Source organism: Neoarius graeffei, chromosome 10, assembly GCF_027579695.1.
Source record: "Neoarius graeffei isolate fNeoGra1 chromosome 10, fNeoGra1.pri, whole genome shotgun sequence".
NCBI lineage: Eukaryota > Metazoa > Chordata > Actinopteri > Siluriformes > Ariidae > Neoarius > Neoarius graeffei.
Genome location: NC_083578.1, coordinates 59,415,493 through 59,521,155, shown reverse-complemented (window position 1 = coordinate 59,521,155; position 105,663 = coordinate 59,415,493). Strand labels below are relative to the sequence as shown.

At 42.1% G+C, this 105,663-nt stretch overlaps 1 protein-coding gene across 4 annotated transcripts; it reads right to left on the bottom strand.

The window, feature by feature from the left end:
* Positions 1-34,939: 34,939 nt before the first annotated feature.
* Positions 34,940-105,178, bottom strand: foxp3b (forkhead box P3b). 4 transcript variants are annotated; one of them, XM_060931968.1, is made up of 14 exons: positions 55,121-55,138; positions 54,544-54,653; positions 54,312-54,371; positions 52,260-52,424; positions 51,864-51,963; positions 51,508-51,640; positions 51,153-51,251; positions 50,948-51,035; positions 48,019-48,081; positions 47,623-47,761; positions 47,375-47,451; positions 45,999-46,100; positions 44,137-44,258; positions 34,940-35,309 (listed from the first exon to the last, which is right to left on the bottom strand). In XM_060931968.1, the coding sequence occupies exons 2-14, from the start codon at positions 54,550-54,552 to the stop codon at positions 35,258-35,260; spliced, it is 1,209 nt and encodes a 402-aa protein (XP_060787951.1). In that variant the 5' UTR covers positions 54,553-54,653; positions 55,121-55,138; the 3' UTR covers positions 34,940-35,257. The 4 variants fall into 4 exon arrangements, with proteins under 4 accessions (XP_060787951.1, XP_060787953.1, XP_060787952.1 ...); XM_060931970.1 differs by having other exon boundaries at positions 46,036-46,100; XM_060931969.1 differs by having other exon boundaries at positions 51,171-51,251.
* Between the last annotated feature and the right edge of the window lie 485 nt (positions 105,179-105,663).

The following is a 105,663-nucleotide window of genomic DNA, read 5'->3' as shown; positions in this document are numbered from 1 at the left end:
AGGCACATTGCTGACCATTTCAATGACAGCAGAGACACCAGGAACCTGTGGAGGGGGATTCAGACCATCACAGACTACAAGCCCTCGCCACAGACCTGTGACAACTCCACGTCTCTGCTGAATCAGTTGAACGACTTCTTTGCTCGCTTTGAGGCAGACAACAGCGCCATGGCACAGAAGACCCCACCACCTCCCGGCGACCAGGTGTTGATGCTGTCCCCAGACAGCGTGAGGACAGCTCTCAGGATGACAAATGCATGAAAAGCCCCAGGTCCTGATAACATTCCTGGTCGTGTCCTGAAAGACTGTGCCGAGGAGCTCACAGATGTCTTTACAGACATCTTCAACATCTCGTTGAGCCAGGCTGTTGTCCCCACGTGCCCCAAAACCACCACCATCATCCCAGTCCCGAAGAAGCCGTCTCCCTCCTGCTTCAATGACTACCGCCCTGTCGCACTCACTCCCATCCTCATGAAGTGCTTCGAGGGGGTAGTCATGAGGCATATCAAGTCTGCCCTCCCCCCCCGCCCTGGACCCTTTCCAGTTTGCATATCAGTCCAACTGTTCGACCGATGACGCCATCTCCACTGCCCTCCACTCAGCCCTCACCCACCTGGAGACAAAAGACTCGTATGTCAGAATGCTGTTCATAGACATTAGCTCAGCATTCAACACAATCATTCCTCAGCAGCTCATTCATAAACTGGACCAGCTGGGACTCAACACCTCCCTGTGCAACTGGCTGCTGGACTTCCTGATGGGGAGACCACAGACTGTACGGGTTGGCAGCAACTCCTCCAGCACCATCACACTGAACACGGGGGCCCCCCAAGGATGTGTGCTAAGCCCCCTCCTCTTCACTCTGCTGACCCACAACTGCACACCAACATCCAGCTCAAATCTCTTCATTAAGTTTGCGGATGACATGACTGTGGTGGGTCTCATCAACAATGGCGATGAGACAATCTACAGGAGTGAGCTGAGCCACTTGGCCATGTGATGCAAGGACAACAATCTCCATCTGAACGTGGAGAAGATGAAGGAGATTGTTGTGGACTTCAGGAGAGAGCACACCCAGCATGCTCCACTATCTATCAACGGTGCTGCAGTGGAGAGGGTGAGCAGCACCAAGTTTCTGGGTGTGCACATCTCTGAAGACCTGTCCTGGAGCAACAACACCGCATCACTGGCCAAAAAAGCCCAACAGTGTCTGTACTTCCTTCGCAAACTGAGGAGAGCAGTCGCCCCGGCCCCCATCATGCACACTTTCTACAGAGGCACCATCGAGAACATCCTGACCAGCTGCATCACCGTGTGGTACGGCGCCTGCACCGTGTCCTGCTGCAAATCTCTGCAGCGCATCGTGAGAGCAGCTGAGAGGATCATTGGTGTCTCTCTCCCTTCTCTGATGGATATTTATAACTCCCGCCTCACCCGCAAAGCCATCAGGATTGCAGGTGACCCCACCCACCCATCTCACAGCCTCTTCAGCCTGCTGCCATCGGGGAGGAGACTGCGGAGTCTCCGGGCCAAAACCAGCAGGCTCAAGGACAGTTTCTTTCACCAGGCAGTCAGGAGGCTCAACTCCCTCCCTGTTCTGCCTCTCCTCCCCCCTCTGCCCCCTGCCACAGATTCTGCTCGCGCACCCCCCTGCCCCCCCTTCAGCATCTGACATCTCATCCTCACAGTTTCCCCCCCAACACACACACACACACACACACACACACACACACACACACACCTCATTGTTCATTAACATACTGAACTCAGGGACCGCACATCTCACTTTACCTCGCTCATTTGCACTATTCCGCACTACCTCATCTTAACAGCTGCTAGTTTGTTTATACTGCTTATTTCATGTTTACCTGCTATACCTCAAGTGCCCTTGACTGTTTTGTTTATTTGAACCAGTGTGTGTGTGTTTGTGTGTGTTTGTGTGTATGTATGTATATATGAGTGTTTAGTCTACGTCTAGTTCATATCTAGAGTGTTTATACTGTTTATATTGTCTGGTTGAGTGTTTAGTCTTTGTGTAGTTCTTATCTAGTGTTTATACTGTTTATATTGTCTGAGTGTTTAGTCCAGGGGTTCCCAAACTTTTCCACGCCAAGGCCCCCCAAACAGCATTAGCTTCTGGCCGGGGACCCCCTTTGCAAACCCACAGACAATGCTACAAAATATGTAAAGAAACATCAACTTTTAGAACTTTTCTCTTACTTTTATTCAATAGTCAATAATTGTTACATTTGTTTAGCATAAGAATATTATTGACTAACATGTTTTCAACACAAATATTTTTGCACTGAGCAATAAACTGTATAACCTCCTGTAATACCTGATTCAACTCATTATCCATCCTTTTTGCGACCAGTGCCTCGCGATGGAGCATGCAGTGTGTGGCCACTACATGCGGGGCCTTCTGCTTAATGAGAGCGGTCACTCCACTGATCTTCCCGGTCATTGCCGCGGCTCCATCCGAACACACCCCTACACAATGGGTCCAGTCCAATCCGTTAGACTCGATGTAATCATCCAAAACTTGAAAAATGTCTTTCCCAGTAGTTCTTCTTTCAAGTGCTTTACAAAATAGGATTTCCTCCGCAAATCTTTCCTGTGAAATAAATCTGATGTACACAAGCAGTTGGGCCTCATTGGATAAATCTGTGCTCTCATCCAGCTGAAGTACGAAGTATTCGCTGGCGCTCACCTGCTCCAACAGCTGAGCATGTCACGAACAAACCAACAGCCATGAGTCATGTCACCAATCCGTCGGCTCACGGTGTTATCAGAGAGTGGGACAGCATCAATTTTTTTTGGCAGCATCCTCACCAAGCAATTCTCGGACAATGTCTTTGGTGGTTGGTAAAATCAAATCTTCTCCCATTGTGTGAGGTTTTTTAGCACGAGCAATGTGGTACGAGGCTAAAAATGATGCCTTCAGGGCCCGCTCGGGGACAGTAGCTTGCTGGGTGAATGCAGCAGATTGCCTGACCAAATGCTCTTCTTTGCGTCTGAAGAAATCTACTGTCTTTTCGGCATCTGTCGGATGTTTTTGTACCAAGTGACGCTGAAGTTTCAAAGGTTTTAAGCACTCGTTTGACAGGGTCTCCAGACAGAGGACGCATTTCGGGCAATCATGGCCATTTTTCTGTACGGCTGTAAAGCCATACTTAATGTATGCTGCCTCATATTTTCGGATTTTAGTTGGCCAGGACTTCTTAGTTTTTTTTTCGCAACAGTGTCCTCCACAGCAGGGCTGTTGGTTTGTTCCTTCAGTCTCTTCTTCAAAAACCTGTCCATTTTGTGCTAGCAATACACTAGCTTGAGGAGCAAAGCAGCTTGATAAATGGCGCAAACAACAACATCACAGGCAATCGGAGAGATGAGCATGGCAAACAACATTTTGATTGACTCCCATTATAATCCTGACAGCGCTTTTACTACAAAATCAGAAATGTCACTTGTTTTTAAATCGCTCTATTGTCCACATTTTTTACACGAGGGACAAAAAAATTAGATCAATGTGTTCATGAGAGCCTTGTAGTGCTCAATGTGAAAGAATTTTGTGAATAGCTCCTTTCATTTCCATGTAAATCACCGTTGTTCGAGGAGAGGGAATTCTGAGAAAAAGCGCTCTTTGCTTGTCATATTGTGTCTCTGCCCTGCACCTGAGCACCGTTACCAAGGCGACGAGGTCCACTCAGGGAGCAGAGAGGGGAGGGGCTGCTCTCCCTCTCAAACACACACAGGAGGGAGGGGCTGCTCCCTCTCAAAGAGACACATGCTTGTAGCATCATGGCAAGTCACACATTCACTCAGTGCAGCTCCTGCGACTGCTACGCGCACTGCATCACTCTCACAATTTCCCACAGGGGAATTGTTGTCTCTAGTTAATAATTATATTTTGTAATAATGATTAAAAAACTAATTACAATATATTTCATAATAATTATTTTTAAAAAGTATATTTTTTTCAGCAATTTTTTTGTTATCGTCCCTCCAACTTTCTGAGGCCCCCCAGCGCCCCCTGGCGGCCCCCCAGGGGGCCGCGGCCCCCACTTTGAAAACCACTGGTTTAGTCTATGTCTTGTTCTCATCTATTGTTTATATTGTTTATTTATACTGTTTATATTGTTTGTCTGAGTGTTTAGTCTATGTCTAGTTCCTATCTAGAGTGTTTATACTGTTTATATTGTTTTTTTTTATTATTCTATTTTTATTTTAATTTATTGCATTGCCTGTTTGCACCGTGGGTCAGAGAGGACTGAAATTTCATCTGTGCTGTATGTCGAGCATGTATAGCATATTTGACAATAAAGTTGACTTGACTTGACTTGACACCTGCTACCATTCCTCTCCCATCAGCCAGGGCTTTTTAAGAACTGTTTGGAGCTATTCCATTTGCCAGACTGTCTCTTGTAGACTTTCCTCGCCTCGCTACAGCTCATTGGTATTGTGTCTTCTTGATTCCCCCTGCCTGAGTTTCTCCTCATTTTTCTGTCCAGTTTTTTGTCCCTGTTTTTGTCTGCCTGTTCTTTTGAATTGTGTCTTTTTCCTACCTCTACCTGGATTTCCCTTGTCCCTGTGTTCATCAGTTTTTGTGAAGATTTTTCTGTCCTGTTTTTTGTCCCTGATCGTGTCTACCTGCTCTTCTGTGTTTTTGACCTCCTGGGCTGTTTTTTTACTACCGATTTTTGCCTGAGCCCTACTGTACCTTTGCCTTTCTGCCATCTACTTCATTAAAGAAGTTTTCTCTTTACACTGCCTGTTTTCTGAGTCTGCTCTTGGGTCCTCACTTCACCTCAGCTCACCACTCCTGACACAAACTTCTGGTCTTTTATGACCCACCACATGTACTTAGATCAAAAGGTGCAGGCTATTTGTTGGTAAAAGTGCGGGGGTAGACCCTTCTCTTGCAAAGCCCCACAATTATGGAACAGACTTCCAAATAGTGTTCGGGACTCAGACACAGTCTCAATGTTTAAGTCTAGGCTGAAAACATATTTGCTTAATCAAGCCTTTTGTTAATAACTTTTTATTAGGTAAAGGAGCAGAGCTACAGGGTTCTCTGGCATAAAGTGTTTCAGTAAACTGGGATGTTTGGATACTGTCACCCCCCACACATACTCTCATGCATTCTTGAGGGTTTATTGATGGTGGAGTGGCTGGCCACTTTATCTCCCAGAGTGCTCTCATGTCTGTGTTACCTTCTTGCTCTCCTTTGTAGTTATGCTGTCATAGTTAGTCTTACCAAAGCCCCTGCTTCCACTCAGGACATAATGTACTTAACTGTTCTTAATCATTATGGGATAATGAGCATACCTAACAATCTGTCTCTCTCTGTGAAACTACATATGCCACTCCTGAGATACCAGTGCTGCTGACCTCTCCTGCTTTCTGGACCTGCCTGATCCATCCTGATGCCCTACTTCTAGCTTCTGGTTGAAGTTCTCTTCACTTTGCTCCTGTGGAGGATGACCTCATATGGACAGTCTAAAGATACACTTAGAAGTTGGTTCTAGACAATTAATACAAACAGTTTTGTGATGATGGCTCAGGACTACAACTTCCGTGATAACTTTTAGGACTGCAGTTGCCATGAACAGTTTTGCACACAAGTCACCATCCAAAATCTTCATCCATCCATCCATTGTCTGTTCTACAGGGTCGCAGGCAAGCTGGAGCCTATCCCAGCTGACTATGGGCAAGAGGCAGGGTACACCCTGGACAAGTTGCCAGGTTATCATAGGGCTGACACAGGGAGACAAACAACCTTTCACACTCACATTCACACTTACAGTCAATTTAGAGCCACCAATTAGCCTAACCTGCATGTCTTTGGACTGTGGGGGAAACCGGAACACCTGGAGGAAACCCATGCAGACACGGGGAGAACATGCAAACTCCACACAGAAAGGCCCTCACCGGCTGCTGGGCTCGAACCCAGGACCTCCTTGCTGTGAGGCGACAATGCTAACAATTACACCACTGTGTCACCCCCAAAATCTCATCTCATCTCATCTCATTATCTCTATCCACTTTATCCTTCTACAGGGTCGCAGGCAAGCTGGAGCCTATCCCAGCTGACTACGGGCGAAAGGCAGGGTACAACCTGGACAAGTCGCCAGGTCATCCACAGGGCTGACACATAGACACAGACAACCATTCACACTCACATTCGCACCTACGGTCAATTTAGAGTCACCAGTTAACCTAACCTGCATGTCTTTGGACTGTGGGGGAAACCAGAGCACCCGGAGGAAACCCATGCAGACACGGGGAGAACATGCAAACTCCACACAGAAAGGCCCTCACCGGCTGCTGGGCTCGAACCCAGGACCTCCTTGCTGTGAGGCGACAATGCTAACAATTACATCACTGTGTCACCCCCAAAATCTTTATGTCCAAATTTAATTAATTTCCTGGGTACACAATTGCACTATTTGACCATATAGGACACAGTTATAGAAGCAAGTTATTTATAATCACGCTATCTGTTATCACCCAAATGAGGATGGGTCCCCTTTTGAGTCTGGTTCCTCTCATGGTTCCTTCCTCATATAGTCTCAGGGAGTTTTTCCTTGCCTCAGGCTTGCTCATTAGGGATACAATTATAAATTTATGTGTTTAAAATTTACATCTGTAATTTATATACTTCTGTGAAGCTGCTTTTGGACAATATGTATTGTTAAAAGTGCTATACAAATACAGTTGAATTGAATTGCATTGAATCTAGGATAATATGCATTTAACCATTCAGAAAATCAAAAGCAACCAAAAATAATTTTTATAAGCTTTCTTTGCTGACAATGGCTGCATTAACAGGGTTTGTTTTCAAACACAGATTTAACAAATACATAAATACACAAAATGTGGTTAGTATGAGGACATTTTGGGCATGACTTTCAAATTTTAATTACTTATTTTCAAGCTAGGATTTGGGCAACAGGGTTGTACTTTCGGAGTGACCTCATCAGTTGATATCACGTCATTGAAAATAAAGAAAAGAATGAGAGAACTTAATTTTCTTCTTCCTATGATCATCAGGAAATCTGCATGATGTAATATTCTGAACATGTAACTTATGGAATATTCCAAATATCTCATGGGGGTGAATGTGTTCAGGTAACAGGGTTGAGTAAATGTTGTAGAACACCACTAAATTGTACTTTTTTTTTTACAACCTATAATGATTCAATGAACATTTCAGGTATTAGATGTAAAATAGATACACATTAATGCAAGAATATTTTTAAGCATGCCTGTGGTAGCGGGGGCGTGGTCAAGCATCGGTCTGTGAATGGAGGGCAGAGTCAGGGAAGGTAAGTGGCAGAATCACTGCACCTGATGTGAGTTAACCTGTGTTTGTGTGTCTTCCCCAGTGACTGCGCCCTATAAAAGGAGAGAGAGAGAGCAGAGAAAGGGAGCTCTCTCCTGACCCGAATGCATGTGTGTGCGTGTGTGGGAGAGTGAATGAGCTGAAAAGCCACATATAACTTTAAAAATAAAAGAGTTTCTGAGAACTCAGTTCTGGCCTGCCGTGCTTCTGTGCTCCACTCACCTGCTCTGGTTCTACAGTGGTGCCGAAACCTGGGACCTTCTTGCTGTGAGGCGACTGTGCTAACCACTACACCACCGTGCCACCCAGGGAGCAGTCAGGGGTTAGGTACCTTGGTCAAGGGCACCTCAGCCCAAGGCCGCCCCACGTCAACCTAACCACATGTCTTTGGATTGTGGGGGAAACCGGAGCACCCGGAGGAAACCCATGCAGACACGGGGAGAACATGCAAACTCCACACAGAAAGGCCCTCACGCACCTAACCCAGGAGAATTTGCGGCAGGCCCAAGAACGTCAAGTCCGTCTGTACAACAGGGGTACATGCCTTAGGGAATTCACACTGGGAGATAAAGTACTCATGTTGTTGCCCACATCGAGCTCCAAATTGATCACCAGGTGGCAAGGACCCTTTGAGGTCATATGGCGAGTCGGGGACATTGACTACAAGGTGCGGCGAATGGACAGGGGTGGGGCATTACAGATTTACCACCTCAATCTGTTAAAACTTTGGAACGAGGAGGTCCCCGTGGCGTTGGTGTCGGTGGTTCCAGAGAAGGCGGAGCTGGGGCTGGAGGTTCAAAAAGTAAAATTGACATTGCCCACCGCTCCGGTCTCCTGTGGAGACCACCTCTCTCCGACCCAACTCACGGAGGTCGCCCAGTTGCAGACAGAATTTTCTGATGTATTCTCGCCCCTGCCTGGCTGCACCCACCTCATAGAACACCACATTGAGACGCCCCCGGGGATGGTAGTGCGCAGCCACCTTTACAGACTGCCTAAACACAAAAAAAAGGTGGTTCGGGAAGAACTCGAGGCCATGCTCGAAATGGGCATCGTCGAGGAGTCCCACAGTGATTGGAGCAGCCCGGTGGTCTTGGTTTCCAAGGCCGACGGGTCGGTCCGGTTCTGTGTGGACTATAGAAAAGTCAACACAGTGTCTAAATTTGATGCGTACCCAATGCCTCGTATTGATGAGTTGCTTGATCGACTAGGCATGGCTCATTTTTATTTGACACTGGATTTGACAAAGGGATATTGGCAGACCCCCTTGACTCCATTATCCCGAGAGAAAATGGCCTTTTCCACACCATTTGGCTTACACCAGTTCATCACACTTCCTTTTGGGCTGTTTGGGGTGCCCGCTAAGTTCCAGCGGCTTATGGATAGGGTCCTCCACCCCCACGCCACCTACGCGGCCGCATACTTGGACAACATTATTATTTATAGTAATGACTGGCCGCGACACCTAAAGCATCTAAGGGCCATCCTTAGGTCGCTGAGGCAAGCGGGTCTCACAGCCAACCCGAAGAAGTGTGCAATTGGGCAGGTGGAAGTACGATATCTGGGCTTCCACTTGGGCAATGGGCACGTGCATCCCCAAATTAATTAGACAGCAGCGATTGCGGCCTGCCCGAGGCCCAAGACCAAAAAGGGGGTGAGATAGTTCCTGGGGCTGGCTGGCTTCTATCGTAGGTTTATACCTAATTATTCGGACATCACCAGCCCGCTGACTGATCTCACTAAAAAGGGGGCACCAGATCCGGTCCAGTGGACGGAGCAATGCCAGCGGGCTTTCTCTGAAGTAAAGGCTGCACTGTGTGTGGGGGCCACTGTTACACTCCCCTGACTTTTCTCTCCCCTTTGTTTTGCAGACGGACGTGTCGGACAGAGGGCTGGGGCTGTTCTGTCCCAGGAGGGGGAGGGGGAGGATCGTCCAGTGCTGTACATCAGTTGGAAGCTGTCAGTGCGTGAGGGCCGGTACAGCACCATAGAAAAGGAGTGCCTCACCATCAAGTGGGCGGTCCTTGCCCTCCGCTACTACCTACTGGGATGCCCTTTCACCCTCTGTTCGGACCACGCCCCCCTCCAGTGGTTCCACCGCATGAAGGATGCCAACACGCGGATCATCCATTGGTATCTGGCACTCCAGCCCTTTAAGTTCAAGGTGGTCCACAGGCTGGGGGTGCAGATGGTCATGGCGGATTTCCTCTTCTGTCAAGGGGGGGAGGAGTTGGCTGCAGGCCGGATGGCTCCCCGGCCTGAGTCGGGTGGTGGGGGTATGTGGCAGCGGGGGCGTGGTCAAGCGTCGGTCTGTGAATGAAGGGCGGAGTCAGGGACGGTAAGTGGCAGAATCACTGCACCTGATGTGAGTTAACCTGTGTTTGTGTGTCTTCCCCAGTGACCGCGCCCTATAAAAGGAGAGAGAGAGCAGAGAAAGGGAGCTCTCTCCCGACCCGAATGCATGTGTGCGTGTGTGGGAGCGTGAATGAGCTGAAAAGCCACATATAACTTTAAAAATAAAAGAGTTTCTGAGAACTCAGTTCTGGCCTGCCATGCTTCTGTGCTCCACCCACCTGCTCTGGTTCTCATCTCATCTCATCTCATTATCTCTAGCCGCTTTATCCTTCTACAGGGTCGCAGGCAAGCTGGAGCCTATCCCAGCTGACTACGGGCGAAAGGCGGGGTACACCCTGGACAAGTCGCCAGGTCATCACAGGGCTTGCTCTGGTTCTACAATGCCAATTATAATATTTTAAAGGTGCTAACTGTGAAGTTGTATTCTGGGCAAAATGTTCTATTTCTATTGCTGTTGGAGTTTTGAGATGTTTCACTGCTGCACACACCATGTATCCTTTGTGTAAATGTTTTGCTGAGATAAAATGTGTCCCACATTTTACGATTCTGGAGATCGCCAAAGGAAGTGAGCAACAATTTCATGTGACCATCGTGGGGCGCATTTGACCTACTTTTAACCAAAACAAGTCAGCGTTGGCAAACATGGTGGTCTCTGCTCTCCCGCCAGCTAAAAGCTAGCGGAAAAGAAAAGGAAAGCCTGCCTAGTGAGTACAACTGCAAGCTAGAGCAAGGTTAGATGACAACATTTTTCTGGACAGATAACTAAATCATTCTAGCTAGCACTTAGCTATCTTAGCCTTAGAATGCATGGGCTCGACTCCACGGTAGTGAGTATGGAGTTATACACCTTTCATCTTACAGAGAAACGATCACACAAAAACAGTAACAGAAAAAAGATATATTTAAATTCTGTTTCACGGATCTATTCACAAATGTCAACCACAAATTACAACCCTGCTACTCAAAACTCTCCAAGGTTGATGCAGAGTCACGATGTTTTCCGCACATCGCCATCTCGGTGTGGCGCATTTCATAGTTATGCTAATTAGTTCAAGCTCCTCGTGTTCGGCTGTTTCCGTAGGGCCATACTGTTTACCTCAAGAGGTAGGATATTCGGTCCCAAAATGGAACAAAGCAACCCTTAGCACATCAAAATGATCACTGCTTATTGTTTTGCCACATCTCGTCGGTGTGATATTGTTCGTACGAGACATAGGAAAATGCTATGCACAGTAAAAAAAAATAATAATAATTTCAGATCACTTTGCAATCAGCACCTTCAAGGTAAAGTCTATCTATAGTGACTGTAGATATGGGACGTTTTTAAAAATATTTTTTTACAGTTATTTATCTGATATATGGATATAGGTTGTTGTGAAGAACACTTTTCCTATGTTTAAAATACCTTTTACCTTTGTATAAATAGTAGTTAATGTAATAGCAGTGGGACACAAATGCTTCCTGAGTTGTGGAATCATTGAAAAGTTTAACGCTGTCTTTCCTGAGTTTTCTTTAGGTGCCATGCCAGCTCCTTGCATCATTAGTTCTTTCCCCAGCCATTTCATGTGTAATCATAAACTGCCACATGAAGGCATATGATAGGTTGCGTCCCTGATGTCCTTATAAGATTATAATTCTGCCCACCAAACTAGATCTTTTATGTGTCTTCTATCTTCTCCGTTAGCAAATAAATTGTGAATGTCATTGAGAAATACAGTCCCACAAACAAAACATTCATAAAGCGCATATAAAACGTTCCCCATCATCAGTGGTTTTTTTCTTTCTTGCTATTAAAGAGCAGAAAACTGGTGTATGTGTGTGTTTCTGTAATGTGTGTGTCAGGATGTAGCCTGGTTACCCACCCTGGGCACAATGGTTGTCGGATATCCTTGTAACGCACATTGTGATATGACACACCGGTACATATCTGTGGGTGGAAACACGCCACCTACCCCAACAGGATATGATGCAGCATACACATGAGGTTTTGGTGTTGCTGGTAAGGTTTTAGCAGATTGTTTTGTCCATTTACTCTGAGTGTGGGGGCCTTAATAAATCTGTGTTTTAGCATATTACACTTAACAAATTTTTCCATCCTAAATTTCACCCCAGATTTACCCTCTGTGATGGTTTTGTTTTCAAGTCTACATTGGACTCTTGACAAGTCTTCTAGTGACGCTTTGCATCATTGCTTTGCTTGGCAAACAGCATGCAACCACATCCACATCCAGATCTTTCTAAAATTTGTCAGGACATTTATAGATGGATCTACTGCTTAAACTATGGTAGTGTATGAGTCATCATGATTTTTGGGCAAACTGAGCAGAGATGACTGAATGAAACCTGAAATGAAATCCATGTTGTGCAAACAGTTATATTATTCTTCTCTGTATCAAGATTTACAGGAAAGGTACTGAATGTAACAGAAGGAGAGAAAAAAAAACAGTCCCAAATATAAAAATCCTGGTCCTTGAAGCTTTATAAACAACACATGCACATGCAAACAGCAGCATTCATATAATATCGAATAAAAATGTTGCTGTAGTACACTTTTTTGTATATAAAATTATAAGAAAGACAGTACAAGGTGTTGAAGTGGATGAGGGTTGGACCGCTGATTAATTCTAGTATATTTGATGCCAAAGAACAAGAAGATGATTAAATTGAAAGCTTCATGTATGTTGTATTGTTCTAAACAATATTACTATAAAGGAGAGATCGGTGAAAGTTCTTAATGTATCTCTGAGGCATTTTCAAGCACCCTTTAAAATACATGCATCAATCAGACCTTTCTTTATCTCTACACCCAGAGAGAAGGCTTTTGGCAAAATCTTCCAATATGTAAATAAGGCAGATGGAAATAGAAAGTGATATGGACCTTAAAATACTCAACAGATGTGAATTTGTTGAGTTTAATTTGTGTAATTTGTAGAGCAAAACAATAGTCAATGTGTAATGCTTTAACATTTGGATAGATGCCATGAAGCCTTCACTTCTGGCTCACGGCTGCAAAATCAGCTTCCTGATACAGAAAAAACAACAACTTCCCATATCAGATAAGAAACAGGAAAAGGCAATGACACAGACTCAGCAAGACCCACCTGTAAGCGCTCATTTCCCAGTACAATCCTCCAGGCGAAGGGCTTTGGAAAGGATGGGTTTTTATTAAGCTTGTTTCTGGTTTTGCTGACTTTGAGAATGATAGGTTTTGATCTGTCTGTACTGAAGAAAGATGAATTGGCAAAGAATGATCTAGAAATGTAGTCCTCTACCACACAGGACGTTCTGCCTCACGGATCTGGGAGCAACAGTTACTGACGAAGACACAGCTGTTCAGAGGTGTTTCTGAGTTTACTGAAAAACAAACATGAGTATATATCCACATTCAAGAGTGTGTTGCAGTTAAATAACTGGAAGATGGGAGCTAAGAGTGTGCTGTAGCTACACTACCGTTCAAAAGTTTGGGGTCACTTTGAAATGTCCTTATTTTTGAAAGAAAAGCACTGTTCTTTTCAATGAAGATCACTTTAAACTAATCAGAAATACACTCTATACATTGCTAATGTGGTAAATGACTATTCTAGCTAAATTCTACTAAATGTCTGGTTTTTGGTGCAATATCTACATAGGTGTATAGAGGCCCATTTCCAGCAACTCTCACTCCAGTGTTCTAATGGTACAATGTGTTTGCTCATTGCCTCAGAAGGCTAATGGATGATTAGAAAACCCTTGTACAATCATGTTAGCACAGCTGAAAACAGTTTAGCTCTTTAGAGAAGCTATAAAATTGACCTTCCTTTGAGCAGACTGAGGCTACATCCACACGACAACGGCAACGAGATGTTATTTAAAAAAATATCGCGTCCAAATGGGCAACGATCAGTAAAATATCAGGTCCATATGGCAACGCAACGCTTGCTGAAAACGATGCAATACACATGCCACACCTCTAGGGGCACTGTAAGACGGTCCCTTCGGAGACACCAGAACAATAGAAGTAAGGACGCATGCGCATAAACTATTATGCGCGAGACTTCATATTAGCCACAAAGTCAGAAAAATCTGTTCGTAAAATTACATTATAATGACCAAATACAATGAAAAGTATTTTTCCAGTCTCACCTGTGAAAGGTAATCCCATGTGATCTTGTTTGGACGATAAACCTGTTGGTACAGTTAAACACAGCACATGAATGAGGCATCTTTATTCTCCGCTTTGACCCATCCAATATGGCGGCGAGGATGACGTATGATTCTACGCGGAAGGCGGTGTCTTTAATGGTCCGGAATAAATTGAATGCTACACGTTGATGGATTAATTTGTTCTTCTACGCCCTTTTTGAGGAATGTATTGTAGGACTTAAACCAACATCTGAAGAGGTGAGATCGCTCCTTTTTTTCCCTATTTTTGCTGGCGGGATTGACTCTGCCGTAAGGGCTATTCTCTCTCTCTCTCTCTCTCTCTCTCTCTCTCTCACTTTGCACTATTACACAATAAATATTCACAGTGAAAATATTTTGTAAGCGCGTTTCATGAACCAAGTTATAGGATTTGTTGACAACTCGCATCGAGTTCGTTACACTTCTACCCGGCGTGAAGCACTCACTGTCATGTGGTTGTGACATCATCGTAAACAAATCCGTTCTACTCATCCAGACGACTTCACAACGGCAACGTTGCCAGATCTTTCCACTCTGGAACCCGTTCTCAAAAGATTGCGTTTTGGGGCATCCAAAACACTGGTGCCGTGTGGACACCAGGCCGAAATGATAAACAATTGTATCGGATTCACCTGAATCCATTGCCGTGTGGACAGGGCCTGAGTTTCTGGAGCATCACATTTGTGGGGTCGATTAAATGCTCAAAATGGCCAGAAAAATGTCTTGACTATATTTTCTATTCATTTTACAACTTATGGTGGTAAATAAAAGTGTGACTTTTCATGGAAAACACAAAATTGTCTGGGTGACCCCAAACTTTTGAACGGTAGTGTATATGATTGGGAGATGTGATTTAAAAAGCTGAATTGCCCGAGTGTCATAGAGTAGCTGATGAAGCATTACGTCACTGATCAGTAGCCTTATGAAAACAGATAGTGGATGTGTATGCGAAGATAAGTTTCAAGGATTTAACTGGAACTAACCAAAACAATTAACAAGCAAACTGGCCAGAACCAGTTGTAAGCATGTCAAACAGACCTCTCTATCAGAGAATATACTCAAATGTTGTGGTAGTCAGGATTCAAACATGCCCTTAGAAACTTTAGATAGACTGAAACCTTGTGTGCAATGTATATAATCAAGTGTGACCCAGCAGATGATAGGTTCCCTTGCTTCCCCATGTTGTCTCAGGGAGTTTTTCCTCACTACTGTCACCTATGGCTTGCTCATCAGGGATCTAAATCTATATCTGGATTTCTTAAAATTGCTTTGTGCCAATGCCTGTTGTTAAAAGCACTATAGAAAGAAAACTGAATTGTTTGCACATTAACACACACTATATTTACTGAAGCTTCAAGTGTCAGAAGTTGTTTTCTTTCTATAGATGACTACACCAGAGGTGCATTTAGAATTATAAGCTATAATGAGCCATCACCCTCTATAGAGGCCTTTCATCACATGACATCATCATAACTACGGATTTGTTTATCCAGCCATATAGGTGGGTTGCAGCCCACGTCTCATCGGCCTCATTAGATATGCAAGACATGAAGTGGTGGTCAGCTAAGCTCACTGTTCACAAAGCGTTACTATCACTGGGGCATCTTGCTAGTTGTTAAAATGCCCTACGTTTGCGTTGTTTTGTGCTGTTCGAATCAAACAAACCGTGAAACCGATAAAAGTTTCTTCCAGGTTCCCTGTGAAGTGATAAAGGGTGAAAGAGCAAAGGATTTTATTAAAAGATGATGGGAAATGTGGCTCTTGAACCTTTCGCTGTGATCAGAGGGAGCTGAGTCGAAGAACACTCGAGTTTGCAGTGATCACTTCGTGAAAGGTTTGTAAATTCCTCTGATTTGTTTCGTTTGGACTCGCAAATCACTTTTCTCACCGTTTTCCGTTATTTCATGATGTTTTGAAGTTCACGAGACACTTAAGTCCTCAGATGTGTTTTTGTTTACTGTTTGATCGTGGTCACCATACTGTAAACTAACACATATGTTTTCACTTTATTTATCAGGATGTCCTAGCAATCTTTACAAGAATGATGATATAAATTGGGCTCCTACACTGAACTAGATAGGGGAGATAATCGAGACAATCCACATAAACACAAGAGCAGAGCTCACGAGTTAACACCATGAAACTGCTTCCCCAGCCAAGCAGTTACAGTGAGCTGTGATAACTTCTCCATCCTGTTTCACCACTACCCAGGTCTTTAAAGGGGTTTCTGTGGACCTTTGTGAATGATTTACCTGGAAGAGAAGAGCAGGGAGGATTGCAAATTAAGTGGCTGTGGTTTGTTTACACCTGATACTAAACCTTGTAGCATCCTCGCAATCATCGCAAAGACACGTACAAAAAGCCCCCAAAAATGCCTCCTTACCCGGGCATAAACGATACAGGATTTATCTTGTAGTGTCTTAATCCCCAGATATTTAACCCAGCCACATATAAAAAGTTGTTTGCCTTCATGCTCTTCCAGGTTTTCATCTGTGTGTCTGTGTAGAACAATGTTTGCAGCACCGCGTAGTTTGAGATGTCATGGAACTCAATGGATGGATAACTTTCCAACTCATAGGAAAAATCCTTCTTTGTTAACGTGTAACACCATAAAATATGTGGGCTCTAGGCTCTGGCTTGTTTATCACTGTTAGAAGTCCACGCGTAAGCTTACCTTTGTCATAATCAGGTATTTTTCTTTATTGGGAATTTCCCACAATATTGCAGCATGCACGAAACCTGCCTTGGAATTTTGGTAGGCATCTGTACTTTTGTCTGCCTTTAGCATCTCTCCGGTGTATTTAGAAATCCTAAATCCTAAATAGTTCAGGATGTCGTAGTGTCCCAAATCCGGTAGCTGGTTTGCCAAACACTTTTCAAGTGCAATAAATACATTTGTGGGTAAATTAAGAAGAAGAAGCCTTTACTTTTGTCACATGTACACTCAAGCACAGCGTAATTCCTCCTCTGCATATAACCCATCTGAAGCAGTGAACACATGCGCACACAAGTGAACAATGAGTGCACACACACACACACACACACACACACACACACACACACACACAGAAGTGGGCCGAATAAATTATATATATATATATATATATATATATATATATATATATATATATATATATATATATATATATATATTTGTGGGTAAATTATATGGATCTGTGATGCCTGCATGTTTCAGCTTTTGGATGCAACATGATCTGCTGGTATCAAATACATTTTTAATCATTTCAGAAAGATTGTACTGACTACAGTCGTCTGGATTTTCATTATTAACTGTCATGGCCACGTTTCTTTGTTTGCCCAGCAATATGGCGGACACTGTGTGATAAACAAAAATCTGTGACATCAGTTAAAGGCCCCTTCAGAGAATTGATTACATGTAAAAATAAAATAAAAATAAATAAGTGATTACAGGGGAAGTGACAATACAGGTAAAATCTATTCTGGTGTTAGACAGGTGCTCAGTTTTCCATTATATTTTGAATTTACACACATAATCTCTGCTTGTAGCAGGTTATACATTGATTAATTAAAAAGTATGGTTAATTGGCTTTAATATTCCTTAAGGCACCTTTAGGGGCACTACAGTAATTCAGGAAAAATTCCTCCAGAGCTCAACAGATTAATGACATTGCTTTTGTCCTTTCCCATACATCATAATTACTAGATGTGTCAAAGCAGGAGACCCGAACCAAATACATGTTCTCACTTTCCTTTCAGATTCCTTTGTCATCTAGTTTTAAATAGTTTCTCAGCATTTTAGAGCTCAGTCTCTCTAAGAATGATCTTCTTGCGTTTGCAAAGGGGATTTTTATGGAGTAAGGCTATGAGAAAATGAGAGAAGGGGTTTTGATACTGAACCCAAAGGCGATGCTCTTTTACTCTGCTCTTCCTGTCTGAATGGTGGGATGGGAAGAGAGGATGAGGGGGATGGGTGAATATGAGTAGTAGAGGGATTGGGGTGGGGGTGGGGGGTTAGTGGTGGGGAGTTGGACAAGGCTGTTCTTTTCTATGCGTCTCATCCATCTAGGCTGCATATTTCTGTCAAGTCCTGGGAGATGAGGCTAATTATCCAGCTATTCATCTTCTGCCTCTTTATCCTAATCTCCCCATCCCTTTGCTCCACCTCACTGCGTATGCATACATGGGCTTTTTTGGGAGCACATTCACCATGTGTGTGTATGGGATTTCACAGGACGTGCTTGTGCATGAATGTGTGTTTTCATGCATGTAAGATTGGTCATTTGATGGCTGCCGGTATCATGATCTCATTTTTTACTTGACTGTCTCATTTAAAGTCCCCTAGACAGGAACAGCATTCTGGCACATTTGAGTCCATTGGAAAGCCATGGACCAGAATTAAGCACGACATGTTTGTGTCTTTAATGGCGATGTCAATCTAATGGCCATGCAAATTCAAATCCATGCTTAGGGCCTCTCTCTCTCTCTCTCTCTCTCTCTCTGTGTGTGTGTGTGTGTGTGTGTGTGTGTGTGTGTACTTATAATTCAACTAGCAGGGGTTCTGGTTATGATTCATCTGGGCAGTCTAGCATCACAAAGATAAGTATCAAAGACATGATAATGTTTTATAATATAATGACTTTTCTTGATTGCAGAATTATGCATCTCACCTTGCCAGATGTCTACACCACAGCCTGTGGTAATTAAATCTCAACACTCGTTAAGATAAAGCCTAGAGGGCGTCTTTCTCACTCTCTCTTTTCTGTTATCACCCATCTCTCCCCTAAAGCTATTTAACTCCTGCGATGTGACATGAAAGTTGTGGAAAGTCCTGGGCTGTCAGGAGACATCAGAGAGCTGTCGTGCCCCGCGGTGTGAGTCTCCCCACGCTGAAATGGAAACCACAGCCCTTTTATCTCCTCTCCTTGGAAGATACGCTTTCATTCTCTCAAAGCCGACATATCTGGAAACATCAAGGTAGAGAGTAGTGATGGGTGCAGCGCTGATTTGCAACTGAGATGCTTCGTTGCCCAGGCTTTATTATGACCGTGAAACTACAGAGGAAGTGTTATAGCTATTCCTATGAACAAATAAGCCAGCACTCTATATTGATGTCTGAATTTGGGGTACACTCCTCTCCTTGACAGATTGAATGAATGTTTGAACAAGGCCACTTCTGAAAAGAATTTAATGAGGTCTGGCTGCGCCTGGAGAAATTCGTCTCTCTCTTCAATACAGTTGTCCCCACAAGGTCATCAAATGAAGAGGGATTTACAGAACTATGTGATCATTTTATTAAGCTTCTTAAAAATCAAGGAGAAGAATCCTTGCGTTTGCACCAGCTCTAAGCCCTGCTGGCATTATATTAATCATCATCCACATCTATTAGGAGAGAACAAGAGTGCTCATTCTCTCCTCATGGAGATGCCTCCTCATGGCTGTGCTGGAGATCTAAAGATTCCTGCTTCAGGCAAGAGCCAGTTAATTGTATCCAAATGATACTAATTAGGATATAATAGCAGTTCATATGACAAAAAAATGACAAAAGCTGAAAAAAAAGAGCATTTTGAAATTATATAATGTGCTAATTGCTATTTCTGGCTGCATGTTTTGTTTAAGTGATATATTTACTGTTTAACTGATAAAACAGAACTACAGAAAAGCTGCACATAAAACAGCGTATAAGAAAAAAATACATTTTTAAACTTTGACATTATTACTTCAGGTGTCATTATTAGGAAAAGAGAAAACCATATTGAAATACAGGGTGTTTCAAAAAAATTTGATATCATTTCACACTCTAATAACTTTGCCAATTCTCGTTCAACTGACCTCAAATTTTAAGAGCATGTGTAGAAACAGGTCAAAATTTTATGTTTAATGTTTTTGTTTTTATCTTTTTAGGTATAGAAATGCCATTCACTGGAAAAGAAAAGGCGTTTTGTGTGTTGGAGTACGCTCTAACACAGTCGAACAAGACTGTGCAGCGTGCGTTTATGAGAGAATTCTCTAAAAATGCACCCACTGCAATGCAGATTTGGACACGGCACAAAAAGTTAAAAGAGGAAGGCTGTCTGTGTGTCTGTGTCTCAGGCGGTGCGCATATTGAAAATTTGTGAAATCGTTCATGGAATCCATATACCTTTGGATTTCTCATTCAAATTTTAAGGAATAAATCTTATATTGCTCAACATTAAGCCTGTTCAGTTTCATTTGCCTATACTATGTAGTTTCTGGGATATTTACATCTCATATAATATCAAATTTTTTGAAACACCCTGTACTTCATATTGATGTTCTTATGCTGCCTTCAAATCCTGCTTGGAAGCTTGTGTGTACAAGTTAAGAGCTCGTCACAACGATGTGGTGTGTGTTCAAGTGGTATTGGTCAGAAAAAAAATGGACGGTATGGAGAAAAAATGGATGGAATGAAAATAACTCTGAGTAGTTTCTTTATTTTTTGTATTGCAATGACAAGAAGTTTACTTTGCCTGACTTAAAGAAAAAAATAAAGAAGTGAACAGTTGCAAACATATGCAAAATTACCACTTAAATCTTTCGGGCTGTTATAGACATCACACTCATTATAGAGGCATCCATCAATTATCTCTAGCCGCTTGTCCTGTGCAGGGTCGCAGGCAAGCTGGAGCCTATCCCAGCTGACTATGGGCGAGAGGCGGGGTACACCCTGGACAAGTCGCCAGGTCATCACAGGGCTGACACATAGACACAGACAACCATTCACACTCACATTCACACCTACGGTCAATTTAGAGTCACCAGTTAACCTAACCTGCATGTCTTTGGACTGTGGGGGAAACCGAAGCACCCGGAGGAAACCCATGCGGACACGGGGAGAACATGCAAACTCCACACAGAAAGGCCCTCGTTGGCACAGAGCTTGAACCCAGAACCTTCTTGCTGTGAGGCGACAGCGCTAACCACTACACCACCGTGCATTTTGGAGGCAGACATGACTTTTTTTTTTTTAACTGACATGCCCCAACGCCAAAAGGCAGGCCTCCTTTAAAAAAAAGTAAATAAAATAAATAAATAAATAAATAAATAAAACCATGGAAAAAAGAAAGAAAGAAAACTAGTTCCCTTTGTGGTGCTGTTCATGTGTGTTCACCTGGTAAATGCAAAATTTCAGACATGACTTTTCAAACAGCCTTAGTATGGAAAAGAAACAATCATAGCTAAGCCTATGAGAATTATCAAACCCCTTAGTCACAATTATTTGAGTTTACAATTAAAAATTAGCTTCCAAAATCACATGACTATAAATATACAATCATTTAAATATACTGTATGTAAGTGGTAAAATTGACCATAAATTATGGTGACCTTAAATTATAGGATTGACCTTAAATGACAGGATTAAATTATGATGGTTCAGTGATCTTATTATATCAAGAAACTAATTGAAGATTACTTCAATTAGTTTCTTGATATAATAAAATCACTGAATCATCATAATTTAATCCTTAGGCCAGGGGTCACCAAACTACGGCCCGCGGGCCAGATCCGGCCCGCCACCCCCCCTTTGACCGGCCCCCCAGCCCCTCTGCCCCCCATCACTTGAACCGGCCCTATGAGGCAATCCCCAAAAGTGGTCATGGCCTATTTTTTTAAATTGCTTTTTGGCAAATAATAACATGTCTGCATCTTGTATTTTGTTGATTTTATCAATTAAAATTGATATTTAGTTATAAAATGAACTATTCATATTTTCCGAATTTTCGTCATATGCTCGCGATCAAGCAGTGACAGGCAGCGCATGCGCAGAGAACTGTCAGTGTTCAGGACAGCAAAATGGCTAGCGGTCAGCGAAAAGCTGACAGAGAGTGCAGAGTTTTTAAACAACAGCGGACCACCGATTATTTTTTCGTTCAGTGTAAGGACCGTGCAGTTTGTCTTGTATGTAAAGAAAGTGTGCCGGTTTTCAAAGAATATAATCTGCGTCGTCACTACGAAACCCGTCACAAAGAGTATGCTAGTTTGCGAGGGCAAACAAGAGAAGACAGGATTCGGAGGATGAAATGCAGACTGGCTGCACAACAGAATGTATTCCTTCACCAAACCCAGATCAACCAGGCTGCTGTCCGAGCTAGCTATAAGGTAGCTCACCTACTAGCTACCCATGGAAAGCCGTTTACTGACGGGGACTTTGTTAAAGTATGCATGCTTGCTGTGGCCGAGGAGGTGTGTGTCGACAAGAAGGATGCGCTCAACGCGGTGAGTCTCTCCGCACCTACTATGACCAGGCGAACCGAAGATCTGGGGGACAACGTGTATGACCAGCTGAATGAGAAAGCGTCAGAATTCGAGTTTTTTGCTTTGGCCATGGATGAGAGCAATGACGTGCAGGACACAGCACAACTGCTGTGATCTATTGATCTATTGCTCATATTATTATCAGGGATGCAAACAGCGCGCCTTTTGGCAGATGGCGCCTTTTTCACGGCTGAATCGCGCAGATCTGAATTTTTTTTTTTTGGGGGGGCGTTGGAGTGTCTGATTATAATTTCAAAGTAAATTCTGTATTAAAATTACTAAATAAGCAAATCCGTTACAGTTCATGAAACAGGAAGTATAAGGATGAGGAAAAAATAGTTTAAATCGGGAAGCTGCGCACATTTGTGCAGCCTGAGCGGCAGGACTGCGTAAATGTGCGCAGCTTCCCGATTTAAACTGTTTTTTCCTCATCCTTATACTTCCTGTTTCATGGACTGTAACGGATTTGCTTATTTAGTAATTTTAATACAGAATTTACTTTGAAATTATAATCAGACACTCCAACGCCCCCCCCCCCCCCCAAAAAAAAAATCGGATCTGCGCGATTCAGCCGTGAAAAAGGCGCCATCCGCCAAAAGGCGTGCTGTTTGCATCCCTGTATTATAATTTCACTGTTTTTAAAAATGTATTTATTTTATAGGCCTATTTACTTGACCTTTATTAAGTGCTGCATACAATTATTTATATTATTAATAATATCAACAGGCCTACCTACAATTTATAATTTTCCACTCACCTTTGCCAGTGTCAATCACCTCAACTAGGCAGATGTTTCTTACCTTGACAGCTTTGATATTATTTTTATTAGAAAATAAATAAATGGAATATCAGTGGTATTTCAAATTAAAACAAAGTGTGAAGACTTGATTACTACTTTTGCAAACCACTAGTAAAGATAAACAAATATGTGCCAGGAATCAAGTGTTGATATAGTAGTGTGGATATAGTAGTGTGGGGATATAGTAGTGTGGGTATAGTAGTGGGGATATAGTAGTGGGGATGGCTGTGCCAGGCTAGTAATCTCTACTACACAATGAGGCCTGCTGGTGGTCATATTTGTCTGGGTCATACAATTCTATGTGATATAGCTGACCCGACCCCGGCCCCCATCACAGTCAGGAACGACAATGTGGCCCCCAGAGAAAAAAGTTTGGTGACCCCTGCCTTAGGCCTTGAACCATGAAATAACTATGATTACATTTTGTCAAAGAACAGTAATATTCATCAAAATTGGACCTTAGCTGTGGATGACAAGAAGTAATGCATTAGTACTATATAGTACATTTATTGTCCAATAATCTATTTGTGTATTTCTCTTACAGGTTATAGGGTAGATTGATTATTTCTGCATGTACTTCTATGTTAAGTGTTGATAAGTGAATATGTACTGTATGTGCATTTTTACACTTCTCTTATGTTTGTATTATAAAAGTTGCATAAAGTTACAGTGGCGCTTGAAAGTTTGTGAACCCTTTAGAATTTTCTATATTTCTGCATAAATATGACCTAAAACATCATCAGATTTTCACACAAGTCCTAAAAGTAGATAAAGAGACCCAGTTAAACAAATAAGAAAAGAATTATACTTGGTCATTTATTTATTGAGGAAAATGATCCAATATTACATATCTGTGAGTGGCAAAAGTATGTGAACCTCTAGGATTAGCAGTTAATTTGAAGGTGAAATTAGAGTCAGGTGTTTTCAATCAATGGGATGACAATCAGGTGTGAGTGGGCACCCTGTTTTATTTAAAGAACAGGGATCTATCAAAGTCTGATCTTCACAACACATGTTTGTGGAAGTGTATCATGGCACGAACAAAGGAGATTTCTGAGGACCTCAGAAAAAGTGTTGTTGATGCTCATCAGGCTGGAAAAGGTTACAAAACCATCTCTAAAGAGTTTGGACTCCACCAATCCACAGTCAGACAGATTGTGTACAAATGGAGGAAATTCAAGACCATTGTTACCCTCCCCAGGAGTGGTCGACCAACAAAGGCTACATCCACACGACAACAGCAACGAGATGTTATTTAAAAATATATCGCGTCCAAATGGGCAACGATCAGTAAAATATCAGGTCCATATGGCAACGCAATGCTTGCTGAAAACGATGCAATACACATGCCACACCTCTAGGGGCGCTGTAAGACGGTCCCTTCGGAGACACCAGAACAATAGAAGAAGTAAGGATGCATGCGCATAAACTATTATGCGCGAGACTTCATATTAGCCACAAAGTCAGGAAAATCTGTTCGTAAAATTACATTATAATGACCAAATACAATGAAAAGTATTTTTCCAGTCTCACCTGTGAAAGGTAATCCCATGTGATCTCGTTTGGACGGTAAACCTGTTGGTACAGTTAAACGCAGCACATGAATGAGGCATCTTTATTCTCTGCTTTGACCTATCTAATATGGCGGCGAGGATGACGTATGATTCTACGCGGAAGGCGGCGTCTTTAATGGTCCGGAATAAATTGAACGCTACATGTTGATGGATTAATTTGTTGTTCTACGCCCTTTTTGAGGAATGTATTGTAGGACTTAAACCAACATCTGAAGAGGTGAGATCGCTCCTTTTTTTCCCTATTTTTGCTGGCGGGATTGACTCTGCCCTAAGGGCTATTTTCTCTCTCTCTCTCTCTCTCTCTCTCTTTGCACCATTACACAATAAATATTCACAGTGAAAATATTTTGTAAGCGCGTTTCATGAACCAAGTTATAGGATTTGTTGACAACTTGCATCGAGTTCGTTACACTTCTACCCGGCGTGAAGCACTCACAGTCATGTGGTTGTGACGTCATCGTAAACAAATCCGTTCTACTCATCCAGACGACTTCGCAACGGCAACGTTGCCAGATCTTTCCACTCTGGAACCTGTTCTCAAAAAGATTGCGTTTTGGGCACCCAAAACGCCGGTGCCGTGTGGACGCCAGGCCTAAATGATAAGCAATTGTATCGGAGTCACCTGAATCCGTTGCCGTGTGGACAGGGCCAAAGATCACTCCAAGAGCAAGGCATGTAATAGTCGGCGAGGTCACAAAAGACCCCAGGGTAACTTCTAAGCAACTGAAGGCCTCTCTCACATTGGCTAATGTTAATGTTCATGAGTCCACCATCAGGAGAACACTGAACAACAATGGTGTGCATGGCAGGGTTGCAAGGAGAAAGCCACTGCTCTCCAAAAAGAAGATTGCTGCTTGTTTGCAGTTTGCTAAAGATCACGTGGACAAGCCAGAAGGCTATTAGAAAAAATGTTTTGTGGATGGATGAGACCAAAATAGAACTTTTTGGTTTAAATGAGAAGTATTATGTTTGGAGAAAGGAAAATACTGCATTCCAGCATAAGAACCTTATCCCATCTGTGAAACATGATGGTGGTAGTATCATGGTTTGGGCCTATGTTTTGCTGCATCTGGGCCAGGACAGCTTGCCATCACTGATGGAACAATGAATTCTGAATTATACCAGCGAATTCTAAAGGAAAATGTCAGGACATCTGTCCATGAACTGAATCTCAAGAGAAGGTGGATCATGCAGCAAGACAACGACCCTAAGCACACAAGTCGTTCTACAAAAGAATGGTTAAAGAAGAATAAAGTTAATGTTTTGGAATGGCCAAGTCAAAGTCCTGACCTTAATCCAATCGAAGTGTTGTGGAAGGACCTGAAGCGAGCAGTTCATGTGAGGAAACCCACCAACATCCCAGAGTTGAAGCTGTTCTGTATGGAGGAATGGGCTAAAATTCCTCCAAGCCAGTGTGCAGGACTGATCAACAGTTACCAGAAACGTTTAGTTGCAGTTATTGTTTCACAAGGGGTCACATCAGATACTGAAAGCAAAGGTTCACATACTTTTGCCACTCACAGATATGTAATATTGGATGATTTTCCTCAATAAATAAATGAACAAGTATAATATTTTTGTCTCATTTGTTTAACTGGATTCTCTTTATCTACTTTTAGGACTTGTGTGAAAATCTGATGATGTTTTAGGTCATATTTATGCAGAAATATAGAAAATTCTAAAGAGTTCACAAACTTCCAAGCACCACTGTAACAGAAAAGACGATTAAAAGGTTAATTACAATTTCACGTAGGACAAGTATTCATCAGTCAAAATGTCATAATCATGACCTAGTCATAGTAATGAGAGACTATGCGAGACTACTTTTCAGGAAAAGAAAAGACAATTTGGAGTTGGAATTTCTTTTTAAAGCTTCATCGTAATGATAATATATTTTCATATTTAGGGTGCTATTAAGTCTATAAAAAGTCTACACCTTAGAAAGGCAGTGGCAGCAGAAGCGTGTAATCTCACGGGCGACTGATGTTCTTTGCTGAGTTATCTTGTCTGGGCTTGTGTATACAGGTGGTTCCTAACGGATGGGCAGTTTAGATTTGTCAGACAGACTGTGAGTTAAGCTTGGCCTTTAGCCCCCATAATCTCAGTGAAAACAGCGAGAGATGGATGAATAATCATACCATGTCAGCAATGAAACCATGTCTGTCGGGTTCTCATTGAGATAGGGAGATACCTGCTGGTGGACTCGCTGAATGCCTCCAATGTCACACACTCAGCCATGCGGAATATGATACTCCTGGGATTAGTATTCGGAACTTTGGTTAAGTGTGAATATAGTCCCAGGAAAGTTTAACAATTTTATTAACAAACACATGATTTCACACAGGGTGGCACGGTGGTGTAGTGGTTAGCACTGTTGCCTCACAGCAAGAAGGTCCGGGTTCGAGCCCCGTGGCCGGCGAAGGCCTTTCTGTGCGGAGTTTGCATGTTCTCCCCGTGTCCGTGTGGGTTTCTTCTGGGTGCTCCGGTTTCTCCCACAGTCCAAAGACATGCAGGTTAGGTTAACTGGTGACTCTAAATTGACCGTAGGTGTGAGTGTGAATGGTTGTCTGTGTCTATGTGTCAGCCCTGTGATGACCTGGCGACTTGTCCAGGGTGTACCCCGCCTTTCGCCCGTAGTCAGCTGGGATAGGCTCCAGCTTGCCTGCGACCCTGTAGAACAGGATAAAGTGGCTAGAGATGATGAGATGATTTCACACAAAGCAGTTCGTGTAGACTTCATGTCAGAACTATAATGGATTTCCTGGTTACACAATTGCACTTTTTGACAATATAGGACACACGAGTTATTTATAATCATGCTATCTGGGTGATTATATCCTTTTTGGGTCAGCACGGTGGTGTAGTGGTTAGCACTGTCGCCTCACAGCAAGAAGGTTCTGGGTTCGTGCCCAGTGGACGACGAGGGTCTTTCTGTGCGCAGTTTGCAAGTTCTCCCTGTGTCTGCATGGGTTTCACCCACAGTCCAAAGACTTGTGGTCATGTTTAACATGGGGCGGCCTTAGGCTGAGGTGCCCTTGAGTGAGGCACCTAACCCCCAACTGCTCCCTGGGTACTGTTAGCATGGCTGCCCACTGCTCTGGGTATGTGTGTGTGCACTGCTTCAGATGGGTTAAATACAGAGAGGAATTTCACAAGTGTACGTATGATGAATAAAGTTGGTTTTGTTCTTTTTCTTCCTCTCAAGGTTTCTTCCTCATGTCGTCTCAGGGAGTTTTTCCTTGCCACCTTCCCCTCAGGCTTGCTCATTCAGGGTAAATTCATATGTTTAAAATGTATATTTTGTCTGTAAAGCTGCTTTGTGAAAATGTCTATCATTAAAAGTGCTATACAAATAAAATTGACTTGACTTGACAAATGTGACAAAGACAACACTGAAACACGCCTACATGTGCAAGATGAAAATGCCTCAACGGTTTGATCAGGGCACCAAAATGATCAAAAACATGCAAATTTAGTAGGCATCATTTCACTCTGGAAAACACCTTGAAAATGTGAATTGTTGCGGTTTTCAAAGTGCACACCTCATCATTGTGGCATATCCTCTCGAGAAGTGTGTTACCGTGCACAATAAGAGAGTCTGTCTCAGGCTTTATTAATGGATTGAGTTGAACGTTATGGACTGGTTGCATCAGTTTTTCAGTTTGGTGTCGAATCTATAACCTGTCTTGCTCAGGTAAGATTTAGCACTTCACTGTGGTGTGGAATTGGGGTTTCAAGATTGTCATTTCAGCTATTCCTTTATCTTTGTTTAGACCTGTCAGAAATACCAGCTTCTCATCCCTGTCAGAGAGCTGCCTGTCTCAGCGATGGCCAATTGAGATGATAAGCTGTCTTTTTCCAGACTTGAAACCAAAACTGGTTCCAGTGCATTCTCACGAATAAAAAATAAATAAATACATAACAATTACCACAACAAAAACAAAAAAAAGGGTTGGGGTGGGGGAGGCTGACAATGAAAAAAGACAACTTTGTGAAGGAGCTTTGATAAAACAGCTTTACCTCTGCACTCATTAGGAAACGTTTTGCTTCACTTAGCAAAGCTCATCAATATTACTCAACAATATGGACACATATGATGTTTAAACGGTACCAATAAATTAAGTAAGGAATAAAACATGTGCAATGCTGTTATAATCAACAACATGGCGGTGTGAAGTGAAGTTCAGAGACATGCGGTTAGGTGAACATGGGGCAGCCATGGCCTGCGGTTGGGCTGAAGTGCCCTTGAGCAAGGCATCTAACCCACAACTACTCCCCGGGTGCTGCCCACTGCTTTGTGTATGTGTGTCTGTGTGCTCATTGCTCACTTGTGTGTGTATGTGTGTGTTCACTGCTTCAGATGGGTTAAATGCAGAGGTTAAATTTCACTGTGTGCTAAAGTCTGTGCTTGAATGTACGTGTGACAAATAAAGGCTTCTTGGCTTCTTAAAAAAAAAGTTAATTATTTTCATAGAACAGCATATACTGAAGTGTCATTTATTCTTGGATCACCGTAATTTTGCCCAAGGTTTAATATATATTTTATTTTGAAAAGACAAAAAAAAAAAAGATGCAAGGTCGTCTGCTGTGATGATTTTGTCCTGTGGCAGAAAATTTAAAGGAACTGCTTTACATGATGGATCCACTTCCATGAATGCTAAATACTGTAAACATATTACTTACAGAAAGCTTAACATTAAATACCATGAAATACCATATGAATGATAATGTATTAAAAATGAGTATATTCAGTATAAACATGTGATTTGATTTGCAGCCAGCATTACTGTCAGTGCTGTTGTGTAGTTCTAGCTGTTTATGACATTTATAGCTGCTAGAACATCAGTGAAAGCTGGAACTAACTTGTCTTGCAGATGTTCCACAACTATATACTTACACTGTCTTGCAAAAGTATTCATCCCCCTTGGTGTTTGTCCTGTTTTGTTGCATTACAAGCTGGAATTAAAATTGATTTTTTGGGGGGGGTTAGCACCATTTGATTTACACGACATGCCTACCACTTTAAAGGTGAAAATTGTTGTTTTATTGTGACACAGACAATAATTAAGATGAAAAAACAGAAATCTGGAGTGTGCATAGGTATTCACCCCCTTTCATATGAAACCCCTGAATAAGAGTTGGTCCAACCAATTAACTTCATAAGTCACATAATTAGTTGATTAAGATCCACCTGTGTGCAATCAGAGTGTCACATGATCTGTCACATGATGTCTGTATAAATCAACCTGTTCTGGAAGGACCCTGACTCTGCAACACTACTAAGCAAGCAACATGAAAACCAAGGAGCCTCCAAACAGGTCAGAGACAAAGTTGTGGAGAACTATAACTACTGGGTTATTAAAAAAATCCCAAACTTTGAATATCCCATGGAGCACCATGAAACCCATTAAAGCAAAATGGAAAGAATATGCCACCACTACAAACCTGACAAGAGAAGGCCGCCCACCAAAACTCACAGACCGGGCAAGGAGGGCATTAATCAGAGATGCAACAAAAACACCAAAGATAACACTGAAGGAGCTACAAAGATCCACAGTGGAGATGGGAGTATCTGTCTATAGGACCATTTTAAGCCATACACTCCACAGAGCAGGGTTTTATGGAAGACTGACCAGAAAAAAAAAGTCATTGCTTAAGAAAACACGTTTGGAGTTTGCCCAACAGCATGTGGCAGACTCCCCAAACACATGGAAGAAGGTTCTCTGGTCAAACAAGACTAAAATTGATCTTTTTGGCCATCATGGGAAACACCATTTGTGGCACAAACCCAACACCCTGAGAACACCATTCCTACAGTGAGGCATGATGGTGGCAGCATCATGCTGTGGGGATATTTTTCATCTGCAGAGACAAGAAAGCTGGTCAGGATTGAAGGAAAGATGAATGGCATTAAATAATGGGCAATTCTGGAGAAAAACCTGTTTGAGTCGGCCAGAGGTTTGAGACTGGGATGAAGGTTCACGTTCCTGCAGGACAATGACCCTAAACCTACTGCTAAAGCTACACTGGAGTGGTTTAAAGGGAAACATTTAAATGTCTTGAAATGGCCTAGTCAAAGCCCAGACCTCAATCCAACTGAGAATCTGTGGCATAACTTGAAGATTGCTGTACACCAACGCAACCCATCTAACTTGAACGAGTTGGAGCAGTTTTGCCTTGAGGAATGGGCAAAAATCCCAGTGACTAGATGTGCTAAGCTAATAGAGACATACCCCAAGACACTTGCAGCTGTAATTGCAGCAAAAGGTGGCTCTACAAAGTATTGATTGGGGGTGAATACCTATGCACACTCCAGATTTCTGTTTTTTCATCTTAAAACAACAGTTTTCACCTTCAAAGTGGGAGGCATGTTGTGTAAATCAAATGATGCTAACCCCCAAAAAATCCATTTTAATTCCAACTTGTAATGTGACAAAACAGGGCAAACACAAAGGGGGATGAATACTTTTGCAAGGCACTGTACTAAAAAGTAGGCCATGTTGTTCTTTAATTAAGAAAAATGTAGTAATAATAATAAATAATAATAATAATAATCAGTTCAATTTATATAGCACCTTTCTCACACCCAAGGCCATTTTACAATTGAGGGTGGAAAAATTGTCCACCAAAAGAGGGTCAGGATGTAATTCCAATGGTGCAGCTAACACTAGGCACATGAAGATAAATTCCACACCGCCTGCACAGCCGCCGGGCAACATCGCTCAGAACACCGCACCATGGATCCACAAAGCGAGCACAGAAGCACCGCCACACAGATCGCTGGTATGTCCCAAACCACCTTAACAACCACCGCGACACCACTGGGCAGCATTGCTCAGAACACCACACCAAGCACTAAAGCACCGCTGCACAGAGCACTGGACAACGCTGATGTTTAAAAAGAGCAGTGAGCTCACTGCAGTCCATAGTGAAGCGCATCAGGATCACCCAGGGCACACCAAGGCCTGAAGGGAACCGATGCCAAAACTGGGTCCAGAGCTACGCCACAACTGGCAGACAAAACACTCAAACAAAAAAACAAACAAACATCAAACTACACAAACACAAAAAAGAAAAACAAAAGGGAAAAAAAAGAAACATGTAAAGCTCCGGTGAGAAGCGGCAGCCAAAACGCGCACGGCGTACTCTCAACCGGAAATGGAAACGGATCAATACCGTTCAGCAGTAATATTGCTGCAGAATAAGAGAAATCTTATCACTTCAAGGCATGCTGTTTTGGGAAAATAAAACATCACATCATCTGATTATTTTCCTATAACAGCATGACTCGTCATGTTTTTTCCTTAATAAATGATCACTTCTTTATAAATATGCATCAGACAACACCAGCTTCAGCACATCCTGATAAATTCTCTTAATAACAGTTTCCACCACATATACAGTACTGTGCAAAAGGCATCTTTTTTTCTTACAAACTTTGTTACAGGTTTCTTCTACATTATCGAGTCAGTACAAAAACATTGTAGAGTTCCAAACGTTCATTTTACAGCACAGAATTAAATGTTACAGAAAAAAAAAGGTTTGTACCTGAGCAGCATGTTACATAAGAGAGCACTTTTCAGATTAAAAAAGAAAACATAATGAAGGCTGCTGGGTTTTGGAGCAAAATGAAGAAGCCAGTGAGACAGTCAAAGTGTCCAGAAGAACTGTGGCTGGTTCTGTAAGATGCTCAGTAAAACCTACAGCTTATCAAACTGCACTCACTGTACCTGAGACTACTATATATATATATAGATTTTTTTTTTAAAGCAAAGGGTCGTCTCACACCAAATATTGACTTTGTTTCATTTATTATGGCTTACTGCTGTTTATAGTATTTTTTAATGTTAAAACATCTCATTATCTCTAGCCGTTTTATCCTGTTCTACAGGGTCGCAGGCAAGCTGGAGCCTATCCCAGCTGACTACGGGCGAAAGGCGGGGTACACCCTGGACAAGTCGCCAGGTCATCACAGGGCTGACACATAGACACAGACAACCATTCACACTCACACCTTCGGTCAATTTAGAGTCACCAGTTAACCTAACCTGCAATATCTTTGGACTGTGGGGGAAACCGGAGCACCCGGAGGAAACCCACGCAGACACGGGGAGAACATGCAAACTCCACACAGAAAGGCCCTCGCCGGCCACGGGGCTCGAACCCGGACCTTCTTGCTGTGAGGCGACAGCGCTAACCACTACACCACGGTGCCGCCCATGTTAAAACATTTCATTTCATTATTTTTTTAAGCCATTTTTGGTCTGCAGCCTTTCTTTACACGTGCCTAAGACTTTTGAACAGTACTGTATGTCTAAAGCACTGACATTAGGCACAACAGTTATGAGTATAAAAAACCAACAATGATGCATTTAGTGCAGAATACTTTCCGTACCTATAAACAAGGTCAGAAAGTACATACCACATCCTGTATTTCCACTGTTTTTCTATCCCAGGTTGGATAATGAAAATGCCACAGATATACAACACAGAGGATCTGGGGGCTGAGACACCTGTTAGGAAGCCAGTGTTGGTGCTACAGGAAGAACATGTAATAAGCACCTGACAAGGTGAGAAGACTGTCACGATTTGTGAGGCTGTCCAGAAGCCCATATAATAGGCTGATTTCTATAAAGGAAATGCCCCTGAGGATAATTGAGGTGCAGGAAAATTCAGTGCCTGCGGCTGTCTTTTATGACATGTTACATCTGTAGGCTCATCTCAAGGCCATGGGGGGGGGGGGGGGGGGGGGCAAAAAAAACCCTGTCCTTGTGAATTTGAAAAATTCATCACCAGATCTAGGCAAACAACATTTATAACACTAGGCAAGGATAAAACTGTTGACATGGAGAATTACAGCTATAAAATACATTTATGACATGCATTCTTGACCTTGATTAAGTCTAATAGTAGAAAAAATGTTATCAAGTACATTTGAGGTCTCTTATGTCCTTGAGCTTCGTCAATAGCACTAGGAGTTAAATCATTTCGGCCTGTCTTTCAAATCAAAACCCTACAGTGAACGAAAGAAATGATTTTTTAGCCTGTGCACAGTAGTGATTGTGGGAATTGACTAGAACAAAAGGCTTAGGGGACTGAGGAGGCTGGGGAGGATATGCACAGAGACACACGCAGAGGAATCATGAGGGATGTGCTCGTTTCATCTATGCTGGAAGACAAAACAGGGGTGGGGATAAAGGGGTTTATTTACACCCCACCGATTAACTGTAGTACAAAAGCATGTGTGTGTTTGTATGTCTGTGTGCTGTGAAGGAGTATGTGCTATAATATAGTTTTGAACCTTTATTCAGTTTTAGCTGTAATGATTGGGAATGTAAGAAAATAAGTACATTTTATTCACATTTTTATTTGATTACATAGCCTTTGTGTTATCACATGAGACATTTTTGCACTTTTGATTATTCCTATGTTACAGTAGCACACCAAAATTTCATACATGTACATCTGGGTTTGTGTGTTTGTATGTATGTATGCACATGTGCCTATATGTTTGCACATGTGCAAATAAACATGTATCGATACAAGAGTATGTGGTATTGATGTATTGTACTCATTTATACTTTGCGGTAGGTTGGCTCGTCTGCTATTTTTTATTGGCCAATACACTTAATACAACATGGACCTGGATGTATATTGTGTGTATCTATATATACGGTCTATTGATTGTACTGTACTTATATATGACTTATTCTTATTGATGTCTTTCAATCATGTATGTACTTCCTGTTGCTCAGTTGCTAAAGAAGGCAATAAAGTATCTAATTAATGTAATTAAGATATTCCATCTATCGATGGCAATTAACAAAACATACCTATACAGTTTCATTATAAATTATAGCCATGACTTAAAACACAAATCTCCTGACTGCTGAATATAAACAATACTTTTTTTATTTTTATTTATTTTGTCTGACCCATATTTCTATATCTATCTGATGTACATCTGTGTCTGGGTATGAATGTGCTCCAAGGGGAAGAGGTTACCACGCCCAAACACACCAAGCCCACTGTTAGTCCCCTCTTCTGGCAAAACACTGCCATAACATCAGCAAGAACGATTCCAGAGCACCCTGAGGACAATCTTCCTTTTGGAATGTCAGTATTTAAACATAATGCAAGGATGACAAATAAATATTGACAAATCTTAGTATTACATCACAAAATTAGAAAGCTTAGGAGAATATCTCTTCTTATAATATTCACCCTTAATTACACTTGTAAAATAAGAGTAAGGAAATGTTATGAAACATCCTCTGGAAAAGATTACTGTTAACTCTATAGCATAAAGTATAAAAAATACAATACAATGCAAAAAAAAAGACAAAAAGACAGCAAGTGAATATATCTTGAATATGAGCATACTTAGCTGATAATATCAAAATGCTAATTTTCAGTTTTACATTTTCTTATTCTATTAGCACATATGTTTGATTCTTTCTAAATATAAGTGCTTAAAATTTGTAGAACAAGACTATTTCCAGCTTGAAATTCATAATTGTACAGAAACTGATTTAATAATCACATATTTGGTTTATTGTAATTTTACAATAGGAAATGCTAGATACATGTGACGAACTTCAAGATCTCATCAGTGAAACTATCACTACTTCTAGTTGACCGAAACAGACTTCTCTTCTCTTTATATGGTCAGATTGTTATGCTAAAACAAACGAAGAATTAAAAAAAAAAACTATCACCTCCCAGCAACATTGTGTGAAACAGCTTCTCTTTGGATGCAATCAGGAAATCTTAGGGCACTTTGGGGGGATGAGAGAAATGAACCATCCATTTCAAAGAATCCCTAAAAAAAAAAAAAAAACATACTGATCTTAGTCAATGTCCTGCACCTGAGTTTCCAAACCAAGGCCTTGCTCCAGTACTTTTTAACTTGCCCTCCTGTTTTATGCAGGTCTCTAATCAGTCAATCCCTTGACAGCAGCAAAATGTATAAACTCATGCAGATACAAATCAAGAGCTTCAGTTAATGTTCACTTCAAACATCAGAATGGGGAAAATTGTGATCTCTGTGACTTTCACTGTAGCATGGGTGTTGGTGCCAGATGGACTGGTTTGAGGTGTTTCAGAAACTGCTGATCTCCTGGGGTTTTCACACACAACAGTCTCTCGAGTTTACACAGAATGGTGCAAAAAACAAAAAAAACACTGAGTCAGTGACAGCTCTGTGGGTGGAAACGCCTTGTTGACAGGAGAGGTCAGAGGAAAATGGTCAGGGGTGGGTTTCCCAAAAGCATCGTAGGTCAAAGATCATCGTTAAACGGTACAGTAAGCATCACAATGAACACTCTCTTTCCTAGTTAAGATGCTTTAAGCGTTAAGAGGCTTTTTAAAAGCATCTCAACATGCAACAGCAGAGGACCACATTGGGTTCCACTCCTGCCAACCAAGAACAGGAATCTTATGGCCCTTTTCCACTACCCTTTTTCAGCTCACTTCAGCTCACTTCAGCCCGACACGGCTCGTGTTTCGACTACCTCAGAGCAGCACGACTCAGCTCGCTTCAGCCCTGCTTAGCACCCAAAACTCGCACGGTTTTGGAGTGGGGCTGAAGCGAGCCAAACCGAGCCGAGTGAGGTTGGGGGCATGAGCAGACACTCCCCTGTGCACTGATTGGTGAGGAGGAGTGTCCTCACATGCCCACACACGCCCCGCGAGCATGCTGGGATCTGTAAACACTGTAAACCCAGAAGAAGAATAATTACGAATTACGAAAATTTCTGAACCTTATGCGCCTCGCCTCATCTATACGCTCTTGCCAGTATCTGTTGGCGTTGTCGGTGACAACAAGCCACAGAACCAAGACCAGCAACACTAACGACTCCATGTCCTCCATGTTTATTGTTTACTATCCGGGTCGTGAGACTACCGCTTAAAAGATCACTGATGTCACTGTTTGCGCCGCTTAACGACATCACGTGACGTCCACCCACTTTTGCTAACTCCACCCAATGTGTCCACCCACTTCCAGCCAGCACGGTTCAGCGCGGTTGTAGTCGAAATGCAACTCCAACAGCCCCACTCAGCTCGACTCAGCCCAACTCAGCACGGCACGGCTCAGCCCGACTCAGCCGCGTTTGTAGTGGAAAAGCAGCATTAGAATCAAGAACAAGTTCCTAATGAAGTGGCGTGTGTGTGTGTGTGTGTGTGTGTGTGTATGTATGTATATATATATGTTATTTACCAGCTGGGAGGTCTGTATCGTGAAATACCGTAACCGAGGTCTTGAAAGTACTGAGCGAGGCCCTCTGGGCCGAGGTCAGTATTCAAGGCCGAGGTCACGGTATTTCACCATACGGACCGACCTTAAGCTGGTAAATAATATATTCTTTTCTTTACCAAATTCTAACAGAAAACGAGAGCACCCGAAAGGGAAAACCGAGCCGAGCCGCCATTTTGAATCCTCATTCACGGCTGTAATGCAAATTGCTTCCTCCTCGGTATACAAGTGCACTTCCATGGCAGGAAAAAAAAACCTACATTGTGTCGCCTATGTAGTCCCCTATTTATACAAAATTGAGTCATTCAGGATTCAGCCATGTTTTTGCTCAGCGTAAGCAAGTTAGAGGTTTTTAGCTTTCTCCTGAAATATTTTATTTTATTTCTTCTTCCTCAGGGTAGTAAAACTCGCTTTCGCTGTGAACACTGTCATTATCGCTATCCATGCTGTAAAATTAATGCTATTTTCCTGAGAAATGCTGGCAAAAATTTATAAGATTTTTGATAATCTTATAAATAAATCTTATAAAAAAAAAGATAAATGTTGACAAAAAATGCTACGTTTGTTGTTGTGAACGAGTGAGTCGCCAGAGGTCCGTAACCGGGGTCCGTAACTGGGGTCCGTAGCGTAGGATATGGACCCGCTCGCCAGCCAATCAGAGTGCAGGATTTGGACCGCGAAAAAAATAATATAGCATATGAACCATTGAATTGTGTCATGTATTTCACATCAATAAATTGCTGCATTGTCTTGTGACAGTGATACCAATAAGGAGATACACATCGCGGTTACGAATACATATTTATTCCTTTCTTTGACACTACATGCCATGTGCCAGAAACTACACCACAACATTTATTATGATGTGACTCTGCTGGGTGCCTGGTGGACAGCAGTGAACCAGCACTTTCACTTTACATCATTACTGTATATAGTTAGGATTGAATATTATGTGACATAAGAACTAATCGATATTGATCCGTGGTAGTTTTAGATTATCTAAAACTAAGGAAGGATGCTCATAATTGCTATTGAAATATACAATAATCATGTTTACACAAGTGAGCAGAGTAAGAAATCGTTCCAGTAAAAAAAGCCATACAATGAAAAGAAACGTTGCCTGCGATGGAAAAAAAAAAATTCCTCAATATTTTCCATAAAATGTGTTAGTAAATAATCCTATGTTATTTTTTAAAAAGCAAATTAAAAATAAGTGCTGGATAAAAACCTATCTATCTTATGCAAATAAAGATACTAATTTCGTTGTCTGGTGGTCAGGTGTTTATGAGATACGTTGCCTTGCACTATCGATCGGGTTCCCTGTGGTGATACACATACATCGTTCGTACATACGGTATGGACGGACGCATGGGTGCAAGTTTTCTGGCATGTGCCGGAAGCTCCGGTTTTTTCGGTTCTGAAAAAGTAATTTTTCCAAATCGTGTAAATCCGTTGAGATTTTCGGGGGTATAGGGGTGGCCCTCTCACTGTCTCACTCTCAGCGTATTACCGGGTTACTGCAGTACAGTCTCTGCACGAGACTAATTTTTTCATCTCGTCTTCTTCGCCACAAACCTCATTCAATTTATACGCCACTCACCGATGAGCGGTCCTGACTAGCCCGTTGTTTCACGGTGTTATACATGTGTGATATCATGTTTCACGCACGTAGCACGTTGTTCGACCAAATCAACACAGCTATTCCCATGAGTCGCCATTTCTTTTGGTGCAAGTTAGAACGGTGCTTTTGATTGGCTCACGGTTAACTGCCGTCCAATGAAACTTCAGCTTTTATAATAAGCCTTATTTCGCTTCCCTCCCTTGCGACAGATCCACGTGCTTTGCTTCTGGTTGCTGATCAAAATATGTCAAAATGAAGTTTTTATCGGAAGGCTCCAATACAAAAGAATTAGAAAAGATGTCTAGAAATAAATGGAGATGGGAATGGTTAAGCGAGTGTGACAAAAACGGTGACAAATGGGGAATATGGCTGAGAAAACCGGACGTCCTGGGAGTTGCGTATTGTAACTATCAAGTACGGCTCCAGCGGGAAGAAGGGACTTAAAAGTCACGCCGATGAGACTAATCACTTTTCTGATTTGTGTGCTATGTAGTAATTAGTGAATTCAAAACATTTATTGATGATTTAAATTGTCATCTGATAGTGTGATGTGCAAATGCAATGTGCTTTCTTCTAGAATTGAAATTATTCATCACAAGTATCTGCTTTTATAAACATGTTTTTTTGGACATTTGATTACCTTTCAATTATTAAATAAAAGTAAGGTAGGTCTTGAAATATGTTTGTTAGCTTTTTTATCATCTTTTCTAATGTGGTTGTTAGGTTGAAAACTCATTTGTAGTCAGTAATGGATTATAAAATATAGATATTTTTGTATATGGAAAAAGCTGAATCTTGTTATTTGCTCAAATCCAGGAGTTTCTGAGGACATCAAGACATGTGGCCTCTTATTTTAACTCAAGCTGTGTATATATTGTAAAAAAGGTATCACAGCAAAAGCATATTAAAAATGGTTGTTTCAACATTTAAATTAGTAGTTGCTAGATGTTTTGAAATATCAAGCCTTGTACTTGAAATATTGTTATTTCAGATGAATTGATGAAATGTATTAAACATTTGATGTGAATATGCAAATCATATAACTATTAATATTATAAATGTTTGCATGAGATTGCATGAGAGACAACCATTTTAACTTGTAATTTACATTTTTTTTCGAGCCCTAAGGGGGGGCTCACCCCCCTTTGTAACCCCCCCTGCATGGCTGCGCCATGTACGTCTGACCTTGTCAGACTTTTCAGGTTTCTGAAAATGTTATACTTGCACCCATGCGGACGTCGTACGGTCACAAAAGCCATCAAAAATCCAATTGATGGATTACCATATTCTCTTAAGTATGGAGTTTTGCTCCATATGCTCCGTGTGCGGGGAGATCTGCTATTAGCCATAACTGAATCGTGAATACTGATTCTTTTTCAGTGAGAGTCACAGGGCCTATTTGTCTTGTCATCGTTATGTAAAAGGTTCTTAAGAAATGTGAATTGGTTCCCAATGATCAACTAAAAGAGTCGACTCAGTGATGCATGAGCCATTCAATGACACTGTATTTGCTCATGTCATGCAGACATGTAGTGTCAGAGTTGATGAGGGACTGTGAGAATTCATTCATAAGAATCAGGAGCCAAGCCAGTAAAGAGCAATTAAAGCAAACCAAGCTGAACTGAAGTCAATTTGAAATGAAATCTTGTCACTTCCCTTCCCCAGTTAAACTTAAAGGCAGGGTCGGTCATTTTTAGATACATTTTTGTTATATTTTTAAAATTCTCTTTACACCCTGACAGTAATTCATAAATCAAATGCTCTGACAATAAAAAAAAAAAAATCTGTTACATGTGGCAGTCACAGGGCTGTAAAAAGCCCATCCAGTCGTTTCAGTCTGAATGAAATGATTGGATAGCCTATCTGCATACATGTCAATCTATACGGATTGTCCGGAAATTATACGGATTTTAGCTCATTTCAAGGGCGTACGGACGTATAAACAAAGTCTTATGGATTTTCAGTATTTTCTGACCTAAATTTATTTTGTGTATCTTACTTGAACATCGTCAGCTGATCATCGCAAAAATATACAAAAGTTCGATTTATAGACAAAGAACAGCATGTATGCAGGGGTAGATAACACAGACAAATGCTGTGTTCACACTTATACCGGTACAAAAATGGTATAACTGTATTGATACAAAGTATGGACCCTTTTCACGTGACGTCACGACAAACGCGGCCGCCATTTTGGACATGTACTACCAGTAGTTTACCACAGCCAACATTGAGGAACAGCAGCAAAGAAAGTTTTTCCTTTCAGCAAGACGTCCATCATGCCACTATATTGTTGTGCACCTGGATGTAGTAACCGTCAACAAACAAGGCAAGGTTTATCATTTTATCGGATCCCGACGGAGAAGATGGATAGCGGCCATTAACAGGAAAGATTGGCAGCCCTCGGCATACCAACGCTTGTGTAGTGACCACTTTGTTGGAGGTAAGACGAATAAAATTAGCCAGAAAAGGCATTACATTGCTGTTAACATTCTGTGGCGGCGAGTGTGTAACCAAATAGGTTAAAATAACCCATTGTAACCTCTTTGTTCTTCTGTAGTAGCTATTGTTGACTAACTAATGTCAACAAGTAGCTAGTATGTTACTGTAGCAATGTTTACAGTACGTTCAGTCATTTGGATGACTGTTAAAACCTTTCAGTCTCAAGTTTTTCCTTTACTGTATTTACTAGTTTACTGTAATTATGATCCGACAGTTATTTACACCGGATCCAGTGTAAATAGCTGCCGGAGCCAACGTCCGAGGTTCTGGAGCGCGCTCCAGCTTGCTCCCCCTCAAATTAAGCAGCGCGCTCCGGCTTGCTCCCCCTCAAATTAAGCAGCGCGCTCCGGCTTGCTCCCCCTCAAATTAAGCAGCGTGCTCCGGCTTGCTCCCCCTCAAATTAAGCAGCGCGCTCCGGCTTGCTCCCCCTCAAATTAAGCAGCGCGCTCCGGCTTGCTCCCCCTCAAATTAAGCAGCGCGCTCCGGCTTGCTCCCCCTCAAATTAAGCAGCGCGCTCTGGCTTGCTCCCCCTCAAATTAAGCAGCGCACTCCGGCTTGCTCCCCCTCAAATTAAGCAGCGCGCTCCGGCTTGCTCCCCCTCAAATTAAGCAGCGCGCTCTGGCTTGCTCCCCCTCAAATTAAGCAGCGCGCTCCGGCTTGCTCCGGAGCGCGCTGCTTAATTTGAGGGGGAGCAAGCCGGAGCGCGCTCCGGAATCTCGGCCAGAGCACTCCTGGAGCAAGCCGGAGCGCGCTCCGGAACCTCAGACGTTGGCGTGTATGTGTATGGCGATGGGTTTTTAACGACATAGGTATACAGATCATGTGGGCCGAAGTCAGGTAAAGACGAGGGCTTCGTGTACTTCCGTACGTCAGTGAACAATCCTGGTGGAAGCAGGTAAACGTCGTTCTCTAAGCCTGCTAACCTCAATTTTTGCAAATACCTCTCCCTCTGCTCGCCCTGTAAATGCCCTACGTCGCTGGATAGTGAAGGTGTTTTCTGCATCTCACTCATTTTTCTTTTATGTTTTTCGTTTGTCACCTTCCTTGCATTCAAACTGATTCGAGCCGAAGTCCACTACATGTCCAAAATGGCAGTCGTGTTTACGAAGGTCACGTGACTGAAAAGGGTCTATACCGGTACAGTTTAGTGTATCTGTCCACACTAGCGAGAAATGTTTGTGGTTTTCTTTCACGGTAGTTGAAATGCGTGTGCGCAAATTGTTTCCGTGGTTACCGAGTAACTTCCTTCAGAGAATATTTTATATGGCATCCGTTATTTCGAGATCTCGAGAAAACAAAACAATTATTCCGTGATCTCGAGAAAACAAAACAATTATTCCGTGATCTCGAGAAAACAAAACAATTATTTCATGATCTCAGCTGGATCACTGTATCTCCGTCGGTAGAGACGAAGCCGGGCCAGTCTTCTGCGGAGGTGCCGCGGACTAATTTTGAAATTATCCCTTATTAAAAGACTTAATGCAATCTCTCCCTGTGTCAACCCCTGATCAAAATATTGCCTTATTAGGTGATCGATTATTCCAGACATTCTAATGACCAAAGTTGCGTCTATACAGAATGAGAAATAGCCCCAAAGTCAGCATATCACACTTCTCTTAGCGCACCTGAATGAACCATTTCTCAGCTGTTTACTCGAGATCATGAAATAATTGTTTTGTTTTCTCGAGATCACGGAATAATTGTTTTGTTTTCTCGAGATCACGGAATAATTGTTTTGTTTTCTCGAGATCTCGAAATAACGGTTTTGTTTTCTCGAGATCTCGAATTAGTTGTGTTGTTTTCTCGAGATCCTGAATTAATTATGTCGTTATCTCGGGATAACAAGGTGAATAAAAAAAGGATAATATGAAGGGCCTCTCTCGGCTTCCGTATGGATGAAACAACGTGTGTGTGCTTTTTGTTGTCAATGTACAGTCTGTATTTCTTTTATTCAGTCGAATCGTATAAAACGCACGAGGCAGTTGAGAAAGAAACAAAGAAAACGAATCTCCGTTCTTCACTATTTATTCAGCGAAGACATCGATTGAGGTGTGTGACTTTGCACATGCGCATTATATTTGTATCGATATAGAGCTGCTTCATCTGTCCACACTACAGCGAAGCGCTACAGTACCGATACTGTACCGGTACGAAACCCATACATTTGTGGGTTTCGTACCGATACAGTTATACCGCTACAGTACCGGTATATTTGCTAGTGTGGACAGGTGTTGCGGTACGAAAGTAGTTTCGTATCAGTACAAAATCCCTAGTGTGGACAGGGTATATGTGAAACCGGATGTTTATTCCTCAAGCCTCGTGCAGTATCGCGACTGCGAGACTTCGCTCGTTCAGGTCATGCGCACGATCTGCATTTAAACGCGACAAACGGTCATTGTTCGAACGATTTTCTCATTGGGCAGAGCGACATTGTTTACACTTGAGAGATTTTGAATAGCGTCTGCTGAGTGAAAGAATGGGAACACCGAGAAAGAAAATGAGATACGGCGGGCGGTATCTTCCTGAATGGAAGGAGACATTTAATGGTGTCATTGTTCTGGCGAAATATAATGTAAATGTGTATTGTACAAATGTACATCAAAATAAAAGTTTGGAGCGATTCGAAGGCTATAAGGATTTTATGTTGATTTTATGGATTTCTTCCTCTGATACTACAGGTGGACGCCCAAAGGGGTTGACATGTATGTATCTGCCCATCTACCTACCTACCTGCACATGCTCTGCCCATGCACTCAGTGCGCATGACCGGAGTCTTCCACAAGGCTAGGTAGACATATTGTAGACGTACTGCTAAAGCTAGCAAGCTAGTCGGCAGCTATGAGTACTAAAAATAGCCATGATCATTGTTTACATTCATTATGATAATAGTTGTTAGATGCGCCATGATCCCCCTCCCCCAGTGGACTTGTCCTCCAGCAGTAGTCAGGCAGTGTGCGTTCATGCGTTTTGGAGGAGTGATTTTAGAGGGAGGGCTGAAGGGACGGGGTAGGATTTTTTTTTTTTTGGTTGAATACTTTCAAAATCTAGTTTACTCTTGCTGGTTTCTCCAACTTTACCTACTCTAGCTTTAAAGGAATTTAACAGTGGTATTCAAACTGTAGCATATTAAACTATTATTTCCCCATCGTTACCAAATAATTGCCAGCATTGAATGGTTGAATAATAAACTGAAATATCATGATGAAGTTAACACATTAATCAAGTGTTTTATATTCTGAATTGTAATGAAGTATGCAAAAGGCTCACTACCTGTTAAACCTCTGGCCCTTTCTCTTCTGAAACTCCTTCTCATCCACCGTCCACACGGCGCCTTTTCCTCCATCCACCCGCACAAAGCACTTATGAAGGCTGAGGTTGTGACGGACTGCGTTCTGCTCACAGTATTAGTTTCAAGAAAAAAGAAACTGTGTAATATTCAATTAGAAACAGAAACAAATAGAAAAAAAGTGTTTTTGTGTTTAAATGATGGTGGAATGATTTTGATTTGACATTGCTGCCATCTAGTGCATATTGCCGAGCCTACAAGAAAGCCACGCCACTGATCTACATGTATATCTACATATTCAGTAATGATGTACTGTGATATACACTCACAGGCTACTTTATTAAGAACAGCTCCTCATTCATGCAATTATCCAACCAGCCTATCATGTGGAAATAGTACAGTGCATAAAATCAAGAGCTTCAGAGTACGTTCACATCAAATATCACTGACTGTGGGGGAGCCCCATTGTGATGGGGGGCCCCCGGTGTAGTGAACAACTGAAATTGAATTATAATGCAGCTGGACCACAAAGAAGAAAAGGACGTTTTGATTATATTTAACGTTGAGAATATTTTGTGTACTCTTAGGTGCCTTAAAAATCAGAAAGGTAGAGAAAAAGTTCTCTTCCCTTTGTGTTGCAATATGCACGTCAATGACAATTTTGTGATATATTTTCTCCCTTGTTAATTCCCCCACCACCCCAATATGGCCTCCTCCCTCACTCTTGTGGTGGAGCGCCAGAATTTTGCATCATGGCACTGTCTGGTGGTGGTGTAAGGTTGTGGGGGATGTTTTTTGGCATACATTAATCCTATTAATATGAATTGAGCATCCTTTGACTGGACCAGAATCTCAAAGGATCATTTCCAATAATTCTTGCCAAAAAAAGGATCCATGCCAACAAAGAATTGAGGCTGCTCTGAGAGGAGCAGTATGGTGTTGCTAATAACGTGGCTGGTGAATGTATATCATATATTTTAAAATATCGCCAATACCTCTGTCTTATAGAAAAGAGCCAGTTAAATAGGCAGAGCTCATGCTTGGGCAGCAATTGCACACGCCTGAGACAAAGGCTGTCGAAATGGATGCCAGTACGAAAAGCTTTTAAAAAAAAAAGGCTTTTAAGATTTTGGATGTATATAAAGAAGCATATAACAAGGCACCAGCAAGCCTATGGTTTTATTCACCAGATGAGAGTTCTATGGCAGTTTAAAACTTTAAAACACACAGATAAATCAATTGTTAGCTGCACTCTTTACAAGTGCAAATGAACTGTTTGCATCACAGGTAACTCTTCTTTTCTATTTTGCTAAACAGTCATTTGTGTTTGTAGGTTGCCAGATGTGACTCATTTACTGCAACTAACGCTGATTAAAAGGTCAAGCTGCGGTTTTATTCAGGCTGCTGCAAGCTCGCATGTACAGTAATTATAAGTAAACTCATGTCACTTGCACAGCGAATTAGAAGTGATGACCTTTAAGGGAGTCCTGCACTGTGATTCACTGAGATTCAGATGAGAATATTATAAACCATGCTAAAGCATCACCTATGGATAAGCCTGAGTTGAAGGAGGATTGTCTATGCGTCTGGACTAATAATAAAGCCTGCACAAACTGCTGTAGGCCAGGAAGGCACACACTTCTGAATGGCTAAATCCCTAAACCATGACTTCAGGCAGTTCCATGCTTCACCATGGTCTAAAGTTCGATCTACAGTTTAACTACATCTGATATTTATCCATGGGTTTTCAATAAGAAACTTATTTTCCAGTTTAAGAAAAAAAAATGACACGCGACATCATGGCAGATATTAGCTGGGTACCCTGAAGTGCATCATGATACAATACCTTCCATGTAGGAGTGTTGTGACGGAAGTAAAAGAACCTTTGAATGAACCAGCTGTAGATCTCATTCAGAGCTCTTTGCTTATCTGGTGCCTCCAATATTGACTATGAAATAAATAGGACACAAATATAAATAAATATAGACGCACAGTAGTGTGCAAAAGTCTTAGGCATGTGTAAAGAAATGCTGTAGACCAAAAATGGCTTAAAGATAATTAAATAAAATGTTTCAACATGAAAAAAAAAATACTATAAAAAGCAGTAAGCCATAATAAATGAAACAAAGTCAATATTTGGAGTGAGACGACCCTTTGTAACAGGATAAAGCGGCTAGAGATAATGAGATGAGATGAAACCCTTTGCTTTAAAAAACAAAACAAAACAGTAGTCTCAGGTCCAATGAGTGCAGTTTTATAAGGAAATGAGCTGTAGGTTTTACTGAGCATCTTACAGAACCAGCCACAGTTCTTCTGGACACTTTGTCACACTCGCTTCTTAATTTTGCACCAAAACCCAGCAGCCTTCATTATGTTTTCTTTTTTAATCTGAAAAGTGCTCTCTTATGTAATATACTGCTCAGATACAAACATTTTTTTTTCCTGTAACATGTTGTGCTGGAAAACGAATGTTTGGAACTCTACAATGTTTTTGTACTGACTCGATAATGTAGAAGTCATAAAATAGAAATCTATAACAAAGTTTGTATGAAAAAAAAACAGGGGGCCTAAGACTTTTGTACAGTATTGTATAGTGATGCAATAAATATATGAATGCATATAGTAATGTTATAAATATGTATATACACATATAGTAAAAAGAATATTTAACAGTTATTCCATGAAATCGAGTCATACGTGAGCTGATAGCTGATGATGCACGTAGCACCGAGTCGGCTATAAGCCATGTACGATGAGATTGAGTTGAATAACTGTTTTATTCTCTCCACATTCACTGGATTTTGAGAAATAGAGCATTTTTATTTTTTGCAAATTCGATAAATAACTTTATACAAAATGTCCGACAAAATAATTTCCATTTAGAATGTAAACAAACCGGCGAAATGACAGTAGCAATTTGTGAAAAATGCTATAATAATAATTCTTGAAAAATAAAAAAAGATATGTTCTTACTATCATATACTTTTATTCCATATTTTGTTGCTTTTTTTGTATTTTTTGGGGGGGGTTTGTTTTCGAGTACAGTTTTTATTTCGTCCTAGGTTGGTTCAGCAACACGCTCAGCCATTTTGTTTTCCTTTACTCACGGTATATGAGCTGATAGCCTAGTAGTAAAGTAGCCAATCAGAGTGCTTATTGCTTATATCCAGTGAATGTGGATAGAATAATAGAATATATCATTTGCATAAATTGGTTACTTACACATCTAATGAGAAAAGCATATGTATACGGTGGTCTGATATTGACATATTTGTAGCATTCCATACTGTTGACAAAATCTATAATGCAGAAGAAGAAATGTTTTTCATCACACAAGTGTTGGTTGGAAATTAAGTTCAATTAATTCGAATAATGCAAAAATAAAAAAAGGTCTCCACTAGCATATAAGCACATGTGTGTATTATTGAATCTGACAGCCCTGGGAATGTCAGTGTGTGAATAGGCTTTACCTGTCAGTAGGTGGGGGGTGGCTGTGGGCCAGTATTCGTGGTGTCCTGTGGTATCGATGGCCCACTCAACACTTCCATCTGGCTCCTCAGACGGGGGTGTAGGCAGTGCCAGCGGACTCCACCAGCCTAGAGCTGCTCTCTGACAGAGCGGCACACAACACACACTTCATAAAGCAGAAACATAGTACAACTATGCAACAACACCAACTGTCTGAATGGTAAAAAGCCTATGAAATAGATTTACAATTCCTAATAAAAATATAATAGTAAAGTTTATCAAGTAAATTATGATCAATTATTAATTCTGATATTTTATGCTGGTTATAACATTTGTATGGTGTTTTATCATAAATAGTTTCCAAAGGAGAGTGTGAAATGAAGTGAGTTTCATCTTACTGGGTGTTCGCTCAGTCTTAGATGGAGCTGCATGGCATGGAGCTTCTCTCTTTCCTGAACAAGCTTAAACACAGTTTACAGTGAATCTGTTTCAGTATTGCACTGGATCAGAATCAATATCCTGGTCAGTTTGAAAAAAAAATCATAATCGCCATCATTGTGTTATTACAAGTATAATCCAATAAATTAGTTTATAATAGCTTAAAAAAATGTGCAATGTGTATCAGATGAATCTGGGACAAAGTAAATCTCAAACAGTTGTCCATCCATTTCACATAAACATGGTGTTACACCTCCATGATACCACCATAATCCCCTCATGACTTAATCATAAGCAAAACATAAGCTCAGAGCTGCTCTCTGACAGACCGGCACACAACACACACTTCATAAAGCAGAAACATAGTACAACTACGCAACACCACCAACTGTCTGAATGGTAAAAAGCCTATGAAATAGATTTACAATTCCTAATAAAAATATAATAGTAAAGTTTTCATCAAGTAAATTATGATCAATTATTAATTCAAACAATTTGATCAATTATTAATTAATTCAAACAATGTGATCAATTTTTAATTAAAAACAGCAACGTTTGCTATTTTTGGTCTGACATGTTTTCCATGATTAGGTGGAACTGGTCTAAATTCTTCATTAGTTTCTGAATTAAATGTGACATCCTGAATTCTGTGAACAACAATTAGTCAGTGATTTTAATGATAGAGTATTGTGAGTGGAGACACAAGTGAAATCTACAGAATCTGCTTGTGCTGGCCACCCATGCTACTGAGGTTGAATATCCCTGTCAGTTAAGTGTCAAATAACTGTGAAGTTAACTTTCTAAAATCATTTTTTTTACCCATTCTTGAATTTTAACAGAGTTTGAATAAATGCTTTGTAACGCCATTTAAATACAACTTGCCCACACTAACCAGCTAACGTTTGACTGGTAGTTTTCTGAGTCAAGTATTGAGCATATTAATGCTCTGTTATTATTTCTGTCATCCATTTTATGTTCTTCATGCAATCCAGCATTTTCTTGTTTAACTGTGGAATTGCGTCATGGATTTATTACAACATATGTTATTTACACATTCATATTTTTGTGAAGGTTAATAGGAAAAAACCCAGAATGTCTCATCTCATCTCATTATCTCTAGCCGCTTTATCCTGTTCTACAGGGTCGCAGGCAAGCTGGAGCCTATCCCAGCTGACTACGGGCGAAAGGCGGGGTACACCCTGGACAAGTCGCCAGGTCATCACAGGGCCGACACATAGACACAGACAACCATTCACACTCTCATTCACACCTACGGTCAATTTAGAGTCACCAGTTAACCTAACCTGCATGTCTTTGGACTGTGGGGGAAACCGGAGCACCCGGAGGAAACCCACGCGGACACAGGGAGAACATGCAAACTCCGCACAGAAAGGCCCTCGCCGGCCACGGGGCTCGAACCCGGACCTTCTTGCTGTGCGGCGACAGCGCTAACCACTACACCACCGTGCCACCCAACCCAGAATGTGTTATGATATTTTGAACAAATTGTTGAAAATGTGCTTTGGTCTTGTTTCTCTATGAATAACGTAGTAAAAAAATATCACATGATTATTGTTATGGATAACAAAATAGCAATTTTGCAAGTTTGCAAAATATTACATTTCTGCTAAAAGCATTGCCTTTTTGTTAAAAATGAGACAATTTGCTCGAATCATTTATTAATTTTTTAAGTCAATCAGTCAAAGTCCTTCTCACGCCATGTGACGTACAGGGCAGTGCCGATCTCCGTTTCCATAGCCCTCAATCTCTTGCCTACTACATAGCTCAGGTTACAGTGGGGGGCTAGTCCTCTGGTAACCGTGAGAGTTTGACACCCCATTCACATCTGTATTGCAGCGTGCCTTGCCAGATGGCAGTAGGTACCATTTTTATGATGGTCTTTCGTATGACCCGACCGTGAGTAGAACTCACGGTCTCCCGATCGAGAGGCGGACACGCTAACCACTAGGCCAACTCGCAGTAATTTTTTGAGTAGCTGATTAAATTTGAGGCGGCTGTTGCCTCACAGCAAGAAGGTTCTGGGTTCGAGCCCAGCGGCCAATGGGGGCCTTTCTGTGTGGAGTTTGCATGTTCTCCCCGTGTCCGTGTGGGTTTCCTCCAGGTGCTCCGGTTTCCCCCACAGTCCAAAGACATGCATTGGTGTCTAATTGGTGGCTCTAAGTTGACCGTAGGTGTGAATGTGAGTGTGAATGGTTGTTTGTCCCTATGTGTCAGCCCTGTGATGATCTGGTGACTTGTCCAAGGTGTACCCCGCCTCTCGCCCATAGTCAGCTGGGATAGGCTCCAGCTTGCCCGTGACCCTGCACAGGATAAGCGGTTACAGACGATGGATGGATAATTAAATTCGCCTTTTGAGTCTTCACAATATAATTATATTCATTAACTGAATTGTGATGAACTGAAAGTTGACTCAGTTTTAGCTACATCTGTTCAATAGACAGTATATCTCTCTTTTCTTTGCCAGTGAGATAGATCTGAAGGAGTTTTGGCTGAACAAGGCATTATTAGTTGAGCCAAGTGTATTTTCTTAGCTACCAACATAACAGATTGCACAGCAAAGTAAGTCAGCAACAGAATGTAAAAAAGTAAGTAAGTAAAAAAGTAAGGTGCTGATGTATTCAGAATTATTTTCCACAGCGAACAAACGTCAGCTTGAGATCAAAATTTCAACAGATGATGCCTATTCGGAGAAGGTATTATAAATGCTTGTGTAGGTTTGTTAGTTAGACTATGTAGGTGTCAAGTAGACTTATGATTACTGTTCTTAGGTAACGTGTTAATGTGCTTCTCATTGAATTACCCATTGCCTGAACAGTAACCTGGACATTTTATTTGTTTTTATTTAAATGCTACTTCATATTCATCTACCTGAATCTCCATCTGGCGCACCCTTTCTTCCTGTACCCTCCACTGTGCAATAGTTTTTACTCCCCAGCCGTGTCCGTTGTTCAGATGTCTATACAATTTAAGGAAAATTATTTCAATTTAAAAAAAAAAAAAAGTCACAACAGGAATGGCAGAGAGACATTTGACATATTTGGTTTAAATGCTCCAAAAAGTGATGAAGACTCACTTCAGAAAAACAGGATACTCTTTGAAGGTTTCCTCACAATCAGGCCAGCGGCATCGTCCATTGACAAACAGAGAGCTGATCATGTTTGAGTGGAAAAGGCTGCGTAAGTGGATAAGTGATAAGTGTACATTAATGCAATGTGCTATGGAGTTGGACATGAACTTTTCTTGTCATACTGCATACTGGTTCTGTAGGATTTCAGTCGACACCTGAGCTGAGCAAAAAAATCCCATCTGTATTTAGACTCTTCAAGAGAAGTCAGCTCCAGAGGTGTCAAAATTAGAACGAAGCTCAATTCATACAAGGTATGTGATTTCAAATGAGTCTAAAACTCTGTTTTTACTTTTGTTCTTACCTGTTCATGTGAGTGCTGGGGGTTTTGTGCTGATCAGTTTGTGCTTGACTAGAACTGAATTCGCTCTCCATTCTGCCGATTTTAACTGCTGACTCACAATTTTTAGGTGAGAGCTGAGAAAAACTGGTGTGCTCTGGTGAAAGAATAGGAGCAGGAGATGGATGATGAGTAATTTATGCAGTTTCAGGCCCATTTGTACAGATTAAAGGTACAGATTAAAAGTTATAACGAACTATATTTTGTCCGTCATGTCTTATCAATGATTTTAAAAATAATAATAATTCTTTGATGTACAGAGCAGACTGGGATGGATTGTTTAGTTATAAATGCGTAATACTGGATGCTGCAGTACAGACCCAGAGGTAGCAGAGAGGTGGAACAGAGCACAGATGGTCTGTTCTGGGTTGGCTGAGGATTCTGACGCTCTAGCAGTGTATGTGTTGTTTTATCAGCACTCTGCAAAGGCGCGCGCACGCGCACACACACACACACACACACACACACACACACACACACACACACACAGAGTTGTGAATTGTTAATTAACTGATAGATTGCAGGGGCATTGTGTCTGACTATTATTGACTATTAACTGCTTCATGTGGATAAGCTCGATGATATTTTACATCGGGAAATATAAGCAATGTAGAATGAAGAAAGCAACTTTTGACTGGAAAGTCCAAATCCAAATATTTTTAAGCTGGTCTGTTCTTTGGTGTGAACTGAGTTTCACTTGGTCAACTAGAGATTACCTGAGAGGGTGAGTTTTCTTCGGAACGGAGTGAGGCAACACACTGATTTGGTATGTAATTCTCATCCTCCTGCTCTTCTTTCAGATTTGGAGGAACATCTCCATCCCTTACACCATCAGTCCTTCCACTCTGACTGTTAAACTGTGACATTTCTACTGTAAAACTCTGAAACAGAAAAACAGTAGCAAAACGTTTGACATCACTTGAGTCCTCATTTCTATCTTAAATCTAAATCAGATTTAGACAGAGAGGAGCTCAGGTACTGAACCAAATAATCTTGACGATATCAAGGGACTGAGAATTATTTCTTTGCTTTACCTCGAATAAAAACCTCACCGTTATAGTTTTGTTAGCTACATATTAAACAATCAGAAATCCTCAAAAAAGAGAAAAGAGGCCGAAATTTAAATACACTTTCCTTGACCCAGCCACAACATTGCTGGGTTTTTTCCCTTTCCTTCATTAACATTATGAGGGTGAGAAGCAAAGACACGAAAGTAGAATAATAGCTGAGCATAACAAGCACAGCTTCATGAGAGTGTTAAGCTGTCATAATAAACCTGTCAAACAAACACTTGATGTTAGTAAGTGAGGGCCTACAGGGTTTTGGCGGATTCACACATTTTAATTCAGAGGAAAAAAACAAAAGAGCAAACACACTTCTATTCGAAAAGCACATCAACCTCTTTCTCCTTTCAGAAAACCATAAACACCACACAAACATGCTAAGATGAATAACCATTTACATATAAATTCATGTACGCTCACTTTGCATTTTGCAGAACCATGCACAAGATAAGCAGGCCAGGAAGAGGAAATAGGATATGGGTAAATAGAAAGAGAAAGTTTGCAATCTTTGTGGTTTCTGATGTTATCCTTGTGTAAAAAAAAAAATCCACCCACTTTAGTTGCAATCACAGGACTAAATATAAAGTAGCTGCAGTTGAAGTGTGTCAATGTGTATATCTAATCTTTGAAATATTAACCACACATGAAATAAAATAATTGCGTAACAATCAGCAGGCACGATCACACTATACAAGAAAAAACAATGTGTTTAACGCTACAACGGCCAACTTTATGTCTCTAAAATGTACAGCAATACTTCAGTCTATAGCTACTTTAGTGCTGTATAATATTGGCTTGTGAATACACAAATTGCTGTAAAGCTTTTTTGGCATAACTTCACAGAAATGGAAAATTACTCACTGCCAAAAATGATGCTTCTTTTGTATTTAAACCATGGAACGTTTCGTTATTACAAACCACTCTCCCACAAAGCTCTTCAAAGTGCATCAAACTAGTAAAAAAATCTATCCTGGAATTAGTTTCTATCGACCACTCATTCTACCACATGTTGTTTATAGAAACAACAAAACAGTCCTATCTGAGCACAACTCTTTTTGGGAGTTTCTCATTTTCAGGCCTATATGCACTAAGCCATATACAATATGAAAAATATAAACTGAGATATAACACAAAGCAGCATTATGACTATTCATAACCACCAACACATGCATTCCTACAACTTTCAATTTTCATATAAACGGTGAACTTTGTACAGAAACTTTAAAGCTGATGTCCCAAAATAAAGTTTTCAAAGGTTTTTTGATTAATAAAAAGAATAGAAAAGAGTTAAAACAGTATCTTCAATGATCTAGAAGTAAATTCAGTCATTCAGTTGTCACATAGGAACCACAAGACAAACTACACGACATGCATGCATGCACGCACAACAACAACATCATCAACAACACCAACGACAACAACTCAGTTTCCCATCAAAGAACCTTCCCTATATACTGTATGTCTATATAATTTTTAAGCGTGCAATTTATTTGTTGCAGTGTAGAAAAATGCATGTTTTGGCTTGATATTTAATGAATAAACACACAAAATAAGGTTATGTATATTATTACAATTGAAATAAACACACCTACAAAGCATTAAAAAAAATCACTGAAACAATCACAAGCTACACAAGTCGAAACTGTAGTTCACAGTTGAAGCTTTAATGAAATGATTTATTATGTTGTTTCAGAAAGCAAATACCTGCTCAAGTACAGACGCCTTTATACTTTTTTGCACCTCCTGTTCTCTTCCTGTCTTTTGCTTGTTGAACAGAATAAATTAAAACGAGTTAAAATCTTAAGTTGTTAAAGCTTCACAATGAAGGCCATAGTCAATGATCCACTTAGAATGTGATCCTTTTTGTCGACTTTAAAAGACAAGTAAATGCATCACTTCAAAAGACTACAGTGTTCCATGTCAAACTCTTGTGTACCTGAGGCATGTCTAGGTGTTCAGAACTTACGCGCGCTCTTTATGTGGTTAAGAAACACGTAAATGGAAAAATACACCCTAACCTCTGTTATCTAAGTTAGATGTTCATATCTGAAAAACAAGATCAAACAAGATTATCAATATAAATAACATTATAAATATCAATGCATTTTGTTGCATCAAAATAACATTCATTAATTCTAGGTAAATTTCATCATTTATACACTTGCTTCTGTAGGTAAAAGAATGCTGCAATCATTTTATTTCTAGTTGAATGTTTGGCTTTTTTTCCCCCCAGAATAACTGCTATCATTACCAACTAATCTTCCTCCTTCCAAATGCCATCTCATAAAATGTATGAGACGTAAAATATTTTTTATCATTTTACATCTATTTCCACTGTCGCTAAAGAGGTAGACCTTCCGTCAGTTGTGAAATAGAATTGCTATAAATAAATAAAATGCATTTGAGTCCACTATCTCATCTCATTATTTATCTAACGTTGTAGTTATTTTTAAACTTGCAAACAAATTTGGATTAGGCAACAGTGGAAAGGCATGGCTTTTTTTCTGACTCACCTGAAGTTGGATGCTTCTTTGGAAATTATGCAGCGCGATCTTTGTGTCCATCTGTATTTATAGTCTACCTGAAAAGTCTACTTGACTTTTTTGAAGGGGCAAAAATGAGTCAGTGTTATAAATATGTTATTTGTCTATGCAGTTAAGACCAAAATATTACTTAAAATAATTTCTTTTAAAAAACACAACAATAGTTCTAGCTACTATTCTTACTGAAGGTCAAAGCTTTATGGCTTCATATCCTTAAATCACTGAATTTTTCACTGAATTCTGATAGAACTTTTTATGTCTCAAAATAACAAATTAAGGAATTTATTACAGAAACTTTCTCGCCAAATCAGACTGCAGTGCACAATAATTCGTAATATAATAAACTATCTGAATCCAAAGGAGACAACATTTATATGTGATTTATTGAACACAAGTTTCAATGGCAAGAGTACGTAACCTATGCTTTAGTTAATCCAACAGATGCTCCAATAATTTGTTACAAAGATTCACACTAAAATCCATATAAGTATGAATATAAATCCAATATGATGACGAAGAAGAAGAAGTAGTAGTAGTATTAGGCTTATTTATTAGAAAGAATTTAGATTAAAAAACCTTCACTGATTGTGGTAATACTTCACATTTAAAATAAAGACCCTTTTGTTTGATGGATCTTTAACCGTTTTAGTAGCTGTCACAGAGAACTTAAAAAAAAAAGACCACCATGACCAGTTATAGGTTCTTCATGGTGGGAAAATAATGTTGTTGTTGTGGCAAGAGCATAAATAGTGACAGAATTATGGATTAAAGGTTCTTTAGGGAACCAATATAGCTCATCTATGTCAGTTTTTATTTTTAACAGTGGATGACAAAGACTGTCGTACTATTATATATTTCATGCTGTTTCAACCATCAATCTATCTATCTATCTATCTATCTATCTATCTATCTATCTATCTATCTATCTATCTATCTATCTATCTATCTATCTATCTATCGTACCTTGCACAAGTATTCACCCTGTTGAACCTTTCCACAATTTATAGTGTTACAATCTGGAATTACTATTTCATTTACACAATATGTCTAATATTGCAAGCTGCAAAATATTTTATTGAGTGAAATAAATGTTAATCTAAAAATGCAGATTTTTGGTTGGATGCATAAATATTGCTTTTCGGATTGCCATGTATTTGGATCCATCCATATTGCCTTTAATCATGACCAGTTTCCTTGTCCCTGCTAATGAAAGACATTCCCACAACAGAAAGCTGCCACCACCATGCTTCAATGTGGTGATGGTGTCATCCACCCAACCCCCCACCCCAACTGGCTCATTAGTTAATACATTTTAAGTTCACTTACAGGGTCTATGTAACACTGTACAGACCTTACTTGATGAAGCTGTCTAATGACAACATTTGTAATAAATGTCACACAGGCTCTGCTGGGGATTGGAACACCCATCCATCATGAGGTTTTGGAATTATGCAGTAAAAGTACTTTAAAAATTTTTAATGGTTGATATTCCTTTATGCGCAGGTTTTCTTTTAGAAGCAGATGACACTGATATAACGCTCAGTCTACAGCAGAAACGGTATTAATGGCAGCATTGACTGCTATCAAAAAGAACATTTTGAAATTAACATTTTGGTTTGAACCAGATATTCTCTTGTCATCTGTCTGGCATTCCTATTGCTTCGATGTTTTAAATTTTGGAGCATGCTACAGCCAGCTTTCATTAGACAACACCTCGAAAAATCAATAACTGGTCAGCTACTATACAGTAGTTTTTGCTAAGAATTTAATGACCTGACTATTTTTGTATGTCAGTCTAAGCCATATTTAATCTGTAAAAATGGTGACTTGCTTTTTTCCTTTTCTTCATTCCCAAAGCATTGCTGTTATTTGTCTTGGTTAAAAATTGAACAAATAAAAAGTAATTAACAAAGAAAATAGATTTTAGAGCAATTTTAAAAATCATTTTATCTTTTTTATAATTCTGCAAACTTTTTAAAAAACTTTTTTTAATTAAAAAAACCCCCAAACCTTTCACTTCAATCTTATGGGGTATTTTGCGTAGATTCATAAAATATAATCCCATTTCAATTTCAGGGTATAAAACTATAAAATGTATCAAGCATTTCTGATTCTTTATATTTTATGTACTGGGTCAGCTAATTGAAGTTTTTATTTGACACATGCTTTTCTGACTTATTTTCCCTTGTAGGTGTGAAGTGCATTACAAGATTCAGCTGATATGATTTGTCTTCGCCTGAAACTGAATGACTCATTTAAGGTACTCATTTAATTTGCAATTTGGATATGTTTATGCCACTGCCACACCAAAAGGGTTATTAGAATAATGTTTTGCGTGAGTGTGTGAATCAGGCCGTAGGTCAAATGAAGATTTTCTTTCATGTGTTTGATTATAGGACCATGTCACACCACACACTTCATGACAGTCATGCTTATTACCACCACAGCTGTCATCGCCAACACTGTCACGGTCATCAACAATTTTCAAAATACATTAAATAGCAGTATTTTTTTTTTTTTACTTAAAGGAAACTTTTTTTTTGTAATTTTAGTGATTTTTTTTTGTGGAACACACACAAAAAAAAACACGTTTGCAATTTAAATTCACATGTGGAAGTTAATAAACAACAAAGGAAAGGCAGCAAAAATCTTCAAAACATCATATGTGGGACTGTCCTTAGGAGGTAAATGACGTTCACTGTCATGCTGACGGCCTGTTTTGTTCAGAATTTTTTTATTTTTGTGGTTGGCAAATGTTACCACAGTGTCTGTAAGTTGACTCGTGCATTTTAATTTTCTGTCAAAACATTGCATTTTTCTGCTCCTGGCAAATGTGCAATGGTAAACACTTTCATTTACATGAATCATAAACTATTCAGAAACATATCAGAAGTACAGAAATATCAGAAAACATATCAGAATTATTCAGAGAGAGAGAGAGAGAGAGAGAGTGAGAGAGAGAGAGAGAGAGAGAGAGAGAGAGAGAGAGAGAGATGACAGGAAATCATACAGGGAAAAGTCTGAAACTATGCATCTTGTCTGATTTTTTTTTTTTTTTTCCTTTGCAGTGAGGAGCTTCTGTGAGCTTTGGTCCATTAAGTAGTGCTTCAGATAACTGCTTTATCCTGGTCTGGGCCATGGTAGCCCAGAAGTCTGTCCCACAAGGATCACTGGTGGGAACGCACTGTAGACGGGGCATCAGGCCATCGTAGGGCATCATGTATACTTTTGCAAGCTCATTCACAACTACGGTCAATTTAGAGCAGCTAATCCATCTCCCTGCATGCTGTTGGGGCAGAAGGAAACCAGAGAACCTGGAGGAAAACCCACGTGGACATAGAGAGTCATTCTCTCTGCGAACTGTCCACTTTCAGTAAAACTGTGGCCATTATAGCTGCAGATCAGAATTATTATAGTTTTGAAATTTATTAGGTTTTTTTTTTCAGTTTGTTTTTTTTATTTCAGTTCAGTTTTACAAGGGCATATTTAGTTTTAGTTTTGAAAAATTGACTAGTTTTAGTTTAGTTTTTATTTAGTTTTAGTGTTCTATTAGTTTTTCAGGTATTGCACAGTCATAGACATCTTATAATAACTAGAAAGGACAAGCTGTTTACTTCCAGCACAATTCGATTTCATGCTATTTCTTGTCATAGATATGCCATTTTGTATATTGCGTTGTTGAATATATCAATGAAAATAGGTGTCTTAACACTGAAATAATGCTTAGAAAAAATATGTTAAAAGAGGGTTTGTGATCACTATGAACTTGTCAAGCAGGAGTGTCAACGTTTGACAAGCATGTTTTGGTATGTTATAGTCAACATGAAAGAAACCTGTGTTTCCTCAACTAAATGAAACTGGATATTATGACTAGTCAGACTGTCACGTGTTTTATCATAGGCCTTTCTAATAGAGAATTCTCCTTTGTTCCTTACAAATATAAGATTTACTTTAAATGTTAAATATACAGATATTAAGATAGTAACATTTTAAATATATGTATTGTTTAATTTAAAATTATTGTAAATAAATGATGTTTGCTTGCAATCTTGGTGACTTGTGTCAGTTATAATACTTGTCATGACGCTGAGACTTAGAATCGTAGAGAAGAACATTTAAATATGTTTTTAATGATGAAAACAGGGGAATTGTCTTGCTTAACATGCTGTTCATTCATGCATAATTTCCTCCAGTAAAGTTAGTTTATGGTAAGCTACTTGGAATTTGGCAAGCTATAAAACCTTGTACACAGACTTTAGCAAGCTCAATCCATCCATCCATCCATCCATCCATCCATCCATCCATCCATCCATAAAATAAATAGATTCTACACCTTCCTTCAATATATAAATCATTACAATGGCAAACATGTAATAACACATTATCATGTTGTATATTATAGCCCCAAAACATTTTGAACTTGAATTCTTCTTTGTGGGATGTGATCCCTCTTGATTTCCAATATTTGGTATAATGGGTACAGTTAATCACTTTCATAATAGCATTCATGCCCTTCAAACGAATTTCATCCACTCGCTTATCTGTCATCTTAAAGGATGCTGAAATATTACCTTTTAAGATAGTGGCAAGCCCACAGCTCTCCAATGCAGCATGTCCATTCTAGTGTATTATGGGATTTGTGCACAGCAAGCATCTTGTTCATTGTAGTTTTCATTTAATTTTCTTTAAAAAAAAAAAACCCTCATGTTTATTTTTATTTCGGGTTAACAAAATAATTTTTCACTGCTAGTTTTAGTTTAAGTCTTAGTTTTCTTTTAACTATATTTACCCTGCAGCAGATCTGTTCTTGCCCGACATGAGTGGCGCTGATGTGGTCTGCTGTAGCCCATCCTGAAATGTTGCGCATTCTGAGATGCTTTTCTGCTCAGTGTGGTGGTAAAGAGTGTTTAATTGATTTAACTTAGGCCCTGGCCACACGGCAACGGATTCAGGTGAATCTGATAAAATTGTTTACCGTTTCGGCCTGGCGTCCACACGGCACCGGCGTTTTGGGTGCCCCAAAACTAAATCTTTTGAGAACGGGTTCCAGAGTGGAAAGATCTGGCAACGGCACCGTTGCAAAGTTGTCTGGATGAGTAGAACGGATTTGTTTACGATGACGTCACAACCACATGACTGTCAGTGCTTCACGCCGGGTAGAAGTGTAACGAACTCGATGCGAGTTGTCAACAAATCCTATAACTTGGTTCATGAAACGCGCTTACAAAATATTTTCACTGTGAATATTTATTGTGTAATGGTGCAAAGTGAAAGAGAGAGTGAGAGACTCTGCCCTTAGGGGAAAGTCAATCCCGCCAGCAAAAATAGGGAAAAAAAGGAGCGATCTCACCTCTTCAGATGTTGGTTTAAGTCCTACAATACATTCCTCAAAAAGGGCGTAGAAGAACAAATTAATCCATCAACATGTAGCATTCAATTTATTCCGGACCATTAAAGACGCTGCCTTCCGCGTAGAATCATACGTCATCCTCACCGCCATATTGGATGGGGCAAAGCGGAGAATAAAGATGCCTCATTCATGTGCTGCGTTTAACTGTACCAAAAGGTTTACCGTCCAAACGAGATCACATGGGATTACCTTTCACAGGTGAGACTGGAAAAATACTTTTCATTGTATTTGGTCATTATAATGTAACTTTACGAACAGATTTTCCTGACTTTGTGGCTAATATGAAGTTTCGCGCATAATAGTTTATGCGCATGCGTCCTTACTTCTCCTATTGTCCTGGTGTCTCCGATGGGACCGTCTTACAGCGCACCTAGAGGTGTGGCATGTGTATTGCATCGTTTTCAGCAAGCGTTGCGTTGCCATATGTACCTGATATTTTACTGATCCGTTGCCCATGTGGACGCGATATTTTTTTTAATAACATCTCGTTGCCGTTGTCGTGTGGATGTAGCCTTAGCCTTAATTTCAGCTTGTCATCAGTCTCTGTGAACTCTAGAGACTGTTGTGTGTGAAAATACAAGGAGATTAGCAATTTGTGAAATGTCTCTCTCTCTCTCTCTCTCTCTCTCTCTCTCTCTCTGTCTCATACTTCCCCTATTTCACCCCACCCTCCCCCATCCCTGCACCATGGAAATTGGGACCAAGTCCCTCAAAACCAGCAACCCAAACCCATGTCCCTCCTCCTTTTCCCTCACCCCCTTCTCCTTCCATCTCAATGTCTCCACTAATTCCCTTTCTCTCTGCAGGTAGAACCGTCCATGCTCACCAAGACCGGGGCAAAGCCTGGGCAGGTCTGTACACACAGTGGGAAAGCCAGGTTGTTCCATGTTCAGCTTCCCCTTATGGAAGTGAGGATTCTGATCTGGATTCCTGACATGCCTTGGGCCTCCCCCAATCGTGTACCGAGTGGCAGTGTGTATTCAAGGGAGGACAAATCAGGCCTTGGTGGACTCAGGGTGCAACCAGACCACAGTCCAACCCAAGCCTGATAAAATGTGAAGCATTGGGATTACACATGGTGAAAGCAAAGTGTGTACATGGGGATGTTCACAAGTATCCACTGGTCCCTCTCACTCTCTTTGGCATACCACTACACTGACATGGCCATTCTGACAGCTTCAGCCATCAATGTTTCTAGGGAAGAATTACAGTAGTGGTTTCCTGTTATTATAGAGGTTTTCTCCTCTCAATCATTCACACCTCTGGTCAATTTAGAGCCACCAATTAACCTGAACTCTATGTCTTTGGACAGTGAGAGAAACCAGAGCACCCGGAGGAAACCCATGCAGACAAGGGGAGAACATGCAAACTCCACACAGAAAGGCCCCCATCAGCCATGAGGTTCAAACCTGGAACCTTCTTGGTGTGAGGCGATAGTGCTAACCACTGCACCACCATGCTGCCCTCACTGGCCCTTATCCTAATTAAATTCTCAAGAGAAATGCACTGTGTAAGGTGGTGGTTAGTCCTTGCCTCACCCATCCACTAATTTTGGGTACAAATTGGCCAGGATTTCAAACGTTAGTGAAAAATGTTTGTGGATGGCTCCTGCAAAAAAACAAACAAAAAACACTGCAGTTTGTGCATAGCATTGGCTGGAGAGGTGGTCCTAGGGCCATCTACCGTACATCAACTCTGCATCACAGAGGGTGGGGAGGGCTCTGTCTCTTCTCCCTTTGCAGGGATTCCCCTTGCAGGGATTCCCCTTGGAGATTTCCCACTGGAGCAGTCATGCGATGGGACTCTGAGAGATGCTTTTGACCAAGTGAGAGTAATCGATGGTCAGAAAGTCCAGCCTAATGTTGTGCTCTCCCATGCATACTTTTCCATTATTGAAGATTAAAGAAAGCTTATACTGAGTGATGCAGGACACTCAGTCTAAGGGGGAAATGACCCAATTGTTGGTACTGAAGAGCCACAGGGAACTTCTGTTCTGTGAGGCTCATCATAATCCCATGGCTGGGCATTTTTATTTATTTATTTATTTATTTATTAATTATTATTATTATTATTATTATTAATTCCCCCCCACACGCTGTTTGCACTGTTATTGGAGTTGCTTTTAATCTCATTGTACATGGGTATAGTGACAATAAAGGTATTCTATTCTATTCTATTCTATTCGAGGCAGGATAAAACACTGAACCATTTCAGAGCCCTTTTCTATTGGCCAGGCATTCATGGCTATGTTTGCAGGTGGTGTGCAGCATGTTGTGAATGTCAGCTAGTGAATTCACTGGCCACAACAAAAGCACCATTGCACCCTTTACCATTAATTGAGATCCCCTTCTAAAGAATTGGTATGGCTCTCAACAGGGATCGCACGTGGGCATCACTGTTTTAGTCTTAGTAGATTATGCAACACGATACCCAGAAGCAGTGCCTCTACACAACATTTCTGTATGTAGTGTTGTGGAGGCACTCTTCCATGTTATCTCCCAAGCTGGGATCCCGAAAGAGATCCTGACTGATCGCGGCATAACATTCATGTCACGCACACTTTGTTAACTGTACAAATTATTGGGGATTAAATTAATTTGTACCAGTGTTTATCATCTGTAGACAGACAGACAGACAGACAGACAGACAGACAGACAGACTAGTCAAACAGTTTAATCAAATGCTTAAAAGCATGATTTGTAAGTTCATTCACAGGGATGTGTGGAATTGGTATAAATGGCTAAACCCCTATTACACTGCAACCCTGCTATAACAAACTCTTTGACTATGGACTTTCACATATAACAAACTAAGTTTGTGTCCCCCGTCTTTAGTGACAATGAGTCAGTCTTTCTTCTTAAAAAAGAAACATCACTGAGCCATGTGTTCTTCTTCCCACCACAGACAAGCAATAAGTAATCAAGTCCGCAGTCAAGTTAACAATTGAGGTTTTTCACCCATGTGACCAAGTCATGTGAGGCTGCCATTTTGGACGTCACGGCTCGAATCAGTTTGAATGCGAGGAAGGCGACAAACGAAAAACATAAAAGAAAAAGGAGCGAGATGCAGAAAACACCTTCACTATCCAGCGACGTAGGGCATTTACAGGGCGAGCAGAGGGAGAGGTATTTGCAAAAATTGAGGTTAGCAGGCTTAGAGAACGACGTTTACCTGCTTCCACCAGGATTGTTCACTGACGTACGGAAGTACACGAAGCCCTCGTCTTTACCTGACTTCGGCCCACATGATCTGTATACCTATGTCGTTAAAAACCCATCGCCATACACAGGTATTGATCTGAAAGCGTATAAGAGTTTGGATACCTACAAATATTTTGTGTCAGGCTGGGTAACATGCCTACATCAGCGGGTCGTCCCTGGAGCCGGTGGTCGCCATCTTATTACAGCTAAGGTTTGTTCACATTTTCATTTACTTTCGGTCCTCAGGATAAACAAAATGTTATTAAATGTCATTGAAATAACTTCTTGGTCTGTTGAGACATGGCCCGCTATAAATTTGCTGTTACCAGGCAATGACCAAGAACTGCATTATTAGGGTCGGTGTCTGTGTTGTAGCAGTGCACTAGCAACTAGCTGTTAGCACTAGCTAGTCAACAATATCATAGCTGGTATGTTACTGTAGTAATGTTTACGTTCAGTCATTTGGATGACTGTTAAAACCTTTCAGTCTCAAGTTTTTCCTTTACTGTATTTACTAGTTTACTGTAATTATGATCCAGCAGCTATTTACACCGGATCCAGTGTAAATAGCTGCCGGAGCGCGCTCCGGCTTGCTCCCCCTCAAATTAAGCAGCGCGCTCCGGCTTGCTCCCGGAGCGCGCTGCTTAATTTGAGGGGGAGCAAGCCGGAGCGCGCTCCGGAACCTCGGCCGGAGCACTCCAGGAGCAAGCCGAAGCGCGCTGCTTAATTTGAGGGGGAGCAAGCCGGAGCGCGCTCCGGAACCTCGGCCGGAGCACTCCGGGAGCAAGCCGGAGCGCGCTGCTTAATTTGAGGGGGAGCAAGCCGGAGCGCGCTCCGGAACCTCGGCCGGAGCACTCCGGGAGCAAGCCGGAGCGCGCTGCTTAATTTGAGGGGGAGCAAGCCGGAGCGCGCTCCGGAACCTCGGCCGGAGCACTCCGGGAGCAAGCCGGAGCGCGCTGCTTAATTTGAGGGGGAGCAAGCCGGAGCGCGCTCCGGAACCTCGGCCGGAGCACTCCGGGAGCAAGCCGGAGCGCGCTGCTTAATTTGAGGGGGAGCAAGCCGGAGCGCGCTCCGGAACCTCGGCCGGAGCACTCCGGGAGCAAGCCGGAGCGCGCTGCTTAATTTGAGGGGGAGCAAGCCGGAGCGCACTCCGGCAGCTATTTACACTGGATCCTGTGTAAATAGCTGCCGGATCATAATTACAGTAAACTAGTAAATACAGTAAAGGAAAAACTTGAGACTGAAAGGTTTTAACAGTCATCCAAATGACTGAACGTAAACATTGCTACAGTAACATACCAGCTATGATGTTGTTGACATTAGCTAGCTTGACCTTCAAAATGGCGGACACCGGGGTGTCACGTGACCCTGTGACGTCAGGTGAAAAACCTCAATAAGTTGTTAAAGCTATAAAACAAAGGCTTAACTAGCCTAGCTTAGGTGTCGATCACTAACAATTACTGAGAACAGTGATCAAAGGATTGATGAAAGGACAAAATGACTGCTGATACTGCTAAACTTAACACCTAGTTAAAGCATACCAGTGGCATTTTTATACCCCCCCCACTCAGCCTGCGGCGCGACATAAATGACATCATTGGTTATTTGCAACACATGAATGAACTGAATGGTAAAGATTTAGAAAACACAGCAAATCAGTGCGTGGACATTGACAACGATACACCAGTACCCTCCATCATTTCCATAACAGAGGAAGAAACTCATCGCCTCTGTTCGGGATCATTTAACTCAGTCAATGAACTGCAATAGCGACTTGGAAGGAGAAATTCATGATAAGGACAATGTGCCTAAAATTTTGCATATAACATGAGTGTTTGGTGTGACAAGTGGATTCATTTCAATATTACAAATTTTTAGGTATAATGACCTATTTGGACGTCCCCCAAGGAGTTTCTTATAGCAGGGTTGCAGTGTATTTGCAGCACAAGAGTTCCCACAAGCCTCCACGGGATTCTTCCCATTTGTATTATTATATGGACACAAGTTTTATGGTGTATTGGATGTCATTAGGGAAAATTGGGAGGTAGGACCATCTACTAGTAAAATTGAAATTCAGTACATTCTTGATCTAGAGGTGCAAGAATGGCAATCTGGGCTGTATAATATGGATGGTCGGTTATAGGAATTTGCACTTGGAAATACAGTGCTCATTTCACTTCCCACATTGAGCTCTAAATTACTTGTGAAGTGGCAAGGGCCCTTTGAGGTTACATGGCAAGTCGTAGAAGTCGCTATGAGGTCAGGCGTACAGATAGAGCTGATGCATGTTACCACATCAACCTCCTGAAACTATGGAGAGAGGAGGTTCCTGTGGCAACGGTGGTTCTCGAGGTGGAGGAGCTGGGACTGCACGTAAGTCCAGAAAGTGTGGCACAATTCACCACAGTCCCCTGTGGAGACCACCTCTCACTGTCCCAAGCATAGGTTGCCAGGTTGCAGGAAGAATTTTCCAATGAGTTCTTGTGTCTACCTGGCTGCACTAACCTAATAGAGAACCACACTGATACTCCTCCAGGTGTGGTTCTACACAGCTGCCTGTACCACTTACCTGAACACTCAGGATGAACTTAAGGTCATGCTGGACATGGGGGTAATCAAGGAGTTCCACAGTAACTGGAGAACCCAGGTGGTTCTGGTGCCCAAGACCAATGGGTTGGCCCGGTTGTGTGGACTTTAGAAAAGTCACTGTGGTGTCTAAATTTGACACATATCAGATACCATGCATTCATGAACTGCTCAATCAGTTAGGTGTGGCTCAATTTTGTTTGACAATGGATTCAAAGCCACATCGCATGTGAATTGGAATTTTTCACTCCTGGTTTTCCTCTACAGTTCATCTCATCTCATTATCTCTAGCCGCTTTATCCTGTTCTACAGGGTCGCAGGCAAGCTGGAGCCTATCCCAGCTGACTACGGGCGAAAGGCGGGGTACACCCTGGACAAGTCGCCAGGTCATCACAGGACTGACACATAGACACAGACAACCATTCACACTCACATTCACACCTACGGTCAATTTAGAGTCACCAGTTAACCTAACCTGCATGTCTTTGGACTGTGGGGGAAACTGGAGCACCCGGAGGAAACCCACGCGGACACGGGGAGAACATGCAAACTCCGCACAGAAAGGCCCTCGCCGGCCACGGGGCTCGAACCTGGACCTTCTTGCTGTGAGGTGACAGCGCTAACCACTACACCACCGTGCCGCCCTTCCTCTACAGTTGTGGAGTGTAATTCACTTTTATGCAACTGTCATGAATGCAAGTTTCACTTTGAGCACCTGTCATGGACACCTGTGCATGCACATTTGTTTACAAGCTGAAGGATATTGAACTGCAGAAGCTAAAGAACCATGTCAACTGATAAGGTAGACTAATATTACAGGATTTTACACAATTATGACTGTATAGGTTTATTTATTGTGACATCAGAGATGAACACTAACATAACAAAAAGAATAACCGAAAGTTTTAGTTTTGCTAAAATACATTGTTTGCATTTTCAGGCCATGTACATTTTTTGCTAAGCGTTTGAATGTGGACTGTGTGTGTAATCGACATGATATAGGCACATATTGCACATCATATACATTGGGCAGCGTAATCTATTACAAGCTAGCTGAGATAGGTTTGCAAAGTTGCAAGCTTTCAAGGCTTAGCTGACAGATTGACAAAGACTGACAAAACATTTTGGTGTGGGATGAATTTATTTATTTGCATGCTAACCTGAGACGGGACTGAAGTTAGATGATTTTTCTCATTCCAAAAATGACAAATCTCTGTGAGACAGGGATAACACTGATGAGGTTACAGCCTACATCACATTCTTTTATGAATAACATTGGCAGAGATGTCGGATTGTCATTGTTTTCCCGTTAGCCATGAGACAGATGTAAAATGTTAGCCATGAGACAGAAGTAAACGTGCACGCTCATATATATTTTTGCTGTGCTAAAAGTTAAAGTTTGCACTAGTATTGCACACAACTCTGAATAGTAGCACGTGAAGCTAACGTAACCAGAACCATACTAACACCAACATATCTAATGCTGGGGGATGCTAACAGACAAAGAACAGCTACTCAAAGTAAATTAACCTTAGAAAACTTGGATGTCCATGACACAGTGTGATGCAAACTTGCGCGGCAAAGCTAGACAGCAACCAACACGAGAGCACTTATTACCAGTCTGGTGTCTGGGTATTATCTAGCAAGTTTGCTAACATCACCTCAAGATGTAGCTAGCAGCTAAACCTCTGTCAAAATGGACTGACTTGCAAAAGCTAGCAAATCGAGAACTTTGCTAACACAGCCAAATATCAAGCAAGTGCAACAACATAACACATGGCAAGGCAGCTAACGTAATATAACTTATGCCAACTCAGCACTTTTCTTGAAGCCTTTTTATCTCTCTTCGCTCTTGGCAATGATAAAAGTCAGCCCAAAATGTACTCTTGTCCAGTCTCTTGCTTGCTTTCTCTCTCTCTCTCTCTTTCTGTCTTCCTCTGACAGCATCTTCTTTGGTCTCTTCACCTTGACTACCATGATGTCTGTACTGAGAATATAGAAAGTTGATTCTGAAGTTGCTTCTTCTTATAGACTTATAGGATATATAGACTTGTAAGATATATAGGCGTCTTCTCACAGGCTTCTTCTCATAGGCTTCCTGATTTTGGAAGCTGCCTTTAGTGCTGTAGAACATATGCAGCCCTTGCAGTACCAAAAAGTGTGATGGAGTTCTTGTGAGAGGTCTCAAGGACACCCAGGGTTACATATTGCTATGCCTGGTGAACCTGGAGAATGGAAGACAAGCTATCCTCCTTATTACAAGTCAGTGTACCATCAAAATGATTTTGAAGCTGATATTTTAAAGTAAAAATCCTACCAAATGTTTCTTTAATTAAGGGTTACTGGCAGATTCCCTTGACTTCAATATCTCAAGAAAAACAACAACAACAACCTTTTCCACTCCATTTGTGTTGCACCAATATGTGACCCTCTGGTTTGGGTTGTTCAGAGCGTGAGAGTGCAGGCATTTACTGATGTATGCGTGGAGGGAACAGATCAGGAGACTGTCAACAATGCCAAAACGTATGACTGAAATCGGTGTCGGTAAACTAGTGAGGGTCAGGCGATCGGCGAACAATGTGATGTGGAAAAGACAAAGAGCGAAACCGGAGAGGAAATAGCAAAAGATCAGGAAACGCTAGAGACAGTCAGAAAAGATACAAGGCTTGGTATGTATTGAAATGGCAGGACGATACTTTGCACTGGAGTGGTGTGAATGAGCGACTTAAATAGCGAAAGCGGTGATTAAGGAAATGTGTGACAGCTGTAGTTCAGCAGGCTGGGGACAGAGGGCACTGTGTGTCATGGGAGTTGTAGTCCTGAGTATTTGTAGTCTGCTCCTTCACACTGGGATTACTGACACAGAGCCCCAGCAATGTGTCAACGTCTCATGGACAGAATCCTCTGCCTGCACAGTGCATATGTTGTTGTCTTTTTAGATGACATAATCATTTATAGCAATGATGGGCAGCAGCATTTACAATGTCTGAGGGCTGTCCTGAGATCCTTGAGATGGGCAGGACTCACAGCAAAGCCAAAGAAGTGTTCAACTGGGCAGGTATGGTATGGTATGATACAATTGGTATGGAATCTGGGCTTCCACTTGGGTCATGGGCAGATGTGTCCCCAAATTGATAAGACAGCAGCGATTGCAGCCTGCTCAAGACCCAAGATCAAAAAGGGGGCAAGGTGGTTCCTGGGGCTGGCTGGCTATTACAGAAGGTTTGTACCTAATTTTTTGGACATCACCAGCCTGCTGACTGACCTCACCAAAAAGGGGGCACCAGATCTGGTCCTGTGGACAGAGCCATGCGAATAGGCTCTGTCCACAGGACCAGGTAAAAGTGGTTTTGTGTGGGGGCCCACTATTGCATTCACCTGACATTTCTCTCCCTTTTATTTTGCAGACTGACGTATTGTGCAGTGGGCTGAGGGTCGTTTTGTCCCACATGATGGAAGTGGATGAGCACCCCATGTTGTACATCAGCCACAAGCTCTCTGGAAGACAGACCAAGTACAGCACCACTGAGAAGGAGTGTCTGGCCATCAAGTGGGCAGTCCTCACCTTCTGATACTACCTACCGGGACGCCCTTTCTCTCTGTGCTCAAATCACACCCTGCTTCAATGGCTCCATCACATGAAGGATGCCAATGCATGGATCACATGTTGGTATCTAGCACTTCAACCATTTAAGTTCAAGGTGGTCCACAGGCTGGGAGCACAGAAGGTGGTAGCGGATTATCTCTCTCACCAAGGGGGGAGTTAGCTGCAGCACAGAGATATGTGTGGGTGCATGTGTGTGCCTAGAGCAAGGGTTCTCAACTTTTTCTGCTTTGAGGCCCACCTATTCATACTTGTAATGAGTCGGGGCCCATTAAAAAAGAGCCCCAATTATTTTGGCTCATCTATTCTATTAGAATCTAATCATCTATTGTAAAGTGTATTAATGGAATGCAGCATCAGTCCCTGTTACAGATGGGAGCCCAGGAATGAAATAAATGCAATACAACCAAACTGTTTTTAATTGTAGGTATTGTATTTAAAACTGTATGAATGTGCCAGAAGCTAACATAAAACCATGCATGCAGGGCATTTTCAGTCAAAAGGGATTAATGATCCAAAAGTGGATTCTGGTCAATTAACACAAGAACTTATTGCCATGTTTGTGTACAACAAACAAGCAAGTTATTAAAACCAAGAAGTACACTCAAAAGAAGTGTATACGAAAGTGGATATAGAAACCACTCAACGGGCTAGATCCTTACACGCTAACAAAGAAGCAAAGAATCTGTTGATTTCCCCCACATCTCAGACTACCTGGTGCTGCAGACATCGTTCTACACAAACAGATGAAAATCTGGAAGAGCATGGAGGTGAACAACTTTTTATATGTGGCTGGGTTAAAGATCTGGGGATCAGGACACTACAAGATAGACGGCGGTAGATGGATCTAAGTGCAGGAAGAGTGTTTATTAGCACACATGATATTTACAAGAACGAAACAGAAAGCAGAATATTTAAACAGCATTAGAAACATGGCTAGAAACAAACGTGACAGTGATAACGATAATGCTTCGCAAAGCCTCTGAAAACAGCGTCTGTATCTGCGCGTGCTGATTGTGCTCAAATCAGTATCAGGTGTTTCCCATAATGACTGGGTCCCAAGCACATGCACAACACGCTCAGTGAGTGCGTGTGGCTACTCAAGCTGCACAAGGCTCAAGCGTGCAAAGGCGTGACAGTCAAGTGTTCATGTGCTATGTCACCACAACTTTTAGCTCACGTGTATATCGCCACCAAAATGCCTCATTTTCATTGATAACCCATCGCAAATGTAGGTACCATCCGTCTAAGAACTACAACACAGTCCCTTTAAGGACTACAACTTCCATCACCAGCTTCCGCATTGACCTGCGTCACGCCGGTGCGGGATCATCTACGTCACATCCTCCATGAAAGCATAAGAAACGGAACAACGCTTCCGTCTCTCTCTCTCTCTCATCCGGATTTCAAGCCATCCAGACACAAAGAGATTTGCTCCATCAGAAAACTCAGATAAAGACGTCTTTTTCTTTCTTTCTTGCAAGAATCAGAGTTTCGCGCTTTTCTTTCACCTTTGGCCACGGTAGATCCTAGAATCGAGCGATTTTAAACTCAGCTTGAGTTACAACCGGTTTTATTCATCATCAGCACGTACGACTGCAGCCCAAAGTAGTCAATTTAAAGTTAAGAAGCGGCTGGATCCCTTTCTAACTAAAGAAAACTGTGCACATTGTTTAATCAGAGTTTTTTTCTTCCCACGAGCTATGAAGCATCGGACCAAGAATTCTCTGCTTTCCACAGACGTGCTCCACGAGCTCCTGTGAACTCAGCCTCTCCAAGAATTCTCTGCTTTCTACAAAAAGGGTGAGATACTGAAGTAAGACTTGGCATTTTGGGCAAAAACCTAGTCTTAGGAATTAGCTTTTATGAAGTGTGAATTTAAACTCAGGAACGGTTTAAATCACTGGAAACACGCAGCGTGTTGAATTGATTGTTCCATTTTGTTTTAATCTCTCAATTGTTTAATAGATAGGCTTTGCATGCTCTTCTCTTTATTCCTCACTAACACTTAAATTTCCTTATCACACATTTTGACCTCATCAAGGTTTCAGTGGATTTAGGAATGCATAAGCTAGTGAATTAGCAACCAGAGCTAAATCCTTTGTTCTCAAACCCCACGTGGTGACACACCCTCCTTAGCGACACAAGGCTAATCTGTGTCTCCACACGTGGCCAACACACCTTAATTAGCAACCAAAGCTAACTCTCTTGCTGTACTTAGAAACACGTAGTCACCAGGCCTCACACACACACAGACACTCCTTAGCTAGCATCCCTTTGTCTTAGCTAGCAACACAAAGCTAATCTTTTGTCTCCAACACGTGGTCATCCTCCCCCACACCTTAGATAACATTCCTTTGTTCTTAACTCCACGAGGTAGGACCCTCGGGCCTTAGCTAGCCACATACAGCTAATTCCTTTGTCTTAGCAACCAAAGCTAACTCCCTTGTTTTACTGAGATACGTGGTTACCCTCCTCCACACACACACACACACACACCACATGTTTCATGTTTAATTTCTTTTTAACACACACACACACACACAAACTCATCAAGTATATATCATATTTGTATATATTTCAACTGCCATTATTCATTTTATCTTTGTTATAATAAATTCATTTATTATTGAAACTGTGTGTTTATTTGTGTTCCGATATTTATGAAGTCACAATCTTAAAAGGGCAGCATGGTGGTGTAGTGGTTAGCGCTGTCGCCTCACAGCAAGAAGGTCCGGGTTCGAGTCCCGTGGCCGGCGAGGGCCTTTCTGTGCGGAGTTTGCATGTTCTCTGCGTGGGTTTGCTCCGGTTTCCCCCAAAGACATGCAGGTTACAGCTCTGGAGCCGCATGTGGCACTTTCATCCTTATGCTGCGGCTTGGGGAAGTAAATTTTATAAGTATCCAATTAAAGTGCATTTTATTTTTGTTAGTTCATTTTTTATTGTAGTTCTAAATTGGAACATTATTGTGATCTTGAAATATTAAAATAAAATTATATAATTTTTTTCGTCTCTCAATATATGCGTCACTCGCGGAAGCCGGTAGCCTGTATACCCGCCAAAACGCTGTGCATCTATTGAGACTTTCAACCCCAGGTAGGCTAAGCAGGGCTCGAAATTCATATTTTTTCACCAGCCAGCCGGACTAGTTACCTTCCAAAGCAACTCGCCAAAATTTGTTCATGTATGAATTTTACTTCTGTCAAAAATAACACAAAAGAGAGTAGTTACCATTGTTCATGACTAATGTGCATTTATTTCAAGACCCGAGTATTTTGATACTGTTTTTTTTTTTTTGCACACTTTACAAACTGGCATTTGCTGTTCCACGTCCCCTTCGCGATATCCAAAAAAATGCCAGATGACTGACCCCTTACTCGTTCTGTTAGGAACCGATTCGTCCGCTTCTATTTTCAATTTGTCGCTGAAATTGACAGAGCTTACACGGTAGCCTACGCAGCACCAGCGATTGCACGAACTGAGTCAGCGCTGTGTTGCGTTGCCAGGTACTGCTGATGTTTTCCAGCGCAAAATATGTTCAAAACCCGCCAAAATCCACTTGAAACCGCCCAATCTGGCAACACGTTCCTTTCAGCACCGAAATGTCGCCCGGGATTGGTTGGCAAGTGCGTGCCGTTATTTTTATTTATTTATTTATTTAAATTTATTTTTTAAGCCCTTAGGCAGCCTCTCACGTTACTGCCTGAGGGACAGGGAGAAAACCACCGGAAAAGGTTTTAAACAAACACAAAACAAACGCAAGTCGGCAGATGACCATAAAATACTCGATAGTTACGATATAATAATTATATGTATCTCACACAGAATTTTCGGAGATATATCGAGTATATTCGATATATTGCACAGCCCTAGTCTGAATCTTTGCTTCATATATATTTTTTATTTTCAACTAGTGACAGGAATTACCCGCCAAATGGCAAATTAAGTCGCCTCGTTAAGTCTCCTCGGGCGACCGGACCACCGCGAATTTCGAGCCCTGCTGAGTATGGAGAAATGTAATCCCCGACACCTACATAAACATGAAGAAATATGCATTTGGAGTCCTATCGATCTTCGGATCCACATACGTATGTGAGCAGCTATTCTCCACCATGAACTCTGTTAAAATCAAACACCGCTCGCGCCTCCCAGATGACCGCTTACAGTCCTGCGGAAAGATGAAAGTGACTTCCTACAACCCTGATTTGCAGACACTGTACACAGAGGTTTAGGAGCAGAAGTCCCATTAACCAGGTAAAATAAATATTTATGCAGATATTTTGCAAATATTTAATTTTCATTGTTCAGTGAAAGTGCTCTTTTTTTCCAATTTATTTTTTAAATTCAGGTCAAGGCTCCGCGCCCCAAAAGCCCAAAGGCGATATGAGGATGACGGCTCATGGCATTTTTTGTTTGCTACATGTATAATTTAAGTTCAACTTTTTAATTCATTTGAAAGAGACCCTTAACTTGGTGTTTTTTAAAATTAGTTTTTTTAAGAGTCCAAAATGTCTTCGGGTGGCACGGTGGTGTAGTGGTTAGCGCTGTCGCCTCACAGCAAGAAAGTCCGGGTTCGAGCCCTGTGGCCGACGAGGGCCTTTCTGTGTGGAGTTTGCATGTTCTCCCTGTGTCCGCGTGGGTTTCCTCCGAGTGCTCCGGTTTCCCCCACAGTCCAAAGACATGCAGGTTAGGTTAACTGGTGACTCTAAATTGACCGTAGGTGTGAATGTGAGTGTGAATGGTTGTCTGTGTCTATGTGTCAGCCCTGTGATGACCTGGCGACTTGTCCAGGGTGTACCCCGCCTTTCGCCCGTAGTCAGCTGGGATAGGCTCCAGCTTGCCAGCGACCCTGTAGAACAGGATAAAGCGGCTAGAGATAATGAGATGAGACAATCTCAAAAGAATTCAAAGGTGCATATAAGTTGTGTAATATGGTAAGTGATCATAATAATTTGGAATATACCATAATTTAGCTGTTTGGTAATTTATTATTAAGCACCAAAATTAATGGTATTAATTAATGAGATTGATCCAATGAGACTGATTCCATGAGTGATTTAATGACAATATGAGACTGATTCAATGAAAACGATTCAATGAGACTGATTCAATGGTATGATTCAATGAAAACGATTCAATGAGACTGATTCAATGAGACTGATTCAATGAGAATGATTCAATGGTATGATTCAATGAGACTGATTAATTTAATTATTAACCTTCAGATTTAATGAGATTGATCACTCAATTACCAATTGCACCTACACAAAGCATCACGAGCCGTAGCTTAATGAGGCAGATATGACGTCGGATGCAACCCAGCAATTGTACTCTACTACGAGTAAAAAATTAACTTCAACTTGAAAAAAAAATTTGCGGCCCACTAGATGGCACTAGTAGGCCGTGGCCCAGTGGTTGAAAAACACTGGCCTCGAGTACAATAAAATCGCTAAAATGTGAAAGTAAGGGTAGTATCTCACTGGGCTGCGACAGCCTGCGACTAGTTGGAGACACAACAATTGCGATAAAATATGCGAATTAGCGATAATTTTCACTTGGAATCACACTGAATTGATATTCGCATATTTTATCGCAATTGTTGTGTCTCCAACTAGTCGCAGCCCAGTGAGATACACTCGCACTTCCTGTCTCACGGAAACTGACTTGAGAACGGGTTTGCGACACCAGCGACGCATTTGCGGGTATTTTGAGAGAAATTTTGTCGTACTAATTTTTTGAACATGTTCAAAATTTTAGCGACGAAGGAGCGACACTTTGCGACTCATGCAAGGAAATTGAGAAGCCCCGCGAATGTTTCAAGACACTTTTGAAACTCTCTTGCGAATGACGTTCGCAATTTGTCGCAAGCTGTCGCAGCCCAGTGAGATACTGGCTTAAACCTAAAATAAAACCTACTTTGGAGCTGTCACAAGCCTGTCTCCCATTTCCTCATTTCCCCTGAATCACAAGAGTGTTACAAACACTCACTGGCCACTTTATTAGGTACACCCATACACCTGCTGTTTTATGCAGGTCTCTAATCAGCCAATCCCTTGACAGCAGCACAATGTATAAAATCATGCAGATACAACTCAAGAGCTTCAGCTAATGTTCACTTCAAACATCAGAATGGGAAAAATTGTCACCTCTGTGACTTTCACTGTGGCATGGGTGTTGGTGCCAGATGGATTGGTTTGAGTATTTCAGAAACTGCTGAACTCCTGGGGTTTTCACACACAACAGTCTCTAAAGTTTACACAGAATGGCACGAAAAACAAAAAAAAACATTGAATTGGTGACAGTTCTGTGGTTGGAAACATCTTGTTGATAAGAGAGGTCAGAGGAAAATGGCCAGATTGGTTTGAGCTTCCAGGAAGAATATAGCAATTCATAGCAACTATTTACAACCATGGTGAGCAGAAAAGCATGCCAGTATGCAAAAGCAGAAGACCAGATTGGGTTCCACTCCTGCCAGTCAAGAACAGGAATCTTAGAATCAAGAACAAGTTCCTATTAAAGTGGCTGGTGAGTGTATATACACTAATATCCATCCATCCATTATCCGTAACTGCTTATCCTGTGCAGGGTCGTGGGCAAGCTGGAGCCTATCCCAGCTGACTATGGGCGAGAGGCGGGGTACAACCTGGACAAGTCGCCAGATCATCACAGGGCTGACACACAGAGACACACAACTATTCACACTCACATCTAAGGTCACTTTAGAGCCACCAATTAGTCTAACCGGCATGTCTTTGGACTGTGAGGGGAAACCAGAGCACGCGGAGGAAACCCATGCAGACACAGGGAGAACATGCAAACTTCACACAGAAAGGCCCCCGTCAGCCACTGGGCTCGAAGCTAGAACCTTCTTGCTGTGAGGGAACAGTGCTAACCACTACACCACCATGCCGCCCCTACATTAATATACAACTCCAAATCAGAAAAAGTTGGGACAGTGTGGAAAATGCAAATAAAAAAGAAAGCAGTGATTTATACATTGACTGGTATTTCATTGCAGAAACTATGAATCCAAGATATTTCATTTTTTGTCCGGTCAACTTTATTTCATTTGTTAATATACATCCAGGGGCGGCATGGTGGTGTAGTGGTTAGCGCTGTCGCCTCACAGCAAGAAGGTCCGGGTTCGAGCCTGTGTGGAGTTTGCATGTTCTCCCCGTGTCTGCGTGGGTTTCCTCCGGGTGCTCCGGTTTCCCCCACAGTCCAAAGACATGCAGGTTAGGTTAACTGGTGACTCTAAATTGACCGTAGGTGTGAATGTGAGTGTGAATGGTTGTCTGTGTCTATGTGTCAGCCCTGTGATGACCTGGCGACTTGTCCAGGGTGTACCCCGCGTTTAGCCCGTAGTCAGCTGGGATAGGCTCCAGCTTGCCTGCGACCCTGTGGAACAGGATAAAGCGGCTAGAGATAATGAGATGAGATATACATCCATTCCTGTTTCAGGCCTGCAACACATTCCAAAAAAAGTTTGGCCAGGGCATTTTATGGCTAGTAATGAGGTAAAATGATTAAATAATGATGTGATTTGGAAAAGGTGATGTCAACAGGTGATTGTAATCATCATTTGATACAAAATCAGTATCCAGTAAAGGCCTAGTTTCTGAGGAGCAAAGATGGGCTGAGGATCTCCAGTTTGTCAACAAGTGCATGAGTAAATTATTGAAATGTTTAAAAACAATGTTCAAGAAAGATAGGAAGGGATTTGGATATTTCACCCTCTACGGTGCATAATATCACTTAATGTTTCAAGAAATCTGGTGGAATGTTGGTGCGTAAAGGGCAAGGGTGCAAGCCTAAGCCTAAACCTGTGATCTCCGATCCCTCAGATGGCACTGCATCAAGAACCATCATTCATCTATTGCTGATATAACCACATGGGCTCAGGATTAATTCGGCAAACCTTTGTCAAACCTTTGTACTATAATATGGAGTTACTAGGGTTGCAAAATTCCGGGAATTTTCCAAGTTGGAAACTTTCCATGGGAATTAACGGGAATTAACAGGAATTATTGGGTATAAACTGGGAATTATCAAAAGTTGAAGGTTGGGAACATAAATATAGTTGGTAGAAAAAAATACTGTAGCGTAATCTTGGCTAAAACTATCAGATTTGATGTGAGTACAGTTGAGTATAATTTGCTGTTCCTCAATCACAGGGACATAGCACACTACTTCCTGTAGAGCTATTGAGGCCACACCCCCTACATGCATTGTGCATTCCTCCATCACATGCACAATGATTTCTAGAATTCTGAACTACTACAGCAACTTTTTTGAGCCCACAACACATACAGACTATTGAAGCATTTGAGCCAAAGGACTACATACAGTCAAGTACGTTTTGATGATGATATGAGGTAGATGATATTTGATCTACGGTGTTAAAGTTTAACTAGCAAAATCAAAATCTATTGCTTGCTTACTGGTAAACCAGATATGCTAAATGTAAGCTAACTAGCACCATTTAATTAAAGAAGTTAGCTTATCATGGTGCTAGCTACCGCAAAATGTGATGCTGTTTCTTCTGCCTCCTGCTAGACGGTTTTATGTAACTACACAAGATTTCATCAATTTTAAATGTTTTGAAGACCTTTCCATTAGTTCAGCTTGCTATCTACATATTTGCATTTTTGTCATCTTATTTAACAGAAACATGCCACATACGCCATCCAGTGTATGGAAGCAAAATTCCCCAAATTCCCTAACTAAAGTTTCCATGGAAAGTTTCTGGAAATTTACCAGAAATATACCGGAAATTTTCCGCCCCTTTGCAACCCTAGGAGTTACATCCACAAATGCCAGTTAAAACTTAACTGTGCAAAAAGGAAACCTTATATTCACTGTGTCCAGAAGTGCCATCAACTTCTCTGGACTTGGAGGCATCTGGGATGGAACATCACACAAGGGAAACATGTATTGTGGTCAGACGAATTTGGAAGAAACGGACGCTGTGTGCTCCAGACCGAAGACAAAAAGGACCATCCAGACGGTTACCAGCAACAAGTCCAAAAGCCAGGATCTGTCATGGTATGGGGTTGTGTCAGTGTCTTTGGCAAAGGTAACTTACACTTCTGTGATGGCAGCATTAACGCAGAAAAGTACATTGAAATTTTGGAGCAACATATGCTGCCTCCAAGCCAACATCTTTTCCAGGTATATCTCAACAAGACAATGCAAAACCACATTCTGCACACATTACAAAGGCATGGGTGTGGGAGAAGAGGGTGCCTGTCCTCTCTGTCCCTAATAGAGGATGTGTGGCATATTTTGAAATGACAAAAATGACAACGACGACCCCGTACTGTTATACACCTGAAGACCTGTTTGCAAGAAGAATGGAACAAAATAACACCTGAAACATTTCATCACTTGCTGTCTTCAGTCCCTAAACATCTTTTAAGTGTTGTGAGAAGGAATGGAAACATTATAAAGTGGTAAATGCTTTACTGTCCCAAATTTTTAAAAAAAATGTGTTTATTTAAAAAAAAAATTCACGAGTTAAAACATAAATAATGTGCTGCTGTATTGTTTTGAGGGCAATACAGGTCAAAGATTATTTATAAACCATTGTTTTCAATTTTAATTTCAATTTCAACATACCGTCCCAACTTTTTCTGATTTGGGGTTGTATAATATGTTTCACTTAACTCTTGGCCACTGCATCTTCAATGTTTAATGCTACTCAGTGGCTGCTTGTATGTCCTAAGCTCTTTTTCCTTTTTGTGCGATGCAGCCATCTGTTCTCAGGGCTTCCAGCAGTTCAAACAGCTGTTCTGGCAGCCATAAGGGCACTGTGTCATGCAGAGACAAAACACCTTTTTACCAGCAACTTACAGATAGTCTTAATGTTCTGGCAAGAAGAGCCTACTGAGTGAGCTGGCTTAGCAAACACACTCATTTCCATCAACACATTCCAAGAAGTGGCAAAGGATTACTGTTTAACAAAGCAGGTCTAGTGGCTTCCCAGGTGGATTTTGCATGTGTTACTGTAAAAAGTCAGCACGGTGTAGAAATATTGCTGCAAAATGGCTTTTCTTCAGGAATAATGGGAAACAGGTAAAAGACAAACACAATGTGTCCTTGCTGATAAGTATTACATATAACCTTAAAGCTAGAGTAGGTCATTTTGGAGAAATCACTGAGCGTATTTGCTAGATTTTGAAAGTATCTAACCAAAAATTCCCACCCCCTCCCTTCAGCCCTCCCTCCAGTGCCAATTCTCCAAAACACATGAGGGTGATTCTTAGACTACGGGCACTTTTATGTCCTTTGATCATATTTTATGAAAGAAAGAAAAAAAAGGGAGGGCGGCACGGTGGTGTAGTGGTTAGCGCTGTCGCCTCACAGCAAGAAGGTCCTGGGTTCGAGCCCCGGGGCCGGCGAGGGCCTTTCTGTGTGGAGTTTGTATGTTCTCCCCGTGTCCGCGTGGGTTTCCTCCGGGTGCTCTGGTTTCCCCCACAGTCCAAAGACATGCAGGTAGGTTAACTGGTGACTCTAAATTGACCGTAGGTGTGAATGTGAGTGTGCATGGTTGTCTATGTGTCAGCCCTGTGATGACCTGGCGACTTGTCCAGGGTGTACCCCGCCTTTCGCCCGTAGTCAGCTGGGATAGGCTCCAGCTTGCCTGTGACCCTGTAGAAGGATAAAGCGGCTAGAGATAATGAGATGAGAAAAAAAGGGAAATTTCACACCTTTATAGTTATCTTTACAATGAGAGTGTTTTAGGAAATTTGTACTGGTAGTGTATGATGACTTTTTCACCTTTTTCAACATCATTATATAGGCAAATGTTGCTGTTTTGTGGTTGTCCCACACCCAGACTTTTGATTTTCAATGATAAAAATTAATTGTAAAAAAAATTTTTTTCTAATGTTTTAAAATGTCACTGAATAAAGTATCAGTAAAATAATCAAAACATAATTGGGGTATTCGAGGTCATTCAACTGTTTATGTGTTTTTTTTAACCAAATGTAGTTGTCCCACACTATTGCTGCAATTTCCACCACAACACTGTAATGTCCCTTTAAAAGGTTTGTATGAAAGATTGTTTGGGTAGTTTCTGTGGAGATAAGAACATGTCTGATATGGAAGGAATTTTGACTTCATCCATCAACTTTTGAAGAAAAGCCAAGGTAAATATAGCTTGAAATGAAAATATTTTTATTGTATGTAATTTCCAAACATGCCGTAATGTCAACTGAGTTTGTAAATAAGTTGTTTTTTTAACGCACATAGATGTATTTTGCGTGCACAAAATGCTAGATACCACTTCTTAGCTAATATAAGATGTTAGCGTAGATTTTTCCTCAAAAAAACTGTAGGATTGTAATTTCCACCACCGTAATTTCCACCACATTGCATTCTTGGGTGGAAATTGCAATGGTGTGGTGGAAATTACATTTATGCATGCAGGCGAAATTCTTAGATCCCCATACACTGCCTTTGCTCTCTCACACACTCATCTCATGCTCTCCCTACACATTCAGCCTATGCACACACTTCACACACTCAGTCTACTCTCCCCCATCACATCCTGTCCATGCTCTCCCACATCCACATCACTGAATGCTCTCTCACACCACAGACACGCATAGACCCCAACTACCTCATGCCCCTTCACATTACCCCACTCATAGCTCACTTCTCACTGACACACACAAAGTTCATGGTGCCCATCGCATCCAGTATAGTCCATGTTGTCCCACACACTCCATCTCCCTTTCACAGAGAGCCCATGTCCAGGCCAACCACCACGGCAGTGTACCCTCACTCCCACACACACACGCTCCTCGCTTAGCTCAGAAAACTGTGAGTAATCAGAATGTTTCAATATCTCATCCAAATGTCTTCAGGTTTACTTGATTGCAAGTTCACATGATGGCTGTGTTGTGACGTTTTCTTTCTTTATTGTGAATACTGTTCCCAGCCCAATGACTTGTGTTCTCATCGTGACAACTCCAGCCGCCGCCTTATTTTGTTTGTTTGTTTGTTTGTTTGTTTTTAGTGTTCCTGATTAACCATTCACATGCCAACAATGGTCATGCTCTCTTGGCCAACAATGGTCATGCTCTCAGGACAAACTTCCCTCTCTCTCTGTGTTCAGAATACTTTTCATGATACTGTCAAGACTACTGTTTGTGAACGGTTTCAAAATACTGTTCATGTTGTATGCAATATATGATATGAAATGTATATGAAGTTGTCTTTTTAAAAAGAAAGATTCAAACATACTAAATGAATTTGTTGAATGGAATTGGGCGCTTCATAAAGTTTTAAAATAAAAGTTTTGTTTTTCTATGGGGTCCATTTATCCACAACAACCAGTAATTTCCACTACGCCTAGTAATTTCCACCACCCCATTTCTTTTTAAACAAATAGTTACAAAACTCTAATCACTCATTAAAAACATCTGCATAATTTATGAGGTAATGTTCCACTTCAAGTAAAAACACAAGTAGTTACTCTTTGAAGTGCATCTAACCACTCCAATGTTATATCTCAGGTTGTGGTGGACGTAAGATTCGTGTTTGGTCCTCATCACAATTAATTTTCCTAATCCATAAATTCATGGGAATTACAATATAGGCATAAACTGCTAAAACTATATATGAAATTGGTCTTCCAGTGAAAAGAAATGATGTGTATCATACTATTTTAAAATAAATGACAAATATTTACATGTGATGGAAATTACATTTGTGCAAGGGGAGTCGGGAAATCTGTTAAAAATCACCAACTTGTCTTAGAATATCAGTGTGTTCTCTTATGAACCATTAAACTAGACTAGTTGTGTTTACCTATCCCAGTGTGACAATTTATATTTTCACACTTTTTTCCCCTTCAAGTTCACAAGGCCAATAGTGCCCATAGTTAAAGAATCACCCATGAATGCGCACCGCCTGACTACTGCTGGAGGATGAGTCCATGAGAGAGAGAGTGAGTGTTGGGGGGAGATCGTAGCACATCATTGTCATATCCAACTACCTCATGTCTCATTCACATGTAAGAAAACACCGAAATTATCATAATGAATGTAAACAACAAATATGACTATTATTATTATTATTATTATTATTACTTATAGCTGTTGACTAGCTTGCTAGATTTAGCAATACGTCTGCCTTGCCTTGTGGAAGACTCTGGTCACATGCAATGAGTGTGAGGGCAGAGTGCATACAGTTAGGTAAGTAGACAGGCAGGTAGGCCATCAAATCATTTCATTCGGACCAAATGATGGGCTACCATCATTTGGGCTGCCACATATGACAGATTTTTATTTTTATTGTCAGAGCACTTGATTTATTCATTGTTGTCAAGTTTAAAAGAGAATTTCAACAAAAATGCTTTTAAAAAAAATTATCTACCCTGCTTGTAATGTCATAGCTTTAAAAATTGTTTTTAAAGCCAAATAGCTTTCAAATTCACCTTATAGAGGTTAGTATAAAAGAAGATGCTAGTACTGCACCATAGGGGGCACTCGATATCTGATGATAGTAAATGAATTAATGAATATGCGATTATTAATAGTTTTTCCCTAAGGAACTGCTAAGATGTGCTTAAGCACATCTCTGCTCTTTTATTCTGAGTAAAATGTCATGCATGTACAAATATAAATGAGCGTGCAATTTGGAACTGCTCACTATTCCAAATAGACAGGAGTACTGATTTGCATTTTTATATTTACAGTGGTCAACCTATGCAAATATACCATTCATTAAAATATATAAGTATTTGGATAGTTAATATGCTGCAATTTGTCCAAAGTTTGGTATTACTTTAAACTTTTAGCCTTATACTTAGAGACATGAGCGGCACGGTGGTGTAGTGGTTGGCGCTGTCGCCTCACAGCAAGAAGGTCCTGGGTTCGAGCCCCGGGGCCGGCGAGGGCCTTTCTGTGTGGAGTTTGCATGTTGTCCGTGTGGGTTTGCTCCGGTTTCCCCCAAAGACATGCAGGTTAGGTTAACTGGTGACTCTAAATTGACCGTAGGTGTGCATGGTTGTCTGTGTCTATGTGTCAGCCCTGTGATGACCTGGTAACTTGTTCAGGGTGTACCCTGCTTTTCACCCGTAGTCAGCTGGGATAGGCTCCAGCTTGCCTGCAACCCTGTAGAAGGATAAAGCAGCTAGAGATGATGAGACTTAGAGACATACTTGTTTAGTTTGCTACATGCACGGAAACTAACAGATATTATTTAAATATGGCATATAAGAGTCATTTCTCATTGCTTTCACACAGAATTGAAATGTTAATGCACTTTTTTTTTTACAAATAATACACAGTACATTTATCTTCAGTTGATCCAGAGATGGATTCAGTTCGCCTCTGTGATCACAATGGATAACACTGCTTGTTTTTCCTCTCATATGCAATTATTCATATGCTCATTATATATGTCCTTAAATGCGAAAGAAACCAGCTAACAGTTATAAACTGACAACATACCATGTTAGATAAACTGCATTGTTCTGGTATTGTCCTGATCTGGTAATGTCAAACAAATTGACAAATACAAGTGCACTGTCTCATGTTTTAGTCAAATCAATCACACATGTCGGCGGCACGGTGGTGTAGTGGTTAACGCTGTCGCCTCACAGCAAGAAGGTCCGGGTTCGAGCCCCGTGGCCGGCGAGGGCCTTTCTGTGCGGAGTTTGCATGTTCTCCCCTTGTCCGCGTGGGTTTCCTCCGGGTGCTCCGGTTTCCCCCACAGTCCAAAGACATGCAGGTTAGGTTAACTGGTGACTCTAAATTGACCGTAGGTGTGAGTGTGAATGGTTGTCTGTGTCAGCCCTGTGATGACCTGGCGACTTGTCCAGGGTGTACCCCGCCTTTTGCCCGTAGTCAGCTGGGATAGGCTCCAGCTTGCCTGCGACCCTGTAGAACAGGATAAAGCGGCTAGAGATAATGAGATGAGATGAGAATCACACATGTAGCTTACAGGTTCAACTCATGTACTATCGATTCTCAACACATATAACGAAGAGAGGGGAACTTGATATGTGCAGCCATGGAACAGACACGCATTAGACAATAATCTGCTCTTGAAAGATGAAGGGGTATTACAATGGGTCATTGCAGACAAGGAAGAAACAGAATAAGGCAAAAATGCAGTGCTACAGGAGATATAAAAAGTCTACACACCCCTGATAAAACAGCGGGGTTTTGTGATGTAAAAAATTAAGCATGTCAGAGCTTTTTCTACCTTCAATGTGAAATTACAAAATATAATAATTAAGTGCAAAACAGTTAGAAATAGGGCGGCACGGTGGTGTTGTGGTTAGCACTGTCATCTCACAGCAAGAAAGTTCTGGGTTTGAGCCCCGTGGCCGATGGGGGCCTTTCTGTGTGGCATTTGCATGTTCTCCCTGTGTCTCCCTGTGGGTTTCCTCCGGGTGCTCTGGTTTCCCCCACAGTCCAAAGACATGCCTGTTATGCTAATTGGTGGCTCTAAATTGACCGTAGATATGAGTGTGAACAGTTGTTTGCCTCTATGTGTCAACCCTGTGATGACCTGGTGACTTGTCCAGGGTGTACCCCGCCTCTCACCCATAGTCAGCTGGGATAGGCTCCAGCTTGCCCACGACCATGCACAGGATAAGCGGTGACAGATGATGGATGGACAATCAGAAACATGTTAGCGGAAAAACAGGAAAAAAAATTACAACAACCTTGGTTGTGTAAGTGTACACACCCATTTATAATTAGGGATGGGGCTGTGTTCAGAATGAGGCAATCACATTCAATCTCATGTTCAAAATTAATCATCATACAGCTGTCATCAATGAAATTATTCTGTTTAACCCCATATAGAGATCAGCTGTTTCTGTAGGATCCTCTTCTTATATTCTTGGTTTCATCCTACTGCTGAAGCCATGGTTCCCAAAGAACTTACAAAAAACATACATGGTATCTCCTTTATTGAAAGGTAATGATCAGGAGAGGAGTATAAATGAATTTCCAAAACATTGGATGTACGGTACCATGGAACACAGTGAAGGCCATCATCAACAAATGAAGAAAATGAAGCATGACAGGGACACCAACAAGAACAGGACCTCTGAGCAAAATTTATAAAAGAACGAGATAACATTTTACCAGGGAGGCTGCCATGACACCTACAGCAACAGTGAAGGAGCTGCAGGAACATCTGACAAATACTGATTACTCTCTGCATGTGACAACAATCTCTTGTATTCTTCACAAGTCTGGGCTATCCAAGACTAACTAAACCACCCCAAACCATGTGGCAAAATGTGCTGTGATGTGATGAAACCAATTCCAAAAAGAACACCATAACCAAAGTGAAACATGATGGTGGCAGCATCATGCTTTATGGCTACATTTCTTCAGCCCGAACTGGGGCTTTTTATCAAGGTGGGGGAATCATTAATCGTTACAAATACCAAATGAATATAGTGCAAAACATTCAGGTGTTTGTTAGTAAGCTGAAGATGAAAAGGAATTTCACTTTTCAGCACAACAATGACCCAAAGCATACATCCAAATCAACAAAGGAATGGCTAAACCAAAAGAAGATCAATGTTTTTTTGAATGGCCTAACCAGAGCACAGATGTGAATCCAACTAAAAATATTTGGGGTGACCTGAAACAGGCTGTGGGGTGGCACGGTACGGTGGTGTAGCGGTTAGCACTGTCGCCTCACAGCAAGAAGGTCCTGGGTTCTAGCCCAGCAGCCGGCGAGGACTTTTCTGTGTGGAGTTTGCATGTTCGCCCCATGTCTCCCCGTGCTCTGGTTTCCCCCACAGTCCAAAGACATGCAGGTTAGCCTAATTGGTGGCTCTAAATTGACCGTAGGTGTGAATGCAAGTGTGAATGGTTGTTTGTCTCTGTGTCAGCCTTGCGATAACCTGGCAACTTGTCCAGGGTGTACCCTGCCTCTCGCCCATAGTCAGCTGGGATAGGCTCCAGCTTGCCTGCGACCCTGTAGAACAGGATAAGCGGCTGCAGATAACGGATGGATGGATGAAACAGGCTGTGCATAGGAAACATCCTCACAACTTCACAATCTAGAATGTCAAGAGTGAAAAATATTGCCAAGTCAAGATGTGGCATGCTGAAAGACTCTTACCCAAAAAAATCTGAGTAGTGTAATAAAATTAAAAGGTGCTTCAACAAAGTATTAGTTAAGGGTGTGTACACTTATGCAACTTGGTTATGGTATGTTTTTTTCTCCTAATTTTTTTCACTTTATTTACATATTACAGTTTCAGATTAAGGTGGAAAAAGATCTGACATGATTTATCTTAGTGTCATTATTTTACTTCACAAAAACCTGCCACTTTTACAGGGACGTGTAGACTTTTATATCCACTGTATTTCAAATGACATACAGGACACAATTCACAATTATAGACCATGATGACAAGGAGAGAAAAATTTAAACATTAAACACTTTTCATGATATTTCAGTAAACTCAATAAATGTAGCCTACACTGTCCTGCCAAAAAAAAAAAAGCGTACTCTAATATTTAATTGTACCGCCTTGAGCTTTGATTACAGCATGCATTCGTTGTGGCATTGTTTCAATAAACGTATGCAATGTCCCAACATTTATTTCACTCCAGTGCTGTATTAATTTTTCACTGAGATCTTGTGTTGAGGATGGAAGAGTCGAACCACTGCGTAACGTCTTCTCCAGCACATCCCAAAGATTCTCAGTGGGGTTAAGGTCGGGACTCAGTGGTGGCCAATTCATGTGTGAAAATGAATCCTCATGCTTCCTGAACCACTCTTTCACAATCTGAGCCCAATTTTATGCTCGTGCCATCAGGGAAGAAAAAATTACATTGATGTGATAACCTGGTCATTCAGTACATGCAGGTCATCAGCCGACTTCATTTTATTGCCCCATAACGTCGCTGAGCCTCGACCTGACCAACTTAAGCAACCCCAGATCATAACACTGCCTCCAGAGGCTTGTACAGTGGCCATTATGCATGATGGGGGCATTGTTTCATGCGCTTCCCTTTTTACCCTGACACACCCATCGCTCTGGAACAGGGTAAATCTGGACTCATCAGACCACATGACCTTTTCTCCACTGCTCCAGAGTCCAATCTTTATGCTCCTTACCAAGTTGAAACCTTTTCTCCTGATTAGTCTTACTAACAAGTGGTTTTCATATCGCCACACAGCGGTTTAGTCCTGTGAGTTCTCATCACACTGTGAGTGTGGAAATGCTCTTAATATCACTATTAAACATAGCCGTGAGCTCTACTGTCAATTTTTTTTTCCACAGTTCGACTTCACCAAGCATTTAAGTGATCTCTGATCATGGTCAGTCAGGATCTTTTTCCAACCACATTTTTTTTCCACGAAGTTGATGGTTCACCACTATCCTTCCAGGTTTTAATAATGCGTTGAACAGTTCTTAACCCAATTCCAGTCATTTCAGCAATGTCCTTAGTTGTTTTCTTTGCTTGATGCAGCCCAGTAATTTGACCCTTCTGAAACACAGTAGCATCTTTTCCAGGAGCACTGGATACTAGGGATGGCGAAAACTAAAAAAAATTTTGACCGACCACCGAGCCTCATTAGTCAGTTAAAGTCGGTTAACCAAAATTCTAGAATTGGAATTATTAGAATCTATTCTAAATCTAACCGCGAGCATCCGCACATTCAGTCCCAGTTGCTGCCCTCCACTCACATTACCTTTTCTACAGCGCGAAACATTTAGTCAAACGCGGCACTGATGTCGAGGGGTTTGTATTGGAGCGGAGGACAAATGGCTCCAGCTTAGAGACAGTTTCAGTTGGCCATGATGGCGTTGAAAATAAAGTCAAGTGCTAGAAGAAATACATAACATTCAGTGATGGGAATAACGGCGTTAAAATAAAGGCTGTTATAACGCCGGGTAATCTAATTAATTAGCTACAATCGTAATAACGCCGTTACCAATACCAACACGCCATTACTGCATGGTATTGAAGTTGCTCTGAAGCCGTCACCGACTTGGCTCACAGACATAAAAGCTGTGTTTGTCACTCCCCCTCCAGACACCGCTGTTATTTCATTCTCTCCCCTTCCCTCCAAAAGTCGGCATCTGCGCCTTTAGTTTGTGTGGGGAGATATGATCTGCAATAACATGCATTGTTGGCTACAGACCGAAACATACTTTCAGAATGCACTGGCCAAGGCAGGACTAAACTCGATGTGCCTTCTAATAATAATTTAAAAAAAAAACAGAATAGTAATTTGTAAACTAAAAAGCCTGTGTCTACACTTTTCTTTCGCCGAGTGGCAGCTGTCTTCAACTGGGACGGGAGGGCGGGACATGACTGAATGGGTGTTTCTGATTTGTCAGCTGTCGTCCTTACACCGCATGGCATGCCCCAAGTGTTTACAACACAGAATTCCAGGTTCTCCGCTCCAAAATCGGCAGCTTCAAAACGATTGATTTTTTTTTTACCGACAACCAAAAAAAAATTAACCGGTTGACGTTGATTCGGTCAACCGTCGGTCAAACGGTCATCGGTTAACATCCCTACTGGATACGTCTTCTGACATGTTTGTTTAAGAAATGAGAAGCTATTCACTGCATCACTTAGGGTTAAAAAAAATTGTTGGCAGCTGAAACACATTAATCACTACAGTAAATACCCAATCAAAGGCTCTTATGTATTTGCTTATTTAAATCTAAATGGTGACTTTTTTTTTTTTGGTCAGGCAGTGTAGGTTTTTAGAACAATAGCTGTTCATCTGTTCCACTTGGTTTACTATACTTCACTGTGTTTACTTTATAGGATTGAACCCCATACTGGTATCAGAAAAGCAGTTTTCACGTCTCAACCAATGTAAGAAATCTGTAATATGGTAATAGCAAACAAGGTATGTTATAAAATATTGACTTTGACAGCCTCCCCACTATAGATAGGGTGCTGAAGACAAATCTCACGAGCATGAAACAACCCTACAGTGTACCTACTGAGAAGGATAGTGAGTGAATAAGGAATCTGTGGTACAAGTAGATTCACATAAGGCCTCATCAGTGCACTGTTGTTAATTTTATACCCATATAATGTCTTTATCTTTTAATATTGCCAAGGATGACCTGTATATGCTGATAGGAATATAACAATATCAAGACAAGTGTTCTTTAATGCAACTTCATGAAGTTCTAAAATAATCTAGTATCCAGAACGTGTCAGACAATGGTGTAATTACCCACAACCGCATCGTTTGGCCATATACTGTAACACACAATATCATGACTGCATGACTTTCCTGGGGGCGGCACGGTGGTGTAGTGGTTAGCGCTGTCGCCTCACAGCAAGAAGGTTCTGGGTTCGAGCCCCGTGGCCGACGAGGGCCTTTCTGTGCGGAGTTTGCATGTTCTCCCCGTGTCCGCGTGGGTTTCCTCCGGGTGCTCCGGTTTCCCCCACAGTCCAAAGACATGCAGGTTAGGTTAACTGGTGACTCTAAATTGACCGTAGGTGTGAATGTGAGTGTGAATGGTTGTCTGTGTCTATGTGTCAGCCCTGTGATGACCTGGCAACTTGTCCAGGGTGTACCCCGTCTTTCGCCCGTAGTCAGCTGGGATAGGCTCCAGCTTGCCTGCGACCCTGTAGAAGGATAAAGCGGCTAGAGATAATGAGATGAGATGACTTTCCTGGTCACAATGGATACTGCTTGCAAGGATATTGCAGTGGAGACATGGAGGGGATGGTTTTACCCTGTTAAAAAAATATCCACTTTGTATTGCAAGACAAAGTATGAGATGTGAGGTTGATGAAATTCTGTGGCCAGACAGGCAGCAATGAATAGATGGTGAGTGAGGAGAAATTTAATTTAGTGTTATTTTAGTTCCTATCTAATTTAATGTTCTTTTAGGTGCTGCTTAGTTCTATTAGTTCCTAGATTACATAACATTACTAGATTGACTATTTTTCTATTTCACGTTACTGTAAAAGTACATAATGTGACAACAAAATTGTCATTTTTGAACTGGTGTTTGTTATATAGTATTAGATTTGACAATGATACTACTCTGTTAGTTGACTACAGAGTTGACCTCATCAACTTTACTGTACATTGAACAAACGTCTCCATTAGAAACAAGTGTGCCCTGTAATACAGACAATATTCTTTAGCATCTTGATGGTCTTGGTTTAATAAAAGGTCATTGCATTTTGTTGTCACTGCTTTTGTTATTTGATTTGTTGAATTGTGAACCTTGAGTTAAACACCTTGAATGAGTTATTATGCCTTTTGCTAGTGAAATCTTTTGTGCTGCATAGAATACAGCAGTCAGGTGAATGAAAGCTTGATGTAGTTACTATGGTGTACTTCAGTTTTCCCACAGGAAATTTGTTTTCACAGGCCATACGGTGCAACAAAACATACAAAGAACCACACCCCCAATGTACACCAGGAGCGATTTCTCAGAGACAACAAGGGAAGCCGAGCTTCCCCTAAAATTCTCTCCCCAAACTGCGGCGTCTACGACATTGAATTCTCATTAAAACAATAACTTGCATAACATAATATATGCCCAAGATTGTATTTATGTTCATAACTATCCTGTAACTTATTTGAGTGATGTCTGACGAACTTGCAGTTCGCTACGAGAATCACCTTTGCTGCCAGGCTGTAACCTTTCTTATTTCAATGGGCTCTATGGACTGGCAGCAGTGTTGCCAGATTGGGCGGTTTTAAGTGCATTTTGGCGGGTTTTGAACATATTTTGGGATGGAAAACGTCAGCAGTATCTGGCAACACTGACTGGCAGCCGGGTATCCGTTGCAGTCTACGAGACGGCTCTGAACAGCCAATTTCGGCTAGTTGTTATTGGTTAAAATCAACAAAATCGTCACTTCCAGGGAAGCCGGGCTTCTCTGGGACTAAACGAGACAGTGGGAGGGACAAGAAGCCGGGCTGATGAAGGATTATTGGAGGTAGTGTTTGAAAGACATGAGGAGGGCGGTACTTCGGCGAGGAACACGGAAGTATGATCAGTCAGTCCCTAGCGGATGTCGAGAAAGTGTAGTCGTGTGCCAAAGTGCTGTCCGAATTTCTTTTCATATAAACGGTTCTTCTCATTGATGTCTCTGTACATTACTCTGTAAATAAATGTAAATATTACTCGTTGTGCTCCGTTAACTTTCATCCATTCTATCAGTTTGATCATTCGTGAATTCACTCGTTTATTTCATTTGTAGTTCAATCTGGTTGTAGGCTAGCTTGAGCCTTATTGGGATCTGCAGTGCTAGCTGCTAACAGAAATTGGTGAAGTCTCTGGAAAGCACAACCAGCTGGTATGACAGGGTCACAGACCATTTTCTGGAAAAGGAGCGGAGGGCAGAATTTGTGTATAAATAGTGTTCATGTTCATGAATCTGAAGTGTGTATATTGTTCAGTAATGTTAAGAGAATGGTGGGCTCTGTGTTATAGGTTATACCTGGGTATGATATTCAAGGTTCTGTGTGTTGCATAGCCTACCTGGTTATGAATTTCCAGACTGTGTTGCAGAAGATGTTCAAGGATGTGTTGCACAGCTGGGTGTTGTGTTAAAGACTCTGTGTTGCATATCAGGGTATGATGTTCAAGGCTCTTTGTTGAATAGCCAGTGATTTTTGGATGATTGATATTTTTGATTAAGGATATGAGGCACTAGCCTGGCAAGCCAGACTATAACATGAAATGTACAAGCAAAAATACTTTCTGCCACTAGGTAGGGTTGTCTAGTTCACTATGCTAATGGGGCACACCTTTCTATGCTTTGATATCCGGCCTACAGGTTTTACGATGAATGCGTAAAATGGGCTTCCCCTGTTTTGCCTCTGGGTGCTCTGGAAAATACCGAGCAAAGTTCCAGTGCATACTTAGTGCCGGTCCCAAGACTGGATAGATTGGGGAGGGTTGAAAGAATGCCAGCTGCCAAAGTTTAAACCGACCACCCGTTGCCATGATTAGTATGACGAAAGGCGATTAAAGACCATGTCTTCATGGACCTTACATTGGTGCTTGAAAGTTTGCGAACCCTCTAGAATTTTCTATATTTCTGCATAAATATGACCTAAACATGATCAGATTTTCACACAAGTCCTAAAAGTAGATAAAGAGAACCCAGTTAAACAAATGAGACAAAAAATATTATACTTGGTCATTTATTTATTGAGGAAAATAATCCAATATTACATATCTTCAAGTGGCAAAAGTATGTGAACCTTTGCTTTCAGTATCTGGTATGACCCCCTTGTGCAGCAATAACTGCAACTAAACCTTTCCAGTAACTGTTGATCAGTCCTGCACACCGGCTTGGAGGAATTTTATCCCATTCCTCTGTACAGAACAGCTTCAACTCTGGGATGTTGGTGCATTTCCTCACGTGAACTGCTCGCTTCAGGTTCTTCCACAACATTTTGATTGGATTAAGGTCAGGACTTTGACTTGGCCATTCCAAAACATTGACTTTATTCTTCTTTAACCATTCTTTGGTAGAACAACTTGTGTGCTTAGGGTCGTTGTCTTGCTGCATCACCCACTTTCTCTTGAGATTCAGTTCATAGACAGATGTCCTGACATTTTCCTTTAGGATTCGCTGGTATAATTCAAAATTCATTGTTCCATTGATGATGGCAAGCCATCCTGGCCCAGATGCAGCAAAACAGGTCCAAACCATGATACTAACGCCACCATGTTTCACAGATGGGATAAGGTTCTTATGCTGGAATGCAGTGTTTTCCTTTCTCCAAACATAGCGCTTCTCATTTAAACCAAAATATTCTATTTTGGTCTCATCCGTCCACAAAACATTTTTCCAATAGCCTTCTGGCTTGTCCACATGATCTTTAGCAAACTGCAGATGAGCACCAATGTTCTTTTTGGAGAGCAGTGGCTTTCTCCTTGCAACCCTGCCATGCACACCCTTAGTTGTTCAGTGTTCTCCTGATGGTGGACTCATGAACATTAGCCAATGTGAGAGAGGCCTTCAGTTGCTTAGAAGTTACCCTGGGGTCCTTTGTGACCTCACCGACTATTACATGCCTTGCTCTTGGAGTGATCTTTGTTGGTCGACCACTCCTGGGGAGGGTAGCAATGGTCTTGAATTTCCTCCATTTGTACACAATCTGTCTGACTGTGGATTGGTGGAGTCCAAACTCTTTAGAGACGGTTTTGTAACCTTTTCCAGCCTGATGAGCATCAACAACGCTTTTTCTGAGGTCCTCAGAAATCTCCTTTGTTCATGCCATGATACACTTCCACAAACATGTGTTGTGAAGATCAGACTTTGATATATCCCTGTTCTTTAAATAAAACAGGGTGCCCACTCACACCTGATTGTCATCCCATTGATTGAAAACACCTGACTCTAATTTCACCTTCAAATGAACTGCTAATCCTAGAGGTTCACATACTTTTGCCACTCACAGATATGTAATATTGGATCATTTTCCTCAATAAATAAACAACCAAGTATAATATTTTTGTCTTATTTGTTTAACTGGGATCTCTTTATCTACTTTTAGGACTTGTGTGAAAATTTGATAATGTTTTAGGTCATATTTATGCAGAAATGTAGAAAATTCTAAAGAGTTCACAAACTTTCAACCACTACTACTTTGTACAAAAGGGTATTGTCATGCTGGAATTATAATGCTAATGCATACCCTATACAGTGGCGTGGTAACAGTTTGGAGAAGACCCAGATTGTGAAGTTTGCGGATGACACAACAGTGGTGGGCCTCATCAGGGACAATAACGACCTGGCCTATAGAGAGGAGGTGGAGCAGTTGGTGGGCTGGTGCAGGGAAAACAACCTGATCCTGAACATGGACAAAACTAAAGAGATCATTGTTGACTTCAGGAAAAACCAACCCAGCCATGCTCCACTTCTCAACAACATGGCCGTGGAGATGGTCAATAGCACCAAGTTCCTGGGGGTGCACATCACAGACAAGTTTACCTGGTCTGTGAACACCGGGTCACTGGTCAAGAAGGCACAGTAGCATCTGCACTTCCTGCGTAGGATGAGAAGAGCCCACCTGCCCCTGCCCAGCCTCACTACATTCTACAGAAGCACCATAGAGAGTGTTCTAACCAGCTGCATCTCTGTGTGGTGTAGAGGCTGCAGTGCCTCTGACTGGAAGGATGTGAGGAGAGTGGTGAGGACAGCAGAGAAAATCATTGGGACTTCTCTTCCCTCCATTCAGGACATTGCACCAAGGCGTTGCATGTCTCGAACCAGAAACATCATCAGTGACCCCTCACACCCTCATTATGGACTGTTCTCCCCTCTGACCTCTGGAAAGAGGTTCCGCAGCATTAAGCCAGCATCTCACTGGGCTGCGACAGCTTGCGACAAATTGCGAACGTCATTTGCGAGAGAGTTTCAAAAGTGTCTTGAAACATTCGCGGGGCTTCTTAATTTCCTCGCATGAGTCGTAAAGTGTCGCTCCTTCATCGCTGAAATTTTGAACATGTTCAAAAAATTATTGCGACAAAATTTCTCTCAAAATAGCCGTAAATGCCTCGCTGGTGTCGCAAAGCCAAGTCAAGTCAGTTTCCGTGAGGCTTCCTCTACTTCCCTGCCTGCCAAGGGAAAGCCAGGCTGCGACAGCCTGTGACTAGTTGGAGACACAACAATTGTGGTAAAATATGCGAATATCAATTCAGTGTGATTCCAAGTGAAAATTTGCATATTTTATCACAATTGTTGTGTCTCCAACTAGCCGCGGGCTGTCGCAGCCCAGTAAGATACTACCCTTAGGTGCAAGACCACCAGGTTCTGTAACAGCTTTTCCCCCAGGTCACCAGACTGCTGAACTCTAAATCCAAACTTCTAACTTGAATATTCCTAATTCCACAGGTCACTTTATACTATTGCACTTTATAATATTTCTGCTGCTGCATAATTTAATTTAATAATTCTTCTTATTTTTCTCGCGGTGTGGTTTCCATCAAATCCTGCGCTCTGATTGGCTGGCGAGCGGGTCCGTATCCTACGGTACAGACCCCAGTTACAGACCCCAGTTACGGACCTCTGGCGACTCGCTCGTTCACAACAACAAACTTAGTAGAATTTTTTTTGTCAACATTTATCTTTTTTTTTTATAAGATTTATTTATAAGCTTATCAAAAATCTTATAAATTTTTGCCAGCATTTCTCAGGAAAATAGCATTAATTTTACAGCATGGATAGCGATAACGACAGTGTTCACAGCGAAAGCGAGTTTTACTACCCTGAGGAAGAAGAAATAAAAGAAAACATTTCAGGAGAAAGCTAAAAACTTCTAACTTGCTAACGCCAAGCAAAAACATGGCTGAATCCTCATCTCATCTCATTATCTGTAGCTGCTTTATCCTGTTCTGCAGGGTCGCAGGCAAGCTGGAGCCTATCCCAGCTGACTACGGGCGAAAGGCGGGGTACACCCTGGACAAGTCACCAGGTCATCACAGGGCTGACACACAGACAACCATTCACACCTACGGTCAATTTAGAGTCACCAGTTAACCTAACCTGCATGTCTTTGGACTGTAGGGGAAACCGGAGCACCTGGAGGAAACCAACGTGGACAACATGCAAACTCCGCACAGAAAGGCCCGCGCCGGCTATGGGGCTTGAACCCGGACCTTCTTGCTGTGAGGCAACAGAGTTAACCACTACACCACTGTGCCGCCCCGGCTGAATCCTGAAGGCAAAATGTATTTTTTTCCTGCCATAGAAGTGCACTTGTATACCGAGGAGGAAGCAATTTGCATTACAGCCGTGAATGAGGAGTCAAAATGGCGGCTCACTTCGGTTTTCCCTTTCGAGCGCTCTCGTTTTCTGATAGAATTTGGTAAAGAAAAAAATAAATATATTATTTACCAGCTTAAGGTCGGTCCGTATGGTGAAATACCGTGACCTCGGCCTTGAATACTGACCTCGGCCCAGAGGGTCACCGTATTTCACCATACGGACCGACCTTAAGCTGGTAAATAACATATAAATTTATTTCTCTGCTGAGCCAATTTGCAACTAAATTTCGTTTGGTGTACACGTGTTGCATACAATAAAGGTTGTCTCAGTCTGGTCAGGTGTCCACAGATATATAGTAGGATGCATCAGTTGCCCCCTAAAAATGAAAAGTTCCTCCGATCATGATGCATTTTTGTTTTTATGTTCCTTTTGGTAAGAAAACACACTGGGTGAAATATATTGACAAAATTCAAAAGTTTAATGGTGGCACCAGGAGCTTAAAATTATGGAAAAAACTGCTATTTTATGACTTTTATAACAATTTTGATAACTTTTCATGAAACATTATGGCACCTTATAGAGTATACCAAATATCTTAGATACACATTTTTAGTACATATTCTAAATATATTATCAAGCACAGTTTGAGTTTTAGCTGTTCATTGAATCATTGTTCAACTACTTTTAAACAATACAAATGTATTATGAATCACATTAATACTTCTCAATCCCTTGCAAAGGTTCTTCACATGATCTCTGGCTCACAAGAAATCAATAAATGGAGCAGAGCATTTTTTTAAGGATTTTCCAGTAGGCGACCAACTGGTCTGGGCAATACAATCACAGGCCCCAGAGTCCATGCGGCTGCACCGCTGCGGCATATTCTGTGATGCAAAATGGTTCACCAATCACTATACAGACAAACACACTACAGTGACTACACAGCTATCAAGAGCAATTACCAAGCACAAATGTTATGTCAAAGACACTCGAAGTTACACAGTAATGACATCGGATTCTGACATCAGCCATTTCAGTAACCAACTTTTAGTTTTGTTTTTCTTAACCAACATGATTTTGTGTGTATATCTTATAACATATATCTTCGTTTTCCTTGTTGAATGTATACTTACATGGTACTTGGTTAATTAATTGCAACTGATTGAACCAAGTGATAAGACATACCCTACCATTCAAAAGTTTGTGGTCACCCAGACAATTTTGTGTTTTCCATGAAAAGTCACACTTTTATTTACCACCATAAGTTGTAAAATGAATAGAAAATATAGTCAAGACATTTTTCTGGCCATTTTGAGCATTTAATCGACCCCACAAATGTGATCCAAATGTGATCACAAATGTGATGCTCCAGAAACTCAATCTGCTCAAAGGAAGGTCAGTTTTATAGCTTCTCTAAAGAGCTCAACTGTTTTCAGCTGTGCTAACATGATTGTACAAGGGTTTTCTAATCATCCATTAGCCTTCTGAGGCAATGAGCAAACACATTGTACCATTAGAACACTGGAGTGAGAGTTGCTGGAAATGGGCCTCTATACACCTATGGAGATATTGCACCAAAAACCAGACATTTAGTAGAATTTAGCTAGAATAGTCATTTACCCCATTAGCAATGTATAGAGTGTATTTCTGATTAGTTTAAAGTGATCTGCATTGAAAAGAACAGTGCTTTTCTTTCAAAAATAAGTGACCCCAAACTTTTGAACGGTAGTGTAACTTGGTTTTGTTAGGGTTTTGCTGGGATTCGAACCTGGTTCGTTGGTGTGATAATCCAGCAAACCCCCACTAGGCCACCAGGGGGATGACTCAAATGCAGAGGCGTGAGGCGGAAGTAGAAAAAGAATCAAATGGTTTATTTAAACTATATACACTATATACAGGGCAAAACAAAAGACAAAAAAAACCAGAGAGTATAATCCAAAAGAAAAGCAAAGTGCAAAAATTCAAAAGCTAAGAAGATCAAAAAACACAGTACAAAGGAAACTGGAGATAAACATAACAGCACAAAGACTCCGTGACAAGAGGACTGAACTCAGGGGTATAAATAGACAAACTAATTAAGGACACAGGTGAAGATAATTAGGCAATTAACACAAACACAAAACACAGGAACAGTGGCGGCCTCTAGAGGCCAAAATAAACACGACATGAAAAGGAAATAACAGCGGCCTCTAGAGGCCAAAACAGTCCTAGTCCTAACAGGACCCCCCCCTCTAGGAGCGTCTCCTGACGTTCCCAGGGCGATCCGGATGGGCCGAATGGAAGTCCCGACATAGTTCTTTATCAAGGACATCCCGAGCAGGAACCCAGCAGCGCTCCTCAGGACCATAGCCCTCCCAGTCCACCAGATATTGCAACCCGCCGCGGACCCGGCGGGAGTCAAGCAGGCGATTCACAGTGAACACAGTCTGCCCCTGGAAGATGCGGGGGGGTGGGGGGTTCCTAGGGGCAGGGGCATACGTAGACGTCAGTACGGGCCGTAACAGGGAAACATGGAAAGTGGGGTTGATCCTCAGAGTCCGGGGCAACTGGAGCCGGTAGGAGACAGGGTTCACCCTGCGCACCACCTTGAAGGGGCCAATGTAGCGAGGAGCAAGCTTGCGGTTCTCCACCCGCAGTGGAAGGTCCTTAGTGGACAGCCAAACACGCTGCCCAGGGCGGAAAGCGTGTGCAGGTCTTCTATGGCGGTTGGCCTGAGTCTGGTTGGTTCTGGAGGTCTGTATGAGGGTCTTCCTGACCTTGCTCCAGGTCTTGTGACACCGTCTCACATATTGGTTGACCGAGGGCACCCCCGCGTCCTCCTCCTGGTCCGGGAACAGAGGTGGCTGGAACCCGAATTGGCACTGGAATGGCGACAGCTTGGTGGCCGATGACTGCAGGGTGTTGTGGGCGTACTCCGCCCATGGCAGCCAGGTGCTCCACGATGTCGGGTTATCCATAGCCAGGCCTCGCAGGGTGGTTTCCAGGTCCTGGTTGAGCCTCTCCGTCTGACCATTGGACTGTGGGTGAAACCCAGAGGAGAGGCTGGCAGTGGCTCCGATGACCTTGCAGAACCCGTGCCACACTCGGGAGGAGAACTGGGGCCCTCAGTCTGAGACGATGTCCTGTGGAAGACCAAAGACTCGGAAGACATGATTAAACAAAAGTTTCGCAGTTTCAAGAGCAGAGGGGAGTTTGCACAGTGGTATGAAGCGGCAGGCCTTGGAGAATCTGTCAACTAAGACCAAAATGACCGTGTTACCTTGTGACTCAGGGAGACCCGTGATAAAGTCGACTGCCACGTGGGACCAGGGACGCCGGGGAATGGTCAGAGGATGCAGGAGACCCTGGGGACGCTGTCGTGGGTTCTTGGTTCTGGTGCAAACCTCACAGGACAGGACAAATGACCTTACTTCCTTCTCCATGTTAGGCCACCAGAAGCGTCTTTTCAGGAAGTCCAGGGTCCTCCGAGCTCCCGGGTGGGCGGTGAGAGGGGAAGAGTGACCCCACTGGAGAACCTTGGCCCGGGCTTGATGTGGGACGTACAAGAGGCCTGGTGGCCCCGTCCCAGGACCGGGGTCCTGGCGTTGGGCTCGTCGGACAGCCTCCTCAATACCCCAGCGGACAGGGGCCACAATCCGGGACACAGGGATAATAGGCCCGACTTCATTCTCCCTGTTAGTGGCAGAGAACAGTCTGGACAGTGCGTCAGGTTTGGTGTTCTTGGAGCCGGGGCGGTATGAGAGGGTGAAGTCAAACCGACTGAAAAACAGGGCCCACCTAGCCTGTCGAGGGTTCAGTCTCTTGGCTTGCTGGAGGTACTCCAGGTTCTTGTGGTCAGTCCAAACCAGGAATGGATGTTGTGCTCCCTCCAGCCAGTGCCTCCACTCCTCAAGGGCCAGTTTGACCGCTAGCAGTTCTCGATCCCCCACATCATACCGGGACTCAGCAGGACTCAGGCGGTGGGAGAAGTAAGCGCAGGGGTGCAGCTTTCCTTCCGAACGTTGAGAGAGCACCGCGCCGACACCACTGTCCGAGGCGTCCACCTCCACGATGAATGGTTGGGAGGTGTCCGGGAGAACCAGAATGGGTGCCGTGCAGAAGCGGTCCTTGAGGTCTTTGAACGCCTTTTCTGCCTGAGGAGACCAGCCATAAGATCCACCTGTCCCTTTGGTGAGGTCTGACATGGGTGCTGCCACAGAACTGAAGTTCCTGATGAACTTGCGGTAGAAGTTAGCGAATCCTAAGAACCGCTGAACCTCCTTAACGGACTTGGGAGTAGGCCAATCCCGGACGGCCAGGGTCTTGGCAGGGTCCATTTGGAGTTGGCCTGTCCGTACAATAAATCCCAGAAAGGAGACCTCGGGAACATGAAATTCGCATTTCTGGGCCTTGGCGAACAGATTGTTCTGTAGCAGCCTCTGGAGAACCTGGCGGACATGGTGGCGGTGCTCCTGCACGGTCTTGGAGAAGATAAGGATGTCGTCGAGGTAGACAAAAACGTATAGGTTAATCATGTCCCTTAAGACGTCATTGATTAGGGCCTGAAAAACAGCTGGTGCGTTGGTGAGTCCGAAGGGCATCACCTGGTATTCGTAGTGCCCAGACGGGGTGTTAAAGGCAGTCTTCCACTCGTCTCCCTGTCGGATACGGATGAGGTGGTAAGCGTTCCGTAGGTCCAACTTGGTGAAGACAGTGGCGCCTTGGAGCAGGTCGAAAGCTGTGGACATCAGCGGAAGGGGATATCGGTTGCGCACAGTGATCTTATTCAGGCCCCTGTAATCAATACATGGTCGGAGCCCCCCATCCTTCTTGCCGACAAAGAAGAAGCCGGCTCCAGCAGGTGAAGTGGAGGGTCGAATAAACCCAGAGACCAGGGCATCTTTGAGGTATTCCTCCATGGCCTTGCGTTCTGGCTGAGAGAGTGAAAACAGTCTGCCACGAGGAGGGGTAGTCCCAGGGAGCAAGTCGATGGCACAGTCGTAGGCCCGGTGCGGAGGAAGAACGGCGGCCCTGCTCTTGCTGAATACCTCCTTGAGATCCCAGTACTCTGTGGGAACTTGAGATAACTCGGTGAGATCAGGGGGCTCGGCAGGAGACACAGGAGAGCTAGAGAGCAGACAAGAGGCATGGCATGCAGGGCCCCATTCCACAACCTGGCTTGTTACCCAGTCTATGCGAGGGTTGTGGCGAGTAAGCCAAGGAAGGCCTAGAATAACTGGGAACTCAGGTGAAGGAATCAGGTGCAGGGATATTTCTTCCTTGTGACCTTGAGACTGGAGGAAAACTGGAGAAGTAACTTGGGTGACTCTTCCATCACCTAACGCTTGGCCATCGAGGGCAGACACAGACAGTGGGACTTCAAGAGGTGCAGTCGGAATATTGATGCTTTGGGCGAAGTGAATATCCATAAAGTTCCCAGCCGCCCCTGAGTCTATCAAAGCTTGACAAGAGTGGACAGACTCACCCCAGGAGATGGAGACCGGGATGTAGATTCCTTGGCCAGGGAGTCCGGGAGAGAGGGTAGGCCCCGTCACAACCCTCCCTCGGCTGGACGGGGCGGTCCTTTTCCCAAGAGTTCGGGACATGATGCTCGGAAGTGACCAGGCTTGCCACAGTAGATGCAGCACTTGTCCCTCCTTCTGCGCTCCCTCTCAGATGCGGAGAGGCGAGTACGACCCACTTGCATGGGTTCTGGACAGTCACTGAAGGAGGTAGACGGTCTCCAGGTAGAGGTAGGGAGGCTGGGGGGGCTCAAGGCTTGGTGGCGTTCTCTCATCCTGTTGTCCAGACGAATAGCATGTGAGATGAGGGTTTCGAGGTCACTTGGGCATCCAATAGAGGCCAGACCGTCCTTGATGGGGTCAGACAGACCATGGTGGAAGGCTGACACCAGGGCAGTCTCGTTCCATCCACTTACTGCTGCGAGTGTTCGGAACGAGATGGCGTAATCTGCGACGCTTCCTCCTTGCCGGATGGACATGAGCTTTCGGGCTGCGTCGGTACTGATGTCTGCCTGATCGAAGACCCGAAGCATCTCTTCAGAAAACAGCTGGAAATCAAAGCACTCAGGTCCCTGTCTTTGCCAGATAGCAGTAGCCCAGGCTCGCGCCTTACCAGCTAATAAGGTGATCACAAAGGCAATCTTGCGGCGATCCGTAGTGTAGGTGGTAGGCTGAAGCTCAAAGGTGAGTTGACACTGGGTAAGGAACTCTCGGCACTCACTGTGCTTGCCGTCATACCTCTGTGGTGCAGGAAGGCTGGGTTCGCGAGGTGAAGAAGGCAGCATTGCAGGGGGCACTGGAGCAGGAGTGGGAGCTGGATCAGGAGCAGGAACTGGATCAGGAGCAGGAGATGCAGGCAGAGATGTCAGCTGTGCCAGGGTTTTCCCAATTTGCTGAAGCAGTTCCTCGTGGCGAGCGAGGGCCTCACGTTGGCTGGTGAGCGTACGTCCATGAGCGTCCATGGTCGCTCCGAAGCGTGTCAAAGCTGCCATAATTCCCTGAAGGTTGGCCGGGTAGACAGTTGAAGCAGCCTCTGCTGAGTCGGTCAGGACGGAGTCTTTCTGTTAGGGTTTTGCTGGGATTCGAACCTGGTTCGTTGGTGTGATAATCCAGCAAACCCCCACTAGGCCACCAGGGGGATGACTCAAATGCAGAGGCGTGAGGCGGAAGTAGAAAAAGAATCAAATGGTTTATTTAAACTATATACACTATATACAGGGCAAAACAAAAGACAAAAAAAACCAAAGAGTATAATCCAAAAGAAAAGCAAAGTGCAAAAATTCAAAAGCTAAGAAGATCAAAAAACACAGTACAAAGGAAACTGGAGATAAACATAACAGCACAAAGACTCCGTGACAAGAGGACTGAACTCAGGGGTATAAATAGACAAACTAATTAAGGACACAGGTGAAGATAATTAGGCAATTAACACAAACACAAAACACAGGAACAGTGGCGGCCTCTAGAGGCCAAAATAAACACGACATGAAAAGGAAATAACAGCGGCCTCTAGAGGCCAAAACAGTCCTAGTCCTAACAGGTTTAAAATTTGCTCTCCCAGTGAAGCTGGTTTGGCATTGACTAGGAGACCAAATCTGGCCACTGGGAGACCATTTGTTCTCCCAGTAACTATGTTAAAAAATGCTCTGAAATGGAGTCCAACATTGTGATTCAAACCTTACGCGAAAACATAAAATAAGCGTTTTTTGGCAAAAAACGAACCTCATGGTGCCACCATTAGACTTTTGAATATGGTCAAAAAATTTTACAGGATGTCTTTATTGGTGGGCGGCATGGTGGTGTAGTGGTTAGCGCTGTCACCTCACAGCAAGAAGGTCCGGGTTTGAGCCCCGTGGCCGGCGAGGGCCTTTCTGTGCGGAGTTTGCATGTTCTCCCCGTGTCCGCGTGGGTTTCCTCCGGGTGCTCCGGTTTCCCCCACAGTCCAAAGACATGCAGGTTAGGTTAACTGGTGACTCTAAATTGAGCGTAGGTGTGAATGTGAGTGTGAATGGTTGTCTGTGTCTATGTGTCAGCCCTGTGATGACCTGGCGACTTGTCCAGGGTGTACCCCGCCTTTCACCCGTAGTCAGCTGGGATAGGCTCCAGCTTGCCTGCGACCCTGTAGAACAGGATAAAGTGGCTAGAGATGATGAGATGAGATGAGATGAGATGAGATGAGGGCAACTGATGCACCCTAATGTATAGTATAATGTCTATCTATCTATCTATCTATCTATCTATCTATTAGGCTCATATAAACCCAGGCTAAGCGAGCGAGTTATTCTTCTGTTGCAGTAAAGGAAGAGGCTAATGTTCAGCCCAGGCTCCCTTTATAAGCACTCAGTGTAGCACGCAGTATCAGCGCGCGAGATTTCCGAACCTTCTCGAGTTCCATTCGGCCTTTTGCCGGAAACAGCCGAGACAGAGCCGAAGTCAGGCCGAGTCCAGCTTTCTGATTCACTCTAGTCTCGAGCAAAGAACATTTCCATTATGTCCATCTTTTCCTCAGTTTATTGATGACTCTTTGCTTTTCAGGACCATATTTCCTTGCACTAGTTTGTGACCTACAGCCATAATAATAGATATTTTGTTATTTCAGGTGGTGGTTGTTGTTATTATTGTTTGTTTGTTTTTTAATCCAAGCAGTATGTGGCGTCTATGTGTTTTAAATAGGGCGCCTGTTTGCGCTGTGTAGCCTCCACACACACACACACACAGAGAGAGAGAGAGAGAGAGAGAGAGAGGAGGAAAAGAGGAAAAGGAGGAGGATGAGTGCACTGGGCGAAAGGACAACGATTACAGCGCTGGAGACGCGGAGATGCTTCACTCACCAGACAGACTGAATCAGTTTCCAGACGAGCTGTGTGGATGTCGCTGGAAAACGGTTTCAGCTCCGGTTGAAATTTCGGGAAGAAAATGAAGGCTGTGAGGAAGCATCGTCTTGAGCTGGAATGCTATTAGCGAGCGCCAAGGCGTTATGAACACACTGCTGCGTACCTCAACATGACACTGCCGCGTACCACAGGATTTAGGCTCTCATAAACGCGACATATAGGCGAACAGTCTGCCAGTGCCCATGTATTTATTTAATTGTACCACAGTGCGATGGGAATATACGGCTGAGGCTTAGGCTAGCGTTTATGGAAAACCCGAAGACATGACATGCACACGAAAAAAAAGGAAACGACATTTTTTGCTTTTTAAATCCTGTGTTTACATAAGCTAACGAGCCGCTGGCTAAACAACAGGGCTGTTGTTTCGACCCGAAACAGGTTTCGTGTTATTTCCCCCTCAGACGTAACCATTTTGTTTATTAATTCGTGTTGGGTTTTTTTTCCCTTCCTCCCCTTCATCCATCCATCCATCCATCTTATAGAAATTTTTCCGGTTGTATTTCTAGTAAACGAGTTGGCAGTCGATGCTGGACCACAGATTTGGATTCATGTTTGATTCCCGGAGCGAGCTGTGCCATTTGGAAAAGAACAATTTTTG

Excerpts from the sequence above, each read along its gene's own strand:
- foxp3b (XM_060931968.1), bottom strand. Across the intron at positions 52,425-54,311 it reads AGGCGTCTGTACTTGAGCAG|AGTTTTACAGTAGAAATGTC; the intron begins GTATTTGCTTTC and ends TTTCTGTTTCAG. Across the intron at positions 44,259-45,998 it reads ACAACACTCCTACATGGAAG|AACGCAGTCCGTCACAACCT; the intron begins GTATTGTATCAT and ends TACTGTGAGCAG.